Source organism: Molothrus aeneus, chromosome 3, assembly GCF_037042795.1.
Source record: "Molothrus aeneus isolate 106 chromosome 3, BPBGC_Maene_1.0, whole genome shotgun sequence".
In the NCBI taxonomy this organism is placed as follows: Eukaryota; Metazoa; Chordata; class Aves; order Passeriformes; family Icteridae; genus Molothrus; species Molothrus aeneus.
The window spans coordinates 77,351,564-77,495,742 of record NC_089648.1 but is presented as its reverse complement, the minus strand read 5'-3'; the positions used below and the strand labels follow the sequence as shown (position 1 = coordinate 77,495,742).

The 144,179-nt window shown below is 38.5% G+C and overlaps 2 protein-coding genes across 4 annotated transcripts; one reads left to right on the top strand and one right to left on the bottom strand.

Moving 5' to 3' along the window:
• Positions 1-30,752: 30,752 nt before the first annotated feature.
• Positions 30,753-40,360, top strand: SLC66A3 (solute carrier family 66 member 3). 2 transcript variants are annotated; one of them, XM_066547212.1, is made up of 7 exons: positions 30,753-30,943; positions 32,978-33,060; positions 33,506-33,575; positions 34,204-34,261; positions 35,439-35,559; positions 36,730-36,771; positions 38,616-40,360. In XM_066547212.1, exons 1-7 carry the CDS (start codon positions 30,801-30,803, stop codon positions 38,702-38,704), a joined length of 606 nt encoding a protein of 201 aa, XP_066403309.1. In that variant the 5' UTR covers positions 30,753-30,800; the 3' UTR covers positions 38,705-40,360. The 2 variants fall into 2 exon arrangements, with proteins under 2 accessions (XP_066403309.1, XP_066403310.1); XM_066547213.1 differs by lacking the exon at positions 36,730-36,771.
• A 6,735-nt stretch (positions 40,361-47,095) lies between these two features.
• Positions 47,096-143,213, bottom strand: ROCK2 (Rho associated coiled-coil containing protein kinase 2). Of its 2 annotated transcripts, none has more exons than XM_066547210.1 (32): positions 143,080-143,212; positions 102,868-102,949; positions 92,115-92,215; positions 85,853-85,990; positions 83,009-83,269; positions 77,226-77,370; positions 74,724-74,862; positions 72,997-73,088; positions 72,032-72,191; positions 71,375-71,438; positions 69,540-69,619; positions 69,094-69,142; positions 68,223-68,358; positions 68,003-68,094; positions 67,509-67,755; positions 67,083-67,189; positions 66,267-66,426; positions 65,435-65,595; positions 64,854-65,038; positions 63,632-63,701; positions 62,206-62,309; positions 61,903-62,089; positions 61,460-61,553; positions 61,255-61,349; positions 60,413-60,592; positions 60,027-60,195; positions 57,005-57,075; positions 55,956-56,044; positions 55,144-55,222; positions 54,680-54,941; positions 53,846-54,059; positions 47,096-49,230 (listed from the first exon to the last, which is right to left on the bottom strand). In XM_066547210.1, exons 1-32 carry the CDS (start codon positions 143,203-143,205, stop codon positions 49,227-49,229), a joined length of 4,143 nt encoding a protein of 1,380 aa, XP_066403307.1. In that variant the 5' UTR covers positions 143,206-143,212; the 3' UTR covers positions 47,096-49,226. The 2 variants fall into 2 exon arrangements, with proteins under 2 accessions (XP_066403307.1, XP_066403308.1); XM_066547211.1 differs by lacking the exon at positions 47,096-49,230 and adding an exon at positions 50,259-50,556 and having other exon boundaries at positions 143,080-143,213.
• Between the last annotated feature and the right edge of the window lie 966 nt (positions 143,214-144,179).

The following is a 144,179-nucleotide window of genomic DNA, read 5'->3' as shown; positions in this document are numbered from 1 at the left end:
GAGTCATTGCATAAGCAAGGGACAGAAACACTGTTAAATGATGTTTTCCAGTCCATTTATTTCTGTCCCTTTATAGTTTGTGAAGAAAAGAGACAGTTGGAATATTCCAGTAAAATAAAATTACCAGGGATGTGATTATCAAATATGCAGTTCTGTCTCAAGATCTTGTCTATAATGTTGGTTCATTAACCTGCTGATGTATTGCAGACTCATTTAGAGGCTCAGACACAGTTTCATGTCATCTAGTACAAAATCTTCTGGGAAAAAAAAGTACTGTTCACCATTTTGGCAATTGATGTATATTTATGTCATCAACACATCACTTTTAAATATCCTAACTCACTAGAAACCCCGCTTCCAGCACCTCTACAACACAGAAGAAAACGAAAAAATCAGAGCAGCTGGAAATGCAAAGTAAGACACTCATTCATTCATTCGTTCGTGCATCCATTCAGTCAGTGTCGTTCACGCACGGCCGGCAGCCCCAGCTCTCCGCGGCAGGCGCAGGGGATGCGCGGCTGGCCGCTCCCCTCTGCTGGCGGCTGCCCGGGGGCACCGAGCCGGGCGGCGCCTCCCGGGGCCCTCCGCACCCGCCTGCCGAAAAGCGCCCAAACTGCCCGAGTAATCACAAAAGGATGCTTTTCCCGGCAGGTGATCAGCCCTTGAATGACTTTGTGCAAGGGGAAGCTGACAGCAATGGTGACAGCAATTTTCACAAATTCTTTATGCTAAGAATGGTAACTTATGGTGGGGATGCTGGAGATGCTGCCTGGGGTGAGGATGTCTTGACTCTCCCATTGTGAAAAACAGGTTCTCTGTGATTATAAATTTCTGTGACTATAAGTTCTGTGATTATAAACCTTAACCATCATGTCTGAACATTTCCCTGTCTGACCTCAGCCTCAGACTGATACTTTTCAAGTTTCTACCAAAACAGCTCAGGAACTGCTGTAAATTAATATAGAGAACATACTTTTATCTCCTTCCATATCATTTGATAATTACTTTTTTTTGCCTGCAATATTTCTAACAATATCTTTTGTTACAATTTCAATGTAACTTCAAATTTGGCAGTGCATTTTCAGGAACTGCTTCATACCAGCAGCTAGAATGTATGCACCCAAGCCATAGAACTCAGAATCAAAAAATGCCTCTCTGCCCATGAGCAGCAAGAGTTCTGGGAGTCTGGCAACAAACCTCTTAATACTCCTGTGAGATGGTATATCCAGCATCTTGTCAAAACACTGTCCCAAAGGAGCTAATAACACCTTTCCTACAGACAGCAGCAGCTCAACAGACCTGCTGCTGGGAGAACACGTGGCAGCAGCCCTCCCACCCAGCCCAGCTCCCAGGGCTTTTGGCAGGGAACCACCTGCCAAAAATGGATGAGGAGCCAGAATTGCTGTCCATTTGCATCCTGAAAACAGGACAGCATCTTCAAAACTTGACTGCACCATTAAGCAACACATAAAACTGAAGCATGCTCTTCTTTTACAGTACCTAGTTAGGGATTTGGGGTTTTTTCCTGACCATAGGGATTTCACTACTGACTTCATGAGAGCAGGGCCTCATGCCCTTTTAGTAAGGCAAGTGCTTAAAGCCCACTATATATATGAGGGAATTTTTTCTAAGTACAGGAGGTCTGGTTTGAATCATCCCCAATATCACAAAAAAAAAACCAAAAAAAAAACCTCACTTACCTGGCTCAATGCCTAGAAAGAAAGCTGCTTACCTTGACTCATATTATTGTTATTATTTGCATTAAATTATGTATGCCCTGAATTATAGACTCTTAAAAATTTTAAACAAGGGGGATAAAGGTGTCTTCTGGAGGCATGGAATGCAATCCTGAGCTACAAGTTTGTTCACCATAACACATCACCTTGGAGAAGAGGAACAGCCAAAGAGGTATCCTGTGTTCCAGGAACAAGTTCTCAAGCAACTTTCTATCTGTGGGACCAGATGCCACCCCTCTGATAGAACTCTGCAGCCCAGGCTGATTTTCTTCTGCATGGTTTTCTTTTTCCTGGACCTAAACCAGCTGCTGTCATCTGCAGGCAAGGTACCCCCTGTGTTCAATAAGCAGCTTCCCAATGGGAGCCCAGACCTGCAACAGAAACAGGCACAGGCACAAAACTTAGGGTTTCTCATACACCCAAAGGGAAATGGGAATAAAGGCTGCCTTGGTCCTGGGATCTCATTGGATTTCAGTCAAAACATGGCTTGTTTCAACACTGTGTGTAATATGGGAGCATTAGTGCACAACGCACATGTTGTGATGTACTCATAGCTTAGAACACGTATGTGTTCCATTATATATACTGAGAAAATGAAATTTTCTTAAAATCATAAGAGATATTTACTGTATTGAAATTGCAGAGAGCTTTCGTTTCACTGCTTACCTAAACACCAAATAGAACCACTATCTACTAGGAAAAAAGGAAAGAAAGGAAAAATAGTACAAAATGCTGTGTTGGTTGTTTGAATCAAATTTTCATGAAGATGATCAGGTTTATGCAAATTCACAGCTAAGCTACTAATCAAACACCAACATAAAAGCCCACAGAAATGCAATGATAAAAGGCTGGCCACACTGCTTGCTGTCACAAGCTGTCACAAGTCACACATTTACAATCCTTTCACTATTTACAGGCAAACTTCACAGCACAGCTGTAATGGATGGGGCTGTTGATTGGGAAGATGCCATGATTCAACAGAAAGACACTTTACACAGCAGATAGAGTAAAATGGGAAAACAGGATATGCAGAAGATAGTCAATATTCCATAATAACTGCCTCTAATGATAGATCCTGCCATAATTTCAGATCCAATTTCAGCAGCCACTGACCACAGTCTTGTGGCTGATGATTTGTTTGATGTGTTACACGACGCAGAGGTCCGTTTGCAGTAAATGTGTAATTCCATCCTGCCTTGCCCACTCAGTGCTGGGTATGGATGCCTGGGAAGAGACTTAAGCCAGCACGGGAGGAGGGCAGGCAGAAATAACTTGAAAACCACTTTCACTCCTTAAGTGGCTCTCAGGATTAGAGGCCACTGTGGTAATGCAAAAACCACTTGATTATCTTTAGTCTTTAGGGACTTTCCTTCAGTGTTGAAAAATTTCTCAAGATGTTTTTGAAGCTCTGATGGAAAGGATTTACAGAGAGAAGGTTGGCAAGTGGGGTCAACCTCGTTTCTTCTATTAACTATACAATACAGAAAGAAAAATGTTTTCTGTTCTTCCAAGCAACTAAATACAATGGTTTTTTCAGTTTCATCAAATCTCCATTCAGACAAAGGACCCTAAACATCTCTCAGACACAGTAGTTACTGGGATGACTATTTACTGGCTTTGAGAGGGCAGCTCTCTTTCACACTTTGCTGGGGCTGTCAGACATAATTTCCAAACACCAGAGCTACTCAACACCCCAACTGTTACTCTGCACAGGGAGATTAAAAATAGGGCTGTAATAATTTTACTGAAGTTATATCTTGCACTCACACTCCGTATGAAGGAGAATAATTGAAATGTTATTAAGAAAGGCTCATAAGTTAGCTGCAGGCTGCCAATTAGGCAGGAAGGTGTTGTCATATCTTCTTCACATACTATTAAACCTACTTGAGAAAATTCTTTCAAAAACGAGGGAAAACCTGTGCTTTCCATTAATTTTAAGAAAAGGTAGACAACCACATGGACACAAACTCAACTTTAACATTTCTGCTTGCATGTCCACCTCTCAGCTTTCACCAAGAGCTTCCAAGACCCTCTTCCAAGGCTTGCTTTGCACCCTGAATAAATCTGAACCATTTTTTTATCTTTCCAGCTAGAGTTGCAGACCAGCCATAGGTGCATTGCACTTGTCAATGCCATGCATTCTCCTGACCTGAGAGAACTGCCTTCCCAGTCCCAGCCTCTCACAGCATCCATATGTCACTGCTCATCATCTGAGGGCAACAGAGGACAGAGACTTTGCAAGTGAACACAAAAATCTGACTAAAGGAACACCCTTGCTTTTCATGCTCCAAATGACCAAAACCCTCTCTAGTCCCTCAGCTAAAACCCAAATTTTTTAGATCAGCTTTCCCTAAGGAATCTTTCTGTCCTGCTTGGGCTTTTATTTATACAGTAATAAGTCTCTTTTCTCTGCATCTACTACTCAGTAGAACTTTTCAACTACAGGAGCTACAGACAGCTGCTACAAGAGACTGCAGAAATAGCATGGGATGTGTTTGCAGACACTCCAGTTTATAGGTTTATTTTAGCCATCACTCTCTCTTTAGCTGTAAACTCAGTTTTTTGGATAAAAAATTATGATTGCATGGATCATGGATCCATGGATCAGGACCAGAGCACCCCTTTTCAAAGGACAGAGAAGGAAAAGGGAAAAAATAATATTAAAATTTTAACTCCAGGATGTGCCAGTAGGTCAGCTTTGCCTCAGTGTCCTGGTGTGGCCTCATTACCTCACTTCTCCACAGAGCCCCAAAGACCCCACTCCCTGTGGGACTCTGCCAGGGAGGAAGAGGAAAAGGATAAGGATGAGGAGAAAAATGAGGAGGAGAATGAGGACAAGGATGAGGAGGAAGCCTTCAACCCCCTGTTTAACTACTGGTTCCACAGGGACAAGGATGAAAAGCCTTTCTGGCTTCCTTCTTCCCTATTGCTACTGCTGGCCCAGAGCTGTTTGTCCTCCAGCAGGTCCCTGCCACTCTCCTCCCTGTCTTGTGTCTCCCAAAGTCCATCCAAGATACACCACTATCATTTCCCAAGGCTGCCAAGCAAACCTGCCTTGGCCTATGGTTGGAAAGAAATGTTTCCAAAGAGCTCCTGCCCTTCCTTGAACACACCACGGATGCTGCCAGCCATCAAGGAGACCTTCATTGCCATCTCACCCAACTTAAAATTGACAGGGACTAATTTTCTTGGACTTGGCAGCCTTTTTTTTCTCATTTCTGACAACATCAATAAAGCTTTTAAAGAAACAGCAAAAGAAAGCATTCATGTGCTCATTCAATTTCCTTCAGTTTAGCCTTTTTTACAGAGTTTTATGCTAGATTTCAGCACTGGCAAACCAGCTGATTTTGACAGTGGTATGTGTGACATCAGATATCAGCTTACAGAAGAGAAAATAATTATAACAGTCAATGCTGCTTGTGAGAATTTGTTAAGAAGATCAATAAGAACAAGAGCACTTTGACTTTTCTTATTATCGTTTCTTTGGCAACCCAGGAAAATAACATAGCCAAAATTATAGTCCCATCACGCTCCATGTGCTGACAGTACATAATTGCGTGCTTCCCACCAGAAAGATTACTTAGTATAATCCCAAACACTCTTTTCTCTCACACTGTTTTAGGTGTTTCATCATTTTCACAGCTAGCAAAGCCCTAAAAAAAATCAAAGAAGAAAACAAAACCCCTTGAATTGATTTTGCTATTGCCTGCCTTTGAGAGCTTATGACAGCACCAATTTAGTTTGTCTGGCAGCAATAATCCTAGATTATTCAAAACTAAGAAGTGGGTGTGTAAATCATGCAGTATTTCTGGAAAGACTTGGTTTTGCAGTTTGCCAGAATCCTTACCCCACTGTGGGATCAACTCCAGTACTTCCTGAGCATCTTTACTTCTGACAGAACCTGACTGGCTGCTGATTTCAAAGCAGAGGGGGTGAGCCATCCCCTTTCTTTCAGCATGCACTTTCCAATAGCTGGTGTATGCAGTTTGTCAACCCCCTGAGTCTGCTCTCTGTGTTCTGAGTTCTGCTTGTCTCAAAATTCACCAACACCCTGGATTTGCAGCAAGTACTCAATGGGACCTGGAGAAGCACCAACATTTTGCTGTGACATTTATTCCTCAAAGGGGAGGCTGCTGTGCATGCAGCATAGCCTGTGCTAGTGTTTGAAAGGAGAGGAGCTGGATAAAGCAGGACAAAAGCTTGCGAAATAAGCCTATAACTTGCAGAAGTAGAGGTCACCATTCAAAGCTCTCATCCTTCCCATCCACAGCAGTTCCACAGTCTCCATACACAGTCTCTGCCTCACCTCCACCCCACTCAATCCTTTGCCTGTGGGACACAAGTTCCTCTGAGAAGAATGTTTTGGAATCTAAAATAAATTCAGCTTCTGATTTTTTTTATTTTGTACTGAATCTTCCATGTTGGTTTTTTTGTACTCATCACTGTACTTTTTTTTCACATTTGTCTCTCAGGTAAGTGTTTTTGAGATTCTGCCTCAGCCATACCATCCAGAACTGGGGTTTTAAACAAGCAGTTCCCTTTTTCTTCCTCTAGATATCTTGTAACCCAGATAGAAGCAATCATATCTACTGCTCTAAAACATTTAATGAATATAATTTCCTTTTTACTTTTAGCAGAGTGTACTTCAGATGTCTTTAGGATGTTCTACATTTTTTTTCTCTCTTCTTGTTTGTTTTATTTTTCCTAAAGCCAGACTTACCAGAATAAGCAGCATTGTCCTGTTAAGGATCAATGCCAGATTACTTTTCTTCCCTCACAGCCAACAGCTCCATCCTCCTCTGACTTCAGAAATATTTGTCAGTCATTTCATAGACTTTTTTATCATAACACTGTCATGAAAAGCATAGCAGACACAATACTTTTCACATATCACCTCTTTTAATGCTGGCTCTTTCCATTTGGGCAGACACAGAGATGGCTGAAAGTGACATTCTGGGGAAAGTTACAGCCATAATTCCAATCACTAGAGGCTTGATGTCATCCACATGTTGCAACAGACTTGAAATGGCAGATAAACCTTTATAGCCAGGAGCTGTGGGTTTCTTCTACAGCGTGAACAACATCAGGCATTCAGCATCTTATTTCTCATGTTACAGAGAAATCATCTCATTTCCCATGTCAGAGACCTGCACCTTGCAGAGACAGACACACAACAGTCAAAGGCAGCTGGGTTTTGGTTGAGAACACTGAAAACTGAGAGTGCAGCTCCAGCATCCCCCAGTTGGGAGCTGCTGCTGCTGTGCCCACACAGCCGAGCTCGCTGTCACAGAGCTCGTGGTTTCTATAGCAGCCAGCACTACATAAAAAGCTTGGCTTTCCCCTCGCCCAGCTAACCTTCACATGCTGGAAGGGAGCCGGGAGAGAAGAGGCACAAACCCGCAGGTGTGTGTGTTGCAGGTGGGCTCTGAGCAAGCACCATGTAGGGGGCTCTGTGGGGATCACCTACCCCTGGATTTCAAGACGAATATTCCAATGATGTCCAAGTTATTGGGTTTTATTATAATTTCTATTGGGGGGAAATACCCTGATATTAAAACCATACCTAACCCTACTCTGCTTCCTAATTGACTTCTCCAGCCACTCTCTGTGCCAAAACCCACGAGGGCCTCACCAGAGAGAAGATCCTCCCAAATGGTGACTCCATCCCACAGTGACACTTCCCCTGACCATGCTTTCTGCACCGCTGGCCAATTATAAAGGCAACCCAGCTGAAGGACAAAGGACATATGGCTGAAATCTCTAAGGAGTAAGGAATGCTTACACTTAGGAATAAAATCTTGCCAATTTGCATATTAAGAAAAGAACAAACCCAAAGTACTGCCAGCAACAGTGTCTTAGCATCAGTTGCAGGAAGGAAAAAATGTACTTTCCTGGCATACCCTTTAAAGGTCGAAGATCTCCCTCCAGCCAGGATGTTCAGAGGGGAGCAAAACATCCAGTTCAGCCAATAGATGTTTTGCTTGAGTAAAGTCTACTTCTTTAACCAAAAGGTGAGGAAATTACAAACTGACATGTTGGGATTTTCAAAGCACAGATGGAGTTGCTGCCATTAAACATTGATTTTAATGGGAGAAGTCATATTCTGCTGGATGCTTACAGGAGCCTCTCCCTCAAAACAATCATATACTTTCTGGTATTGTAAATATGTGAAAAATACTCTCTTCCTACTGAATGCCTGTGGCCTGTATAATTTACAGATTCACAGAATCTTCTGAATTGGAAGGGACCCACAAGGAGCATAGAGTTAAAGTCTTAAGTAAATGGTCCATGTGGGGATTGACCTCACAAACTTGGTGGTATTAACACCATGTTCTGACCAGCTGAGATAATCTCGGGGTCAATGGCAGCTTTTAAAAAATAAAATTATTCACCATTTAAATATTGTATGTAGATTCATCTTCAACTTATCTGCATTAATCCTTTTGTTATTAAACCAATTAATGTTCTAGTTTAGAAAATTCTTCAGGACATAAGTTTCCATGGCAGAGACATTTATTTGAACTGTAACCAGAAGATGAAGGTTGCTATGGTGTGATCTCTTTCTCAAAGTCTATTTATTTCTCCCAGCTAACAACAATCCCAACAGCAGAGTCCATAAAACAGAATGTACAAAGTAAAGCAGCCACCACAGACCAAGGTGCTGATGAATCTGAACACTCACCACAAACAAAGACATATAGAAAAGTAAGATAAACTTTTTTTTGCTAAAAGTTGTATTTGGAGATAAAGGGTTTTTTTTAAAAAGGAGCAGCTTGAAAAATCTTCTTTGATTATTGCTGTTGTCTAGTCCTCCTACAAAATGGTAGGTTTGTGCAAGCTGAGGCATGCAGCCTATGAGAATATTCACATTATGGCAAGTTAGTGACACCATAGAGGAATGGAAACAGGCAAAGGGCAAAGAGCAAATGGATACAGCACAGAGATGCTTTATTCAAAATCTCTATCTCTATCTGGCCTTTTGCAAGAGTATGGTACCATTTCAAATACAGAGCCAGTGCAGGCTATTTCCAATATGGATAGTCCCATTCATCAGCAAAACTTTTAGCTTCTGTAAACTGTAAAATGGTTTGGGCTTTTTATTTTATGCTAATGGCATAAGTTGTTTTCATCATCAGACTTGCAAAAAAAGGCACTCCAAACACATCCTCAATCCTCCAATTGTCAGGTTCAAGCATATAAAAAAAATTTTATGAGGGAAAAATGGCTGGAAGTAGGAATATTAAACTTATCAAACAGAGAAAAAGACTGGAAAGTTAAGCTATTTTTTCTACAAAGTCCCTCACCCAACCTCTTCCTTTGCTCCTGGCTAAGTCCTTTTTAAACAGCAATTAAGTAACAGAACAGACCATGCAATATAATGTAATCACTTAGTACAAACTTCTTCACTAATGTGGGAAATGTTTATGATTCTCATCCAGAGAGTGTGTCCTGGCACTCTTTTCCTAGCCTAAGTGTGGTTATACCTTTCCCTCACAGTAAATCTCATGTTCAACAGCTGCTATTGACTCGTTTAAGGATATCTACGCCACCCTACAGGTAATGGAGGTGTAGGGAACACGTGTGCAGCAGCAGGAAGTGGATCTTTGGAGTGAAACTGGCTGTGGTTAAGTAACCACAGAGATGTTTAACTCACCCTGCAGGTCGAGGGCTGCCTGCCCTTCCTGGTGCTCAGTGCTGACAGCTGTGAGCAGCTGCAGAGCGGGTGCACCTCACCTTCCCCAGAGCAGTCCCAGAGTCCCCACAGGCTGCCTGTTCCAGGACCACTCCATGGCACAATCCACAGTGCAGCAGGTGGAGCTGACTGGAGATTTGGTTGAACAGCACTCTTAGCTGGATGTCAAGATGTGAAGTATTGACACACTCATGGTCATCCAGGGCAACACGACAGCCAGATGTTGCCTGTCCCTCCTGCTTTTTAAGAAAGATGCAGGTCTCTTGCAGCTTAGCTATGGATCTGGTGGCCCATCATGGACTTCTCAGCTATCCTAGGACTTTCTAAATAGCAGAAGATGCTTCTATGTGTGATTATCTCACTGACTCAACCCCAGGTTAGTCAGTCTTAAACAATTTAGAATACATTTAAAGGATCTTTAGCATGGTCAGCAGACAAGAACAAAGATTTGCAAAATGTTTTTTTCTCATGGTTTAATCTACCAAGGACGTGGAATGCTGAAGTAGACAAAGAATTAAAATGCCCATCTGAATATCCCTATTTTGGTTGCTATTTTTTCCATTCTTTTAAAAATATATGGAAGCCTTGAGTAGTCTGCCCAGAAACCAAGGACCCAGGTAGCACAACATCTCAGAACTTTGAGATGCCTGCTATTAAGTGCCAGGAATGCTGGAAGCTTTAGGAGACCTCAACTGACATGGGGCTCTTCATGCTGTCTGTCAGGCTTTGCTTTGTTTTCTGTCCTGGGCCTCCAGAACCTGGAAGCATTTTGGAAACCCTGTTTCTCATTAAAAATTCACTGATCTCACTATATTTCAAGATTAAATGCTTCATGTGAAAGAGGGCAACAGTTTTCCATAATCTCAGTTTGGCAGAAGTTTTTCATGAAGTCTACATGGAAAATGCTGGTAGGTGCACTTCTATCAGCACTGTTATTCAGAGCTCGATTTTTAAGAGAGATATATGATACTCATACTGTACATGTGTAGATTATGTAGGTAATTCACACAAAAAGTAGGATAAGGTCTTGCTCTTTTTCTCATTAAGTGACCAAATGCAAGAAGGCAGGATTTAGTCCTAATTCTGCAACTGCACTCATAGTGGTATTTCTGTATACTGTTTTGGGAGGATTCTAAATCTCAGTAGTGACCTTAGCAAAAGGTTTCCTTGAAACTGGGACCTGTCTTGAAAACTGGAATACAGCCCATTCTAAGAGGCAAACTCCCATTCTCTTCATCACACTATAACAATATCTTTATTGAAGCACCTGGTACATTGAAAATCCAGTCTGAAATATTTTCCAAGTCTGTTTAGCTACTCTGGCCTAAAGGTCTGGGGATGCAGCTGTTTTCCTTTCAGTTTTGCCTGTTTGAGTATCCAAATGTGAATGGCTGCACAACTGAGATAAAAAGCTCCAAACTCTGAAATCCAGGAAGATTTCACATTGTTCTGGATGTCCATTCTTCAGGGAGCAAAATTTTCCAACTCTACAGCAAAACAGTCAAGCTCACTACAACCACAGAAGGAATAAGGCTGAACTGGGCTACAGAACAGTGCAGGTGATCTAAGAAAAGAATGCCAAAATGACATTCCATGTGCACTCCAAATACACTCTGTTATTTTCCTTTCTAGATCTCATGGAGCATCTGCCCTGCTGGGCATGAACAATGTAAATGGTCAAATCAGGCAGGAAGAGAGAACAGAGTGGGTCAGGTAAAGATCTGACACATTGTCTAACACAAACAACACAACTGGAGATCAAACTCTGCCCAGCCTGGAGCAGAGAAGGCTGTGGGGAGACCAAAGAGCAGAGTCCCAGTAACTGCAATCAGATTATTGGAAAGACTCAGTCAGGCTGCTTAGACCATGGCTCAGTGGAGGAATGAAAAAAAATGGGCACAAGTTGAAACAGGAGAGGTTCTGACTGTATATAAGCCAAAACATCTTCACTACAGTGGCAACCCTGAGGTGAGATGCGTTACCCAAAATGGTTCTGCAGTCTCCATCCTTGGAGGCTTTCAGGATCACAGCATAAAGCCCTGACCAGCTGGTCTGATTTCATAGCTCATGCTCTGAGGAGCAGGTTGGGCTAGAGACCTCCTGAGGTCCCTTCAGACCTGAATTCTCATCATCTCTGGAAATCTGCCACCAGATTTTAGTGTATAAAAGAAAAGGTTATACACAACCCCCCATATTATGGGAACATCCTGCCTTCAGGGAGAACTTCTTTCCAATCCCCAACAGTCAGAGATGGACAAACATCAGCCTGAAGTGTGATCTGACACTAGCTTCTACAGTTAAAAAGGAACCTGACACTAATAGCTGCAATGAAGACACTAAAAGCTTTGCTGAAAAATAGACAAAGCTTGTGATTAGCATGATCAGACAAGACTCTGACAGTTACCTTGAAAAAAATTAAGAGGAAGTAGCTCAATTCTCAGCCAACAAAGCTAACAAAGGTGAAGAACATTTTAAAAGCCAGGTGACACCTTTCATTTAATAATGAGACACAAAATAAATTTTAGGAACTGTCCTTTGAAAACTTTGCATAACTTGCAGCAGAGAATTTTTGGTTTCTCACATAAAAACAGCAAGTTAATGTCTTTTATGAATATGGTGAACAGATGGCAAATGAAACATTCAGTGTACAAAAATGCAGACCAACAAATTATACCCTTAGCTGCCAGAAGAGACAGGTGAAAAACCAGAGAATACTGCAAAACACCCCAAAACCGGAAAATAATCTTGAGCATTGAAATATTTAATAATACACAGCTGGAATGTTGTAATTCACAGGACAAAATACTTCTGTAAGTGCCACAGTGCTGCAGGTAGCAGAGAGGGAAAACTGAGCCTCTGTAGTATTTTTGAGGCAGTTTCCCTCCCCTGTAAGCTGCCTCTGTGAGCAGCTGCAGACCCCAGGAGTGCAGGAATCAGAGCCATGCCAGAGTCAGAGGCCAAACCACTGCCATGGGTGCTCAGGCAGCACGAAGCACAGCCTCTGCAGAGCACTGAACCACTTCATACCCTGCAATTCTCCTAGCCCTGTTCACAAATTGTGCAAGGCAACAGTGAGGATGAACAGAATAAAGCCAAGCTCCACTGTGCAGTTACCAGAGCTCCCTGCTGTGGTGAGGATGTGATTTTAACTCAGCTCCGACTAACAAAGATAATTTTGGTTGTCCCTACAATATTGCACTTCTTCACAGGATCTGGCCTCTAAGACTTAAATTATGTGTAATAGCAACTGAAAAGATTCCCCAGCCAGCAAGGATCACTACATATATTTAAAGTTCTTTCTCCTAAACCCAGATACCTTCAAATCCCTACTCACACAACAGCCCAAATAAATAATTTTTGCTTCAAACAGGGAAAATGGCACATCAGTAGTTAACAAATTTTACAACCTTTATAAGGGGATAAAAAAAAATCACAACAGATTTCTTGCAGTCTGTACTACAGCTTTGGTTGTATTTGAAGTGTCAGACTCTGTGTCACTGGAAGCAGACATTCCCCCCGTGGTATTTGTACGCTGCCGACGCAACAGACACTCCACTTGCCAGGGTCTATCAGCACAACTCCATAAAGACATGAAATAACTGTATGCTTTAAGAAACCCACAGCAAAACTTAATGCATGATGCCTTTAATCAATCAGCTATACAAATTGCTTAAAAGGAGCTTGACTCCAAAGTGGCAGCTGGCTGGATTTGTTTTCATTTTGCCTGCATACAGAGACCCAAGGCATTCTGCTCCAGCCAGACCAAGATATGGCTCACCAGCAGGAGCTGCCCTCTCCAGGCTTTCCAGAGCCCTCGGTGCTTAATGCCCAGGGCTGATGAAAAAGCAGTGTGTTAATGCCCTGCCAAATGTCACTTTTCTGCTGGGTGCTCAGTGTCCTCTGGCCGACCACCTCACAGCTGCTCTGCCACCCTTCACCATGGCCCTCCTTCCAGCCTGCAACCCTGACTGACTTGACTGATCTTCATTCATTTGAGGGACATGATGATGACAGGATAAATGCCACTATTTGAGGCAGGCAGGAAACACTGCTTGTGCTGAAAGATTTCCTTTTGTCATGAAGTGACAGAGATCTTCTGAAATGTGACCTGCTCCGAGAAGCTGCTCTCCAGAGGGCTGCCCTCTCCTCCAGCTTTTGCTTCTGTCTCTTATTTGCATACAGCACATGCACTGCACCTGGGTTTTCAATATGTGTGCTACTTAAATCTCCACAATATCTCACAAACCTTCTTGTATGAAAATTGCTTTGTTATCCATTAGTCACTATCAGAACTCTCAGAAACTTGATCCTCACAGATAATGAGATATTGCTGCTCTTCTTTTACAAGGTGAGCTTGTTGAGAGACATGCAGTCATCCCATGCACCTTCTCCTAAATTCAGCAGTAGATCTAGGAGTGGGTGAATCCAAAAATCCTTCTAGGTCCCTCTCCCATGGCACAAACATTTGGCAACACAGCCCTTAAAGTTCAGAATACACAATTTTGTAGGGAGGTATTGCAACACAGTATTGAGTTATTAAAAAAGTGCAAATCAACATTGGATGTATACTGTAGAAGAATTGGGTGTAAATGAGAAAATTGGGAAACACAAATGAGCTAAAAAAGATCTCAGAACTTATTCCTTCAAGTAAAACCACATGGAAAAATCAGATCAGAGTCTCACTGACTGTGCCAGCTCCCATCCTGGACCAATGGGCACTTCCAGACAAAGCAGCAACACATTCATCTCCTGTTACTATTTCTCTGATGTGACTGATGTGTCCTTGCAAGCCATTTCCATGAAGTTTTTCACTGTTTCAGAGTAACTGTCTAAGTCTCTGTTATCCAGTGAAGGGAACTTCTAAGGCTTTAAGAAACTTTTACTATAAGTTTTAGGAAAAACCAACTCAGAAATTGCCCTAGGACAAGGACATCAAATACTGGCATTCAAAACCTGATTTTCTTAACTACCACCTAATTTAAATGATCAGTTTTGAGAAATATGTATCTTAAAAATAAGTCAGAGCACATAAAGGCAAACATTAGTTAAAGTCTTACATAACTGATACTGCAATACCCTCTTGTGGTCAAATAAAAAGGTTTTGTCTGAAATTTTTCCTCCATAAAAAGCCTCTCTAGGCATCTTTTTCTTTGACTCAAAGGAAATAACTGCCAAATTTCTGCCAGATGAATTTGCAGTGCATATTATCACTTGTCTTGTAAAACCAAAAGACTTACCTCAGTCAAGTTCTTCTTCAAAATGACAGGCCCTGACATTTGCTTGTCAGATTAATTAATCACAAAACAAACTTCTAAGCAAAGGCCATCTTTGACAGTGACACTCATAATGATTTTTCAAGTTTCATGTCCCCATCCAGAAAAAATCAAGATGTTCTAAGCAGTTTACATTGATGCATGTGGCATGAAGCCACAATAAACATCAACCTACAGGATGAAAAGGTGTTCACAGTAAATCACTTGTACCAATTCAAATGAGCAAATAAAATGATAAACTGGCAAATGGGAACAATGAGGGGAAACAGTTCAGTATCTGTGCCAGGTGTGCTGAGATCACTCAATGGCATAGATTTAAAACACGTGCTTGTAATCTTTCTGTCCAGTTTATTTGGTAGCTGATAGTCATTTGGAGGCTAACCTCAGTACAACAACCAGTTTTACCTTATTATTGTTTAATTTGCAGAAACTGACTTGAAAGAATGATCAGAATTAAAATTCAATCTGATACAGGAACTTTGTGCACAAGAATTAAGAGGAACAGACTTTCCATCAGCATCCTTTTCTGAACAGATCAGGAGATAAAATCCCATGCACTCTGATTAATGCATTGGTTCTTCCAAATGTGCCTCAGATTTCTTTTAAAGCAATCAGATGCTACTAAAACACTGTTCTCCAACCAGCTGCACACACTCCAACTTGGAGAGGACCCTGGACCAAATGTAACAGGATAAGCAGATTTCACAAGAGGAACAGGGACAACTACCAGTCCAGGCTGAAGAGCACTAAGTTTCTTCACTCCATGACAATGCTATGTGGCTACATTACTTCTTTTTCTTTTTGGCTGAAAGAGATGAAACTATTGAACTATTCATATTTCAATTATCTCAGAAAAATAGCAAATAAACAAAAAGCCTACTAACATTTAATTCAAAACCAAAGCAAACATAGTGGTTTGAGGTGGAATTTACCTTTTCTTAAGCTATCACAACCTTCAAATTCAGAATAATTTTTCAAAAATTATTATGGAATTGTAGAAATATTTTTTGCTCAACTTGTCTCCATGAAGTGTTTGGATTGTTGTATAATTGTAACTACTGTTAAAGAAATTATCTGCCAAATTCAGTATGTGTTTCCCAATACTGCAAGCAAATAAGTTTGCCAAAGTCCCCCTGAAGAAGTATATTCAAAGTTCATTAGCATTTACCAGAAAGATGAAACAAGAAGATAGAATTCATCTGGAACTAATCCACACTACTCAAAAACAAGTCAGTCAAGAATTTCAGAGGAAATTTATACTTTAAATATTCTGTTTTCCTGCAAGGTCACAAATACTTGAGGAAGCGAGTTCATCCCACAGAAGCCCAACAGGCTGACTGCAAAGACAAACACTGACATTTTGGACACTGTTTTGAAAATTCTCACTTTTTATACTAATGACCCTTTATAGTTACTTAAAACCTTCTCATAGTTGCTTAATACCTTCTGCAGAACTCGCCAAGTGCTTAGAAAAGAATTTTTTAAACTTGAAAATAAGAAGCTTTCAGAACAGATTCCTTGAAACACTTAATTTTAACCAAACATCTCTGCCCCAAACAGAGTTCAAGGCCCCAGCAGCTGTCACACTGGGTCTCTGCTCCTCTTCTGGTATATATTCACAAGTCAGACGTTTCCAATAGAGACAATAAACACACAGGGAAACCAGCAGCTTTCAGGAGCTTTTGCTTCTGCTACATAACCACAACAGAAGTCCTCCTGACTACTCAGCAGCAATCTCCACAGCACCCTTTGCTATTAAACCAGACTTTATTGTTCTGAGGATTTTGAATAGAGGCTGATCTCAGCTGCAGTCACTGTAATCACCTTGTAAGCTAAGAGTTTGCTGGCTACATCTGGAGATCCCATTGCTTCCAATTGCAGTCATTTATGAAGCTGCTGTTACCATGAAGACCCCAACAGCACTCAAGCAATGATGTAACATAAAGCAGTAGGAAAGGGGCATTAAATAAGAGGGAAGTAAACCAGTGCTGAGCACTGCCTGTCAGTGCTGCTGTGCATGTTCTTTTCTGAAAGCACTCCAAAGCAGCAGCTGAAAGAAAATGCTAGGAGAAAAGTAACTTTGAAAGTGCAAACATGAATAGGTTTCACTTTCTGAGAAGTCACAATATGGCTAAAAAGGCTGGGTATATGGTAAGTCACTAAATGGACAAGCTGGAAAGGGGTTCTGGAATCAGGAGAAATACCTTGGTTAGGTCTCAGCAAACAGGAACCATACCTCTGGGGCAACCAGCCCCAGCTCCTTCTGTGTCATAGCAGCACCCAGCTGAGCAGAACTAGCAACCACTGCACAAGTGGCTACTTGGGCCTGGGCAGACAGGCAGGTAGACCAGGTCCAACAGGATAAGATCTGGAGAGTCTGTGGAGGCTGAACAGAGGGGAGGAGAATCTGGTAAGTCACTTGTTCCAGTTCATACCTCTTTGGTTTGTCTTGACAATGGTCCTGATAGTCCCTGACAGCATTAGGGCTTGACCCAAAGCCGACACTATCAAATAAAATTTGCTGCTGCAGGGACTTTGGATCAAATCCTAATACCTTCCTTTCTAGGGTTACATTATCTCTGCTCTCCTTCACTGGACAAAATCTGTCCTAATATCTCCAGCATGCTGGGCTTAAGCTGAAAATCGATGCAAAGAACTGCATGCTAAGTATCTTTTAGCTTTTAGAGATTTCCACAATGAAGACATAAAAGTGCTAAGCTTTATAATTTATTGCAGGCACACTGATATTATCACCTCTTCTCATACCCTTGGAAATGGCTGAAATGGAAGCAGAACAGAGTGTTCTGCCAAAATACAATTTTGTATTCCCAGTCTGTAAATCTAGAGAACTTGTCCCATTGTTATGGTATTTCAGCAGACTGCTGCACACGTACAGCCTAAGCTTTGGCTGTGCACACACCAGTGACCCAAAGGAACTCGAAATTGAGATCCTGTCTCTGCCACGTACCTTGAGTAAGTGTTTATGTTTATACTTCAGTATACATCATCATGTCTATTAGAAGAATATTCTTGGTAAAATTAAAATCAGCTCCATTTCCAGCTGCACACTGACCAAGCCAAAGGAAAGGGAAGAAAAAGAGTATCACTCTCAGGACTTTCTAAAATGGGAAACGAAACCATCCAAAAACCTTCACCCCCTTCAGCCTTCCAGAGGAGCTAGAGATCCCAGCCCTGATTTCCCCAGAGAAATTTGCAGTTTGCTGTCCTGCCTGGCTCTGTTTACTTGAGGAACAGGCTGATGCCAGGACTGTGACGCATGCAAAGCCAGGGCAATGTTACTCTTTCCCAGTTCTGCTGGGACACTCAGACTCTTGCTCAACAGGCTCAGCCTGTTCCATACTCATTCCCTAGCTAAGGCAGCAGGAAAGACTCTGTGCCTGTCCCTGGGGTTGACAGTCATGAATATTGGTGCAAACTCACTTTCATGTGTAATGTAACACATCATCCAGCTGATGCATGTTCTGCTTTCCAGTTTTAGCTATGAAGACAGAAATTCTTGCAAAAGGGTAGGACAGGCTTGTGAAGAACAACATGCCTAAAGATGGATTCATCAAACTACATACCCTACAGCCTGCAGGGGACTGTCCTTCAGTTCCACATTCCTGTCCCAAAAACAGTGATGGAGAAAGGCTGGTATGCATTAAATGTCTGACTTGAAATAGATGTAGGGCAATGCCTGAGACCATGACATTTCTCACTAATTAGCACCATCCAATAGCACCCAAACCTGATAGCGCTCAAATAATGGCTGCATATCAAGATATAAAATTCTAGGATCTCAGTGCTGTGCTGGTATACCAAGACACATAGTGATAGACAGAACAGTCATAAATTAGATGTTATTTGCACCTGGGGCATATCTGCACTGGACAGGGGAGTGCAGCACAGAAATCCATTGCTCCTAGCTCCACATGGTACAAGGCTGTGCTGTACAGACAAGCTCAGCTCAGAAGGATGTACAGCTTCAACACTAGTTTGATGAGCTTAGATGCAGCACAGGTAAGCAGCTCAGAGTCAACCCAGGTGTCCCTTAAGCCCTGCTGCAGATACAACTGTACAGAACTGTTTCCTCTCTTGACTCACACTCCTCTTACAATAGTGGGTGAACTGATGTTTTCTCCATTTCAGGCCGAGGAAAGCAAAGGACAGAAAATCAAAGGACTTGCCCTGCAGTCTCACACCAGGTATAGAAGAGATTCGAAACACAAAACTCAGGTCTCCTCTGACTCCATGTGCTCCTAGCACAGCTGCCTATCTGCACAGAATACTCCCATGGATGTTTGCCTGCAGCAATATGGCTCTGGGAGCTCCTACCAGCGCCTTCTGCCAGAAAAGTATTGGTCATTTCAAAAATAAGGTGCTGTGTCTTGCTCAAGGCATTGGACAAATGTTTTCTAGAGTAACTCAGGACATGAATAATTTATTTACATTTGCACAAGGCATTGTGGACATGGTATTCTCACCTTCCCTTAGCAAAAATAACACCCACTCCTCATATATATGAATGAATAGAAATGAACGTATGAAAAGAAAACCCTGGGCTCCATCCCCAAAAAGACAGCTTTTAGTACAAGGAATCTACAGGTATAAGAGCTGGGCTGTACATGTCAAACTGAGCAGTTAAACAGGCATTCAACTATGATCAACATTAACCAATTTATTTAAAGACAAAAAAATTGACACTGTATTTTTTACTTCTATTCCAAGGTACCAGAACTGGAGTTTCCTAAAGGACCATGGCCAAATGTTGAGTTTTGAACAGACATTTAACTGTCCCCATGCTCTTTTTAGTTTTCATCAATTTGAGCTAGGCTAATATTTCAACTTGACGCATACCTAGGCATTATAGGTAAATTCTTTACGACTATAATCTTTAGGAAAAATAAAAGAGCTGAAATGTTTTTCTCTGCTACCTATGTGTGTTCAATCTGTTTTGATGTTAACAACTTGGCAAAAAGACAGGTGCTGGAAGAATCAACTTCCTAGGAGCAAATTTGTAAGATAATCATCTGCTGAAACCCAAGCCACTTACTAAAAATAAAAGAAAAGCCTCCCACATCACAACCGTTCTAGAGCAGGGTAACTTCCATCCCAGATAACATTTTATGCAACACATTTTAAAATTATTCATTTCCCTCTGTTATCCTATCATAAGACAATAGCGCAAAAAACCCTCCCAATTGTTTTGCTTTATTTCTACAATACTTTCATGTACATTCAGTATGATACATTTAAGTACATTTAAATTCTAATTTCCAAAGCAGAAGTGCTGATATTATAAGTGATATTACAAGTACTGACATTACAAATAATTTCAGTAAAGTACAACTTACTGAAATTATTTGTAATATCAGCACTTAGAAGAAAGAAGCAATACTTTCCGTTTTGAAAACTTATTATGGTCTTAGTTTTATCCAGGGTAAGAGAAAGGAGCAGAAGCCACTGCCAAACTGTTTGTCTGTGTTCTCAAGCAAAGTTCCCAACTCAACTAACCAAACTACTGGCAGCCAAATGAATACTGAGCTTGGCATGGCTCTAGTAAATATGAATTCTTCAGCAGTGCTGCACGAAAGAGGAAACTTGAGGGTGAGCTCCAGCTTTCTTAGTGCTTCAGTAACAATATAACAGCAACAAAGCAAGTTCTTTCAAGGGTAAAAACAGATCTGGTCCAACAATGCCATAATAGATGATCCTCTTCGTATTTTGGGTGACTGTGCCATATGCAGACAGCACTACAGATCTCATCCATCCTCCCATGCAAATCTACAGTAAGGATGCCACTAACATCTGAAAGAATGAGGTTACAGACAAGAGACCATTTCTTCCTGAATTTTATCTCCTGAAAACAAATAATAGAGGTCTGCTCAGATGAGTCACAACATAAAAACCATACTTTCAGTTCTGGAAGCCAGCATGTCAAAAATACATCAGCTTGTTGCATTTCATGTAGTTAGACAAGAATTCATCAGCTTCTGTCATCTGCATGTTTAAACTTGCTCTAAAGAATAATACTTAGGCACGTGAGACATGCTCTGTGCTTTTCACCACTCCCTGCTGAGGGAGGGAGACCAAATATTTTTCACACTAGTTTTCATTTTTGTTTCTGTGGATTTGCTGCTCTTCAATTCCTTTCCCTTATGCTTTTTTTCCTGGTTTAACTGATGGAAACTCATTGACAAGGAAGCAGGCTTTCACATTTTGCTCTGAAGGCGTGTTGGCTCAGCAACCTGTCTTACACCCTCAGGATTGTCAACCTTAAATTTAACAGGTTCAGTCCCTAAAATCTGTGGTTGCCCAGGGAAACTGTCCTCAAGCTAAATCAACACAATACCAAAAACCTGTTCAGCTAGTACATCTTCATTACATTGGTTGAAACTTTATGGCCTATTGTTCTGTAGGGAAAAATCTGCAAGGAGCAGAGCATGGAGAGGGACACTCAATATCTGTCCATTAAGCTGTATGTAACTTCTGCAGGATCATGCTCAGGCCTAAGTGGAGCTCAACACAGAAGCCATTAGCATTGCCTTGACACAACAGGCTGCAGTCTCTCACCAGTCTGAGATGGAGATGGGTGCACCCACACTTTGCAATTAAAGCTATTTGTTTTTATGGCAGCTGAGCAAACAAGGTGACCACTGTGACCAGTGTGATCACTGATCCAAGCAGTCTCAGGCAAAAAAGAAGGCACTGTAGCAAGGAGAGCCAGGTCCCATCCCACAAAGTCACGACTTCCAAGTGGTACTCCTCTTGGCTTCCTCAACACAGTGAGAACTGAAGGATCAGGGCTTTCAAGATGACAACTAAGTTACCTAAAGAAGGAAGACCACATCATGCAACCAGCCGAGGTGAGGAAGGCTGATTCTACTCTGTGCAGACATGAATGATGATGGAGAACTGAGTTCAGACATACCAAATGGGAACCATCCTTTTAAAACTTGTTCATCTGAAATGCTTTCTGCTGCCTCCTGTGAGCAGAAAACTGCACCAGGAACTCATTTGTCTCCTGAAACCAGGAGAGGAAAGAGCAGATCAAGACTTTTCTTGTCCTTGTGCTGTTCAGAGCTTTTTCTGAAAACTGCACAGGCCACTCAGAGGTTAGACATTTTCTGGTGATTGCATAACAGCAAGAGACATTGCCCTTGCATGCCTCACTCTGGGTCACAAACTTTTCACTGAGTGCTGGATGCCCAGTATCTGTCAGGCTCAAGCTCCTACTCATGTAAGAACATTTCATTTGTAAACCTAGGGGATTTTGTTTTTCAGCATGAAAGCATACAGAGCTCCATGTTTCCTAACCTCCAGATGGCACTCACTCTACACCATGTAATCCACCAGAAAGGATACTAAGGCAGTACTTGGTGCCTTTTTAATGACATTGAATAATTCCAGATTCTTGACTCTGTTTACTGTGTGTGAATCCAGAGAATCCTTCTCCCAGACAGTTCCTGCAAACTGGAGGGCAAGAGGATGGTCTAAGCAGTGCATGATTTAATCCTCCCACTTCACTCACAAGCAGCATTGTTTCAACTGAAGCACTTCTGGTTTTTGACAAGACCTTCCACATCTTACCTTAAAGATGTGGGCTACTAATCAGAGTCTAGAGGAGTAGCAATGGCAACTGGAGTATGGGAAGACATGTCATATAAGGAAAGGTTAAAAAGACTGTTAAAAGTTTAACCTGAAGGGAAAAAAGCTGTCTTGGAAGAGGATAGCAGTCCTTAGATACGTGTGCATCTCTGGAGTAAGAAAACAAGTAATTTGCACTTTGAGGGAGTGTCAGGCAGCAGCAAAAATAACAAGCTTAAGTTTTAGCATGGAGGAATCACATTAACTTTTTGGGAAGCTAGTAGTAAGGATAATACAGCATGAAATGGATTCCCTGAGGAATCTCCACCCTTGAAGGTTAAACACACACATCCATCAAGAGGGATGTATTTAATAGGGTTTGTCTTTTATTGTGTAAATTGAATTGCTCTCTGAAGAGCTTTTCACCAATTATATGACTAACCAGAGCTTCTGGGAACAGAACATATTTTGCAAAAATAATTTTTCAAAAACATTCACAAATAATTTTTTAAAATTCCTATTTTAATTATATTCAGGCTTAAATAGATTTCACCTCTAAAATACAGATTAGTCACTTTTTTTGATTGAAATATATTTTTAATTCTTCTAACTATTCATATAAGATACTTTTCACAAAGTCAAGATGTGTCTCTTTTAATCACACATCCGAGAGGCTTAAGTGCCCCCCTGACAGCCACATAAGGACACTTCTCAAAGAACATATTATGTCATGTCTGTGAAAGGCAACAACCAATTTTTTTTTTCTTAAATTGATGAAGTCTTTAGTAAAAACGTCCAGTCCTGTGTCCTTAATCAGATGAAGCCATGGAGGTGCCAGGCATTTCTTGAAGTGGGGATGTGCAGTGGTGATGTGTGTACAGCACAGGAAAAGCCCTGCACTCCCCTCTGCTGTGTACTCCCTTGCAAGGTCACCTCAGGCCAACAGATCTCAACTGGAAACTCTGTAGGAATACCTGAAAAGGAGCCAAAGTATGCAATAATTTCTGGCTTAATTGTTGAAGAGTCCAACCTTGGAAAATGTAACTCTGTTCCTTGTTGTGAGATCACAGCAACCCACCAATGTGCTGACTCTTTTTATGTGCAATTAAGCTAATATCTTGACTTTCTGAGTCAGAGTTCAAGCTAATTGAAATTACTCTAAAATACTAGTGGGCAACAACTGGGTAGGACCAGCTCTGTTCACCACAGAACTCCAATTCATTCCTATTTCCCTTTGAAATCAATCACAACTCTTTGGCATTTTGACATTTTAATGATTAAGGGGGAATGTCTTGAGAACCAAAGTTTCCTATGTGGAAAAGATCAGATAATCTGTGTGATATGGGAACATTGTGTAGAACCGGACATCAGATGTTGTTAAATTATTACACTTTCCTAATAATTACACATAAATTATGTCAATGCAATTAGCTCTCCAGCATTACAATTCCAAAGTTAGTTTGGGTCTCTCCATGTACAGCAACCTCCAGAAGAGACCTTTTGGTAATATCCAGGGTCCTAATCAGAACTGCCTTAGCACCTGCAAGTAGAAGGCAGCAAACACACAATCTCTAGACTCCAATTTCATCCCAAGTTTAGCAGTCATTTTTCTTTTACAGTAATTAACTTTGCCAACTAATCCTTATTTATGTAAGCGGAGTGTCTTAGAAAGATTGGCTGAGCTTATGATAGTAGTGAAATCTGTAAATAATCAGTGGAAATTCTATTCATCAAAGAGACTGTGTAGATATTAAACTGTGTGGTAAGTTACTTGTAAAGCATTCTTATGGTGTATCACTTGGGCTTCAGTTTTATAAGCTTTTTTCCCTTTTGTTGCCAGATCTCAAACGAGAGATTATCCATGTTTAGAGAATTCATTTTCTTTATTTCTTTCAGGCACAAGTGGGTAGCTATATTGATTTAGTTCTTCCCTTAGTTATATACTGCTTTCTCTTCTATCTTTTTGAGTATAGTTATAATATTTATATTGTGAACACGTTTCCAATACATCTGGATTTTGTGTGTTCTCATTTTGAGTTCATTTAAATTTAAAAAGTGTGAAATATATTTTTAAAAAACATAACATACGTAAGTTCATATAAATCTGTGTTTCTTGTGCTTTTAGAACAGTCTTTGTATATAGTTCCCAGATGGCACCTTAACTATAAAGTTTCATTCAATAAGGTTTTTTTTATAACTGTTAATCCAGTTGTTTCTTAGAAACTGTATTTAAAACTGTTTCTTGACCTTTAGATTACTTTAAAGTAAAAAAAAAAAACAAAAAAAAAAACCAGGTTTTCCTACAAAGAAGGTCTCATTATGCTGTGAGACATATGATGATGCTGACAGGGCATCATCTGTTTGTGTGCATTATGTGCGGACATATTCACATTGCTCAGCTTCTAAAAGAAATAAATTTATTTTCAGAAATTAAATCAGAAAACAGTTTTCTAAAGTGGGGCATTTTTTGTTTCGTTGGTTTTAGAAACCAAAAATAATCTGTCAGGGCCTCAAGTTGCATTTCCTAAATCCTGCACAGATGCAAAACACTAAAACCTTCCTAAATCTGAATGCTACCCTTGAAAACTCTACTTGCTAGTCTGAATCCATGTCAGATATGTTTTCCTTTTTCAGAAAACTTCATGTTTGAGTCAATGAAAGACAGATGGGTCTCCACGTAACTTGGGAATTCTGCTGAAAGGTGAAGAGGTGCTAGCACAAGCCTGCCCACAGCCCTCTTCTGTCACAGGGCATGGACTGACTGAATTCAGCTTGTGACCTTTCCAAAGCCTCTCTGAGAAGCTGTGTGAACCTACGTATCTGCACAACTGCCAGCACTTAAAAATGGAATTTCCAAGTGTCTGGGATTACAGCCTCATGTCAGCACAAGGCCTTTATGCCAGGTTGATGGAGCAAAACTACTGCAAATTTCTATTAACTGTCTCTTAACCCAGAGGAAAGTCTCAGCTGGCATATAATGATTGATAAATTGCATTAAGAAGTAATGTCCAAATAAACTGGCACAATAAATATAAAAATGATGACATTTGGGTTTACTCTATGACCTGATCACTATATGACTTAAAACTGTGGGTTCATTTTGCCCAGTTACTAATAACCAAATATCATCACTGGACATATTCTATATGACCTGTGAATTAACAAATTTTCCATGCAGTAACTCTCATGTCAGCTGCAGGTGTTGCTGAGAATGAAAAACAAACCAAAGATGTAGCCTAGAACCACCTGCAGCTATCACAATGCTTATTTAGTAGTTACTCGGTTATGTCTCTTTAAAGCCAGATAGACTGAAAACACAGTGTTTACATCAACTCTCTACCACAAAACTTAATGGAATGCTGACACATTGCTAGCACTGTGTTACCATACAGATACATAAAAAGCCCTACAAAGGCCAGAGTGAAACCCACATCTGGCAGTGTTTCAGCCCCGGTGAGGAGATGATCTATGCTGGAATAAGCATGATTGTAACTGTAGCTGCTCCTCAGTGCTGGCAGATCCATTTGCACCCTCTGGGAGAATCTTAAGACATTTAGCAAGAGTGCAGGAGGCATCACTCACCAGGACCTTAGCAAGGCCTGCTGCCCTTATATAGTCACACTCTCAACTCTTGCTGGAGCCTCCTCTTTGGGCAAATCAGATGTAAGTATGGATCTAGAACAATACCAGTTCCAAGCTGCAGCTCAAGCTCCTCTCTGGGCTACAAGCCCAATGCAGATTTTCTAATAGGGACACTAGTTAGGGTATTTTCCTTCTCTTCTGCTCCTCCCAGATCCTAGCTTTGTTAGGCTTTTGAGTTAGGTTTTAAAATCTGTGTTTGGCATTCTAGACTCTTTCAGTACTACTTTTTAGATAGCAATATTATTTTAGATAAATGTCATTACCCAGAATGGCCTTAAGGCCTTCTGTTAACTCAGAAAAGCATTCCACAGACCAAACACTGAGTCAAGAGGTTTTGGGGATTTTTTGCTTATAGTACTTTCATTCAATTTGTTATGCTTCTGTTCAGCCTAACCTCAAGTAAACCTTATATAAATAAGGTCATGTTTTCAGTTCCCACAAATATATACAACACACTGTAGACAGAACCAACAAACTACATGCAACCTCCACTGTTTCTTTAATACTCGTGTCATGCACATTTGTACAACATAACCACAAACACGAAGCACACAGGGATCCATTGGACTTCTTTAGTAAGAGAAGGATCTTCAGATCAGAGTTGAAGCAGTGTCATTGTGCCACCAAGGAGCCTCAGCACAGAGATAACCTCCTCCTCAAGGTGAGCTTTTATCACAGAGCATCAGTCTACTACTCACCAGTAAAGCTCACAGTCCTTGGGCACTAAAAGTATTCAGCAAAGACAATAAAAAGTGAAGAGTACCTAAAATCATAGCCATCCTTTTTCAATTTTGTTTTAAAGTCTTCATAATTTTTACCTTGTCTTAATCTTAATGTGTCTGGTGGCAGAATGGAGCCTCAAATATGCAGCTTGCATAAGGACTGAAGTATAGGAAATCAGAGTCATGTGGCCAGAAGGCACCTCTGGAGGCCTCAAGGCCAAGCCCCTGCTCAAAGCAAGGCCAATGCTGACGTCAAACCAGGTTGCTCAGGACCTTGTCCTGCTCAGTTGTAAAAATCTCTATAGATAGAGATGTCAGAGCCTCTCTGGGCCACTGTTCCAGTGTTCAACTCCATTCCTTTACACCTGGGTGGCTCATACCTATTTCCATCTTTCCAGCCCTCCCTTTTTGGTGTTTGAGTTCAGATAAGCACTGCTGGATCAGCCAAGCTGTTTCTCTGCCTGCCTGAGTTCCAGCTCACCAGACGAGCCAGTTTTTGTTCTGTGAGCATGTTCTCTTGAGTTTCAATGCACCCTCCTGATCTCCATTGCCCCCATCGCATGTTCCTGGGAGGTCCTGACAAACCAATTTCCCAAACAAGACAAATTCTGTTCTTCTGAAGGCCAGAATCTTTATTCTGCTATTTGTCTTCCTTATTTCTCTTGGAGTCTTAATTCTAAGGTCCTGGAGTCACTAACACCAAGGCTGCCCTTTACCTTCACATTCCTTCCTTCTTTGTTTTGGAGTAACAAATCCAGCATCGGGGTCAAAAAAGAATGCTCTTGATGACCCACAAAAATTGGTTAGACTGCTTTTACCCCACTGGGTGCTCCCCCAGATAGCAGAGCAATTTTGTATGCCAAAGCAGCCTGTACCTACAACTGTGAGCTCCTTGTAGTTATTTAAAGCTTCATCTGCTTCCTCTTCCTGATCAGACAATTTATAGAAGGTGCCTGCACAGTGTTCCCCATACCAGTGTCCCCACCAATTTTGAACCCTCTCAGCCAACTCAGTGCTTATTCCAACAAGCAGAGGAAAGCTCCAGGCAAATATAAACTGTTTTGTGTAGAACACAACTTCCACTCATTTCCCTGCTTTTCCAAAAAACCTTGAATCCTGTGACCTGTAATGCGCTGTGTCACACTGTCCCTGTGATGCCTAAGAGGTCACAGCCCTGCCACTGTGCTGGTATGTCTAATTCCTCTGGTTTATTTCCTGAGCTCTATGTGTTGACACACTGTGTTCATGCTCCCTTCCCTGGGCAAACAAATGAGCCTCCTGTAACCTGGTGTCCCTGGCAATTCTGTTCACCCCCAACCTTCCTTTATGTGTCTCTCAGGAACTGTCCCCATCTGCACAGGTCCCACATCCACCCTCCTACAGGTGGATGTAACCTAGAGCTCAAAACATCAATTATCTGTAAAATGAACCATTCCCTGTTAGCATGGCAGGCTGTGGAAATAAACAGCAAGACTGCACCCTCTGCATTCCTTGCAAACCCACAAAATTTGAGGCATTATTCTGTTCAAAAACCCAACTGTGATAAACCAACATCATTACATGGAAAAAAATGTTTTGGCTTTTTGTCATTAGTTACTATTGGAAGATTATTTTCCTTCTTTGTGTTTTTTTCAATAAGGAATCAACATGCACATTCCCATTTGAGGTGCAGCAATGTTAAACCACTGCCCATCTGCTGCAGAACTTACAATCTGCACTGGAGACTCAGATGCTGTGAATTCATTTCCTGAACTGTAATTTGAAGGGGTCCTGCATTCTGCTGCAACTGACCAAAACTGAAACTTGATGTACAACTAAATAATTTAGACTAGGAAGAATTTCTCATACTGCTCACAGATTAAATTTTTCTTCCTGACCTTGGACAGGGCTGCCCAGCACTGGGACATCTGTTCCTTCCCTAAGCTGCTGCTCACATAGGCAGTGAACAGATGCAGAGCTGGGCCATTACACAGACAGGGCAGGGGAGATGGTCAATCATCCTGGTTATCTGATTGCTTAAAATGCAAAGCAGGATGTGATTTTAAAAAGGTAAAATGCTGACTAAAGCAAAATACTTAATATCTTAAATATAAAAACGGTTGAATAAAATGGGCTCCTGGACCTGCTTAATGGTTTGTAGTTCAGCTTCTTGATTACTCTACAAAGGTACAAGGCAGTACACATTACTGACAATTTTATAGGTTTTTTGGATCAGCATCCACACAGCAGTGCAAATATGCAACTTCTATCTTAGACATTTCTCTGTTATTTTCAGATCATCTGAAATGACAGACACATCTACACCTCAGACCTAACCTTAAATAACTTCGTGTGTGACAATGTGTCAACTTTTTTCAAGTACATAATGCTCCCACAAAGTCAACAATTCAGTTTATCAAGAAAATCAAACTCAATTTTTTTTTTCTTTTAGCTTATTGTCTTTAAAAAGCTTGATTACTTTGAATTTTATTAACAGAAACACAGTTTCTACATAAGAATTTTGTATTGGGGGCTATTTATTTCTGGGTTTTGAGATTTTATGTACTTCTACATACCTGCTTCCTTTTATGACTGAATTACTGAAGGGCAACGTGATTTACAAATTCAGACCTAGAAATACAGTTTTAAAATACCACCAAGGGTATGTGGAATTAATGCAATATACCCATTTTAAGCCATTTTAAGAACTATTTGCCATAGTAAAATAAAACTTTCATTAAAATTAAAATGAAAAAGAAGAAATGCTATGCCTGCAAATAACCTCTCATGTTAAAGCAATTACATTCTAGTTAAAACTCCCAATTAATGGTGTAGATTTGACAGTCAGAGCAGTCCTGGCTATATGCAGGCACAAAACAGCCAAGATTCAGAGCATGCATAATCAGAACAAATGTGTGGTCCTAGGATAACCTTTATTTAGTTCTGACAAACTGAGAAGTGCAAAAACTTTACTGGTTTTGTATGTAACTGTGTGTGGTGGGTAGGTGTATGTTTTGGAGAAGCTACTCCATCTCCAATAACCTGCGATAAATAACTTAAAGAGTAACAATTTTCAGCTCCCCTGATGTTGCTGAAAGACTAACTGTCAAAAAAAAAAAAAGAATGTAAAGATATGCACACAGGATGATAAACACAGCTGTGGAGAAACAGATAAGGAGGCCTACAGTGGGTTTTTAGCAAATTTTATATAACAAGAAACAACAGTGCATACACAAAGAAAAACTTCAAGGGAAAGTCACCTTCAATATCAAAGCATTCAGTGAATACAATCACCAAAGACCCCTCTTAAGAAACCTCCAGAACCATAAACTTCCAGTAAGAGATGAATGCATGCATGTTAGTTCTAGTAAAGTGATATTTATATATTAAATGAGAAGCATGTTTTAATGAATATGTATAGTTATAATGAACAAAAACCCTGCTGTAAAGTCTCACTCCAGACACAGAATAAACCCACTGTGTCCTCCACAAGTAAAGAATGCCTGCTTTCTAATACTTCAAATTGTGTTAAAAAGTTTATTTCAGCCAATTTTGGTATCATCTGACAAGTTCAGCATTTAGGAATTTTTAATTTTGCTGCACATTTTTCTTGTAAAAATAAAGTGCTGCTGTCAGACCCCTGTGATCCCTGCTGCAGGAATTAGTTCCACAGCAGTCCAGAGAGAGTGACCTGAAAACGACAGGCGCTGGAGCAGTGGGGACTCTACTTTGGGGGAGAAAACTGAGCTGCAGCCTACAGCTCCAAAGCCGGGGCTGACCTGCACTGCTCCGGGCTGAACACGGCCCATGGCCGGCACAGCATCACATCATCGCTGTTCGGGGATGCTGTTTATGGTAACGAACTCATTCCAGGACCAGTGCTCCGAACCGGGAGCGGAGCGGTTCTCGGCCCGGTCCCCGAGGGAATCAGAGGTAGGGAGACCTCAACTAGCGGTCCCAGGGTCACCGCGGTGCTCAGCCCCACGGGCCGGGGGTGACCGCGGCGCTGCCCCTCCCGCCGGGGCCGCGGGTGCTCCGCCGGGCCTGGCTCTCCCCTCCTCGTGTCCCGGGCAGTGCGGGCGCCCCGGGCGCTCCGTGAGGGCAGCGCCGGTCCCACCGCACCCTGCCCGCCGCTCTGCGGATCCCCATCCCGGGCCGCAGCAGCGGGATGGCGCCGGGGCTGCTGGACCTGGTGCACCTGACAACCTGGGCCGTGTGCGCCGTGATCAAGCTGCCGCAGCTGGTGGCGGTGCTGAGGGCCGGCTCGGCGTGGGGACTCAGCGTGAGCAGCCTCCTCCTGGAGCTGGCCGGGTAAGGCGGCGGGGGCACACGGGGACTGCGGCGGGAGCAGCGGCTGGAGCCGCGGGTCCCCTCGGCCGGGGCTGCGAGGCCCCGGGGCTGCTGCGGCAGCCGGAGATTCATTCTTTCCTCCGCGGCTCAGCTCGGGCGTGAGGGCGCGCTGAGGGGCGGCCTGGGGGCAGCGAGCACTCCACGCTCCCGCGGTGCCACATCGCTCCGCTCGGAGCCCAGCTGAGCCCACAGAGCCTTTCGGGAAGGAACTTCCTGTTTTAGTGATTCCGCTTTTTCATTTAAAGGGAAACTCGTCTTTTTTGACTTGCTCCAAACCATCCCGGACCACTCATGTCGCTGCATACAGCAGCTGCAGAGGGTGTAAGCCTGTGTTTAGGTTATTCAGTGGTCCGTGTGCCCTGTGGTGCAGGTAGCTGTACTCGTCAGACAGGCTTCCCTCACCCGAATCAGTAAGACTTAAATAATTCCTTAAGAAAATTACAAGCCGTGTCAAACTCCAAAGACTTGTGAGCCTGTAATGAGCTTACATGGGCTAGGCTTATTAAATCTTGCTTAAAGAGGATTGTATGAAACGACAAACAAATAAGCTCGGTGTGTGCACGTTCAGGTGTGGGTACAAGCGAGAGAAAGCACCTGGAAGAGCCCTGCCTTGTCCCAACCGGGGGCTTGAGGCGGGCAGAACATCCAGCCGGGCCGGCTGCTAGGAAAGGGGGTTTCATCCAGAAAAATCCCCTCACAAAAACGGCGTGGTGTGTCTGAGGGTGCCCGTGCCATGTCTCCAGGCAGTACCACAGCTCCGTTTACAGACACGTCTGAGTGGAGCTGTGCGGAATCCCTCAGGTTCCGCCGTGGCCGCTCCCCGCCCGCCTCTCTCTGCAGCACTGAACCCGTGTTTCTGCTGTTTACCCTTAATACACCTCAGAGTAAATGAAGCAAACTGGAGCTCCAGCAGAGATGAGCCAAAAAGTGGTGACAACACTTCAATCATTTGTGTGCGTTGGAGCGCATTAAAAAGTGTTTGTAAGTAATGTTTGAGATGAGCATGGAGAAGCTGGAAATGTCTCTTCAGCACCTGTGTAAGAACCACGGTACCCACACAATTACAGGTTCTGGTCTTTGAAACATTTATTGTATTTAGTAGACTGTTTATCCTCCTACCTTTAAATATTTTGAATCCAGTTTCAGGGAGCTGTGTGACTACCACTACAAGCTGGGCTGGTTCTGTGAAATCAACACAGAGTGACCAGGTGTGAGGGGTGACAGAGAAATTTGACTCTACATCAAATAGCATTCCTAGGAAGTCCAGATATTTAAATTCTGAAAACTGTAAAAGCCAGTTTCTTACAAGGCAGGCTGTTCCTTCTGCCATTTTTCTACACCAGAAACCATAATATTTTTTCTTATGTAAAACTACTCTGAGTCCTTTCTGTTTTCTGTACAGCTTTGAATTTTCTATCTAACCCCATGGACTTGCAGGAGAACTGGAAGTACAAAAAACATAAAAGTTCAGTTCCTTTCAGGTACTGTATTGTGGAATGGCAGGAAGGAAAATTGCCATTGTTTGGTGCACTTAGAAACAGACAGTCTGATCAGTAGAGCTACACTGAGTAATCTCATAACAGTGTAGTCTAGACAGCTTGGAAGACATTTTCTACCATTATAACACTTTCTTAATGTACAAATTGAACTACAGATGTAAATAAAGAAATCAGAGTTCTCCTGGAGGTGCCAAGGCTCTTGCAGAGAGGAGGTATCTCCTAGATCTGGAAGCCTTCATTTCTTTCTCAGCAATTATAATAAATAAAATTATGCCCTACAGACTGCGACATAAAGACCTTGATGAGAAGTGTGGGCAGTGAGGGTAACAGAAATAGATTACAGAATGATCAGGCTTGCTCTGTGTGCCTGTTGTTTATCAGTTTGACAGCAAGGGCTACACCTATCTGGAGCCTTTTGGCACCACCAAAACAGTATAAAAGTTGTGACGGCATTTGTGTCCCTCTGTGCAGTCATGTTTTGTATCTCTCTGTTCAGCCTCCTTGTGTTTCTGAGGTACCAGATCTATTATGGTTACCCCCTGGAGACATACCTGGAGTTTCCTGTCGTCATTGCACAAGGTAATTTTTGTAAGCCATGTTTTGGAAACGAAATGGGGCTCATTCAGCACTCCAATTCTCTGCATGTAGGTACAGTGCTCCACTGCAGTGATGCTGGAGTTGGGGGAAAGAGGGAATTAACTTCTCATATAAAACTGAATCCTTTTAAATGCCATTGAAAGAGATGGTCAGGTAGAGGAGAAAAACCTAATTATTACACAGAGTCACAGTGTAAACTCATCCTTTTGTCTGGTTTCTCCACATGGGAGAGAAACATACTAAACACTTAGACTCTAAGAAAAACCTTAGTTTTGGAGATTGCAGTATTTTGATCATCAATCACATTTGAGAGACAAAAGCTGTAAGAAAGGAGTTTCCGCAGACCTCGTGCCCAGTGGAACTGTCTGGGATCGTGTTTGGGCCCCTTCAGTCCTTTCTGTGACGAGCCATCTTTTGTTTATTGCAGATGTCATTCTCCTTAGCTGTATTATGCATTTCAGTGGAAAAGTGAGACGAGCTTGTTTCTATGCACTCGTGTATCCTTTGAAATCTGGGAGGTTTGGTTTATGTGGCTTGTTTGGTAGTTCTTTGCATAGCAGCTGTGTCATCATTGTGTGCTACTATTGTAAATCATTCTCAGGCACCTCTCAACAGGTATTCCACATTCCCGTGCTGATTTCTGGGATCACAGTAAAACCTCTGCAGGAAGTAAGCTTTATATGTTTGCTCTGCTTTAGAAGGCTCCCAGCTGATAAAGAGTAAACTAAATTCTTAATTTACATCTTTTCTACAGGGATGCAGAGTAGAAATATCAGATTTTTTTTTAATTTTTTTTTTTTTAATTCCTACCCTTGCAGGTTGTACTTACAATAAAGACAGCACTGTTTGGGTTTTCTCTAAATAGGACTTGGGTTTAAATCTCAAATCTTGTGCTTTGGAGCAGGTTTTGAGAAACTCCAGACACTATTTGACCAAAGACAGTCTGAAAAATAGGAACACGTAGCGTTTCAACCAGTTCTGAATATGTTTTATCTCGATTGTATAGTCTGTTAAAAAGTTTCAATAAGATTATTTCCAGATGTTTAAAAGAATATTATTCCTCAGGCAGTTTTGAGAACTTTGTATCCTATAATTTAAGTGCTATGAAACTTAATGTAATGTAAGATATTGGGTGGGCTGGTATATGATAACACTGCAGAAGTGGATAATAGACCTGGCCATGGTAAGTGCTACATGATTATCTGAAATTAGATCTTCACATGAAATGACTTTTTTTTTCTGGAAGTATTTATTAGTGGACTCTCTCCTATATATATATCCTTGGAAGAATTTGTAATTTTGGTTAGCTTTAAGAATAACCCACCAGTTTTCAGATACAGGTTCTTTCTTTTGCAAGTAGCTGGAAAATAGCACCGAAAATAGAGACTCTATGGGGGAAAAAAAGGCATGTTCTGAGATAAGTTGTTACTTGGTGGTGCCTTAATTAAAACTAGCAAATACTTCAAATGTTGAAATTCTACTGCCACTTTAGTCCTAACGTCATAATCCCAACCAATAAACCTTTAACACAAGAGGAAGAGAATAAAGCATCAAAGCATTTGAAACGAGGATTGTGACATATTTCTTTTTTCCCCTTTAGTCATACAATTTTGCAAGAAAAATATAATCTGATAACGCCTACAAAGGTTAAAGATGGTCTTTTCTTAGCAGGAGAGAGAAAGAAAAAAAGTAATTGAGATGAATAGGATCTTGCTTATGCAAAAGATGATACAGATGGGGAGAAAAGCTTCCAAGCCCTATGCTGATCCTTACTTGCAGCAGAAATCCAGGCATGGCACAAAGGCCCATGTGGAGTCCTCTCTACCTGCTGCCTTTGCAAAATCCCCTTTAAAAGGGGGACTGAGTGAATAGTGCATTCCTGTTACTATTTTTTCCTTCCAATTGGACTAATTTTCCACACATTCTTGTCAGTTTTCTCATTCCTTTATGGTTTGGTGTGCCAGACGTAATGGTAACAGATGGTCTGAATCAACCTTGCTGTTTAGACTAGGTCAGTCTCATTTAGGTGACTTCTATAAACATTTTATGGAGCAGGTTGAGAAGCTCTTTTTGTTTCTTTCCTTCTTACTGCATTTGCCTCTGTCAAGCATTTGTCAGCAACAGTAGCAACTATACTCTTTGAGCTTCTTGCTGGGCAGGACCTCAGAAATGAGTCCTTGTTTCTGGCAACTTCTAGTTTTTGCTTCACTGTTCCTTACTAAGAAGCCAAAGCACTTGGGTTGCCAAATACTGGAAAAGTGTCTTTTTTTTTTTTTTTATTCTAAATGGAAAAGCTACTCCTATTCAGATAATACCATGGCAGAGGCAGAGGTTCTCTCTCTTTTTCACCTGCTTTTCAGAATCTGTGCACGCTCATCAGTGCAGCCAGTAAGCTGGTTCAGCTGCAGCATCTCTGGGAGACCAAAGATGCCGGACAAGCGAGCGCCCTGACCTGGGGCATGTCTGTATACGCCTCTGCAGGTAAGCTACAGACAACTTGGTGTGAAGTACTGAGTTCTCCTAGTTCCTTTTTTCATAGGTCTTTACTCAGTCATACTAGGTGAAGATCTTGCCTTGGTTTCCCTCACTGCTGACACCTGGGACTCAGAAAACACACAGTCTCTTGAAAACAAGTTTTATCTTTGACACCGGTGATAAAATGACTTAATGTGTGAATGACTTAACCAATGACTTAAAATGTGAATATGACCAAGAGAAATGGAATTGAAATAACTGAAACTGAACTGTCTTTATGAGGAAAATTTTTCCATGTTCTATGATTTAATAAAGTTACTAGTGGTCCAGCATGAAAAGGTGCTAAAATTTCAGGTATACAGTCAGACAATGCTAATTTTGAAAAGCTGTCTACAAATAAATACACACTTTAACTGAATACCTTTCACTCTATGGCTACTTGTAATTACATTTCTTGACAGAATTTATGAACAGTCATTTGTGGAGTTCCTGTGGCAATTCCCCAGTGGTCTGCATGAACAGTTCTACAGCTGTTTGTCAGAAGTGCCTTTTGCATCTTCACAAAACTCATTTAAAATATTCTCACTATAAAACTTATCATCCAGTGATGCTGGATCTATTTCTACATGAAAAAAGTCAGTAATTACAAGTTGTGGTGAACAGCAACAGTAAACTTTATAAATGCTTTCACTCTGCTGCAAGTGTGAAATAATTAACATTTAGGTTCCTTGTGGGAAGGGAAGCTGAATTCCTTGTATTTGCAAAACCTGAAGGCATGAACATTCCCAATGGTTAAGTCATGCTAACTCAACTGTGGCTGTAGCTCATTGTCAGCTCCTGAAAGAGGGGCTGAACAGGAAGAAAAGCAGTAAACTGACCACATCCAATCTAGAGTGATAGATGTAAAAATTCCAATTATATCTAGATGTAAAAATTCTAATTATATCTGTGATTTTCTCATTAAAAAAGACCCTTAATATATTGTCAGTCAGTTTTGAGAACTTGATCTCCGAAACCAAAATAGTGAACAGTGGACACACTAATAAAAGTGGGAATGTGTACAGTATATATTTTCATGCAAGATGATCTTCTGTTGAAAAACAGATATTTCATAATTTTTTAGAAGTATAAATGTGTCCTATGTGTTCCACTAATCAGAATTCATTCAATTTACAGCAAGAATTATTACAACTCTATTGACTACAAATGATTTTGCAGGTGAGTGAAGTATGGAATTCTCTGCCTTTCCAAGGGAACAGCTGTCACAGTAGTTTTTAGCTGTGTTGCAAAACACTTAGAAAGTCTCACGAGAACAGACCATGAATGTGATAGCTTACTCCTGCATGGTGAGGGCAGGAGTTACACAGGATTAAAAATCAGGCAAAGACATCAAAAAAAAAAAAAGCCAGAAAACTGCTTATGCTTGTCATGTGGTGCAACTGGTCCAAAAGGCCTTTTTTTCCAAATGGAAAAAGCACTACAAAATAGCAAAATAAAGTATTAAAATATTTACTATTTTAATAAATAAATAAATAAATATACTAAAAAACAAGTTTAAAAAAACTGTAGTAATTTTATGAGATTTTCAAGTGATAATTTCACTTATTGACAGCTTTTTGAATAAAAAATTTATTTTAGAAAACTAAAAACCAAAACTAGTATGTGAACAGTTTTAGGTCCAACATTCAGAAGGTTTATGACAGGCTGAAAATAAAATGGTAGGCTAGTAAGAAATTTTTTAAAACTGACTTAAAATATATAATTTCCAACAAATTATAAAACAGATTTATTTAACAGCTTCTTACTGTCCTGAGAAAACCACAAGAGCTAGGGAATGTCACAGATTTTTCAGTAAATTGTTCAAAATCAAGGCTTGGTGGATGCAAGAAACAGTAACAATCCGTTTGTACTTCATCTGGTGGTTCCTTGTTCTTGTTCAAAACTGTTTCATCATAAACATCACTTGAATGGATTTTGAAATTTTTAAGCAGCTTCGGAGCCCAATAAAGCTGTAGCTTTGCAAGCATTTCAAGTGGGTCTTTCACTGGAAAGGGAAGTCCCATTTCTGGCCCACATTTCCACCCCCATGCTTGCTGCTTTTTCTTTGCCAAGGTAAGGAGTTTGTGGGGCTCTGCAGTTAACTGGTCACCAAAATTTGGCAAAATGCTCATGCAGGGATTTGGTCAGGGTCAGGTACTGAGTCTACGTCACCCACAGCTATACATTTACACTGAGGGGGAGGGAGGGGTTCACTGTGGGGAGGGAGGAAACACCAGGAAAGCAAAACTGGTGCTGGGTAAAGCTGCTGTTTGAAACACAGCACCATCCACTTTGGCACATGGAAGGGCCAGCAGCAAACACTGATGCTGTGCTGCTCTAATGGAAAATGTTTCCCATTAAGTTGCAACACTGAACACATTGACACGTAGGAAAGAGTCAGATATCGCATAGTTCTGAAACAAAGTTTTGTGTACATTTCTGTGAGTATTCCACCTACCAAATAGACATCAGACATCCTATACTTTAAATACCTTCTCACAGGTAGAGGTACAGTGCTGTTATGGTTTAAAGCTGATTTAACCCAGGTACTGAAAAACTGCTTTTTTGTCAGATTTTCTGTCATTAAAGTCTGACAGATCCAAGTATCTTCTGTCTTCTCAAAGTCTAAACTTAAGAGATAGCATTAGAGAGTAGTTCCTTTATTATAAATAACACATGCAGCTATAAAGGACATGTGAGCTGTGACTCGGAATTTAACTTTTAGTGTACATATAAATTTATATGATGCTTCTCATGCTTGTACAATTCTCCAGGTTACAAAAGAATTAAAGGTACTGAAGTGTATAATTTTGAGCTATCTCTGAAAGTGATCAAGTGCTAAATGCTTGGATTCATGCTCAGAATGTGTGGATTCCTGAACATGGTAATTGAAACTAATTGGCTGAAAATAGTTTCCAAATGTGAACCACCCTGTGTGTACACCAGCAAAAGTTTACAAACCAGTTTTGTAACAGTGGTTGATTTTTTTGATTTATGCTTACAATATTTTTTTTCTCTTTTAGTTCTCATCCGTTTCATACTCATGCTCATTCTCAATATTTGGGTCACAGCCACAATCCTGCACTACAGGAAGATTAAAAAGACTGATTAGACGACACTCATCAGCACATATATCATTACCATAAAAAATATAATTAAGCCTAACGAATTTAAGAATTCTTCTAAGATTGAGGAAGCTCTCTTTCTCTAATATTTACCTTTTAGCGTACTTATAGTATTTACACTACTTACAGACTTACAGTATAGCACATTCATGCTTACTTTCTCTTGGAAATAATTCTGATAAGATACTTAATTTAAGCAGCATATTTTTATTGGTCATTTCAGACAAGTTTCACTGATATCACATTTTCTCTGGATTTTTTTACTACAAAGTATTTCATAGTTAGATGTATATATATTCTGGTATCACTTCAGTACTTTCTGGTTACATAAAAGCAATTTTCTTCAATTATACATGATCAATTTTGCACCAACATACTGCATCCACTTGTCCTGCTGCAAAACTGTAAAACCACAACAGAAGTTTGTCTTCTTGCAAGCAACTCAATTAGTTCAACATTAACTGTATTTTAGGATGAAGAAAATCTGAGTCAAGGCCCAATCCAGAATAAGGTTCTAATTGCTAAGTCACAAATCCAGTTGGGATTGTAGCACTTACATGCAACACTTAAATAGTACAATTTATACAGCTGATACAGGATACCCACAGTCACTTTCCTCAGTATACCCAGTTTTTATTGGATAAGAGAGCAAAAACTCAACTACAAATTATTTTTCAACCTGACCTCTCATTCACTGAACATAGTATTTTGGGAACAGCAGGGACAGGAATGTATGGGAATTAATGAAACTGTGGCCAACAGTTAAAAATGCCATTCCTGGAATGATATCCAGAATTCCCAAACACCATCCATACTGACAGTGACATGTGCACCTTGATGCATCTCAGCAGACTGATCTCCTGCGGTTGTCAGGTTTTGGGGATACTGCTCTGTGGTTCATGAATTTTTGGCCTGTCAGTGCTAAGTGTGTTGAAGAACACAGACTTCACTTAAACTTTTACTTCAGAAATTCTAATAAATTTGTAGTACTTAGAGTAAAAAAGGGGAAAGGATATTCTTGACAACTATTAACAGAGGATTTTGGTTTTGAAAGTACTGCCTTCACAACCAAAAGTTACATTAGTAATCATTCAGCTTGCCTTCATTTATCATTACATTCCCCAAATTAAAAGATACAACATTCCAAGAGGTCTTATGGTATTCTGTTGATTGGCATGTAAAAACCTAGGCACCCTTGATCCCAATACCCTTGAAAACTATGGGAAGACTGCATTGACTTCATTTGAGGCAGGTTTTCTTTGTAACATTCTAAATTGTATGACTGCTGTGGAGCAAAGGGATCTGCAAAAGCAGATGTTTCTGCCAGTGAGGACGCAGCAATTGGAGCATTCACCATCAGAAAACAGCTGCTTCGTACTCTAAATTTTAGTGGGAAGGGCTGGAAAGAGATGTGTCTGTGGGCATTGATTTCATGTATCCCATGTCATTGAGAGCAAGTCAAAGATGAGCTTTTCTTTACTGCTCCAATAAAAAGTCAAATCTTTCAATGTTGGTTGAAAGATTAATTGTAAACATTCTGATTTTACTAAATCTGTGTAAAGTATCTGAAGTGGTCTAAATGGTGGCAAGTGGCATGTGATACATTTTCCAGGTGATACTAATAAATGCTATTTTTCAAGATTGATAGTGTCATTCTTACAGTTAATTTTCATTGCTTTTGAGTTTTTATTGTTTATTGTTCTCTCCATATATGGAGAGAAAATGAAATATTCATTACAGGTCATAAATGGGCAGCTTTCATCTTAACACTTGAAGCATCAGGCTGAATACTGACCTGCCAAATGATAAAGAACTCCAGCATCTTAAAATGAAAAAAAACACACTTGCTTTTTAATTAAAGCCTTTTCTTGATAGAGAAAGATTTGTATGGAATTCAAACCCTCTCTGTTATTGACATCTTTCACACTCCTGAGTGATGCTGTAGCAAGATGAAGCTGCTCCATTTTTGGTTTGAGAATCAGCACCTCAAGATGGTTTTTTATCATAAAATACTGAAAATGCATTTAAGAACAGTTCTTAATAGGTTACTTAATGCATTTTGAATAAATCACCCAAGAAACCTGTGGGGAAAAAAGACTGAGGAAAACAAATAAAGCTGGGTAATTAATGAACTTAAGGTAAAGTAATTTTGTGGACTTGGAAAGCTGGACCATGAGTTCTCATTCAAGCTGCAAGAGATATGGAACAAATCAGAAACTAGCAGTAAATAGTTGTACACACTTTTTCCTCTCCCAGAGAGCAACTTTCATAAACAGAGGCACATTCAAATTCCAGGCAAGCCCCACGAAAGCGCAGACACTGTGTTTTCCAGTAGGTAAAGAATAATCTTCTCGGTGGCTGGATTAAAGGCAACAGCTTTAGACAAATACATAGGAAGGATAAATCTTGTTAAACTTGTCATTCACCAGTATCAGGGTGGAAACAGGGAGGTCATTGGCTGTGTAATGCAGCAGCAGGGCAAAAGCAAGCAGGGAAAGCATCTTGGATTTATGGCAGAAGGTGTAAGCAAGTAAGCAGCTCTCGTCCGCAGGGCTGGAAGTAATCCAGCTCCATTCACAGATGCTGTACAGGTGTGGAATTACACACTTGGTGTCTAATTGTACCAGTTCACAACATGCTCACAAGGTAACACAACCTGTCCTGCCCTGGCTGACAAAGGGTGTGTCTTGCCGGGGCTTTCAAAAACTTTGAGTCTTCTTGTCTGTGAGAAGACAAGCTCTGAGTTCCAGTACAGTCCACTAAATAACCCCAAGTACCTCCAGCAGTGGCTGTGACAAACTGTGACTGGATTTGGCAGCAGGTAAGCTAGAACCTCACTTCAGCTGTATGAGAGAGAAAACATTTACCATGAGATTTACTATCGAAAGAATAAGGATGTGAGCCCAGAGACAGCAGGCTGCAGGTCTGGACATGGATGTGGACAGGGGAAGAGGTGTATAGTTTATTTTTTCTGGACTGTCCTCAGTGAACAGAACACTGAACACAAATGCAACCGCATCCTCTCCCCTCCCTCTGGGCCTCCCTTAGCACTGGGCATCCTTGTGCGAAGCAGACACAGGTCTTTCCTTGTGCTGCTGCAATCCAGCAAGAGATGTGATTGCTTGGACTGCTCAGCAGCCCCTGTCCCTGCCCGAGCCCCGAGCCTCTGTCTGCCTTACACCGTGCACGTGGCTGCTCCCCAGCCTGGCTCTGCTCAGCTGATCTACTGAAACACAAGAGAAAGGAGTGGGCTGGGGAGGCAGTGACAGCCCCCAGCCGCTGCAGGTTGAGAGCTGGATTTTAGTGCAGTTTAACTCTGGAGAAAGTAATTCAGAATCAGCTGAATGGCCCCAATCTTATAGAACACCTTCACTCACTTCTTTGAATGTGTAAAATTACTCTTCCTCCACCAAACAATCATCCACTTAGTGATATATGTAATAGGGAGAAAATAAAAAAAGGAAAAAACAGCTGAGTCCACACAAGGAACTATTATAAATGAAAAACTGCACAGAAGTGGAGATAACTGATATGAGGTAGTTTCCCAGCCATGTATTTTCCCTGATGATAAATAATAATGACTTCCCTCCAAATTCTCTTCAGGCTGGTTTTTCCACTCTCTTCCAAATTCTTCCATACTTGAAATTCATATTTATGTATGAAGCAGAACATGAAATGTCACTGTCATCACTAATAATGGTCTAAGGATGTCTCACTTTTGAAGGTGAGGAAACTGAAAAAAAAATCTTAAAATAGGATGTTCTAAAGTTCTTGGTTTGTACTAAATTTAATTTGCTGGATTTTGAGCCAGGGTTCTCCAGGACACTTCAGAGTTCTCGGTGATGACAACTGTTGAGGTCAAACAGGTGCCTGGGAGCCACAGTGAACATCACTGTAAGAATCAGACAGATCATCACTTGTGATGGATCCAATTACAAGACCTTGCAAGCCTCACAGACCTGAGTCCTGATGGACCTCAGGTGTTTCCTGCCTAGTGGCAAGACAGACATACAGTCATTTTCAAGTTAAAAGTGCCAGCTATTCCATTCTACATTGGCAGTTGTTTGGGGCAACCATCTCTGTCTTGGAAAAAAAATCAATCTTTGGGCCAGGGGTAAAGTAAGAGATTTTTACATCACAGTTTTGATGAAATTTAATTTGGGATACCTGAAGAACAGTTTAAATAATTGTCAAAATTTTGTTCATACCCTGTTTTGTTTCATTATTTCATCTTAAAACTTTCTTAAATTGTCAGAAGCCTAAACAGCTACCTCTGTGCATTATGTGGTATCACTGACTCACAGGGAGGGAGCTTTAAGAGGGCAGATACCTTGTTTTATCTGTTAGGTATTCTGGAAAATGATGTAAAGGACAGAACCTGCACCAGTCTAAAACGTGACAAGTTAAGCTGGCTCATGATCGTTCTGATTCAAACTGTGTAGTAACAAGGCTCCATGCTGAAAATCAATTCTACTTACTACCTTATTATAATTGCAAGTCATCTGTGCTGCTCTGCAATGTACAAGATATCTGCTTTGGTATGCAAAGGCTTTGGCCAGCAATACCAAGACTCATACTATATGAAAATCATAAATGGAATAACACACATCCTATGCCTCACTGTTGCCTCTGTCAGGTAAATCTTAATGAAGCATGAATTGAGCTTTGATAAAGCATATTTTAAATAATAAATAACTGGAGAGAAGTTCTTTCACCTTTGAACAGCTGACTATATACAGATCCTGTACAGTGGTCTTTCAAGAGTCTGACTTATTTTGTGAGGGTTTTTTTTTTTCCCCATGAAATGCACTGTCAGCACAACTTACAGTCTTCATGGACTCTCTGAGCTCATGGGTATTTTCCTCTCTCAGCCGTGTTGTTTTTTTTTAGTTTGCACAAATGCCCACCTTCCAGTAATACAACTCCCATTGCTGTAGCTCAGAACAGAGCTTGCAGGGGAGCCTCTCCCCATGGCTCCAGATTGGACTAAAGGCTATGCAGATCCTACTGAGTCTCAGCGGCCCCCAGGACACAGGGATTGTAATATGCTGGAAAACATCACACAGACACATGAGACCATGGGGCCAGCAGGCAGATTCAAGTCCTGAAGCTGCAGCCAGACCTGCACCCAACTGCAAGACCTGCTCCAAGAGCCTACCAGAAAATGGAAGAGTTGTGGTCAGAGACAGTGCAAGGCGAGCCAGTATGAAACAGGGCTCAGACCTCAGGTGGAGTATGCAGCTCCTTCAGTGTTAAAAAGATAAAGGGATTTAATATCTCAGATCCAAAACAAGTTTCTATCAGTTCACTTGTTAATAAAAAGTAGCACTTATTGAAGACAATTCAGTGCCCAAAGTCTAAGCAGTTGGTGATGCAAAGGACAGGAGGACTGGCTGTGATCTCACAAGCCTGGTGTGCTTATTGCTGGATAGCCATGCTTACCAAGTGGTGCAAGAGCATCCTGGGCTATTGCAAAAAGCACCCCAAACAGTAATGACAAATGACAAGAACTACATGACATGAGGCCCACAGGGACAGTATGCATAGAAGCATAGAAGCAGGCACACATCTCTGAACAAACACTGGAGCCCTCAACCTTAAAATGAGGTGGTAAGACTGAAGGATCCCATGCAGTTGTCTTGGCTGTGGAAACATTTCTGTGCAGCTCCTCCAACAAGTAAGGGCTGCAGGGACATGACATTATTGGACTCTCTGCCCTTTCTTTTCAGGGTGATGATGTGTTTTTCCAGAGATCTTTAAGGTATCAAGACTACATACACTTATAATGTAAATTTCGTGACCTTTCACCATGACTTTCATTTTGAAAGGTCACTTTAATCTTGCAGCTTCTACAAGATTATTGGAGCAAAAGCAGCTGCAGTCAAATTCAAGCTTCACCCTTGCACTATCAAGTAGTAATGTGGCTTTCTTACCTTTAGAAAACACTGCTTCCTGCCTACAAAGTGGCAAAGATCCACATCCCAATTTTCATTAATAAGACCTGGTAATTAGCATCCCTGTGCCAATACATTATTTTCTCTACATCCCCACTTCTTAAGAGCTATGTTTCTACAGCTACAGCTTTTCCATTCACTGCAATAGTTTCTGGGGAGAACTAGGCTGGATGCGTTTTGAGTGTTCTTCTCTGCCACACACATTGCAGTAGACTTGTCCAATTTCTCAGATGAGAATGTCTGAGTATGTACACCTGTCCAATTTTTAGGCAACTTCAACATTGAACACAAATTGTATTTTCAGAACCCCTCCATCAATATCTTTTATGGAGATTAGAAAGAAGAATCCTTCCCACCCTCATGAGGGGTACTTCAAAGCATCAGGCAAACTCTATGATTCTTGGGATTCTGATAGAACCCTAAATGATTCAGAAGATTATCTTAAAAAATAAGAAATAATGTTTTCAATTTAAAGTGTACTATGTGCAGAGATGATCATTTGTAAAAAACTGTAATGCACTGAAAAAGGCACCAAGCCTGTCAGAGGTCAAGGAGTGTCTAGATCATGCTTTTAGTCATATGGTTTAGTTTTAGGTAGTTGTGGGAGGAGCAGAGAGTTGGACTTGATGATCCTTATAGGTCCCTTCCAACTTGATGTATTCTATGATTACATGAAAAAAATAAATTAATCATTATTTTAACATGAATGTCAAGGCAAACTATCCAGGAATGTGGAGGAGACTGAAATACTCCAGTTCACTGAACTGGACCTTGTTCTTCTGCCTCAAAAACAGAATAAGGAGATGATTAAGGGTTTGTACGAGCAATGCAGGTAAGAAGTTTGCTTTCATATAAGCTCCCCCTTTTCACAGCAGCATCCCATATACAACCTCACAAGCACAGGATGGGTAAAGGCACTTGGGATCAAAAGAAATAATTCTCTTTTAAGGATGATTCTCTCAAAGCTTGATGGGAAATGAATACATTGTAAGATTCCAAACAGAAAGGCTCAAATTTGTAATGATCACTTGACATTAGAAACAAAAAAGAAACTAAAGAGAAAAAGCCCATAATTTCAGTGGCAGCTTTCCTGGCCTTGGTGCCTTCAGAGAGCCACTGAATGCCTGTCAAAATGTAGGAGGTTCAGTGTTTTCAAGAGGCAGTAAGAGAAAGTAAGCGAAATTTCAGTGATGTTTTAAATTTGGCCCCTGTCACTGCTAAGATCCTTGAGCCTCTTGCATGTTTCCAAGTCCTACATCCTACTGTGATTCTGTGTCATGTTTTTGGTTACAGCATCGGCCATACTCAGAAGCACAAGAACCACCACAGTTTTCTTCTAGTTAAAAGCAGACTTGGTGCTGGGTTGCTGGCAGTGCTGGAGGAGCTGCACTTTGGCAGGGACCACAAGAGGTAGGGAATTGGAGCACACAACTAGGACAGAAGTGAAAATCTCATTGCAGAAAGGTCTTTCTGACACCTGACAAGGTAACTTCAGTGGGGTCTGCCTGTCCTTCTGTTCTGGTGAGCTCTTGGGACTGGGAACTAAGGAGCAATTTCGGTACAAGTGCCTTGAGCTTCTGGCTCCAAGTCTGACTCCTGGTTTTCCAGAAGATTAATCTGCAGCTTGGCTATACCACTTGTTTATGCTTGTGAGACAAAAGGACTTGCAACGAGAGAATTTTCTATAGGTGAGTCATTCAGGCCATAAAAATGTCCTGTTTGCTTAGGACAAGCCTGTAACAAAAAGAAAATGTTAAAACATCAGTGACTTTCACGACAAATACTCCTTAGTTCATGAATATGCCCTTCTCTTAAAAATATTAAAAGGTCACCACTAGACAATAAGGAAACAACACAAACTCCAGGAACTAGCATTAAAGAGGTGTTTGCATTTCACAGCAGGATAAGGGAGAAGAACAGAAGAGCAGCTCTGCCTTCTTTTTGTGTGCTGGGTACGAAGTGAGGTGTGTGCACCTCAGCCCAGAGGCCTTGAGGAAGCTGTGCTAAGTTAGCTCTGCTCTGGGCAGAGGGCAGAGCACAGGAGCCCAGTGCTCCCTGAGGCCCGAACTGCTCCCTGACTCCGTCTCAGCACAGCCTGCTGTCCGTACAGCTAAGGACTGTTTGTACAAGCATGGAATTCAGACACTGGGACTAGCAATACTATCATATAGTACATCTCCTAAAATGTCAGGCTCAGCAGGGCCCCGTGGATTCACAGTAAATGAGAGCAAGCCAGGGAAAGAAAGTGCAAAGGATCCAGCCCCAGCAGTGGAGGAGCTGCCAAACAGCTCCCCTGGAGTCTGCTCTTTCTCCAAACACACAGCCTTTGCTGGGCTGCCTCTGGAACAGCCCTTGCCCTTCCCATATCTGCTGCAGTAGTTATCTTTATATTTAAATATTTCAATTAATTACCAGCTTCTCAAGTTCAGGAACTATTTTACCTTACTCAAATAGTTTATTTAAAAATATATATATATATAATATTCTCCAATTCAGAAAAGGATAGAACTTCCCACAATGTAACATTTTTTATATATATATATATAAAATATTTATGCATTCAGTGAATGGAAACAGTTTTACTGTATACATTTTTAATGTTGTACTCTATGCAAATCTTCATTATCTAAAAATATACCGTACTTCTGTAAATCAAAATAAGCAGGGAAAAACCACCATAGCTGTACTCTGGGTTATAATACCTAACAGAAATGATATGAAAGTTTTAGTTTTGAATTTAAGAACTCACAAACAACATTTTACTTTGTGAGCACATAAATAGAAGACTGAATACATTCTTGCTTTGTTAAGCTGAACTGTAGTAGAGGTTACAAAATGTAAATATATTTATTAATTTTCAGTATTTCAGTGTTTCCAAGTCCACCTTTCATGATAGTGTTAAATAAAACATGGTCCTATCCTTCCAAACATTTCAACACTCTTTAAAAAACAAAAACAAACAAACAAAATTTTAAAGTGAAATGTCCTCCTTCATTGAAGTGTTAGATCATATTTTAAATTACTGCACTCCCACACAATATTATATATATATATATATTCTAAATATATATATATATTTATATATATATATAAAGAGACCAAATAGGAGACTACATTTTTTACTGTCAATATGTTTAACATCACATACTGTAGTTGTATAAAACATGCATTTTCTGGGATAATTATGAACACATCATGAATGAGCCCATATATATTATATTTTTTGTACAACTCCAAGTTAAAAAAAAGTCAGAATAAGTGCCTCTGAGGCCCTTTCTTCCCAGCTGTCAGTTCTCAAAACACACTACTGAATTTTTTATCTATGCCTACAGCTATGTGCTAGAGAACCAGATTAAAACTTTAAAATACATCTACAGTATGTTTCACTTTTCTTAAAGTTTGTGACAGTCCTCAGATATTGTGTTGTGAAATGTAAAAATAGTCACAGATTCTTTTATTTTCCAGAAATAAAAAAAAAAAACACATCTAGGAGAGTATGCAAAAACAAGGCAAAATGAAGTTTCATAGCACTTAATGAGGGTTAATATAAGTCAATAAGGAGTACTGAGGTTTGTAAAAAGGGCTGGATGAGCAGTTACATGTACAAGCAAATGGTCTGGTAAATCCCATGCTCTCAGACATTGTTTCTGTAACCAACACTTCTCCACCCTTAAAACCAGTTGATATACATTCAAAATAGGTTGACACTGATATACTTAATAGGTGTAAAAATAGTGCACTATTTTTTCTGCCACAAAGCAAAACTGCATCCTAAGAGCTGGTAAACTTTCTTTTTCCTTAAATAGAAAGAATGGGCAAAAAAAACTTGAAAAAAATTTAAATTAAGGCAATTAGACAGGTACAAGGGGACTGCCCATGATGATGTAGCTGAAACTAGTATATACTTCAAACCTATACTAGCTGCTGAACACTGACATGCAGCTTCTGATAGATGTGTATGAATGATATAAACTTCAACATTATGGCTTTATACAAGTGCATAGTTGCAACTGCAATAAGTAACGGTATCTGATTAATAAGCATAAAAAAATAAAGTGGAAAGATTTTTAAACCCCTCTTGCAGTATTACAGTACAATATATTTACACAGTTTAATGGTCACTTCTCACAGATGCAGTCTATATCACTGTGGTGGATCCTCCTCCGGTTCTACGTGCAGACATGCTGGTGGCATCTTTACCAAAGCTGAAAAGTCAGTTTCTTCCATTGCAATACTCATTCCTCTCAATCCTTTTATGAAATGTAGTGTATGTGTCTTGCCAAGAAAGCTTTTGTGGAACAGAGCTTAAAAGGTTACCTAACATATCCTTTGACTATTTACCAACCATTCCTCAACTGATCAGTCACTTGGGAGAATACAGGAAAACCCTCAGAGATTAGTAATTTATATTGCAGCAAAAATGTAAACCTCTGATATATATAGCACAATCTCTCAGGAAAATATATATTTTTAATATATTTTGGGATATGTTTCAGTCTTGCTGTAACGGGAAGAAAATTATCACCTTGACTGTGTCTGCATTCACGGAAAGCAGTTAGCTGAAAAAGAAGCAGGAAGTTTGGTCAGTAAATGCAACAAATGTAAATCTGACAAAAATATACTTCTTCAAAGTCTTCCTTTAAGATGGGTTCATCATTGTACTTGTGAGAAGCGCCTTTCCTCTGCATCCAACAGCAGCATTACTCCAGTATAGCACATCCTTACACACTGTAATCCCAAATCAATTAAACCCCCTTGCAATACATGAGGGTAAAGTACAATATGCACAGTGTAATAGTTACTTCTAAAGGATTAGTGATCAGTAAGCTTTTAATACACAAAGATGCAGAATATTTAATTAACATAATGCTCATTACTGTGAACACTAAGCCAGTTAAGTTCTGCAGGAGCTGGTTCCTCAGTTCCCTGAGCACACAGCAGAGGAGCAGCCCCGGTGCCACTGTTATACAGCTGAGACATATCTCACATACTGTTTAAAACAATTCTTTGGCATTTAACATATAGGTTTTTTCTGTGTAAATATAAGATTGCATCAATGTGTGAAATGATCAGATCCTGAGGTCTATAAAAAAGGTAAAGCTATTTGCAATACATCCAGAATTAAGCCATGGGACAAATCGGATCACTGCAACAGCGGGATCTTTCTAAAGCAGTCAAGGAAACCACACCACAGAAGCTGCAAACCCATCTGTTTACATAGTTGTCAAATGCCTGGTTAGGTACCCAGAAAGCACAGCACTGCAAAGGAAAGCCAAGTCAAATCCACTTCAGAACAGAGGTAGAAAAGCAAAATGCAGAACTCCAGTGATTTCATGTCTGCTAGCCATAGACCAGTTTATATTCAAAGCTTAGAAATGAAAAGTAAATAAAAACCAAGTCTACTTCAGCTAAACATCCAATTGCTACCATCTCCCTTTTATCCTTCAAATATTCAATGCTGAGGTTCCCAGTATTAGCATTAGAGATGAGCAAGCACCCTGAAAACAGCAGTTTTGGGTTTTTTTTCAGGCAGGCAGACATGAATTTTGGAAAAAAAATCTAAAATTAGAAAAATAAAACACTGGCAAAGGCAACAACTTTGTTTTAATGAAAACGACGACTCCAGAAGTTCAATATGATGAACAGAATCTCATTTTTCTGTTTAAAATTTCAAAATGAGATCTTGTATTTTCTCTGCTTTGAGAAACAAAATCCAACATAGCATGCTGTATTCAAAGGCAAACAAATCCATTCCTCTCTATTTAGATTTACCCCTTATACTTCTTCAGAAATCAAAAACATCGTCATCATCATCATCATCACCATCAATATCATCAACATCATCAAAGGACCAATCCCAGTCCTTAAATGCCAGATCAAGTAATCTGCAACAGGAGGGTTTGATGTTTAATGAGTGTCACACTTCTATAAAAGACTTGAAAATTCCTTTTGCTATCACTAAACCTTTTTAACTGAAAGACTGTTTAATGTAGGTGGGCTTGTTCCTTTGCCTATCACGAGTATGAAGATTCAGTTAGTGTTCATAAAAAAGTTAAGAATATTGCATTCATTGCAAATCCATCTCAAAAATAATTCTATTCAATACAGAACTCTTACCATATTGATTTTTTCCCCTAGAATTTCAGTAGGAAAGACCAACATGTACCTTTTATAAAATTATCTGCTTTCTGTTTTGTTGCTGTTTTTGCTGACTGAGGTGGTTTTATGCTCTTCTGCTATCCCCTTCCAGACAATAATGCAAACCTAACAATTTTTCCAATAAAATCAAGTAATTTTGAGTGCTGCAAAGAACATTGAATAAGATAGCACTTCATCTGAACGTACAAACAAATATAGCAGGATTTTACTGGATCCCAAAAACAGGGTGATTACACTATGAAGCTATTCTGTAGCTTGTTATTTAAAGTTAAGCAATGCCAAAAAAGAGGATTTATCAACTTGTTGTCTAGGCCTCCCTGTCTATGCTCCTTGTATGGTCACTATAGAACAAAGAAGGCAAGCAAGGCAAACTCTGTCAGCAAATGAGTTATTTTACTTATCTGAGGCATTTATTTTGGGATGAGGTGAATCATTGTCTAGAAGCACTCAACTCTTTCTGTTCTAATATCTTAAGTACTAACTTTTCAACTACTATAGCTACAACAAATGAAACACAGCCTAGTCATCTCTCCAGTGAGCTGGAAGGATCCTAATTAGGGGTTGTATGCCAAGCACAGGATGCAGGCATGGAAACCTTACCCTAAGAGAGCATCAATATAAACATGTTACATTGTTTAATACAGTTAATCACATGTTTTAAACAAAATGGGTTTCAGGGGAATTTGTATTTTCTGGCTCTAAACTATTTAAACCTTTAAATGTGATATAGCCCTGAAAAGGCTCAATATTCATTTGTTACATGAACTATGGCTATTACACTTAAATTTATAGGAATTAAAATACATGAAAGTTGGGGTTTTTTTTCAATTTGGAATTATCCATTTGGCATGACCCAACCAAATGGCTGAGCAGAAATTATATGGTCTGTATGAAAAACTGGTTTGCCCTTTCTTAAATCCTCATGAAGAAAAACAGTCATGAAAACCATCATTGTGGTTGTGTGAAATTCCTAGCACGGACAGCATTTTTAGGACAAGGCAGCTTGGAAGGAACCTGCTCAAAGCAGAGTCAGATACAAAACCAGCCCAGGATGCTCAAGGCCTTGTCCTGTCAGGTGTTGAGAGCCTCCAGAGATGGAGCCTGTCCAGCCTCATTGGCCTCCCTCTCTGCATTGGCTTTTCCTTCTCTCCAGCTGGAATGTCTCCTGGTTCAGGGGAGCCCCTTGTTTCTCACCATGCAGCACTGATGAGCCTGGCTCTGTCTCCTGGATGCCCTCCCCAGAGGCTGCTATGGGAGCCCCTGGACACATCCATCATCCAGACTGAACAAGCCCAGCTCCCTCAGGCATCTGCTCCGACCATCCTGGTGGTCTCTGCTTGCTCCTTCCCCAGTGTGCTGAGGTCTGGCTGGAATGTGGGGGCTCAGAGGTGGAGGCAGTGTTGTGCTGCAGACTATGGAGTGGACAGAGGGGTATAATCTTCCCTCAGCCATCCAGCTGTGCTCCTCTTGGTGCAGTCCCAGAGCCTACCTGGCTGTCAGGGCCCACTGCTCAGTCCCTAGATTGAACTGGCAACTACATCTTCATTCTTCATAAAGTTCATAAAGGAAAATTAATTATTTCATATGGTAAGCCCTTGCACAAAAGCCTCATAGAAACAACACTGAGATATAAATTTGCCATAGCAATTACAGTTATTTATGAGTATGTGGTTTCTAATTAAAGGTGTTTAAATCCATACAAATTTCCACTGGTTTGACAGACCTGCATTATTCTGGTAATAGGTGACATGACCTCACAGAACTACACTTTTCTTCTGTTAGGTACATTTGTGAGGCTAACTTGGAAACTTAAACTGAAGAATTACATGCTTTACACACAAAAACACTCACCCCCCTCCTTTTCCCCCAGTATAGAATGGTAAATACTATGCTATGAAAGCATTTTGTACCAAAGTTCAAGACTGAAAAAAGGGTATTGGAAGAAAAAATAATTATTTGCAGAACACCTAAATATAGCTATTGAAAAAAATCAGAATTTATCATATACCTTTATATGTTAACAGCAAGAAACAGAGTAACACCACTAAGTTAGACAGTAAACAGTATGCAGAAGTGATCTACTTGTCCTCCAAATTGTCATGAATGTTTTCCTGATTCATGCTTTCAGTCCTATCACTGATATTTTATTTTTGCACAAAGAAACTCTTCAATAATTGGTCCCTAAAAAGTGACTTAAAAGCTTTTTTCCTTCATGATTATAATAAATCTATTAATTTAAAATCCAAATTATGAGGTCTGATTCTCTTTAAAATATGTAAATTAAATCACCAAAAATTAGACTGTATGAAGGTTGGGAGGGAAGTGAAATTAAATTACTCTAAGTCCTTCCACTATGCATTTCCACTCATTAAAATACCAGTATCTGTTTAAGATCCTTATGCTTCATAGCATAAGGATGTTTTGTGGTAATAGCAGCATCACAGCAAGAGTGTGCTTCCCTGCATTCACAACTGTAACTCTGGCCACTCACCCAGCCCAGGTCTCACCCAGCCACCTGAGATACTGGTGCCAGTCTAGTCAGAGAAAAAAGGACAGCAATCTGTCTAGGCACTGCCCAATTACCTCTCTGGGGAAAAATGTTCAGCCTTTGCTAAACTGGAACACTGCAATGAACAAAATAAGTGAGACCAACCTTTTCACAGGCTGCCAGCACTGGGAACTGACAGAAACAAATATAAACTAGTACTGCAGGTGATGAAAAAAGCAAACTGGAAAAAAGCCAGAAACTGCCCTGCACAATCATATAAATGCTACCTGCAGAATGCTATCAACTTCCACAGCACAGCACATAGGATTCTGCTCCTTTGAAGTGATCCAGCAGTAAACTAGCAATTTGTATATGGACAATTTTTACCCAATCGGAAGAATCTGATTAGGCTATTCTTTTAGGGATCATGAGACATTAGCACGAGCCCTTCTACCCTGAATAAGAAATTGAAACCAATTGTAGTAAAACATTTAGAACAATAAATTAAATAGCAACTCTTGTGTCACCTTGGTTTGTTTGGAGGAAGCTGTCGACTTGGTCGTCTGATGGATTGGTTTGGCTGTACCTTCATGGAAGTTCTGGGAGAAGATCGAGCAAAGGGGTCTGGTGCTGGAGGCTTCTTGGGTATTTTTTTCACCAGTCGGCTCACCCATTTCTGCTGTTCTTCCGTAGAATTAGCTAACAGTAGTAGATTCTTCGCCGTAGAAATATCATAGTACACTGTAGTAAGATTTTAAAAATAAAAATGAATATTGTTATTATTCTCAACATGACTCCACATCAAAAATTAGCTGTCAGATTAGGATACTCTCATACTTGAAGCAGAGAAACCAGCAGAGAGGTCAAAAGTAAAATGAACCAGTAGGTTTCATGGCTGCTGACAGTGCCTCCTCCTTATATTTTGAGAGTAACAACTTAGGACTGCAGAAGACGCACATTCAAGTGGAAGAAAACAGGTAATGCAAAGAGGTGTGATTGAGACTAAAAAATTATATAATGTTGAGTCACAAGGAGCAACCTTTACCACATGTAACCCCTTCCATAGCGCTGTTGTTTCCCACAGCAGAGCACAACACAGTGTGAGCACCTTACAACCACCACGCTCTGCTGCATGAGGATGGCAACACAACAGGTACATGCACACCACAGCCACATGCCATGAACCCAGAGCAGAATGACCCTCATGGACACCCTTGGAAAGGGGCTGATGGCCACGTACTAACAAAAGACAAACCAACCTTGATGTTCAGTTGGTGTCAGACCATTACTACAATCTTCTGATCTATTATAATGCCTTGTGGCTCCAGCACTATCTGTATATTTAAATACTTGCTATTTACCTTTGCAAGGCGCTATAATCTCTTCCTTTTTATCCATGTGATCTTTGTGACATTTGATATGGCAGCGGCGACATTCCAGAGCAGGAGGAGGTTTAAACATGTGCCACAGGGGCTTCATGCAAGCTTCACAATTGGTTGGGAAGTGGTAAAGAGTAGGTATAAACTCATGTCCTTTGTGACAAATGTAATTTGACTTCTCTCCCATGGGCTCCACAGGAAATTCCTGCTCCTTTTTGCTCTCTCCTTCATTAGCATATAGGATCTAGAATGAAAGCAAAATAATCTCAATACTCTGAGATGGCAAATATAACTTGAGAGTCATTATCTAAGTACAAAGACTGAAGAAGTAATCTAGGAATGATTTTTCAATGATTTCTTAGTAAATATTTCATTAGACAGTATTTTTGAAAATGTCTGAAATGCCATGTCTATTACACTAGAAACATTAATTTATTAATGAATACCTGGAATATCCTAGGAATTTCCTTGGCATCTGCTCTGTACACATCAGTCTGAGTGACTGGTCGGACATGGAAGAGTTTGCTATAGGAAATTGTTTCAATAAGGACAAAAATTAATGTTACCACAATGATAAGTATGACAGATTAAGTTAGAATACAACACACCTCATTAAGGCTTAGAACCATTAAAGATTTGTCAGGTTTGTACAGATTTCTAATCACTTGGTAAAGCCCTGTCTTTCAACTCTGCACATGAACTCCCAAAAACTCTAAATAAAAAGAAGTCACAAGCATCCAGCTACATTTGTGGAAGCACTGAGAAACCATCATCATATGACTTTAATGGCTGCTGGCACCTTTCTAACACAATCCTTTCCCCATGCTCTGAATAGCCACATTCTGCATTTATTAAGAAAATAAATTAACTATATAACCCCCCTGTAAGACCATGTTGTAGGAGAAAATACATGAACACTGGAATGATATCTTCTCTGCTACAGTTTTCATTACATGCTCTGCTCCCAAGCGTGTGTGAGGAAGGTCTAGCTGAGCTAGTGGGGGCACTTCAGTTACACCAGGGCTCAGTGCAGCTCTCTGGATCAGTCTGAGCCCCACACTGCTCCTCCTGCACCAGTGCCTACACAGCAACCCCCACTGTGCACCACAGTGGGTCCAGCTCTACAGTTCAGATTAAAAAAGCCATGTCCCATGTGATGTGCTCCCAGACTGGACCTCAAAAAGCCCTTTGGTCACAGATCTTTCCAACAGAGTTCACCTACAGATCAGAAGAAGGAAACACACATGGCAATACTTACTCTATATCCAATACCATATGGGGATTAGATTGCTCTTTATCTTGTTCACTGTCATAGAACAGGATCTTCTTGCTGCTTACAATTACATACTGTTAGGAGACAAAAGGATAAAACATGTTTTAATTCAGCTCATCACAGATGTCAAATATGTCACAACAATTATCTAGCACATATGTTGTAGCGATATTTTTCTACAATTTGATTAAATGGTAACTAAGTGGACAGTGGTAGTACTAAGTCCATGCCAAGGAATTCATTGCATAACAAACAAAATTCTGATTACCTGATAAATCAAGTTATATTATCAGATTAACTGATTTTTAAATATATTTAAATATCTATGAAGAAACAAAAATGAAGGTCAGGAAGAAAGTAGGATATAAGCTTTTCCTTTCTATTTTATTGATTTAATTTTCACTTGGACTGGTAGAGAGAGTAACTGTCCTCCTGCCTATTTCATGTGTGCAGGTCACAGCTAATAGGGATCATATTTAAAAAGAGCACTATTATACTTACCAGAATAGCTAGCAATGTTTACTAAAAAGCTAATTACCTAAAAGATGTCCTACTTCCAGTATTTTGCCTAGAATTAACTGTATGGCAGCAGTAAGGAAATTTCTATGAAAATATGTATGTTACATTTTGGACAAAGACTCATCAAAGAGGTTACTGAGAAGCAGTAAACAAATGAAGGCTGCACAAAGAGGAGGAGTAGGTTTTAGTCTTTATCTCCTAAATAAAAAAATTGTCAAGAGCACCTGTTTCCAGACTCTGCCTAGATCCAGCTGTGTAATACTGATGGGAATGCTCATGGCATGTAAAAACATCTGAAGATCATGAATGACTCTCACCCCTGGCTATACAAAGAGGTGTCTTAAATTATTGCAATTGTCTTAAGCTGCTCCTCTCACATGTAACTATACCAGTTAACACATTTTATACATTTAAGTAAGGAGAGAACACATAGAAAAACTGAAGAGTTGAAAACTTACAGTAAGTTTAAAGTTGAACCTATGCATGAAACAAAATAATAAATCTGGTTTTCTTACCTTTTTAACCCATCCAAATTTTTTAGTGTTATTTCTAACAGGCATTGATAGCCAGCCTTCCAATCTTGATTCTGAAAAAGAGATATGTATTAAAGAACAGACAAAAAAAAAATTGAGAATACTGTGCATTTTAGAAGTTATTGAACATCAATAATAAAGCAAGAGAGCAAACATGAGAAGATGAACTATTTATCAGTATGAGATCTTGCCAAGTTTATCATGGTAAATGTTCAGGAATACATTAAATAATGAACCACCGAATACAGCCAATAACCAGCAATGCAATCACAAAGAAGTAGTAGGAGGAAGGGAAAGAACAAACTTGCAATTATAGCACACACATTCCCTTTAGTAATTTTTTCATGTCTTAAAAGCCTTATGTCTATTGACCATTACCTTTTACAACAGCACCTAAAGATATTAGTACAGACCACACAACATCCAATCCAAGAACAAAAAAAAAGGCAAATTACCACCACAAATAACCTATATACCCCATATGGGGGAAATGTCAGTTTAGTATTCTAATTCAAACTTTTTGGTCTCTAAATTTTTCTTTTCTCTAATTCTGCCTGTATCTCCTAGGCTTTCTGATCCAAAATAAGTAATTTTTGGCTAACTTTTAGACCTTGCCTGAATTCAACTGCCCTTTCACACACTTGCAGTATTTTATATTACACTGGCACATTTGTCAGATTTGATTTATCAAGAGTATTGAGAGCTCAGCTGTTGTTTGACACACACATTTCAGCAGTCACCAAAAGCTCAACAGGATCACACTTTCCCAGTGCTTGGTAATACACAGGATCACATACTCTTCCACCCTATTTTTGTAGCTGCACGTAACACAAGTGTTTCTTCTCCCTATGTTTTATTAAGGGGAACTACTTAATTGCAATAATATTTTTCTAATGAGTTTCCTACCCCAGCAGATAGCCTTTACTACTGCTGAGGAATCTCCAAGTCAAAAACAGGGAAGTGTTAAGCATTAACAAAGACAAAACCATGGAACTAGCAGAAACATACTCCAAAATTACAAAAACTATTTTTCTTCTTATCAAGAGGGCATTTGCATGTTCCTGCCCATGTTTAACACAGTGTAACAAATAATTACTAGATATTCATAGAATTCTTTTTGTGTTAGAGAGACTTAAAGCAAGATACACAGATACACACTGTCTTCAGTGTCCATTGCCCTACAAGCAATGCTGTTGAGGACCTATTTTAATAAACATATAAAGTACATGAAACAGTTCTGTAACATTTGTTTTGCCTCATACCTGCCACCTTATATTGTTCCTTTCAACTACACCTTATAGAAAGTGTAGTAAGCATCAAAAAAATAGTCTACCCCATATCCAGGAAGCAGAAGTAGAGCAAAAAAAATCTATATTTCTCCTATTTCCTCAAATATGATTTTCCTATTTTTCTCTGTAACTTGTAATACAGATTAAATTAGACAAAATGGAGAGCTTCTCATTATAGTTCTTCAATTCTGGTGTCCATTCAATACTAACAGATCAGAAAAAGGGCAGAATATTCCAAACTTCTCAAAATACATGCTTATAAACACTAGGACACTATCCTACCTCAAATATTTTGTAATTATGTCAGCAAAAAATCTCATCTTAGCTAAGATTTTTACTTTAGAACAAAGCAAATCCATGTGCATACCACAACAGCAGCTAACAAGGAAAAAAATACATATGTACGTTTTCTTTCATTAGAAGCTTCAAAGCAAAAACCAGAGAATGAGGAAAATAGAGGAAATAGAAGAAATTTTTTACTCTAGTTTGATGAAGTAATGTCAAAATACCAAAAGAGGTCCTACCACCTTCAGTGGAAAGGTATTCACACTTTAAAGGAATCTCATGTGAAACAGAGAAATTTGAATGCAATAAAAAACCCACCTCTAACATTAACACTAAACAAAAGCTTTGTTAAAAGGGTGTATGTATAGTCACATAAAATGAATACAGAATTAATAAAACAGGGCCTTATCACTCATAATATACTTTGAAGGCAAAACAATGTAATATTCAGGACAATTAATTTCTACAAGAAAATCATATATGTTTAGATGCGAGCCGTTAGATATTTCCACACTTCACTTAAACACAAAGATTTGACCTTTTGGTGTTCAGTACCTTAGGGTCATACAGAGAGCTGCAGATACTGTGTAGAACTATCTTGGAAACAAGCCATAAGGCTAATTTATTCAATGACTCAATAAAAATGGTGGGTTTGTAACTGTCAGCAAGTATTTGCAAACATTTAGAGAAAACAAGCCAGTTATTTGTTCATGCAAACTTTCTCATGTCTTTGATGGCAATGTTTACTGCTGCTGCAGCGTGTTATCTGCCAGATTTGGTTTATGGGTCTTTCATTATGTATTAATAGTGTTAGTTCTGAAACAAAAAATAACACAATAAGAACAAAATCAAATGGTTCTCAGGGGTGTCACCTGTGCTATCAGCTTCTGTAGGGCTGTGGGAACAAGACAAAGGTTCTTCCTCTGAGTCAGAATCGGAATCAAGAAGCATGCGAGAACTGGAAGGCTTAGTGGCAATACTGACAGAGGTAGAAGAGTGCTGATAGGTAAAGGACATGGATTCCATAGTGTGGGATTGAGTGATATGGACTAAACATAAAGCATAAAGGAGGAAAAGTAGAAAAGAAGTCAAAATAGAATCTCTAAGAGAGTATTAGTTTTACATTTTATCACATACACACAATAATTGCAAAGTAACCACCAAGATAAAGTGAAAAAAACTTAGTTCTAATGGAGCACAACAGAATTTTAAAAAAATTTCTTTAAATAAATATAAGGTGAAGTATTACTACAGACAGATTTAGTTAGCAGGTGAGCAAGTGATCACTGTCAAAGGATTGGTAAGATAGTAGAAATAGATGAAGATGAGAATCACAGAATCATCAGACCATCAATTTAATACACCAGTATCTATGGAAAAACACTGGTATGAACCTAGTTAATGCAGAAATATTAACAAAATTAACATACCAGGGAATCCATCATCTGCCTCAGCCTCTCCAGGTCCACTGCCTATGCTACTGTTGTCCAGCCCAATGTGCAGTGACTGCAGCTGGGAGCGAAGCTGTTCAATGTCACTGTCTTTGCTGTCCAGAGTCATCTGCAGTTCGATCCGTATCTGACTCTCTTCTGCTATTTGCTACAGGGATAAATTGCAAGATTTCCTATTATCACAATATTTGGTTACTCAGAGAAAATTATGCAGAATTTGTAGCCAATCTCAATATACATTCCATGTATTTCTTCTGGTTGGGGAAACTCAAAAATAGAGACTGGATATGATACCTTAAAGTCTGTATCAATAGTAAGATTTTACAGAAAATACTCCAATGTTTATATTTATAAAAGGATCTTACTGCCTGCATTTCATTTATTTCCTTCTGATATTTGATCATCATCTGAGTTAACTTTTCTCGTTCAGACTTCAGTTCCATATGCAGCTTCCTATTTTCTTTTTCCTTCCGCCGTACATCAGTGTCAGCTCCACGTTTGACTGGACCCTTCCGATTCATGATTTCAGCCAATTTATTCACAGCCTTCCCATGGGAAAGAAAAAAGTGACAAAAACCACACTAATAAATACATAGAGTTAAGTTGTGAAGAAATAAAGTCTTCTCTCCATCTATAACCAAGCACTACTAACTATAAATTAAGATCTCTGCAATCCAGTATTACAAGCTTGCTTTAATTCAATGTATTACACAAAATATAAAAGAAGGTAATGATGCCCTTTTTACTTGAAGCAAGCATTAGCTGTGTGAGCACTTTCACTCATTTAAATAATCCCTTCCATTTTCACTACATAGACTCAAAATATGTCTCTGTATTAAAATGCCACTTGTTCTAAAAAACAATTTAGATTAAAATCAGAAATGTCCTCCTTTACAGAATTTGTAGAGATATATAAATCAAGATTGAAACCAGTAACATATCAAATAATTTGAAGGAAATGAAGGCTTCTGCTGGTGGAATACATCTGGATTAGAAGTTCCTCTATTATGAATCATAAGGATTCAGTTTCACTACATTGAAAGTCTACTCAGAAGAAGGGGAAAAAACCCCAATATATTTTCTTTCAGAGCAAAAACAAATTAAGCAATACTGGTATATATCAACAGTTTATAAAGGAAAGTAATCTACTAAAAATTATTTGATTCATGAACATTGTGTCTACATGCATTTGAATATATTTGCTTACCTGGGTTTTTAATGTTCTTTCATTCAACAACTGTTTCTCAAATTGTGCTTTAATATTTCCTACATTTGCTTCTTCTTCTTTTAGCTTTGTAATTTCTGTAGCAAGATAATTAAAATCTATGAAAACTCATGACAAATGCATATAGTACTATTAAAGAACAAACCTAGTTTCAATTTAAATCCCATTTGGTTCAGAGATTACGTACGTTCTTGTGCTTCCTTCAGTTTATTGTTTAGTTCTTCTTTCTCATTAGCAAGGTTAGCCACATCACTAGTTAGTGTCCTATTTGCTTCCTCCAACTAAAAAAAAAAAAAAAAAGGACATGTGAACATGTAACAAATCTCATTTGGCAAACAAAGCAGCATTACAAGACAGAAAAAAATGCTGCAGAGTGAGACCAGGATAAGGATAAGAGGACTTGCTGTAAGAGGGGTAGGGGCACAAAAGAAAGAATGGTCAGAGAAATGCATGGAAGAAACACAGTAAGAGTTCTTAAATTCTTATGAATTTCAATCATAAGAAATAAATATTTTCCAAAGATTAGATATACTTGTATATCTCTAAATCTGCTAAAGAGTAATGGATAACTCAAACTGCAAATAAAGCTCACATACAATGTCTACCAAAATTACAGATCATGTAACTCACTGAGGCTATGGTGGCATCTTTCTCAGTAAGTTCCTGTTTATGCCTCGCCATCATCTCTTTAATCTCCAGCTCTTTCATAATCTTCTCTTTTTCCAAATCAGAGTACTGCTCTTCAGCAATGGAACGGGCAAGTTGTTCTGAATCTGCTTTTGTCAAAGTAATCTCTAGCTGAGCAGCCAAGGAATCTCTGCAAATTATTGATATATACTTTTAACTTTAAAATGGGTAGGTTAGGAAGGAAAGAAAACAACAAAAAGCCATCCTGATCCTTTATGTATTAGCAGTCCAACTAGCAAAACCTACCTCTCATCCTGTAACTCTTGTATCTTCTGCTGCATTTCTTTACAAATTTTGGTCTTTTCCTCACATTCTTCTTTAAGTTCTCGCACTTGTGTCTTATAAAGAGTCTAGAATTTAAAGTTGGAAAGAAAATGATGTGATTTCTATACTCTTGAAGGTCCACAAAATTTATACAAGTTGACATGGTATGCAGTTCCTTAATCACACTAATTAGAGTATAATTGTGCAATGCCTTCTTGAAACTTATCTAAATATCATCATCATTCACAAATGTGCTTTGGTTATTTTACTTTGTTGTTTTTCCTTTTTTAATTTATATATTTATGAATGGGTAGGTGTATGATTTACATTTTCTTTGTTTGTATACATACTTCTAAAGATACTCTAAATGTGAAAATCACTATTTTGTACAAAATCAGAAGTATCAGAAGCAGAGAAAATAATTAATTTATTTTTCTCTACTATTTTAAATCTTTATCTCATGTAATTAGGCATGTGCAGTTTAGATGCTAATCATCCGAATCCATAAAACCAATATGACAGTTAAAGACCAAAAAGAAATAGAGGAATAAGGGAAAACCAATTAGAAAATAATTTGAAATTCAAAAATTTCACAGACTCAATATAAATTTAGAACTCTGAAGAAAATGAAAGAAACATTATATTGCTCTGTCCATTCAAATGACTGACTACAGGTCAAGTAACAGACACTAAGTGTACTTACTGTGGGGATTTCAAGACAGATTGTCTCTCTGGCCCATCTACAGCAGTCAACTGACCTCCATTCTCCCTTTCTTTCCTTTAACATGTGTAACATTTTAATCTATAAAACTTTAGGTAGGCCTCCTCCTCACTGACCTAAATCCACAAGGAAATCTTAATTTTCCATTAATATTGAAACAAGCCTTTTGGCATCTCATGCAGTGACTGGCTGTGCACTGTTAATAAAAATTGACCTCCACATGCCAGTGATGATGTTTTAAGTATGCTACCTATTTATTCTGGTGCACCTTGCCACAATAAATGAAAAACTCCCAACAGATCACTACCAAGTTTGGTCGTAATGCAAAATTTCCTTCTGAGTGGTAGATGCACATGTATTGTCACATCACATGAGAATACAACTCTTCTCTACCACACAGCGTGGAAAAGGCTTAAAACATGCACAAGATTATTCACATTGTGGAAAAATGAGTTGCTTCACTCCTCCCTCTGAACTCCCCTAGAAAGCTGCGACATTTCTCAACATAAGCTGTTTTGTGCTGCTCAGTGATCAAGATCAAGGCAGCAGACAACACTGGAGACAGGCACAAGAAAAACAAGTAGCTTTGGGTTAGAGATGTGAAATGTCTGATAGCTGTGGGGAAGAAGAAAAGCTAACATACTCAGCAAACAGATTAATATTAAAAAAAAGCAGCATAAAACATACTGAGAAATATTGCTCAGCTTCGAGCTGGTCTTGAAGCTCTTTCATTTGTCCATCTGCATCTTGACGTTCCCTAGAAAGGAAGAACATGCTTTAGAGATATGAAGATATTCCAAAGCAGTAAACAGAAAAGATAGCAATCACACTCTTGAGATCTCCAGCAATTTTTTGATCTAAGTATCATCAGCTATTAAACCTGAAGCTTCCTCTGGGTACCAGCTCTCTTTTTCACTTGTACAGCTGAGAATACTGCACTAATAACAAGTCAGTTTAATGCTAACACACTAACTACAGCAATGTCACAAAGTTTAACTGGTAAGAGACACTGATGAAGTAAACAGCCACCAACAGAAGCTTATTTCCATGTATAATGTCACTGATCTGACTGGTTGTTTTAGGTCTCTTGTTTGCTAGAGCATGGTGTGTGAACGTCTGTACTCCTTGACATGCATATTTTCTTGAATTCATCTGTTATTTAAACAAGTCAGTTCCATAACAACAGAAATGTAGCAGAAAGGACTTCTGCCAGTGTTCCACATTATGGCCACCTTCTACATGACTAACTGCATCTTGCTGACAGAAAGGCAAAGCACAGGGAGACAAAACATGCAAAGTCATAAAGGAGCTAGGATTGAGATTCATCTGATACATGTGGTAATCTGGTCTTTTCATTCACAAGGAAGTTTTTTATGTAAAAAAAAAAATTCTTTCCTTACTTCCTATCAGGTGCAAATACTACTTGTAAAACCTTGAAGAACTCCTGATTGAAGGTCCAACAGATGTGTTATCTGTAGTACTAGATATTTCGAATGGTTATGCTTCATAGCTCTGTAGCAGTATTCATTTCCAACTCTGACAAGCTCTCCTAGACTAATAATTCCAGTAACTTTCCTCTTCACCGAAGTCCTACATCATTAAAAAAAAGTACCTAGACCTTCAGTTAAATAAGTGCTTCTCTGAAGTTTTCAGACTCATATTTAAGCTGTGTTTTCTAAGATTTTCGGGATAACAAACATCTTTTAATACAAACCTATACATCACTGAATCACTAGGGCAAGTCACATTTAGAGTCACTGTAAATCATTTTAAAGAACAATGAGGTTTTGCACTGTAGCATAGCATATTCTTTGCAGCAATTTTTTAAAATAAATTTTGCTCCCAGCTTTTGTTCCAAAAATATTTCAAATCAGTAACATGACTAAAACATATAGAGCAACTTGCATACTTGCGGAGTTCATTGTTTTGTTTTTCCAGACTTAATTTGATTTCCTGAAGGTGGTTATTCTCCTGTTTTAACTGCTTCTCTGACATTCTCAAGGTGTTGACCTGCTGTGTTTGCATCTTGAGGTCATTTTGAGTGAGACAGCGCTTCTGTGTTTCTTGCTCTATTTTTAATGTCAAGTTTTTTACCTGAAAAAGGAGCAGAAACCTGTGAATTTTACAGATCTACACAGGAAAACAACATTTAAACGGTCTCTAATTGACTTCCTTTACATCTCTTGGTAAATCAAAGCTGCTTCCTGAATAAAAGCATTAGCATACATTAAATTACCTAGTTTTTCCATGTCAATCTCACAGCATTTACCACTATAGAGGACAAACCTTTTAACATGAATAATGCTGAAATATATCAGAAAATGACACCACATTCCATGAAGTAGACTTTTCAAAGTTTCAAAGGCAGAGAAGGAAAACTTTGTTGCCATTTTCATTCACAAATATTCCTAAATACAGCTATAACAGGGAAAATAATAGGACATTGAAACCAAGGTTTGGCTCAAGACTCCTTCTGCCAGTGTTCCTTACATCTTCACTCAGTATATCCTTTTGCCGAAGGAGCTCATTTATCTTCTGCTGTGACTGTTTGAGATCACAGTCCAACATGGAGCGCTGCTTCTCAGCTTCCAACAGCCGATTTTCTACTTTCTGCTTTAAAGCTCTCTCTTCCAAAAGTTTCTTTTCCATTTCTGTCAAGTAAAAGTGACATCAGTGAAGGGTAAACAGCAGATTTTGGAGGCCAAAGGGAAGAGGATGTCTACCCTGTACTAACAATAAGCTACATGTTTTTCCTTTTAAAACTGAAGAGAAAGACTACTTAGAAGTGATTAATTAAAATTTTCACAGTAAATACATGCCCAGAGGATGCTTTTTCAAGCATTTCTGACAGAGCTATTTCCTACTTTTGAGCTTGTAGATAACTTCCAGTTTATTTGCAACACCTCTGAGATGAACAAAACGGGTGGAATTTTAAAAATAAAATATTTAAATCTACTGTGCTCTGACTGTGATAATCTAAAATCTAAGAGCTGAAGCTCTTTGGGAACCTGATAGGCCAAGTGACTCAGCCATTATTACTGAATCATTCTTGCTTCTTTTGGAAGATCTGCATGATCAAATTTTTTGTGAATGCTCTGCGATTGGAAGGACAGGATCTGTAGGTAGCTTTTTAATTAGCTGCAATAAACACAAGCCATTTAATTCAAAAGTAAGAGCTATCTTCTGGATTTTTTTGGCAATTATCCCTTCCTTCAGGATATTTCAGTTGTCATGAGATGCACCAGAATATGCACAGTGAAAGATTCTATTATCTACTTTGTACAATTCACACCTAAGTCCAACTGTGATGTCAAATACATACCTTTCATGGCTTCAGATTTTGCTTCCTCTATAGACTCATAGATCTTATTTTTGTCTGCTAATCGTGCTTTTGTGGCTTTATGTTCAGCTTCTTCTTGTTCAAGGTTCTGCTGCATAACTTTAAATTTATATGTCATATCTATTTCCATGTTGCTCTTTTCCTGTTAAAGAAAAAATAACATTGAAATAAAACATTAAATACACCAGGTTAGTGGCAGAGTTTTGAGCAACAGTAACATGCTGCTTGGAAGGATGCTTGGAATAGAAGAGAGGAGCTCATGCTAAGGAGCTGAGAACTCATTTCCATAAATGTTTTTTTCTGAATGCCAAAGTGCTCTAAAAATGTACAATGACATCCCCAGTTGCAAACAATTACAGAATTCTGCCTTAACAACCAACATTCTGTAGTAACAGCAGCTCAAAGATTAAGTTTATTGAAGAAATTTTTCAAGCCTTTTGCTTCAGTAACAAATTTGTTTAAAAATCCTGTTAGCAGAGGCTCTTTTATTTTTGGCAATAACGAGAGTTTAAAAAAACCCCACACATGAAATGAAATGTAGCTACTGTACTGTTAAGGTACACACCACAGTACATAATAAGTTCTTAAGTACTTTAGAAGTAAAATGTATCATGATTATATGGGAAATTGTCTTTTTTTCCCCACTTCTCAAATTGAAAAAAAAAAAAAAAGCTGAAAACAAGAAAACAAGGCTTATTGTTTTGTATAGGTTTAGTTGCAATGACTCAAATAATAAAAGTACAATTTCAAAAATTCTGTAAGAATGTAACCCCAATGTTAATTTAGCAGTGCTGTTACCTTTTCTAAATCTGTGAGCTTTTCCTGCAATTGTCTTTTCTCCATTTCCAGTTTGGCTAATGCACTCTTTCCATTTTTCACTTCTTCTTCAAGGCTAGATATTCGACCTTAAAATTACCAAAATATTAATGAGGCTGTGGTCAGTGTGTGAAAACAAGACTGTATTTTATCTATTTAGAGATAACATTTAAAAAAATGTAACAGCTTCTGATTCTGACTATTAAGAATGTCTCCTTTTGGGGTGATTCTAAAAGTTTTCAATAATGTTTTATAGATGTCACTTACATATTTTTTCTTAAATGCTATTCACATTATGTAACATTTTATAAAACAGCACACTTACCTAGTTACAGTCTGAAACTCAAATAACATCACCCACACCAGAAACAAGAAGCAATCTTAACTTCAGAAGATTTGTAGAAATACCTTGTAAATCACTGATAATCTCTGATCCATGACTTCGATCTCTCCTTTCTGATTCTAGAGCTGACTGAAGATTGAGATACTCCTTCTCCAGTTTGAGTTTTGCATTCTCTAGCAGGCAGTTCTTATCTTGTAGTTCTCTATTATTAATTTCCAGCTGCTGGATTTGCTTTGTGCTTTCTGTCTGGTTCTTCCTTAACCTGGCTGCAGTATCAGACTCTGAGCGCAGCAAAGAATTGGCTTCATCCAACTAAGATTGATAAAAACATACTTCAGAAACAATTAAAATATAAAGCCCACTATTTCTACTACAGAATACTAGGTTTTATGGATTAAAGAAGTAAGGAGTATATTTTAAGATTACTTTTGAACACCAAAACCTAACAAGAAAGAACAGCTTTTAAAACCCAATCACACTTTTCAAATTCCTCCACTGTTACCAAAATCTGTACTTCAAGCAGTGGTTATTTTAAAATATATGTATAAAGCTGACATACCTGTCTTTGTAGTTGATTGATTTTTTCATTGGATATTTGAGAGTTCTGATTCCTCTTTTTTAAATCTTCAAGTTGGTCTTTCAAACTGTTAACTGCAACAAAAACAATTCAACATTGTTAATCACTGTCATGAAAACACTTCAATTGTAACTATAATTTATTTATTTTAAGTATTAAAAACCCACATCAAAATGGAACCTTCAAGCATGGTTCAACATACCCTCATTTTCCAAATTGCGTTTCTTATCTGCTTCATGTTCTGCTTTCCTCTGGTATTCTGTGTTCTTATGCTGAAGAAGAGCCTTCTCTCTCTCTAACTGCCTGACTGCAGACTCTACATTCTTCCTTGAAGTTATCTGGATATATTTAAAAAAACACACCACTAATTACACACACAGGAGTGGTATTCTTTTACGATAAAAACCCAGCTCATGCACTCAGTTTAGTCTGTAATGGAGGAAGCCAGTCCATCTGCCTGCTGCAAATCCTACGTATCAGAACACGTGGTCAAATCCAGCCTGGGATGTCTATGGCCAGGAGCTCTGCAATTTAAATACTGTTTGATCATCTGAATTTGACAAACCTGGTAGACCTGCCTAAGCAGTCACTCTGGGAGCAGAGAAACATACATGTAAAGGTAAGGTCTTGACATGCACTTGCATGAGCCATACTTTTAGTTGTACAAAGCCAAATCTAAATTTGTAGAAGCAGTAAAGTGCAAAGCTGGGTAAGAAATAGGGTCCTTTTACTAGCACCAAATAATCCAAAGCATGGTTTTCTTCCTCTGGAAACATTACTCTCACACCTTCAGTTTTTAAAATCTGTATGGGATATTTGTGTCATGCTGTCTGCCAACTTAAAAATATGGTAAAAATCTAGTTCTAGAAAGAAATATGCAGTTACAGTACAGAAATCATAATGAAAATATTTTAGCAGTGACAACAATTTCATGCTTGTGAACACCAAGAAATCAGCTGGTGTTATTTGCTATAAAATACACAGCTACTCAAAAGCAATTTGCTGTTATTGAAGGGAAAAATCCACACACAAATGATTAAGTTCTAATTCCAGTAAGAAATCTATGGCCTTACCTCTTCATCAAGCTCTTTCGCTATCTTCTCTAAACGAACACTTGTAGACCTGAAGAAATTTGAAAAATAATTTTAAACCCTGCTGATAATACAGAAATTAGAATGTTTGGATGTGTTACACTAATTTTATGTAAGGTGCTTTTGTCTCATTATTTTTATGCAAGATATTCTATTTTAAGCAAAAAACATGAAACCTCAAGGACTGGTGAAATCACTAAACAGTGAGATTCTTATAGGGAACTAAAGCCAAAAAAAACTCAACAAACCCCCAAAAAACCACTCCAGTAGTCAGAGGAGTAGCAAGAATTAAGCCAGCAATTTACAGTGAGGTCTGCTTGAAGGGTTGGGAATCCCCAAAGTGGATTAAAATGCTTTTAAGCATTCAAAAACAAAAGGTCTAATGAAATATCTTTATAAACATACCAAACATGTTGAAACATTCTCACCTGTACTTCTGTTCTAGTTCATCTTTGGCTTGTAATTCATTACTGAGCTGTTCTTCTAGCTTGCTTAGTTTATTCTGAAACTGTGTAAAATGTCAAAAAAGCATGACCCATGTATAAAACCACTTTCACAGAAAACAAATGCAATTCAATCAAATAAAAAATAAGGGAAAGTGAGGAAAATTAATTCAATCTTCCAGTATATTATTTTAAAACCATCACTAGAAGGTTACATCTTTACAAGGCATTAATTCTGATAATTTTGAATATATGGATTTATAGCAACAAAATTTGCTGCATACTGAATTGAATTGAACCATCACAGAATTATGTGCCACAGATTGTGCGTCATTAAATTTATATGGGCAAAAAACATTGTTACCCGCCCTTTGTTGTGCTCTGTAGCCAGAGACTTTCCACTGGAGCAGTTGTTTTTGGATAGCATTTTCTAAACGAAATGAAAAAATAAAAAAGGGGTGTACATGACCAAATTAGACAATATTAAATAATATGGCTAAACATGTTCAATGACCTCACATAAAGAAGAATTTCTTAGTCTCATACCTTGAAAGCTAATGAACACTTTGGAAATGCTTTGGTTTGCTTACTAAAATATTTTTGAGAAATAATTGATAGTCCATTACCCAAATATTAATGAAATAAATTATAAATAATAAATTTTGGATTAATCTCATGACTTCAGGCTTTCAAACGCATTTCTTTTCCTCCCTTCCTCCTCTTCCTCTACCCCCCAAACAAAAAATGTAAAAACATGGTTTTCCAAAACACTTTATAATTGTTACAATTAGAAGATTTCCACAACAGGAACATTGAAAAGGACATCAAAACCGGAGATTTGTTGCTTGAGAAAATACAAATAACATAAGTTGTCAGAAGTGAAATGCAAAGTTTTACCATCTGCATTTACAAACACAACATAAAGAAAACATCATGAATGTGACCATATGTATTTTAAACAGCAGTACCATTTCTATTTAAAAGGTGAAGTCTAAAACTATTCATCTATTCATCAATGACAGGAAGGAAGTGGAGTCTCATAAACTTGTGCATTTAAATTTATCTGATCAATACATAATGCATTTCCTTTATGTATTTTTTAAACTTTGAAAAGGAATTGTAAGTTTTAAGAAATGTTAACGACATACTATCTACATTTGAATAATACAAATGTTTAAGTAACATAATGAAGTAAGTATATGAAAATACCATTGCTTTTCCTGTCATGCAAATTTAAATTCATTTGTCAGTCTTCAAAAGCTGGATAAACAACTCCATATGCTCCAACTGGAGTATGATTTAAACATTCCTTTATCCCTGCAGGTGACAATTTACTTTTTCAAACTCTGAATAAATCAGTCATGAATCGTTAATGCAAGTGTGGGACCTTCACAAGAGTAATGCTATCTGTAGGAAACAGAGCCTCATACATCGGCTTTCCAAACAAATTCTGGATGCCAAAAGAATTTGAGAAAAATCTGTATTCATTTATCTTGATACTACAGTACCTTAACACTTGATTACAACTGTTTCAAAATACAACTGGTTTACTGCTAACAATTTGGTGAATAAACATTAAAGATACTTCACATCCACATAAAATTATGAAGGAATTTTTTTATTCCTTTCATAATTCAGATACTGTACTTACCTCTTTGCTGTCCTGTAAATAGAAAATATCATTTTTATTGAGGATCATTAAAAGACAAAGAGCTCTCCACTAAACTGTTTCAACACTTATTTTAGACTTTGTTTTTTCTTAACAGACTTAACAAAATTAGTTAATCATCCTATTAATACTAAGGAAAAAAGGCACTAACCTCATTTTTACTAGATTGCACAGATTCGTTTTCTCTGCAAGACTGAGAGGAGTCACTTAGCAACCTGTCAAAAACAAAAACAAATCCCTCCAGCTCTTACTCAAGTTTTCAACAACTCTGGCAACCTTGCCATTTTAATAAATTCTCTCAAATCTTAATTTGTCCTACACCGCTCTCAGAATAAAGCTTGTTTCATTTTGATGTTGGTGCATCTTTCTGATTTGAATTTTCCTTAACAGAATGTTTCCAAAACTACAGCAGCTTGAAATTTTGAAATTTTTCAATTAATACAATTATTTCTTGATTATTCAAGATGAATTCTAGAAAGTTATTATGCTGTGTAAGCTTTCTTCTAAAATAACTAATAAAAAGCAATTTTAGAAAAAAAGTACCAATCTATCTGAATTTTAACCCTAATTGATTTTTTAAGATATTGTATAATTTTGTGCATATAAAAATACACTGTTTAATCAGAGTTATTTAAATAATTGAAAGAGTAACAAATTATTTTACTCAAACTTTGCATTTTGTATCTTCATAACTGGACATAAATTAATATAATGCAAGAAATAAATTATGTATTTAGAGTGAAAAAAAGAAAGAATATAAGAAGAAATGTGCAGGTATTTTAAAAATGCATATTAAAGTATCACATACAAATTGTCTCTGTAATAGGTAAATCCTATGAAAGGCAGCTGGTTTCCCACGAAGGCTTTGGGGATTGGAAAGGTCTCCACATCTCCCTTGTCATCCTCAATGTCATCAAAATTACTGCTATCTATATCACTGCTAAGCTCAGGAACAACAGGAGCAGCAGCTATAAAAAGGGGAAAAAAGATGCATTTCACTTCAAGACTCAGTCACTTGCTATATACAGCTATCTCTCTAGTGTTAAAAGACTGTATTATAAGTTGTCCTTAAATAACTTGGAGTTAAATATGTATTAACCAGACAACAGATCTGGAAATATTACTAGGAACAATTTTTTCTAGAGCAATCTATTTTTGCATTTGTTGCCTAATGCATAGACCATCTAGTATGCAAGACATATTTGCTCAGGTAATCACACTTGAGAATATAACTCTAAATACAATAATAATTTTTAAACTTCTTAGTAAATATATAACTTTAGAAGTTATGACAAGCTTTTGAGAACTGACATTCTTTGCTTTTTTACCTAAAGCTATCAGGTTCTCAATACTTTACATGAAAAGCAGTAAAACTGACAAGACCACTGTCAAACTACTGTCTTAACTACCAGAAGATTAAAAGAAAAATGAAAGAAAACAAAAAAAACCCTCAAAAGAACAAAAAACCTGAGAAACAGAACCTAACATGCATTCCTTTTAGTTAAAAATTCTGAACCCTTCAATTCCATTGTTTAAAATTGAAACTTCTACATTAAAAACATGACAAAGGTGAGATAATTCCAGTAGGAAAAATGTATATTTATTAACTCTTCCTCATATAAGGTTTTATAATACAAGTGATAAATATAAATGTTTGAGCAAGATTCTTGATAGATAGAAATTACTTTGTTAATGCAACCGGAAGGTTTTTTTTTTTCATTTCTACTATTGTAAATACTGAATAAAATAGAGCTTTTAACCTGATTTACTTACTCTCTCGAATGTTGTCCCAGTTCCACTGATCACTTCTGAAGAAAGGGTGATGCTTTATTTCTTCAACCCCATTTCTCCCAAGTCGCACATCCCTAAACAGCAATTAATCCAGAGTCACATTAGGAAAAATAGCTGCTTTTGTTGGTTTTTTTTTTTTTTTTAATTCTCACTTGTTCATAAGCAGCAATGAAACTTTCAGTAAAGATTGTCTGTGTTAACCACACTAATGGTCAAACAAAACCAAAATTTAAAAACCACCAACCACTAATCTGTAGTTTCTTATATAAAATTTACTGATTCTTAGCATGCGCTCTCCCTGTGACTGCTAAAATGTCCAGAATCTGGAGTCTGCCACGTGGGGAGTAAAGCAAGAAAGCGAGCACTGAGGCAAAAACTAAGAAAAAACTAAAGACACAAACAAAATCTCAACACCCTTGGGGGAAATAAAACTGCAGAACTTTCGTGTCTGCCAAACCACATGACAGACCGTAAGACGCAAGTGAAGGAAGGTCTGACTTGCTGCACAGAACAGTTATTCAAAGCTGGACTCAAATAAATATTCTAAGAATTCCATCCTCTGCCCCACAACTAACCCTGACACGTCTCTTGCTGATATTTGCCGTGAAGTAAATCTTACTTGCAACAAGAAACTTTTAGTTTGAACAGAGGAGTCTCTCTTGAAACTACGTACAAGAACAGGACATAAAAACAATGCATGGAAAAGAAGCCATAAATCACAGGGTCAATGTTTAGTCCTCCTTTAAGTGCTTCAGCAGTGATCACGCAGCATCTGTTTCAAATAAATTGCTCGAGCCCTGTGTTAAATATAAACAGGAAGAGGGACACACGTAGTAGAAGTCCACCTCACTACATTTACACTATTAAATTCTAATCATATTTTCTCTCTACCCTTCAGTTACTAAAGGTGAAAAATGCTGTTAAATAAAGCACACCCTTCCTGACCAACCACAGGCTTGCTCAGTAGAGCAAACAATCTCTCTGAATGCAAAACCCATTATAAGGCACTTTGTTTTCCTAATTCCTCCTTCTGTAGTGGCCGGATGCCCAGCTCCAGCCAAGTTCAGGTGATCACAGGAAAGCATAAGAAGGCATCATCGATCCAGACTGTGGACCTAAATTGCTGTTCTTTTAAATCAGTTAAATTGAAGATTATCTCTGCTTTCTGAAAGTAAACAAAATGTAAGTGTTCACGTCAAGAACAAGCTTACACAGCTTAATTTCAATAAGTGGCTTAGTTCCATCAAGGGAAACTTCTAGGATTTTTTTTTTTTGTAGCCAAAACAATAACCTTGCAGGTTTGTCAGCTATATTTACCAATTAATGCAACAAAGCAAATGAAAAAAAAAATCAGTAAATACATGCTTACTTTCAGAAAAGTACTTTTTTTAAGTAACACCCACATAGACATTGAGCAAAACAATTTTGTCCCTGCCTTGGAGGTTACGAATTACTTTCAGCCTTACAAGTTTGTTACTGCAATTGGAAGGATTTGTCTGGCACCAACTGTGTTGTTAACAAGAGCTGTCAGAATTGCTCAAAGAAATAAAATACAATACCTGGAAAAAATACCTCAAGAAAAGAAAAACTAGTGAACAGGAGGTTTGGCAGAAGAGATTTGTACAGAGATCAGAAGTATGAGAAGGAATTCATTTTTACAGAGTACCATCCAAAATAAAAAACAGTGCCAGAACAGTATGTGCACTTACCTATCAGTTAAAAAGGCACAGATAAGGTTCTTTGCATGCTTAGAGATTTCCACATCATCAGGGAAATGCAATGAGTTCTTGTGATCCATAATTTTACTATATGTTCCTACTAGTGAGTCTGCATAAAAAGGAGTATCACCTGAAAATAAAATAGTAAACTGGCTGTGATTTTATATCATGTTTAAGTTATGTGAGTTGAATAAGACAGAAGAAATAATGAAAAGTCTACACCAGTTTACCTAGTAGTCTTCTATTAAGAAAAAGAAAAAAATTGGACATGCAGTGTACAAATAATGTATACTACTAAAAATATTCCTAAAATGTCTGTGTTAGAAACTACACCATTTTCCATCCTGCCTATCCCTACCTAAATTTTGCCCAGTGAATTACATCTTTTGTTCTGCCTTGAAGCTCTCAATATATTTTTTAATTTACATAATGGCCGACACCCATATGAATCAATCTTTAAACATTCCAAGGGTAAAATGGACCAAAACTCATTAAAGACTTGCTCATGCACATTTGTTGGAAGGAATCCACCAAAGCTCTCTGAAGACCATTTCAGAGGCACACAGGTCTATCCTCCCTAAGGCATGTCAGCTCTGAGCAGGAGCCTTCCCAGTGTGTTACCACACTGTTAAACCCATAATAATAAATCTTGCTGACTGACAAATTACATCAGCTTGAGTGCCCATATTAAGATGGCAGGTGGCTTTTAAAATAATTAATAGACTTGTCTCACCCAGAGGTTTCCAGCCTAGGCTGTAGTTAAAGATATTTGCAAAGGAACTAGACTTAAGAAAGGTAAAACAGGAGCAAGTGAAAAGAATAGGCTGTGATAGAGACAACTGACAGTCAGATTAACTGGCAACATTCTTAACATACAAATGGTTTGGGTCTGTAATCAAGAAGCTGCAACTTTCACAGGAATCCTTTCTCCCAGCTAATCCATAGGTTTAATAGAGAAGGTGAACAAGCAGTCCTGTGAGCTAGGCTCTTTCCTCAGTTCTGGTGTGCTGCAGGCAGGCAGGAATCAGTCGGCGCCTCAGGTTGCAGCCTTCCAACTGAGCATCTCAAAAGCCACGAACATGAAAAAATGTACAAACAAACCACTGGACAAAAACCAGTCTGCTTTTGAAAGAACAATCTTAACTTCTGCCTCTTTCTGTCATTTTATAGAAAAATAAGGAAGTAGTACACACCAGCTTGAACGTAACTTCTGGACTTTTAGTAAATTTATTAGGTTGCCATACCAGTGCAATGCAGGTGGGAATCACTGCTATTTGCTGCTGCCTCCCTCTTTCCCAACCTTCCTCTTCTGTCTTGGAAACACCTTTGATTTTGGAAACACCTCAAAACTATCTTAAGTCACTAAACTAACATTAGGATTCATCCTGTGACCAACATTTTATGGTTTAGTTAAGCACACAATAAAATTTTCATTTTGATAATAAAATTACCATTTTCATTAGTTCTGAGGCGTTATCAAAACCAGAATAACAAAACAGTTTCTGTGCTTTCTTTAAAGTGCAAAGTTTTAGAAGACCATAGCCAGAATCTGGTACATATGCACAAATAAAAATAGATACTTTCTACCAGTAAGTGGGGAATATGGAGAAATTAAATAATATTTTCCTCCTAGATACAAGGCAGGAAAAAAAGAGGCTCTGAAATGCTGAGAAAACATTCTGGACAGCTATGCCCAATATTTTAAGAACTGAATAATTTTATTTACTGCTAAAATTGTTCATGACAGAGTATAAACCACACATTCTTAAAGTCAACATGCTGTAATTCTGAAAGAGTTGGAAATAGTAATAGCATCATATGTTAAAGCGTATTTCCTGTCTTAGTATACCAGAAACATCAAATCTGCAATATTCCTAGAAAATGCTGACTTTTAATAATTGTATGCTCAATTCCATCCTTCCAAAATCAGCATTTTGCTACCAGACTATCATAGTGATCCTCACTATAATTTAAGATGCAGATGACTCATCTCCTGAACAGATTATATTCTATGTTCGTTGCCATAGCAGTCCAGTGTATTTTATTAGAAAAACCTGACTCAAGCACAAAAGAAAGAATTAAGCCATACTTCCACACTTTGACCTAACATAAGACACTGATGTGCTATGGAAAAGGAGGAGAAAAGAAAAGAACAGGCCTGCCCTTGCCATTCCTCTCGTCTCCTGTGCCCCTGCAAACTCATCCTGCCTGAGGTGGGCACAAATGTGGTGAGGTAGCTGACGCCAGTTAAAACCATTCTAAGAATTAGTTATAAGCTGAACCGAGTCAGGGAACTAATCACTGAACAAGCACGCAAACAGCTGTCACAGCACCAGAGTGACAGAGAGCAAAGAGAACAGCAATGAGCCACAGCATCAGCAAGAAGTCAGAAGCTGTCAGTGAGGTACGAGCAGCCTCCATGCACCAAAATGCAGCTAAAGGCACAGGGAAGACTCAGTGATAGTCTCATTAGCTGAAGTAATCATTACTTACCAACTAACATCTCAAAAAGGAAAACCCCTACAGACCACCAGTCACATTCCCGTCCATAGTAGCCATCACCCCCCTGTGACTTCAGGACTTCGGGCGAGATGTAGTCGGGAGTCCCCACGGCTGTGTCGCAGCGCACCATTCCTGTCTGGGCAACAGCAACAACACACACAGCTCAGCTCAAGGGCCTTCTGAGCACCTCTCTAACCAATTCCTCTGTTAGCAGCACAGAAAACCATCCAAAATATGGCCTAAAATACTTGGTTTGAGGAGTGTGTTTTAAAGACTAACTATAATTCAAGAAGCAAAATGGATTGAAACGACATTTCTTGGTAACGTGCTTACCCCTGCCTACTCTGTAGTGATTTCTCTTGACTTCATCTTCTCAAAATTCACCAATTTTATTCTTTTTACCATTGGTTTTAATATGAAGGTACACAGTGTATCAGACTGCTCCTTTTCTCTTTGAATTCAGGGACAAATTTTAGAATAATTTTGACAAGTTATGAATTCTAGGCCCTACAAAGCAGATACATAACAATTTTGTCTAATTCAGCCAATAAATCAAATTATAGGTAAATTTTTGTATGTGCTTTGTTTTTGTTTATATATAGTAAGAAGAATAAAAGGAGAAGCTATTTTTAAAGAATAGCAAAGCTTTATTTTTTTATTAACATATTACCACAACTGTATCAATGAAATGATTCCTCATACTCTGCTTCACACTGAGAAACCAAAAATGTAGGGACTGAGTGATGCAGAAGCATCAATCAGCTCTGCCATCATTCTGAATCAGTTATAAGTCTTGTTTCCTTTAATGAAATTCACTGAATTAATTCCTGAGACCAGATGGATGAATGAAATTAAATCCTGGATGAAGTTAGAGAAGCACCAAAAATACACTCATCTTTTATACTGTTTCCTAATCTGAAGTTTTATCTAAACCATTTTACAAAGGTTTTTTGTTCATTTTGCCATCAGCATGAATGGCAATATATATTAATTTTGAATATTAATACCAAATATTAGTAGCAACAGCTAAGTTCAAAATACATATTTAAATAAAATAAGAGAACCATTTGATTTTGGAATTGTACTGATACACAAAATTTAGACACCACATTACAATATTCTTCCTCATATACAATATGAACTGTGAAAAGCTTTTATTTCTGTACTAAAGCAATATCCAGAAAGTCATGAACCAGTAGGCAAAAACTAAAGGGTCCATTGAAGTATTCCATAGGTATATATGGAATACTTTACTATATACTGTAAAGACCTATGGAATACTTCAAATGTCCTCCTGGCAAATGCCTATTTTCTATGACTCCATGCTAAAACTGAAACCTAAAGAAATTTTAACTTCTCAGTTCCAGAATGAAGAGCACGTAAACTTTTGCACTCTATATTGGATGAGATAGCACATAGCTTATTCATACTGGGATAAGAAAATGAAGTTAGCTCTTTCCAGAAGACCTACTGCATTCATTAGACAAAGAAAAATTCAGGCAAACACATTTTAACACTGCAAAATAAACTAAAGCTCAAAGACTACAGGAATCTAAAGCTGAGAGGATTTGAAAATGGATCTAACACATGGCAAGGAACCACTATTTGAACATCCTGCTTGTCACAGCACTCTGTGCACTAACCTGCATGACTTCTCTGAAGCTTAAGCCTCTCTTTGCTTTGAGCACAGGAGGAATTGCTGTAGGGTTATGTGGTTCTACTCATCCAGTAGGACTGTGGCAACGTAATGGGGCTCCAACACTGGTGTGTGTCTATCTCTTTCTTATCAAAACACAAAATTACAACAGGGGAAAGTCTGAATTTTTGCTCAGTCAAGTCTGGTTGAAACCACCTGAATCCCTCCCTGGGTAAGGAGATTCTTTAAAAACAAAGTCACAAGTCAAAACAGTTCTGAAAGAGTTCTCTGAAGTCAGCAGCTTCAGTCACAGCCTTTCCACTGTGACACCAAAGCACTTAATAACATCCTATTTCTCATCCCTCTATAACTAATACACCAAAGCAAGAATACTTTTTAATATGTTACACATGCTGCTATTTTCTGAGGTCTTAAACAAACCAAGTCAAGGCTGTGCCAAAACCTAGCCAGACCTACACAAGTCTGATGGCTGCTATGCAGCAAAAAACGAAGTATTTTCAAAAATGTTACAGATGCTGAAGAACTCCATGTAGTAACGCTTTAAGTTTTCAGGCAAGATGCCAAAGAATTGAACAGTAGAACAAAAAAATACTTCTACAGTAAGAGAAGCCTCTGCATGTTAACACCAGGCTCAATGGGCCATAGCTCTCTGAAGCACATGAAGCTGGTTCTTATTCCCCATAAAACTCTCTACCTTCTGCCTCAGGAACTAACTTAGAAATGCATTTACAGATCACAGAACAGCCTGGCTTAGAAGGGTCAGAAAGATCAACTGACTCAACCAGTCATGGGAAAAGATTATCTTGCACCCTGTGTGACTACATTACAAAAATGGGGATTCTACCAAGTCCCTCAGGAGGTTGGCCCATTATCACCTGAATATGAAATTCTCAGATTTCTGTTCTGCTCATTTACACACTTCTTCTTTCAAAGAACTTGGGTGTTGTTCTGTAAGTATTTTTAAGTAGTGGATACCTTTAATACCACAATCAGACAGTGATCTCTGGCATCAAAGTTGAGTAAACAGGGACATGCTCTCTGTCCAATAGAGAGCAGCTTGGCAGTCCCTGCATTCTGAAGAGACTTAAATGGTGCTGTTTTCTTTGGGTAATGTGTTACTCCTGGGTTTCAAACACTAAGCCTCTAGGCCTGAGTATCATACTTACTATAACAGTTGTCATGCAAAGCTTCCTGTCAGGATTCTCAGGCCAGTGTTTCACCTGAAACTTTTCTCATCACCTCAAAATATCATGGTGGACCTTGGAACTCATCTCCTGCAGATATGTGAGAGATGTACAGTCCACAATCTTAAAAAATAGGCTGTCCAGGAGACACAGCAATGTTCTTGCAGCTCCTGACAACTTGGAGGTGAGGCTGTTGTTTTTCCCAGCATCATTCCACATTATTATATTGCTAAGACAAAGCAATTCAGGTTTCATCTTCAGGAGGATCTCCATCAAACCTGAAGGACTTGCTGTCTTTGAACCAAGGCTGAAAATCAGGCTTTCACTCCCTCAGGAAGTTTCTTCCAGTAAACAAGAGCTGGAGGGTGTTTGTGTGGAAACATGAGGACCACACACATCAGGTGTAAACAGCAGACAATGCATGGAGGCAGGAAGGATCCAGCAGAGTCCTCTTCACTAGACAAGCTTCAGTGAGAAAGAAGCCGAGTTCCAAAAAGAGGAGAACACTGCTTCTTTCAGCTGAACTGCCTGGGCTGAGGCAATAGTCCCAAGTGGCAAACATCCCTTCTTTTGGTCACATCTTTTTCAACAGATATCCTCTGAATCTGTGCTCTGCTGAAAGCTCAGTTAGCACAGGACAGTGCTGTGCATGGCAACACAGGGAGCTCCTGGCCCTGCAATATCTACCAAAGCCAGCTGCTATTTAGTTTCTTACACAGCACTTGAGGATTTGACACACTGGTGAACCCTGCCCTGGTCTACTTAATATACCTAAATACCAAAAAAGGGAACCATGATTCCTACTAAATTTTTGAGTCTAACACCATTCTTTATTCAACAACAGAAATACCCACTTTGATGCAGATTTTAAATTAGAGAACTAATTTTAAAAAACCAAGACAAACAATGAAAAACAACGCCACAAACCCCCAATTATCACAACTGAGTTACAAAAACAGATCTTTCCCTTTTATGCTGGGAAAGATCACTAAAACACTTAGCAACTCTTTTCACAAAATGATAAGGAGAAACTCTGCTGCAAGTGTCTGTTCTGGCCTGGCCTGGCTGACTTAAGCAAACACTGAACACAATTCCATAGCAAAGGTCAGAAAAATCCCTCAACAAATTGCAGCAAAATTATCCTGGGTTTTCAACAGCATAAGGAAGATGCTAATGCCCACAACTGCTAAAAGAAATAAAAAAAATAAATAAGTATTGGGTAAGCATATATTTTTTACAAATAACTCTGCCAAGACCAATATTATATTTACACAGCTGGGATGTGTTCATGTTTTGCAAGAAGTAGCATGAGATTTGGAGACAATCCAGAACCTCTCAACTTCTAAAAGCTTCCGTAGAAAGCTTCTCAAACTTCTAAAGCTTCCTGTACAAAAAATTTTTGCCATTCCACTGATTGTGAGAAACACAAAGAACTTAAAATGCAATCCTTTAAAAAATTAACTTCCCTAGGAGATCAGTGGTCCATTGATGATGCCTGGTCTAAACTGGAGCTCACTGTAACTTTATGAGAAACACAGATGAATTTGTCACATTTACAGTACCATCATAAAAGGTATAGGTCCACCATTTCTGGGGCCCCTAAAATAGCACAGAGGATCACCTTTTTTGGTAGATTTATATTGTGAGGTTTTTTGATGCTTTTTTGTTGTCATGTCCAATGAACAACAGATTCTTTTAAGACATTACAATCTGAATTAAGAGACCAAGTACTACTTTTGATTTTTCCAATTAAAGTAAATGCTGTTCTCTAAAATACAGGAAAGTACATCAAAAAAATGGAGGTACATATTATCTCTGCCTTTAGACTAACAACTACAACATCACCAAAACTGAATAGGCTGAACTTCAATAAACAGCTGCAGTTAGATAATGATGAAAATAATATATTGTCATGTGAAAAAAACCCACCCTGAACAGACACAGTACTTCTGGATACTGCTGAAGAGACATTAACTTAATGATGCAAATGCAAATTAAGTAGATAGCAGAAATTATATCAAGCACTGCCTAAAAAATACAGAAAAAAACCCCAAAACATAAAAGCAAGTAAGCTTAAAAGGATTACCCTTGCCAACACCACGACAGAAAACTTTCAAAGATCAGGCAAATCATAACACACATTCATATACAGTTTTTTTGTATATGTTATAATCTTACAGTTTTTCATAGGAAGAGTATATTCTATAAATTACAGCACAACACTGTCTGTCAGGCAAGATTCTAAGAGTATAAACTACAAAAGGTCATTTTACTTTCAAGTTTTTTAATAATATAAAGTACCCTGTTAAAAATATTTTTATACAAACTCATTAGAAAAATGTATTTGGCTGTATATGGCTAAATCTGGACAATTAAATCATTTTAATTGACATCTTGGCATCCTGACAAATAACTAACAGATTTTGATCAATATATCACATATCAACTGCTGCTGTACCGTGACCTCATTTGAATGACCACTAGAGGATGCTATGAGAACAATTAGATACAGGAAAAACATACATGGAATGTATCTTGCCTATAAAATAATTTCATTTACAAAAAAATGTCAGCTTATGAACTGTTCCAAGATTATTAATGTTGAAACTATGAGTTATCTTAGAGTTTTTCAAACATTTGGCAAAAAAAAAGAAGTACCTTAGAAATTCACAAAGGCACATGCTTTCAAAAATAGCAAAGAGTAAGTTTACATCCTTCTTCCGTGTGAGAGAAGAGTTTATAAAAGAAAAGGTTACACTATTTAAAGTACTCTTATATTTAAAAATAGGAAACAAGAATCAGTTTTCTAACCAAGCAGATCATTAGATGAATATTATTTTGGGTATTACACTTCATAAGAAAATAACCTCAGATGTAGATGTAAGTTAGAATTACAGTTTAATAGATGGTAAATTATTCAGTTGCATACTTACTTCATCCATTTTCATGCAAGTGCCAAAATCTGCCAGCTTCAGATGCCCATACTTATCTAAAAGCATATTGTCAGGCTTCACATCTCTGTGTATCAAGCCCATGGAGTGAATTGCATCAAGAGCAAGAACAACTTCAGCTGTGTAGAACTTGGCCCATTTCTCAGGCACATCGTAATTGCTCATAAGGTTTACGAGATCTCCGCCTGGCATGTATTCCATTACCATGTACAAATATTTGTCATCTTGAAAGGCACAAAATAGCTGCAACGGTAAAAAAAAGGAAAGGAAAAAAATTGCAATTACTTTTCAGACAGCTAGGGAGAGGAGTAAAGCCCTTTCTTGAAGTTTCATTGAACCTGAGAATACTTTTTAAGATTACTTTTAATATGCATAAAATATACATTTTTCTATTAGAGTACCCTGAAATTTACTGAATTTCAGAAACCCCTCATCATAATTTTTGAGAAAGTAAAAAAATATTTCCTGATTATTTTAATAGTATAGGCATCCATCTATCTATCTATCTATCTATCTATCTATCTATCTATCTATCTATCTATCTATCTATCTATCTATCTCCATGTTTCCTGGCATTAAGAAGTATAACTGAGTCAAAATGCAAAGTACCAAATCTGCAACAGGGAGCATCATGTTCTGATTTGAAAATAGCTCAACAGTGAGAAGCATTTTAGACTGTTTCCAAATTTTTTATATTATAAATTCCTTATCTCTGTACATGTTTGCAAAGCCACTGCTGACTTTGTCCTAAATCAATGCACATTGAAATAAGAAAGAAAAACAAAATGCTCCTGAAGAAAACTAACACAATACAAAGAAACTGTCCTTAACAATAAAATGCTAGTCTGGTGTAAGTGGCAGTCAGTAGGTTTTCTACTGGCACGATAGTGAAAGTAAATTCAGTCTCTTTAAAATGTACTTCAGACCTAGAGTGCTGAAGTTTTAGAGATTCCACTTGGTTATCACTAGGTCTGAAAATAGCCCAGTCCAGCAAAAAGCATTACTATCAAATGTTCAGTGACTGTTGTGAAAAAGTCTCTGAAAGTCTCACCTTATTTCTCAGGGAATACTGCCTTACCTTAAAAACTAAAATCATTCACATCTTTAAATTACACACAAAATTAAAAGGCAATTAAAAAATATGATGTGTGGAAAGGATGAAGTCAGAATCAGGGAAACTGTGGAGGATGAGGAACCACGAAAGGCAGGTATGTTATTACATAGATTTGACCTTCAGATTAAAATTACTTGTATAAGTAGTGACAGAAGACCTAGGTTAGAAATATGTATTCTAATACATATATGCTGCACTGTATTTATTTGCCCAAATGGATAATATATCTGATATATAGTACAATAATGGATTGGGGCATTAAAATCCAAATGAAGATTCAAAATAATCTCTATGTTGTCACATGTAGAGATACTAATATAATAATAAAAAACAGCACTATGTCTTTATACAGCACTTTTGTTATTGCCCTCAAGGGATTTAATAAAAAAAAATTAAAACTACCTAGGGCTCTTGTTTCATTTTTTTTTCACATTAAAAACTAGACATAGAGAAGCAGTGTTATCTGTCCCAGTTTCTAGATCAGAATAGGACCTACATTTTCTTCAAATCAGCTCAATGTCCTACCCCATTGGACCATATCACCTAAATATATCACACTAATACACTTAATCATAGAAGCCACAATTGCAACTAAACTTTAGTTCATTTGCTATTTACAAATGCAGACACATATTTATGTCCTGCTTGTGACTGTTTCCTTTGAAAATCCACGTCATGCATTTCTCATTACTTTCAACTGCATGTGAGAAATAGTTCCTGACAATTACTGTTACTAGAACAAAGAACTAAATAAAAAATAATCTATTTCTTTAAGTATTTCTACTGAATATAGGCAAGAGCACAAAACATGCTCAAAGAGCAAAACATCTTTGTACACCTGAGGTAAACTGTAATTAAAAATATATGAAAAGCTTAAAGTCAATCTTATCAAATATACAGAAGCATAGAAATTTATATGAGAGCATTTAAATTATTTATAAGGACTAACAATTTCTCCAAGCACATGCTTTCCCTACTCCTTTTGTTAACTGGTGCAATTTACCAGTTACAACAAATGGCAATACTCAGTACTGATTGTTCCCAAAGGCATAATTCACATTACAGCATCTTGATGGCACATGTCCCTAGACAGCTGAGAGTGATGGTGTCCAAGACCAGAGGAAGAAGTCAGCTCTCTGTTACTGGACATGCCCAGGGCTGATGTGAGCTCAGAACTGACCACTCCGAGAGGATGGTTTCAAGGAAACCACTGCTACAGCCTCTGTCTTGCAGGAGACCAGGACTGCACACTCATCCATATACCAAACTGCAGCTGAAAAGACAGGGACTATTTAAAGCACCCTTAATACCAATTGCCTGTGATCAGTTGACTGTTGCATGAGGAAAGACTGGAAATGCCAATCACATTTGTTTCTACAATCCTATACAGAATTTTTCACAGTTGGAAAGATAACTTCCCTATTATTCCAAATAATCATGTAGACATTTCATAAATCTATTCAATTCTGTTTTAGGATGCATTTGTAGTAACTAAAATGCAAATTACTCTGCTTTTTAACACAGCCAAATATACAATACTTAGGGAAATTGCTGTAAAAATGTATTTTTTAAAAGTAAAAGTCTGAACCTAAATCTTGATTTGAGTTTCAATGTAAATTCAAAACCAGCTCAAGACTGGGAAGTATTTATGGCCTCAGCATCATTACTATTGCTGCTGTTGTTATTATTTTACTTTTACACATCTTCCTTACCTGAACCACCCACGGGCTGTTGGCAAAGGCCATGATATCTCTTTCTTCCCAGAAAAAGGCTGAATCTGATCTTTTGATCATTTCAAATTTACTAAGGAGCTTCATTGCATAAACCTTCTGTGTCATTTTATGGCGAACCTGTTGGTTGAGAAAGAAGAGAATCAACCTTTTTAAAATGCCTTGTTAAAATCTGAGTACCAGCATAGTATGTTTCTGCTATGTGCAAACTGCTTTCTGGGTTGTGATGCCTCCAGGTCTTCATACACCCAATTTTCTACACAGTAAGGATTTGAGAACTTCCAAACCTCAAAAGAAAAGTTTAACAGCTGCTCAAAAAAACCCACCATAGCAGGAAATAAAGTATAACTCTGCTTTTATTTTCTTATTCTGAACACTGTCGAGCCAATGGATTCACCCATGTGAGAAACTCGGCAAGCAGTCTGCTTCTACCTCGGCCAATTTTTATTTTACACCAAAACAAGATTGTTCCTCTTTATTTTCCTAAACAGCTTTTAAATGCACTTTAAATGGTGCAAAATTAATACAATAAATCCTGTTGGAAAACTGTAATTAAACCTTTTATTACAAAATATGAAAACATTTTTGAAAACTTCATCTGAATTCAGACATGAAACCAAATCCTTAAATTGCACATTGCAGTCATTACTCAGTAATTAATCATGTGACATGCTATATTATGAAAAAACTATTAAAGGAACAGGTTTTTCACATTCTTGAGTTTTTCTTAAAGAAATCAAGGTGAGAAATATTCAGCTGTAAGAAGACTGAGTCATCAGGACATCAAGTTTCTGCCTATTTTTTTCCTGTTAAAATAAAAAATCCAGAAACTGAAGTTATGATTTTCTGGTGCATTTAAAACCTTTCACATCTAGTAAATAAAGCAGATCCCCTAACTTCTTAGTTTTGCACAATATCTGAGTTTAATTATGTTACATGAAAGAAAGTTTAATAGACTTTTCTGAGCAGCTGTAGATGCAGGTCCATGACACCTGCAGAGCAAAGCTTCAGAGAGGTACCTATTTGGTCTACAGATCTGGGAGCATCAGTCTCCTGCTCCTGAGGAGCTGCAAAATTTAATACTCCTGAAGGAATAGAAGAATTATTAGGTGGAGGGGTAATCTTTGAAAAAGCAAGAACATGATCAGAAAGAGGATTATTTAAGGAGTTGCTGTTCTTGAAATTGGGGCTTTTTACCTTCTAGATACAGCTGCAAAGGTTTTATTATTAGTATCTTGCATAGTTTAACACTAAGAAATTAGATCAAAAAACCTCCAACCTAACACCAGAACAGAAACATGGTATCTATGTGCATTAACAACTCTATAACCATATTTTAGGACATTAATTAGTCAGCTAGTGAAGATGTTCTAAAACAGTATTTTGAAAACTAACTTCTTCCCACTTACTAATCCCAAATGGGATAATTTACTAAGATTTGGTGGCACACCACAAACTATACTCCCCTAAGTAGAACTTTTGTAATCCTAGCCAAAACCAGAAGAAACACAAAGACCAGAAACCCCAAAAAGATATTGTTCAATTGAAGATGCATTTCCTGTTTCCTGAAACTTCACATGGAAGCTCTGCAATGTATTTAGTAGTTTACAATTCCTAAAGTCACTGTTTACTCTTGCCTAGGTGCAGTTAGAGCAGCTGCCTGCATTTAGAAAAACAACTGTCTCCTATGACTTGGGGAAAAAAATTCTTGAAAGTCATCACAGCCTGAAGGAAGCTCATATACAGTAGAAACAAAGAGGGGTGGGGGGCCCAAAATCAGTCTGTACACCTGTCTAAACAGGGCAAATAGGTTATTGGCTAATGATTTCTTGCGAAAATTTCAAGATGGGCTCTTTCTCTGTACAAAACTAAAGCAATAACAAATATACTGGCACAGCCAGAGACTAAGTATGTCTTGGCACTCCTTGCAGGTGAGCAGACCTACCACTGACATTCCTCCTGCTATCAGCACCATGGGCCCTGGAGCCAGCCTTTTGAGCTGCTAGTCACTGTGCTCTTTACTCAGAGCTATATTTGTACATACAGATATTAGCTCATACAGCAGATTATTCATGTATTAAACTGTCATGATGTTTCAACTTCTTCCAACTGTTAAAATGAACTGCCAAATTTAAACTGCAGCTCACCAGAGTAACTCTTAAAATAGGTAGGAAAATCCCTTCATGCCATTAGCACTGAGTAACATGGCCTTGTTTAACTCATGAAAATGCATTAAGAAAAAAGAATTTGACTCTACTCTGCTTCAACAGTCCAATACTTTCAATAAACAAAATGCCTCCATAATTTCCCCAGCATTCACATGGGAAGACAATCAGTAGGCAAAGAAAATAACACATCAATTTGAAGTTATCAGATTTAGTACATAGTATTGGTAATGATACTGTCTCTTTTATGATTTTGAAAAACATGATGATCCTAGAGTGGTGTTTTGAAATGAACTCTATGGCTTGAATTTTTATGGCTTGAATAATTACAGGTATCCTAAAATAACTAATAAAGCTGTAAGAAATGACTACAGATAGGGTATCAAAGTTCATGTCCTGACAAATTCACAGGTAATAAAACACGACTGCTTTATCTGCTTTAGTACAGAACTGTACATCAGCAGTGCATGGGGAATTAAACCTAATAAACAAACAATAAACCTAATAAACAAACAAACTTAAAGAAGAAAAATAAACCAGCAGGCTAAGATGACCAGTGCTTTGCAACACTAAGAAATCACACAGTAGAGACTGTCACTCAGACCATCCAGTAGCACCCAAACACAAGGAAGTGTTAACTTTGTTTTAGTTTTCTCTTCCAGTGCATGAGCAGGTCAGTCTGCTGTGTCACTGCAACATTACAGTCCTTCATGGTTAGACCTGGGAGAAGGAACTAAGGATAAGTTTCAATTTCAAATCAAGATGATTTTCCACAAGTGAAAATAAGAGGAACTCAGGATGTGCTTTCATAAATAACAGTTTCTGCATAAACCAGAAGTAACATATTAAGTACCATAATTCAATTTTTCTGTCTGCCCTAGACACCAGTCACTTTTATTCACGGCACTGTGAAACAGAAGAAGTGATCTGGCAGCTGGCAATCATTTTCTTAGCTTTCCCCATCAGTACAGACCCAGCAAAACCAGAAACCAGAGCACAATGTAGAGTTTAATACTTCTGGATTTATAAGGACATTGTTTCTCCACCACAGTCAGATGCTCAGACCATAGCCATCTGATCTCTACTGGACTATTTTTAAAATTTTTTGGAGGGGAGAGGAAGAGGAAAAATCAAGCCTTTAAAAAAATCTAGCTGTAAGACACAACAGTAGAGAATGTATTTCACTTTCTTAACATAATCTGGAAAGCTGATTGCTTCACATCAGTTCTTTAGCAAGAAAATGTTATACTAGAGCAGAAAACTTATGGAAAACAAAATTAAATGAAAGAGGTCATAGCTGAGTATTTTACGTTGCAAACATTACAAGCCAACAAATGAGCATACTAATATAATCATTAGAAACATATAATAAATATTTGTGCTGAAATTCCTCTGCACAATAACACATACTGATAACACAACATTCATTAATTTAACTCATGTACCTAATCATGCTTTATTTATGGTTCTTTCTGCATTTAATCCCCACTGAAGCAAATTTCTATTTTGATCACAGAAAGCATTGCAAAATATTTTCATTACCCAAATCCATCATCTGCAACAGTGGTGTCAACATTTTGAATGGAGTAGAAATAGATAGAGCTTAGCTCAATAGTTTAAACTTGTACCATACCTCGTGAGGCAAAAAATTGAGGTATGTGCGTCCACATCACCAGCTAATATTAGTTCAGATCTGCAGTTGTATTTATTAGCCCATTGCTTTTCAGCTGTAAGACTGCATAACATTATGATTTCTACTTGTATTTTTAGTCTCCAGAAAAAGTGTTCTTTTAAATTGACATGAAGTACAGAAGAGATCTAGATGGAGACAAAGAAGTTTCTTTCCAATACCAAGGATTCTTGCTTTTTTTGAAAGGCTTTTTAAAAACCCCATGACAACAATGCAGTCCAAACCCCATCATTGTATGACCAGGTTACTAGGCATTTTGTCATTACATTTTAATGGTCGGGCAAATGAAAAATAAATGTTTGTCTTCAGATCCCTCAAAGTGCCCAACTGCAGTATGTACACTACAAAAAGTTATCTCTTTTTAAGAATTTAAATTGTATATGACATGGTGAATTACAAAAAAGAGTTTCCAGAACAAATCAGGACCTTTTATTTGAAATTAATTGTTAAAAAGAAAATAAAAATAAGTTAGAAAAAACCTTCTGTTCTTAAGAAATACACATATGAAAACAATGTATTTTCATTTTTGAAGGACATCAAAAATATAGTTATCTTGGACGCTTCCAGGAAATATGAGTGTGACATCTAAAAATGGCACATGGCTTCTGTTATTGGGATTTGCTCTTTTTCATCTCCTGTCCCCTCAAAAAATGGACAAGGAACTCTGCTCCTTACAACCTGATTTTTCACTGACTTCACATGCCAGTGCATAAGGAGCATCTCTATTCATTGCTCCATGTGGATTAATGTAAAGAAACAAATGTCTAATAAAAGACTTTAAAATAAACCATTTGATGTGACTGTCATTGAAAAGACATGGACTAGACTGCTTTCTTAAAAACATCCTGCAGCAGCCCCTTCACAAGAAAGTAAGGTTCTGCTGAAGGTTTTGGTTTGATTTTAATTTCTTGCCTACAAAGATATAAAATCATACAAAGTTAAAAATATACATAATAATTCTTTAAAGTCTTGCTAGAAAATGAGGATTTTTAGAAATACTCCATTCCATAGTTCATTCACTCTTCTGGACAAAAACAAAGTGTAAATGACCCTGACAGAAAGAAAGAGAAGAGGGTGCTACATTCTCATGCTACTAGACTTGGATGAAGTTGTCTTAAAAATTGACATAGATGAATAAAAATTGCTGATTAGATGTTGCTATCTGCCATACTAATCACATCAAAATTTGCAAATTACCCATGAGTCATGCAAACAACATTAGGCTAATCAGAGGGGTTTTTTTCAAGTTCCAACAAATTTCAACAACACTAATATGGAAAATACAAAGAATTTTATAATTGGATCATAAATTTCTTGCCATTATACACTGTGTCTCCTATAAGCCCTTCACAGCTTAGATCTTACCACATTCCTCAGCAAAACTCCAACACATCTTTGTATTTTCCAAAATGGTTATACATTACAAGACAATATGATTTTCCCAGCTTCCTAGGGCAAAATTACCACAGAGCAGTAATATACCAGCTCCAGGTCAAAAGTACGAGCAAAAGAGTAATTTTTGTTACCTTGTGGTAACAAGATAACAAGCTTCAATTGCAGCACATTAGTTGCTCCCCTTTCCATTGAGGTGCTCTCTTCCTCTAAAAGTACTCACCCAGAAAATCACCATGGATCAGCTGGTGCACAGTTATCTGTTAGCTCATGATAACTTGTCCCTAATGTTTGCATTCTAGATTCTATCTGGCACTTACATCCAATACTTATTTCAAAACTGACATATCAATCCATCTCATACATAGGTTCACATTTTTGTGCCAACTTATCAGACAGTAGGACTTGGAAGTCCTGGAAAAATCAAAATTAAATGAAAATCAGACTACATGTGATACACCAAGTTACTTTTTGTAGCTTGATTACCTTTTTTTTATAAAAGAATTTCTCTGCAATAGAAATTTTAAAAGTAATCTCATTCATACTTTAGGTATTATATTGCATACAATGTCAAGGGGACAATGTTACGGAAGGAATCTTTTAAAAATCCTGTGAGTCATGTCACTTAAAATACAATGCAAGCAACACAATTATAAGAACAAAACAAAAATCTTTTGTTGCAGTGTTTGCCTGCTCTTTTGTACAAGGTTTCATATATTATACAGTGATACTTGTGGCCAAAAAAGATTTAGAATTGCCATGGACTGCCTTTTTGATTTTGACCAAAGATAGAAAACATTCCTGAGTTCTTCACTTCCTGTCCATCATATTTTGAACTCAGATTTACTGTTTACTATGCACAGAAACAATCTCTCAATACAATGAAAATGACACTTGTTCTTTTTAAGAAGAATTTTTAAATATAAAACATGAAGATTGAGGAAGTTTTTGGTTAAAGCTGTTAATCTCTCTAAACATTAAATCATTACATTCTTACCAGCTGCACTTCTCCAAAAGCCCCTCTTCCAATCACCTTAACAACATCATAGTCTTCAGCTTTCATTTGTAAAGCTCGGATTTTTTCCACAATCTTCTCATCTAAAACAAATCAAAAAGAAGTCGTGATAATGCATGCATTAATAGAATACAATTTTAGTTATTCATTTAGAGTAAAAATAAGCTATTTTTATTCAAATGTTTAGAGCCTTCTTGGTAATTCTTAAAATCTGTAGTCACTGTTAATATCCCCTTTCATTATTCTTTGGAAACCATTAGCCGTCTACCTTTAGCTGTAACAAATGAAATATCTTTCATGTTTTGCTGACTCTCATTTCACACCTCTAATAATCACTCACAAGCTTATGGGAAGATTCTGGTAATGAAGAGAGCCAGAGATGCCTATCTGGAATTTTCAATCATTCCTTGCTACCCACTGCACTCCCAGGATCCACTGACACTCCACTGATAATGCAAGGTGGAGTATGTGGTAGGCAAAAAGCACTGCAGGTGTAACCTGCTCCTGCACACCTGGAGGGTTCAACACCACTCACACGGCAAGGAATGTGACTTGGTAACCTTCATGTACAACTGCAGATCACACAAAGATCTGGCACATCCACTCACCCATTCCATATGAAACATTGATTCAAGTTTACAAATGTGTAACTGCTGGCCATCTCACACTGCTTTTTTGGTGTTCACTGCATGTGTAGTTCTACACATCTTAAAATGATGTCTACAATGCTCTGTTCAGTATTCTTCAGATAAGCACTGCCTGTCAGAATGTGTCTTATGAGCAGTTGTGAGAATCTGTAAAAGGGAAAACAATGAAATTCTGATCTCTGACAAGTTCTAAAAACACACAAGGTCCTAGACTCTTTAATCTTGTAAATGAAGCATGCTATGAATGCATTCCCAGCTAAATGCATTTTTAAAATCTATTCTTATTACGAGGACAAAAGATCATCTGAGGCATGACAAGCTCCTACACACACTTAGAGGAAGAACAAAACAAAGCAAAACAGGTGGCTGGAGCAAGAACTCTACCAGGGAAGAGCATGAAATTGCATGAAAAGCTGTGGATGCTTAGATTCAGAGAGGGGTAGAGGTTTATATACTGCAAGATCCCCGTTTAGGGTCAAATACCATGGAATTTTATCTCTAGAAAGGCATTAACGAGGATCTCAGATCTGAATACTGGGGAGAAAAGGATGAGAAATACAGTTAATGCAGTATGACATTAAAGATGACATGGTCTAAGGGAGTTAATGATAAGAACATCTAGTAAATAGCTTAACCATTCCTACATATTCATGAAGAGCAACTTGGCAGGCTACAAGCAATCCAAGAGATGCCTGACCATCAGGAACACTTCTTTTCTTCCAAACAAGCACTAAGCCAATAAGGCATTTTACTGAGTTACAACCCTCAAAACAACCACCTAACTCACACCAGACAAAGCTCTCCTTCTGCATACAGTCCTCTGAAATCAAAAGGTGCTAAAGTACAAGACTCAGCCATAAGAAGTGATACCTGTCTTTCAGTTATGGATCGTATCAGTATCTGTGTGTGTTGTACAACACAACACAGGGATTTCAGTAGCAGGGACCCTTATGTCTAAGTAGGGGTGCAACAGAAGTGGACAAGGAGGCACTCTAATTTATTATTCACAGACAAGAATGAACTGGTTCAGAAAGACAAAGTCTGTGGCAGACTTGGCAGAAGCAACTGCAAGATGGTGGAATTTAAGACTCGAACAGACCTGAAGAAGGAAAATAGCAGACCTTGGACTTCAATCCAGAAGAACCGAGCCAGACTATGGCTCGTTTGGAAAACTCTTCAGCAGGATCCTGTGAAAAGCTGCTGTGAAGGGCAGAGGAGTGGGCTGATCTTCAAAGATGACATGTTCATAGCACAAGAACAGTCTGTTCTAGTTAGCTATAGAGCTGTTCTAGTTAGAAATCAAGCAGGAATGGCAAGGAGGCAGTCTGCCTAAATGGGCAACCTCTGCCTCAACTCACCACAAAAGGTAAAGCTTTGGAACATGGAAGCTGAGTTGGGTTACCCAGCAGGAACCTCCCAAACTGGAAAAGATGGAATTGGGAAAACCAAGCTCAGCTGGAACTGAAACTAGGCAGGATTATGAAGGGATACAAGAGATTCAATAAATACATTGGCCATAAAAGAAAGACTGAGGCAAATATAGTCCCACTGCTCCCAGTGTGGGAGGTGATCTAGTACCAGGGACATGGAGAAGATCGAGGCAGTCTATGCCTTTTTTGCTTCACTTCACTCTCAAGCCCTGTTCAGAAGCCTCTCAGGTCCAGTGAAGCAAACTTGGCATGTACCAGATCTTGAGACAATACAGGATGCATCCAAGTGTGCTAAAAATACCAGTCAAGACCATTACCAGGCTGTTCTCTATCACCTTTGAAAGGTCATGGCAACTTGGGAAGGTGATGACTGGTAAAGCACAAATGCCACATCCATATTCTAAAGGGACAACAAGGAGGATACAGGGTGGAATAGCAGCCTGACCACACTGCCCAAGATGATAATGGAGAAAAATCCTTCAGGAATACACTTTCAAGAACATGATGCACATGGAAGGATAAGAACACCCGGAATGGATCTAGAAAAGACAAACTGTGTTTGACTACCTTGATTTCCTTCAATGATGCGATGTCTGTCTTGGTGGACAAAGGGAAAGCAGTACCTTTCCTTGACAATAGCATGACTTCCAACACAACATCTCAAAGTATCTTTATAGCCAAACATGGACTGCACAGAGGAATTACCAGGTGAGTGGTAAAGCTGTTGGAGTCACAGACAGTGGTTTTAAGTTCAAAGCTGATGCACTGGAGGGCAGGGTGTGAGTGACCCAGACAGGATGAGTAATGAGTTGACAGGAAGCTCACAGTTCAACAAAAGCAAGTGCAGAGCCCTGTAGTTGGGATGGAACAGCACCACACAATGGAATAGGATGCACTCACCAGCTAGCAGGCACCATGAGAAACAGGACCTGACAGCCCTGGTGGACAAAAGCCAAGCAGAGAGGAATGAGGAGCCAGCCTTTGCAGTGACTGTGTGAGTATGTGCTGGTAAATGCACAGACAGCAAGTTGAGGGAAGTAGATTTCCTCCCCTATCTGTCATTTGTGAAACCATATGTGGAATATTATGACTAACTTTGGGGTCCTCAGTGCACAAAATTACTAAACATTCCACGGCTTCATGAAGACCACCAAGATGATCACATGATGCTCAAGAGAAGCTGAGAGAACTGGAATTGTTCAGGTTAGGGATGGGTAAATGGTTGGCCTCAAGAGAAGTTGAAATGAGGTTTTATTTCAAAGGGGTACAAAGTGAAAGGACAAAAGTCACCAGACAAGATGAAATACCAGAAATCCTCTTTTGTAGGAAAAGAATAGTAAGAACTGGGGAAAGGTGCAGACTATCAAGTGGAGCTAAAAAACTCCATCTATGGAAGTTCTCAAAAGTCAACTGCACAAGAACCTGAACAATCTGATATAACATCAAAACGGGCTTGACTTTGAGCAGAGTTGGACCAGCTGGCCTCAGAGATCCTACCTAACCTGTGGAACACAAAAATGCTGCTGTAAGTTTCTTCTGAAGAAAAGACTGGATGTGACAGGGAAGGGGAGAGATTAATGTTACAGTGAGGGAATGATCTGCTAATAAATTTGTAAGGACAGAGGCAATTAAAATCTCCAAAAGTAAACAAATCTGCTACATTCAGTGTACTTGTAAGACCAAAGTAATTCAGTCTGTCGACAGGAAGAGGAATTGAGAGAATTGTGATGTTGTTTCCATACAGAATCATGAAAGCCTGGACCAAAAACACAGGAAAGCAACAGTGCTTCACCCACACAAAGTTTATTATTTTTGTTAATAGTATGAATTAATTTTGCAGATTGCAAAGGGAATTGCTGTGTTTGGAGATGCAGATCGCAAGCCCTGGTACTAGACAAGGAAGATAAATACAAATTCACAGGAAGCAGCAGTAGAGAAAGAATATTAGCAAACTTCAAGTGACAGAGAATGTGCAGTTACACGTTTGAATATAATGTTACACCTCATTAGACACAGGAATGACATGAGTTTATTTTAAATGTTTCTGACATGTTTCAATGTTTTCAAATACGTGAAATGAGCAGAGATCTAAACACGTTGAAAAAGCAGTGTGTAGTTTTATGCAGCTTAATATCTGAGAAGGAACTCACAGGAATACTTCTGTATAAGGTAGAAACTATAAACAAAGTCAATACAGCTCCAGTGAAACTCCTCAAGCAATAAATAATGCAAACAAACAATAAAAACCCAAAAATATATTAAACAACCAGGTGAGGAGTTACTAGTTTTATCATCCTGGTGAAATGCTGAGAATAGAGAAATCCTACTTGCTTTGCTAAAAGAAGAATGGAATGGAATGGAATGGAATGGAATGGAATGGAATGGAATGGAATGGAATGGAATAGAATAGAATAGAATAGAATAGAATAGAATAGAATAGAATAGAATAGAATAGAATAGAACAGTTCAAAGGGACCCACAGTGACCATCACTGCAATTGTCTGACTATTTCAGGGCTGACCAACAGTTACAGGTTGTTAAATGCCTCTTAAACATTGACAAGCCTGGGACATTGGCTGTCTCTCAAGGAAGCCTGTTCCAGTGTCTGACCACCCTCAGAGTACAGAAATGCTTCATCATGTCTTGTCTGAACCTCCCCTGGTGCATCTTTGGACCATTCCCATATGTCCTGTCACTGCATCCCAGGAAGCTGAGCTCCACAGCTTCCTCTCCACTTTTCCCCTCTTTAGAGAGCAATAAGGTTATTCCTCCTAATTCCTTTAAAATTTAATAATCTCAGTTAATAATACCACATAGGGATGCAAATGTTGCAAAGGTACCAGTAACACAGATGGGTTGTCTATTCTGGCATAAAATCTTATGGATATGGAGCAGATAATCAATGCATGGAACCAACCTGAAACAAAAAACTGGGGTGGAAGAAGGCAAGCTTAGATTAACCCTGAAGCCACATCGTAATTGCAACACTGTGGATCATAAGATTTAGTTCACTATCACATAACGTGATCTAATTCAGGGTGCAGGAAACCTTTTCAATAGCAGCCTTCTTATAGTGGTCTGAATTTTCAGATTTCACACAGATGAGTTTGAAAGTTTTGGTATCTGTATGCATGTCTCATGAATTTGCAACAGCACAAAGACCAGCAGAAGAAAAATATTATGTTTAAAGGAAGGCATTAGGTGGACTCCCCAGCCCCAGGATGCAATGGAATCTTATAGAAATATTGTGATATTTAAATAAAAGTTCTAAAACATGAGAATACCATCACCTATCACTCAGTTTTCTTTGTTAACACAGGAAAGACCAGGAATGTTAGATACAAAGAGTCTTTAAAGACAACTTTTGATTTACTATATGAAAATTATAACTTTCATTATAACTTTCGAACAAATGAAGTTTCACTTTCTGAAAGGGCAGGGTGTCTGGATCAGTTGCTGACAGCTGGCAGCAGGAATGTGGCTGAAGGTTGCAAATCCTTGTGAAAATGGAAAAAATACCTGCCTAGGACAATAAAGGGGGATAGGGAGGAAGGAAACACCCAAACTTTTCTGCCTTTTAAGATTAAAAAAAAAAAGTTCATATGCAAGTTATTTTCTCTTAAAAAAATAATGTGTATCAAGCAGTTCTGCTGAGTGTATATATGATGAAAAAAAATTGCAAGGGAGTGCAATTTTACCCCACAGATCAGACACAGTTAGTCAATGAATGCTGCTATGGAGTATGTTAAGTCAAAAGTTGCTGCCCTAGGCAGAAGTCCAGCCAGAAGTTAAACTGAAGTACAGCCAGGAAGTGCTGCCATCCCACAGCTGAACAAAACCAAAGAGAAAGCACAACAGAAAGACTGAAGTAATGAGGGGTGCATCTATGGTGTCTGGTCAAAGGTGTATGAAGAAGAAGAAGAAGCTGCTGGAGACCTTGCAGAATCAGGAGGAACTAGAAGGCACAGCTCCAGACAGGGTAATGCTTCCTCCCTCAGAGAAATAAAAGGGGAACATGAGAAATATGTTCTCTTGCATAGATGGAAAACAGCAGAACACAGGGAAACAGAAAGCAGCAGCCCTCTCTGGCTTACAGAGAACACATCCCTAATGTAATGAAAATAAGCCTGATGGCAGGGCTGAATTGCTTTGTATCTACCAAGTACCCAAAAGGGAATGTGGTTAATGACACTGACATATAACTTGTTTATACATCTAAGACATTCTGTCTTACACACACACTGTGGCTTCCATGCTCTGCTTGGGAAAGTTGGTTATTTGATACCTCTCCTATCCCTACTCCTACCAGAACAATATCATTAAGAACGGAACTGGAGCCCAACCTGCTGAGATGACAGTGAAGACCTGGCAGGGAGCTGCCTTAGAGAAGCCAAGAGAAAACCAGGGGAGCAATTAGCTCCTTAACTCAGTGGAAGTTCTACAGTGCACTAAATTCCCAAGATAGCAAATGGCATCTGACATTTCATGAGTGCTGCTGACAGGAAGCCCAGAGCACGCAGAGCTGCAGCCCTATGAGGCACTCACACCACACGGGGTGAACACAGGTTCCTGTTGGTAACCACATGGCTGGGCAGGGTTCAGCAACTTCAAATGACATAACAAAATGCAAGGGAAGGAACCAGAACTGTTGATTTTGCAAGAAATTAATCTTAACAGATGCATCTTCCAAGTAAGTAGTGTCTGCTTGGAGAGGAAAATGGCCAAAGGAACTTTTCAGGGAGTTTATTCAGAGAGTCTAGAAAAACTGGTGCACAGGTGCCACATCTCTACTAGAAATCCCTTCTACTGTAAATACATCCACTGTCACTACACTCTACAAGTCTGCCAACCTACATAATATCAGCAAATCATTTTAACAACACAAGTTTCCAACTCTTGAGTGATGCTAAATAATGCATAGAAAATCACTGATCCATTTAGGGAGCCAAGACTTCTGGGTTGTACAAGGCCTGTTTATGGCACCCCTCTCTATGCTGCTATTTGGACTTACTCAAAATCCATTTTTTGTGTCCTTCTATTCATGATGATAAGATTATAGATGATTAAATGTTTCCAACTATTGCTTAAACCTGTCACTTAACTATTTCAGACTAAATTGCATCTGAATGGGACATCACCAAAAAAGGCACAAGCCACTAAGACATGATTCAACAATTGGCAAATCTTAGACGGCAGAAAAATTGACTTGGAAGAATTTACTCAGCCTATCGCCTTTGCCTGGATGACAGAAGAGGAAAAGACCAAGAAAGATTTGTTACACCAAGCCCATGCTGAAAAACTCAGCTTCCTTTTCTAAAATAAGCGAATTAGTTTTTGCTCTCAGAAGACTATGAGATTCCTCTCATTGTTTTCGGAATTAAATATTGCATTACGTTTTTCTGTTCCATGAATACACTAAAAAACAGAGCAATTTAAAATCAGAATCCCAACAGTTAATTAAAGCAACAAAAAAGGAACAAAAACCTGAAAATAAATGGTTGTATTATGTAAGATATTTAATGTGCCTCTTCTAATAAACACAGGCTACGCTTTTGTTCAGTACCTTAGATAAAGTGGTAAGAAATCAGAATAGTAAGGCAAAGCAGGCAATTAAAGAATTTCTTTCATATCAAACAAGTGAAGAGACTGCTTTGGTGAAGTGATCACAGAAACAGAATACATCAAACTTCTATGGTGTGGACAATTAATAAACTGCCTTTGTGAAATAGTTGAAACATTTGAGTTTCAGCTTGCAATTATGAGTTGAGCTAAACATAAATTAATGTCTCAGCTGAAGTGCAAGCTATTTCATTTTTAAATTTAAAAAAACTATTAATAAAACATTAACCTGAATAGTAATAACTTGACATAGGTTGGAAGTAGGGTGTATACAAACCCCTGGGATTGTGGTGGGAAAAAAAAATTATCTCTCAAAATGTTATTGTGGAAGAATTAAGTGATTAAACTGACTGAAAGTATGATAATTATTTAGTGCTCTCCACAATTTCTGCAGACTTGTGTAATGTGGATGAGAAGGATGGCAGTGACTCTGCTTTAGCTGCCTCGCTGTGCAGCACAGTGCAACTCCCAGGAGGCCCTGCCACCTCTCCAGGCTGGCCTCAGGAAACCCTGGGGAGGGATGCAGGCTCCAGGCCCCTGGCACAGACTGCTCAGCAGAGTTTGTCAGAACCTTTTGACAGCAGTTCTCAGCTGGGCATTTGCGGCAGCTCTTCAGATGTTGAGAAAAACCACAAGAGACAAGAACTCACTGTTCCTTACCCTAAGAAGGCAACAACTTACAGTTCCATAAATTCTCCATACAGTTCCCAACTTTTCTTCCAAGCCCAAGGTTGCAAGAGGCTTCAGCAAGCACGCGTCACACTCTTTCCCGTGATACCTGCTACCCTCAGAACAGTTTCCAAGAAGACCTGAGCTATGGGTTTAACAATTTTAAACTGCATAAAATGGGGATGTCAATAAGAACCCAGTTGTTCTGTTTTTTCCTGTATCTGAGTGGCTCATTTTGTGCTAGCACAAGTATCAGTGAAGTGTAATGAAAATCAGAAACTGGTCTTTGCTTTTATTTTGCCTGACTAGTTTTAGTAAAAAGAAAAAATGAAACCTGACTGTCTGCATTAATTCTGCTCAGGTTCCCTGTGTGGTATATAACAAACCATACAACCACCTGTGTCAGAAAAGACTGAAATGAATCAGTGTGGCAGGATTGATTCTTTCTTTTGCAATATCAAAATACTACCAGCCTTGAATGTTTACAAAATTCTCATTTCACAATTTATTTTTTCCCAAAGTGTAAATCACAGAAGATATGCAGCACTATTTTTATTCTCTCCCAGTCAGTACAGAAACAGAAGAGTTACATGCGTGATTCTTAAGCAAGATGCACTGTCACATGATATGTTGGCCAAAATAGTCAGGTGTTGCATGCTTTTTTAGAGTTCAACAGGTAAAGATGAAGTGTACCCTTAAAAACTCTTTATTAGCGATTGTGAATTTTTTTGTAACACATCTCAAAATTCTTTTAACTAGTATCTGGCTATTTCAACAGTATACTGTCAGGTGATTTAACAATAAAAAGGCAGTAACAAAATTGTGAACAAAAGTATTATTTTCATGTTTCTGACATTGCTGGGTAGCCTCCACATCACATAAGATACTTTAAAATATTTACTACAACAATGACAGAGAGCCTAGAGGAGGAGAAGGAGCAACGGCCTTTGAAAAAAGGGAGACAGTCAGCCAGAATGTTCAGGGGCTGCAGAAAACAAGCCAGCAAACAAACAAAAAACAACCAATCAAATAACAGCCAAAATCCCAACCTGCTCCTGAGGTTAAATTGTTTTCCCACAGTTACTATTTCTAATAGTCAAAAGACACTGGTATTCTGATCAGAGAGAGGCTTCTAATTTTGTTCTACTGAAAAAATAGTAACGTAAAAGCAAATATGACCAGCTCATAGAATTTGCTGATAAATGTTATTTATGTTTTTTTCATAGGGGTTACCCCTCTACACATACAATGCTCAGTTGCAAATAACAAAGATGCTTAAAATGCTCTTACAGACCCTTTCTTTCATAAATATCTGCTTGAATTCCTTTGAACTCAAACTGAAAATAATCCTAAGGTATGCCTGTATGTCCTAATCTACTCTTTCTTATTTACTGTATTATAAATGATTTCTCCAAATGAGACTTTACTGGCAACTGTAAAAGCTGTATGTCCATCTACAGGGCTCTGCTAAACCTCATGGAGAAGCACTGAATTCCAAACAAAGAACTCACCACAAATTACTACACCAGCCACTATTTAAGTGAAGAGTTTGAGTGGATATTCCAAGGAGTCCCAGGGCAACAGAGGGCAAACACATACAAGGTCTTACCAGTAAAGAATTGAAAAGGAGTTGCTAATAGGACTGCATCTGCAGAAACCTAACCTCAACATATGCAACAGAAAAGGTTTTTTTTTAAAAAAATATACATCTCAAAAGAAGTTCACTAGAAAGCACAGTTATTCCAAGAAGGCTTACTCAGTGCAAATTACAAAATAATCTGCTATTTTTACCAGAAAAAATGTTCTGCTTTATACAATAATAGAAAACACTTCAAAACCACAAAATACAGCTACTTTGGTGTAGAATCATATGCTTAATAAACTCCAAGATCCTGTCTACAATTAACTTGGGGAGAATCACAAACATTTATGCAAAGGTTCAAAAATGAACCAACAAACTTTAAGGTACAACAATTTAGTTTTAAAAACCCACAGAAGACTTTTCTGTTAGATTAAATATGACTATATAAACAATGTTGACTTCAGTGTAATGAATTCCTGAAGAATAATAACTAGGATATACTTAGCAAGTTACGTAGTTACACATACGTAAGATAAGAAAATAACATAAAAAGGTTTTTCCAACTGTATTTAGGAAAATAAAAATCTGGTATTTTCCAACATATTTTTACAATACAACAACCCCCTTAAATGAAATTTCTCTCTGTAATAAATGGTTCTCCAAAGCCTTCTGAAGCTCAGATTTATAAAAATTAATAGAATAACTATGAGAAATGCATTTCTGACCACTCAACTTCTTATGATTGAGATCACAACAATGTCATTGTTTAAGAGCTACTTGCAACTTACATCTATTTAAAAAATTATCAATGTTCTTGTTCTTCCTCAGCGCTGGATAATCCAGATCAAGGACCAAAGAATTCAAGCCATCCTGAAAAAAAATAAAAATAAGTTAATTGAATTCTAAAATCTTAATTAACAACTTAAAATTACTGCACCGAGACTGATTATACATTATTCAAGCACGCATTACATTCCTAGTAGGCAAATCAAACAAGCTCTCAAGTATGTTTATAAACCAGCAGAGGAGCCAACACACACTGACTGGCTCCAAGTTCTATAAACAGGACAGCTATATTACCACTGATTGGTGGCACTGGGACTTAAACTGGAGTAGTAGATTTAATCTTAATCAGTAAGTAATCTTACTCACTAAACACTGATTTGAGATACTGAGTTCAGTCAATCCATTTTTCTTACTTCTCTTACACTTTTCCTGCAAAGACTTTATGTTTGCATATCCATATTAGTGCTTTGATCAAAGTCTCTCTACCTTCTCATTCTGGACATTCAAAAACCAACCACACATTTTTCTTGGAAGCAAGACATGACCTAAACCTAAGAAGACAATTTACCATGTAATTCAGGCTCACAACACTAAAATACCTTTTCTAAGTGACTCAACAGTAGATGAGCCAGAACTCTACATGCTGTTCTGCTACCCATTATCAATGCCTCAGCAGAAAACAATTGGGACTCCTAAAATGGAAGCAATGAGATCACCAAAACTAAACTAAAAATAGTATTTTAAATGCCTGTTAGAAGACTTTACTCAGTTCCACCTTTCTGCAACCTGGAAAAACTCAGAAAATTACTCTTCAAACATAGAGACCTTTCCAGTTACACAGGGACAAATAAAACTAAAAATTAGCTTCAGACACTAAGAGCAGTGTACACCATTCATTGTCAGCAGCTCCAGTGTTCAGCCTGAAATGGCAGCTTTATTCATTGCCCTAAGAACAAAATCCTGAGACTGCTTTTTCAGGTTTTTGAGCCTTGACAGGACATCACAGAGATTTAAGTCAGAGACCACATCATGTTTATTAATAGGCAGCCAACAGAACTAGACAGCTTTTCGGTCTTCTTAATAACTGAGGCTATAGCTAAGAACCTGCTGATTTTAAATTTTTATTAATATATCTGGAAATGTGTAGTTTATTGCAAATATTACTAAAATTATTATATTCATTTTAATAATGTATCTGTAGATTCAAAGGCAACACCTAAGATTATTAAATACATTTTGAATGCTGCTTTGTCCTAAATAAGCTCATACAAAAATAAGACCACCTCATCCATGGCAGTATCAGTTTACATCACAAAACACATTAGTGGTTAAAACAATGTCCAAAGTGAAGATATTTTATTTATTTATTTATTTTTGCCTCCTAACAAATGAAAGTGTCTTGGAAAGTGTCACAGACATGTTGATGGAGTATGGGTTATACAAATGATTAAAAGCTGGTTGAAAGACCGGGCCCGGAAGACTGATCAGTGGCACAAAGTCCAGTCGGAGCCGGTTACCAGCAGTGCACCCCTGCACTGGCACTTCTCATGGACACAGAAGGTTTTCACAAAGGTCAGCGAGGGGAAAAGTCAAGTCCTGGTGCTGGAGAGGAAAAACCCCAGGTACCAGGTATAGGGCGTGGCCTGACAAGCAGGGGAGCAACTTTGCAATGAAGCACCAGAGGGTCCTGGTGAACAACAAGTTCCTCTCTACTCTGCACCGATGAGGTCCCACCTGGAGTGTTCACTCCTGGTCTCCCAAAGCATTAAAGGCAGGGATCTACTGGAGTGAGTCCAGCAAAGGGCCAGTAAGATTAAGGCACTAACACATTTCTCCAAGGAGAAAAGGTTCAAAGAGCTGTGACTCTGCAGCTTGAGAGGAGAAGACTCAGGGCAGGGGAGCTCATCAGTGTCTGTAAGTACCTGATGGGAAGGAAAGAAGAAAAGGCACTGCTCATTGACAGGACAACAGACAATGGACATAAGGTGAAACATAGAAAACTCTATTTTAACACCACGCTTTTTTCCTGTGAGAGTGGTCAAGTACTGGAACAAACTGCCCACAGAGGCCGTGGAGTCTCCACCAGTGGAGATATTCAAAATCTGACATGGCATGGTCCTGGGCAACCTACTTTGGTAGACCCTGCAGTGAGCAGGGTGTTGGACTAGACAATACCAAGAGGTCCTTGCCAAGCTCAAACATTCTGTAACACCTCTAATATTTCCACTGCTGCACAGAAAAAAGGTGGAATTTTACTCTTGACTGTAACCTTAACTGTTATGGCAGTCTTACACATCAAGTTCTAGAACTCCCTACTAGAAAGAAGCATAAGACAGTGTAAATAAGCAAACAGAAAGTCAGTCAAGAAGGCACAGTAGGTGCTTTAATAACAGTAAGTATAGGGGTTATTTCAGCCTTGACCATAACACCTCATGCACGACACATTAAGGAGACAGGAGAGATGCACCAAGACATCATTCTCATCTTTCTGAGGGACAGAACACTTATTATTTATTCCTAATTTATATGACACTTTTACAGAAGAGACAATAAAACCAAATCAAAGTAACAAGGTTGTTATATACTTATGGATTAGTCACTACATGAATTACACAGGTAATGCCCAATATGGACAAATCCAACAGAAAGCACTAATTTGAGAGGACTTCCTGCAAAATAGCATAATAGAATCCATACTACTCTTGATTTGGCAAACACCACCTTCAAAAAAGGGTATCTCATTCTGCAGCACAATGTGTCTGCAGAAATATGGATCCTCACCCTGGAACATGTAGAGAAGGACCATGCTGAATGCCCTGATGGGAACAGCTGGGCCAGCTGTTTAGGATTTTACCCAGCTCAATGAAGTATCAATTCCAATTAGATGGCAGTTTACACTGAACTCCAACATTATTCCTTCATTGCTACTGAGAAAATACTCTCATAGTCACTAACTGGGTAGACACTTTAAGGGAGATGTAAAACCACTCTGTGCTAACAAAAATCAGGAAGGCATATTTTTGTTCTTCTTAGTTTGGAGGGGAAGAGAGGTGAGGTCTTAATGCTTTTTATGTGAAGATATTTTAGTGGTTGACCAAGAAACCCATATATAGTGTTCTTGACTTCTATTTTATGCAAAAACATCAGGGGAAAGAATAGTTATCACTCCCAAAAAATTATAGTGAAGTTGGATTACAAGGTCCAAACCAATCGTACATATTCCAATTTAAGCTGAACTGTATATTATAATTTCAGATGTCACTTTTTTCCCATGTGTCATTCTGATTCCATGGCTTTTTTGTGGGCTATACAAACTGAGAACCATATTTGCAGCTAATTTTTAATTAGCTCTTTTTGCCTCTTTTTCATGGACTCTAGGTAATAATTTTCACAAGTAGTTATTAATGAAAGGAAATTTGAGAACAGCACAACTGACTATTTTAGCTCTTTGGAAGTGTCCTAACTCTAGACTACAGCCAGATACAGCTAGTCAAAGAGAGGTGATAAGTATAATCATCATAAGGAACAGAAAGTGTGTCAAATTTTTTTTAGCCCTGTGAAGAAATCTTATACTTTTTCAAAGACAAGATTTTAAGCTTTTAAACAAAATTTTAATGTAGAGATTTCAAGTTCATATCAACTTGTAATCTATGAAAAACTTGTCTTGAACACTAGCATTTTGTCAAAAGTTGTTTCCTTAAAGCTTTACATTTTCATTGAAAGACCTAATTTATATCACTTAACAGAAAAAATCCCTACAATTAAGAAGCTAGGTCATAAGATTCTGCAGTAAAAGAGACAGTTGGGACTGAAGAGAAGTAATCCAGGAAATGACGTGTCCTCTGTCTAGGCCTCCCAGATAAGTCACTTCAACCAGGAAATATGCTATTAAAGGGATTTCACTGCTCGTTTCCGCTTTCTGCTATTACAAAAGACTCTGAGCTAACAGGCCAAAAATAGCAGCTCCCAAGCAAAAGCATCACTGGCAAAGATAGATCTGCCCCCATCAAAAGCCTTTTGCTGATGGCAAACATGCTGAAATGTTTTCCAAGAGAAAAGATCAAACTTGATAAATTTTGCAACACCCTCCTACTACATGAGGAGCAGAGGTCTTGGCCACTGACAGCAGTCACCCTCTGTGGACAACAGGGAGCTTGCCTTCCCCAGCAAGCAGTTTGCACTGTTTACCCACCTGAATGAACAGGCATGAATGAAAAAAACAGGCAAGAAAAGTTCATGAAATACAGGAACTAAATGTTTATGTTGTTTTCTGACAGAAGGGTCAGTGATAGGGAAAAATACTAGCAGCTTCTCAATAATGAGCTTAATATTAATTCCAGGCAACCCCACAGAAGCCTTCATCAAATGAAACCATTCTGTGTTGATGAGAGTTTCTGATATTAAAGTAACTGTCTGAACCTGTCTAACATTGATATGTGCATGTAAACTCCACTGGCTGTCAAAAGCAGCTTTGGCTATTTTGATTTATTGCTCACTTTCATGATGTGAAAAAAAAAAAACAAACAAGGCCAAATAGTGGATGACTGAACAGAAAAGGTATAAGTTACTTCAGGAAACAATTCATCATCCTGCAATAAAATAAATAAACTGGAAAATATAAAAAGTCTGATCTAGTGAAAGATGTCTCTGGCCCAGACAAGGAGCTGGAATAGATGATCTTTCACGGTTCCCTTCTAACCTACACTCATGAGATCCTATGGAAATTTCACTATGCCATTATTTTTTAAAAAACCTAAAACAATATTCCTTTCTTTTTCCAAATCACCAAATAAAAATTAATAAAATATGCTGCAGCAAAAAGTAAGGATAGAAAAGTCCTGTAACATCACATTGCATTTTTTTAGCTGGGCCTAAATGGTTTTACAGGCAGAACTACCCAATTCTATGAACACAGGACTTGAGCACCTAATGACTCTTCCCCAGGACTAAACCTCCACTATGTTCTTCCATATGCCAATGGGACCCTTAAATAATTCTGGTCTTTCCTGAGCAATTACTTCTTTCCATAACACAGAAGGTATGTTTGGATGCAAGGTGAGCAGCTCAGTATCAACATACAATAGGAAAAACAACTGAAAGATCATATGCAAGGCAAATACAGCCTTTTCCCTGCTCAGTGATCTCTAGGATATGTTGCAATTCACTTTTCTCTTATTTAAGCATTAGTAATCAGTATGTGAAGGAATAATCTGGGCCATGATAATGCAGCCGACATTTACTGCTGGGAGGTCTTGCTATTCTAGTTCTTTAACAGTTTTACATTAATTAACAGATTTTTTAACAGTATTGACTATGTACAGTTTAGAAACCTAAAAGCAGCTACTGTCCACAAATGAGTATGTAAATATTTAACAACAGGCTTCACTTACAATCTGATTTTTGTACATGAAGGTAAACAAATACTGAAATGGTTTTAATGTTGTCTACTAGTGAATACAGGCAAAGTTTTCTTCATCATACAAGCAATACTCCTCAAGACATGTCCTCTTATGTGCTGCATTTGACATGCATATGTTAATGGTTTTATACATTTCCCCTGCTATTTGAAAGACACAGTGTGAAAATGTAATGATAATGATAGGATGGTAACAGCCCTAAACCAGCTTCCTTCTAAATACTTACAAAGGTATAATCACAAAATTGTTCAAGATGCAACAAGACAGATGTTAAGGAACACCACTATGGAATAGTAAAAGCTTATGTAAATAATGATCAGAAAGGCTAAGGGGTATAATGAGTTGTAGTTTACAAGAGACAAAAGAAAACAAAGGAAGATACTTTATATTAAGAATGGTAAAAAAAAATCCATTAAGAGTAACAAAAAACAAAGAATGCACAGAAGGTTTACATTTTCCATGCTTTCTGGGATAAGAATGAAAACAAATCCTAAAGAAATTCATTATATACATAAAGAAATGTGCTGAGGACAGCAAGATACACTGAGATTCACTCACAGTATTTAAGGAGACTGTCCCAACCAATTTACATTGAAAACTCAGGAGAACAGGAGAGGTCAGCAGGACTGAAAAGGGTAAATCAAAGCACTCCCATTAAAATGCATAGGGTTTTCCAAACTACAGATCAGAATATTTGGCAATGAGGAGTTAGAGTAAGACATTCATCATTTTGCAAACACCTAGAAGATTAACATGCGAGATCCAGAGTTTAAGGTTTTTTGTGTTCTTCTCAAAGATAAAACAGTGCCATAAAAAAAGATTTCTGGCAGATTATAGGGAGCAATCAATAAAGTAAATCATCTTAACACAGGAATAAACACAGGACTCAACATTAACATAGGCAAAGTAAAGAAAAATATGGTATAGGAAATCATGGAGAAAAGGTCCAAAAGATAAGTATTAGGAATTTGGTAATCATCAGGACTTGGAAAAGTGTGTCAAAAAGAAAGTCCCTTGGGTTTGTCCTGTTTCAGTTCTACAGAATATTTTCATTGCCACAATAAAGCAATAAAATGAGAAACAGATCTATTAAGAACTAAAAATAAAATAAGTAAATTCAGCAAATGATACCGAGCTTGAAGTTTTGAGCACAGGCTCTTAAATGCATTTGAAATTACCTCAAAAAGAAGGAAAAAATAAACCCTGAAAAAAATACAGTCAGATGCAACTCAAAGTACAAAAAGGGGGAGAAAATCTCCACTAACATATGCTTTTGAAAGCATTTAAATGCACTGAATATAAATATTGAAATTATGACCAAGCAGGAAGATAATGGAAAATGATGTGGGGTTACAGCAGACTAGAAGTCCAGTTTCAGATGCATAAACAGGAGGTGCATTGGATAAGACCTCACAGAAAACTAAGATTCTTTTGTAAATAAAGATCAGAAATAATTTGCTGATATTGATATCATCTATGCCAGAATATTGTGTCCAGTTCTGTGAATCCCTACACAGAGGACTGCAAAAGACAAGCTGGAAAAGAACTTAAGGGGAAGTTAAAAAGAGCAGGGAAATGATAAGCAATTTGTGCTAAAATAGGCTGTCAGGAGCAGAGACTTTAGTCTTTAAAAAGGTTAGCCTAAGGAAACAAGTTCTCTCAGAACATAAAAAGCTGTTATGAGCAATGCTGATGATAGACAATTCCTCACATTCCCTAAAACAACATAAAAAATTAGCTGAATTAGGCACAAATGTTAGGTCACAGATTAGGGAAAAAAGTTCTAAATAGCAGTAGTGATAAACTGACATAATGCAGCTCCTTAAGGCAGTTGAGAGACCACCTTCACAAGAGATTCACAAGCTAGAGAAATATTTATTACAGTAGGTTCAGCTGTGGATCCTTTAGCAGTGATCTCTAAAATTCCTTCCAAACCTACCTAAAATCTCTTCACAAATTACTGTAAGAAATACACAAAGGCAGTAAATCATGCCAAAGAAAAAGGACTGAAAGCCAGAGTAAACCAGAAGCTCTGAAGATATAGCTTAACATTATTCACTTAAAAAAATCCCTAAAAACTTAACCATTACAAAAATGCACTTTTTCTTCCTCCAAATTGGTTGTTACTGTTTTCTCTTTAAGCTTTAAGAAAATAAAACTGGTCTTGCATGTGTTGCTGATTATCACTGTAGCCATGAAAAATTCAGTAGTTCAGCATAATCTGCTTTCATCTGAAGTCACTGTACATTTCCAGGTTCTTTAGCTACTTTTGATTTTAGAATTCACACTGCTTTCAAAACATTAATATGCACCAAAGCCCAGAACTACAAACCTGTTAAAATGACATCAGAGATAATTTCCTATTCATTGGAAATCTCCAAGGCCCTTATTAGCAATCTTTGCTCCTTAACAGGAGAGCAAGAGCGGGTTGGTGATTTTGACAGTCACTTTCCTGTAGTCATTTATGCACCAGCTCAGATGGGGTTTGCCCAGACAATCAAGTAAAACAGTAGTAGAACTGTAAAAAGACTATCTAAAAGTGCACAAAAAATAAACCCATGCCTAGAATTGTTTCTCTGACACCCTGAAAAAATGGAATTACCTACTGTTTCAAGAAAATCCAAATGCAACACACAGCCTTTTATTCATTCCTCTTTTCTCAAAAAGGGCTTCCAAAGGTTACAGCTGTTGGACGAAGAGGTAACATCAGGAACACAGATAAAAGGTCAGGAGGCTCATCTGTGCTTGAGGATGGAGACAGATACACAGCCTATTCTTAAAATCATTTTTTGACCACATTTTTTCACCATCCTTGTTCTGTATTAACTAAGACTCCCACTTGTCCATCATGAAACTTATTCTATTTATCTTTTTGTAACTTCAGACAGTTCAGTCTGTGAAGCTTGTGTCAGCAACTATCTGACATATGGTGACATGTTACACCATCAGAATCACTCATTCGTCAATTCCACTGTGAACTTGCTTTCAGATAAATTAATTTCCTATATGTATTCCTTCACATAATGCTGATGGTTGTATTATATTATGTATTTTTACTAATCTATTTAGCAGTCATGGATAAATAAGATGCAAGTACACAATCTACTAACTAAAAAGGACACTTATTAGGGTAAACAACAAAAATTGTAACTACCTCTATTACAGTAACTGGAGCTGCAAACAACATGGCTTGGAAAAAAAATATCAAGAAAAAGCCTAGCACCCTCCTCCCTTAAAAGCATGATTAATTAGAAGTTATTAAAAGGCTTGATTTTTTTTGTAGTCACTCACTCAGAACAAATTATTATAAAATTTCCCTGTACTAAAAATACCAGCAACTGTTTAAAGTCACTCTTTAAAACACTTCTAACCAAATAAATAATGGCCTGCCCATCGTGTTACCTCCTGCCTAACTTCAAATTTGATGTCAGCAGCATATTCTTATCAGCTGCACCACATATTTCTTGAAATGTAAGTGCTGCACTCCACCATATTTCCATGAGCCCAGAATTCCAGTTAAAGTGATGAATAAAACTGAGGTAATCAAAATCACATCTAACTCTGGAGTACAGAATTTGGATGCAGTATGGAAAAACCTACATGCTAATATGTTAAAATACATAAATATTTAAAATGTTTAAATATATAAAATAACATAAATAACACTTCAATTCCGATTCCCGTGTCAGGACTTCTAATGGAACATTCTAGATTTTAAAGCAGAACAGGAATTTTTCTGGATGTTTTCTGATGGAACTCTGTATACCTTCTTCTAGGGACTGACTAAAGTAGTAGTTCAATCATTTGTAAAATCCATGATGATGAGGTATTATCAAAAAGTGAAGTTTTCTCATCAACTTCAATAACAGAAAAAATATTTAAGAGGTCAATTGCCTCAGCCTCGAGGACTGTATAGCAGAGTTTGTCTCTCCTGACAAGCCCAACTAAAAGTGGCTGAAAACTCCCCCCCAAAACATGGAGAAAAGCAAACCTGTTGTGCCACATAACTGGCTGTCCTGTATAGAAGAGACTGGATTCACACTCGGGACAGACATTAAGCAGCCACTTTGAGCAAGGGTTGAACCCAAATGACCTCTGGAGGTCTTCAAAGCTGAGTTACTCCATGATGCTAGAATTACTTTTGATCTGAACACATGGCAGATGAGGAACATTAAAATCAGTTTTTGTATCATTGAGTCCAAAAACTTCTGTTCTTGCAAAGATAAAGACAGTCCTTGAATAAGGAATTTTTCTACTGTAAAAAAGTATGAAGTAAAGCAGTAGAAAAGAAGTGTTGACAGGAACTTGCTATCTGCAGATTTTGAAAGACTACTTCAGCAAGCCTGGTGAAGTGAATGCCTATTGCAATCTGCTGCTATAACTACTCATTTCCAAGTTTCTGAGTGAGAAGTTAGTTGTGTGCACAAATCTATATTAATTAGCTATTTCTTCCACAAGATTAGTTAAGACCTTCACATAGAAACAACTGGTCCCCAAAGCTGTGGGTAGCCTTTATCAAGGTCTTGGGGCTTCTTTCATTGAAGATGAAGTGATGCAAAGACCACAGAAGAAAGCAAAAAATTTCTTCTGAAGGATTTTTTCAACTACTTTAATAATAAATTAGTTCAGTCATGGAAGAACTTTTATTTCTTTAGTCACTAAAATCTAGTTAATGTAAAGTTTAAAAGACATCAAGGCAACTGCAGAACCTTGTTTTAGAAGTTGCTAGCATGTGAATTCATTACAAAATTTAAAATTTCTATCACGGTTGATCACAAACTCAGGAGAATAACAGCTCTTGATTTCTGATCTGTTTATCTAGCCATAAATTCCACTCAGTGGGTGTTGTTATATCCTCTGCCTTATGAATCAGTTTGCAGAAACTTTTAATGCTAATTGCAAGTTATATCAGAAGGAACTGTATTTAAAAATAAACATTACATAATACTAAGATACCCAAGAAAAAACTCCAAACTATTGCAGCTTGAAGAGACAAATACAAACAATAAACACTTGTGCTTGTACACAGCACCTCAGTTTTATCTCAGTCAGGAAAAACATCAGTGTCCGCAAGATATTCAAATGTCATGTATGACCATGATAAAATAAACACATTATCTCACTTTGGACAGTGTAAAAAATCCTGTGCCGTGCATAAAAGAGCATGACTTGGAGCATGACACAGAATGACTGTGATTAAACCTGTTTCTCTTAAACTGAAAAGCATTTAGTATGTCTGTCCCTAGAAAACCAGAATATACACACATACATGCACACACACATCTATGTGTGTATATTGTGACTCAGGTCTTAGGTAAAGGGTATGAAAGGGTATGAAAGACAAGAACAAAAGCTTCTATTAATAAATCAGCAACTAAAGAAAGTAAATGGGGGCAAACTGTCTTAGTAAAGCAGGAGACCTGGGGACAGAAGATGGACACTTCGTGCCTTTTTTGCTGTTGTCCCCTGGGACATAGAGAGCTCCACCTCAGGCATCCTCATGGGATCCATGTGAGGGGCGTGAAGGAGTCAGTCAAAACCATTACCAGGCTGCTCTCTACCTCCTCTGAGAGGTCATAACAACTGGGGGAGTCTCCTGTTAAATGGAAAATAACAAATTTTCTGCCTATGTTCAAGAAGGAGGACCTGCAGAAAAACAGGCCAGAATTCAAATTAAGTTCAGGCCCCTGGACACCATTATCAATTAAATGCAGAATAAGATAACTGACTAAATTGATCAGAAGGAAATTGTACATAATCAACTTGTCTTCTCTAAGGAGATGACTTTTTCAGTGCCGAAGAACTGAGCAGTGTTTATTTTGTTTATCTGGACTTCAACAAGGTATTCAACACAGATTCCTGCGGAATTGTATGGGCCACTTGGGTACACAAACAATCAGTTGGGTGGAAACCTGGCTGGACCATCCGGCTCAAAGTATCACTGTGATCAGCAGAATCAAGTCCAACTTGGCACCTGGTGATCACTGGCATTCCCCAGGGACTAATACTGGGAGCGATACTGGGACCAATACTGTTTGTTTTTACTAATGACCCAAAAGCTAGGACACAGTGTACCTTCAGCAACCTCAAGGATAACACAACCAGGACAGTGGCTGATACACTGGAGGACAGAGCTGCTATTCAGAGGGACCCAGAAATGCTGGGGAAAATGGGCTGAGAGGAGCCTCATGCAGTTCGGTAACACACACAGACTCCCCCATCTGCGATGGAATACCACCACACACCAGGAAAGGCTGGCACTTGCTGGCTAGACAGTGGTTTTAAGGAAAAGGATCTGAGGGTCCTGTTGAACAAAAACCTCGTCACAGGTCAGCAGTGGGCCCTGTGGCAGAGGAGTATGACAAGAGGCAACAGACACAGGTTGCCATATGGGAACTGAAATTGGCTACATGGAAACATTTTCTTCACCACGGTCAAATGTTAGAACAGGTCGCCCAGAGAGGGTATGGCATCTCCATGTTTGGATATTTTCCAAGCAAAATGCTTAAACATCATCTAATTGAAGCTGATAATGAGTACATCAGCAGTTTGGACCAGAAGACCTCCACAGGTCCCTTGCATCCTAAATTATCCTATGATGGGTATTTGTATTCAATTCTGGAAATAACTTCAAGCAGAGCTCAATTACTGACAGGGTGCCATGTGCATCTCCAGAAATACCACAAATTATTTGGCTAGACATTGCTGTTCGAAGAGCTGACAGGATATTTTGTGAAACAATATTTCATCATGAATTGTATTATCACAGTGTCATCAATCACGAACTGAGGCCTGTCTGTGGAAGATCATGGCTCTGTTTTGTTTTGTATTGCAGTCAAATCTAAGATAAGAGATGGATAAGCACAAATTGAAATAAGCAGAGACACTATCAGACAGTATCACAGACATTCAGCTGGAACCTGGTCTCCTACGTATGTGGTGACTCAGACTTCCTGGCTAGCTGGATCTCCATTAACAGGAAGATGGAAGGCACACGAAGCCAGCATGCAAGACACTGAAAACAGAAGGGAAGGGTTTATTCACATCATAAAACTCATTGCCACGGGATGTTTCTGCTGCCAAGGAGTTTACACTGGGCTGAAGGCTATTCGATTCAAGGGAGATAAAGCTGACAAGGGCTGTGAGACAGAAAACCACCACATCCACCTTGGAGATTCCCTGAGTTGCCCTGTCTCCCCAAGTTGGGAGAGTGGAATTGAACAGGCAGAGTCCTTCTTCTGCACTCTGTCCCAGGCACTTCTGAGTTACTGACTACTGCTGGGAACAGCATCATTAGGCTAGAAAAACTCCCAATACAATCTAGTTATTGAAACTGTCTTTTCATGCTCACATAATCCCTACAAATAATTATATGGAAGTAAGACAAGTTTCTTTCAGCCTACATATTACATGCTCTGGACAAAAGAGAACATCATGCCAAACTCAAAAGTACGCATGTAAAAAGAGAAAAGCTTCAATAACAGAGACTAAGAGAAACCATTCTGAAACCAGCAGTACATTGTATCTCGCCTGTCATTCTCCCAGCCTGCAAGAGGAGCCTTGAAATTTGGGGCTGGAGGAGTAATCTGTTGATGAGGTGGTGATTGTTCAAAGGCTGGACTCTGACGATCTTGGAGGTCTTTTCCAATCTAAATAATTCTGTGAAATGTGAGAAAACAGAGGCTGGATTCAGATGCCAACTCCAGCAACAACCAAATCAAGGGCTACTACTACAAAGCAGGCTATGAGCTTGCAGAAGACATTTGAAAGGATTTAGTATCAGCTCTGTGCAATAAAATAATTTTTCTCATCTTTGAAATTTACAACAAAAAGACTATTAACTATTTAGTAATGTTTTAAAGTCATACTGCATCTATTTTAAGCCAACTTTTACATCTTGGGAGTGGCAGTACAACTGCATACACATACAGACCTATTAGAAGGAAAAAAAAAATCAAAACTTAGAGGATAAAATAGAACAAAGGTTGACTGCCCAACCTTATCTCACTTCCCTTTCAACATGATAATCCAGCATGGAATGGGTGGCTGTGCAATACTTTGTGCACTCTTTCCTGGACGCAAGTTCATCTCACTCAGTGAAAACAAAAGCAACAGCATTCAGTGTTTAAAATTTCTCTTAGGTAGCTTAAAAACTACTTTCAGGTACATTCAATGTTCTAGGAACTTGACTTCCATTACTGCACAGACAATGTAAAAACCACTCACACTGCAGTTTCTGAAATACCATGACTGATTATCAATTTTACAGCTGGTTAAACCTCATTCTAGTTAAAAAAGGCCATTTGTTTTGGTAATACTCTAGATGGTAACTCTGAAATAAAGTGGGACACTTGGTCTGGAATTTGCATAACGAGTTCCCAGAACATTCCTCTTCCCAATGTTCCAGCTGTAGGTGCAAATCAAACAATTCGGTGTGCCTATGTATACAAGATCCTTTTGTTTGCATTTGTGAAAAGGAATCACATCAAATTGGCAAAGGAAACTGTAGTCCTTTTAGAAGAGACTTCAAATCATAATGAAGTTCCTTAGACTTTTACTGCTAAGAGAGAAAATTATTTTACGTTTTGTCCCTACTTTAAATATAAGATTTATCTTTAAGAGAACTCTAGTGTCTTTTTTTCCCAGACATCTCAATTCTCAGTATCTGAATTTTGAATTTAGTGTTATTTTCACAATTTCACCAACCTAGGAAATTATTATTTTCAAATCCAATTCAAAGAAAGACTTATCTCTACTAAGAGAAACATTATTGCAAAATTCTGAAATTAGAGCAATATAGTTTTTTTCACAGTAAAGATGTTATTCCTGAACTATTGTAAATTCACTCTTCTGTTCATTATGGACGAAATAAAATCAAAGGTTTTGCTCTACATACACACACTTGTCCTTTTACCCATAGTAATGTGATTTTCAGATGGACATACAAGTCTCCAAGCTCTCAAGAAAAAATCTCATCCAAATCCACATTTTGAAGTAGATATGCACCTTTAGTCTTTAAGAGAGTCCTGCTTCCTAACTTCCTGTATTCAAGCCAAGAAGATGGAGGTACACAGGTGAAAGATAAGAAGACCCCATTTTAATTTTCATCACTTAGAGGTGCAATGACCCACCATGCAGCTTACCTTCTAATACTTATTTCTAAATTTTGCTATCACCCTACACTACACAGTATGCAATTCTATATTTAACCCATCTCTTCACTCAGAATGCCATCACTCTCAGTGGAAATACTTCAGTTACATGCCAAAATAGAACTCCTAGAAGCAGTAATCCTTTATGCTGACTAATTGATCTGAAAATATAATTTCAGTTCTTCGAAAGCATATACCTAACTTCATAATGTGCTCAAATCCCCCTTGTTTACATGTACTTTTGAGAAACACTGAATTACAGTAACCGCAACAACAACTATTTGTGAAAAAACATTAACGTGCAGCTAATCCCTACTATTCTGTTTGATCCCACTTCAATACATCTGAATAACAAACCTGTCAAAGAAACCTGTTTGAAAAGTACATATGATTGTATTTGCCTAACAGCAGCAACATAAAACTTCTACAAAGGACAGGCAAAGAAGTGCTAGGCTAAGAAATACTGCAGTCATCGAATTAGAAGATATTTAAGACCTATTATTAATCATCAAATATTGATGAAAGTTTGGCATGAAAACAAACTCACATTTGCTCACACAAAGGATCTGGAGGAATGAAAATCCACAAACATGTTTCTACAGTAAATCATAATACTGAAAATCCAAGTTAGCATTAAAATGACCAGAAAAAAAAGGTCAGAGTTTTAGCACACATAATGCAGACAAGAAAGGTGGTCAATACTTAAAAAGATGAAAGGATAGAAAAGGTTTACAGAGGGAAATGTCAAAGATCATTCCAAGCACATCTTGAAAGGAATTCTAAATATTATCACTTAGACTTCGGCAAAAGGAAGAAAGGAGCAGTTAAAATTATTATGGCTTTTTCAGTCTGAATGGCTTGATTCCAATTATAAACCAATGTTTCTGCACTGACTTTAATTCACATTACTACTAAAATATATGGTAAATTAGGTACTAAATTATTTTTAAAAGAAATCAAATAATTAAATGGAAATTTAACTCCCTAGCTAAACCACTGATTGATAATGTTGGAGAAACTGAAGTCAATTATTTCAAAAATTATCTTTCCTGTAAAGTTCTAAAATCCTACTAACACAAACTAGTGCTAGAATTCTAGAACTAGTGTCAAAATTCTGGAACTAGTTCTAGACTTTTACAGTCTTTGTACATAAATTTCTTTAGTAAAAGAACTACATCAGCTCTTTTTGCAGGTTCCCCTACATGCATATGTAAAAAAACAGTCCACAAAGCACCATAAATTGAACAAGATTTAACAATCTCTTATCTGAGCTCTTCCCAGTATCAATAAGTGAAAGAACCATGTGCCTTGAAGTTGTTTGTTGAGCCAGCAAAATAGATGACTTTCAGGTCATTCACAGTACATGTACATCGACAAAGAATATGATTCATGATTTGTAATTTGTTTCCAGAATTCCCCACATTGCATCTATGAGAATAATGTGGGGGAAAATAATCTGAAAATGGAAGTTTATTTTTTTTTAATGTTAGGTTAGTGGTTGGACTTGATGATCTTAAGGCTCTTTTCCAGCCTTAAGGGTTCTATGAAAAGCAATCCAGTAGGCTTACAAAGCAAGAGCAGGGGATGCCAGCATCACTGTCATACTCCGATGTGACAGCACAGACAAATGGGAAGCCTTTCAGGTAGACAGCACAGGCTGAGTAGGGTACAGGTCAAACAACAACATCATCAACAAAAAAAAATGGGTACAGGTGAAAGAAAAAAAATGTCAACTCTAAAGAGTACAGTCTTCTGCCAAGAGGACAGCACTGATTTCAGAATCGCAAGTGCCCTGAGTTCCTGGAGAAAGATTTCTATAACAAGCTAATGAAGTCTTCCCTGTGCAGATTCCCAAAGCAGTGGCTGAGCCTCATGCAGACTGTAGAGCTGAATTTCATGGCTATGGCTATTTCTGAGCAATACCAGCAGTGAAGGCCATGCCCAGACTCCAGCTCAGCCATAACCCTGCACTGCAAAGCAGAAGGTGGATGATCTCAACAACTGTTATCTCCACGTCCTATTGCAACTTGAAATGCAGACACTTCTAGGCGGAGACTTCTGGTGCACCACCACAACACCGGATTAGTGATGCAATTCCTTCCTCTTCCTGCTTATGAATTTTCACTCTATACCAATGTCATAGCTCATATCTTGTCCATTCTGCAAACACAACACTCAGTCAAGCAACTAGCATGCTTTCTTGGGAAATAGGATCAGTTTAATAAAAAATGTTGCTTATATACATCCCTTTGCTAGGGACCCTGTCCCCTGCAGCCCAGGGTGCATTGCTGAGAGCAGAGCAGCAATGGTGGCCAGGGCAGGACACAGCCACTCTGGTCCTGTCCTCCATACTTACAGCCATGGTCGGGAGCAGGGACTTTATATCCCTTTACACACTCAGGAACAAGAACCAGAATTCTCCCCCTGTGCCAAGAAGACTTCAGAACTGCTTCCCCACCTGCCTCTTCCCTGCTACATCATGGCAACTTCTTCTTGCCTCAAAATTAAAAGGGGAATAGAAAAACCCACATTCCCAAGGCAGCAGCACGGACATTTTGAAAACCAGGAGACTGTTCTTCAGCTCCATATGAAAGCCAATGCTGCCATCAGAGCAACAGCCTTATCCTAACCTCGGACATGGAATTCCATTATAACTGTGCAAACATTACCCTTCTTTACCAAAATGCAGTTTACCAGAATTCAGGGTTATTTGCTAGGATGTACTGTTTTGCAGATCAATTTTACATTCACAGTTGTGATATTCAATTAACAAGAATGCTGATGAAAATATTAACTCACTCTCTTTGTCAAGCAGAAATACTAAATATGAAACCTCTTACTAGCATAATTTTAGATTTTCTGTATTTAAAAAAAGTGCTAGGAAAAAATCCACTATGGGAAAATTAGCAGTAAGTATATAGAAATCATTCTGAGCTGATATTTCCAAAAGTCTTCCAAGTTCTGAAGCAACCTATAAATTTGCAACCATGCTTTGCTATATATTGATTTCAACCCCCTCAGTTACCTCAATTAAGATTGTATGTGTAAAGTTTACAGTATGACATTTTCATCTTCTGAAATGTTTAAGAAATTATCATCATACTTTACTTCATTTTAAAAATCTTCCACTCATCACAGGAAGTAGCTGAACGAAAGCAGAATAGGGCACCTGCCCACTCCTAGGAACAGCTGCTCAAATACTATCCTCTAGTAAGTACATGATTAAATGGGAAGTTATTTAATTTCCTGATCAGCCTCAAATTTAAGGTGGTACATAACACAGAACCATCTGCATGAGCTACCATGTGAATGCTTCCGTGAAAAGCACAAATTTTTAACAACATTAAGACTTGCAATTTATCTAAACAATGCATATGTCAAACTTTAAACTCCATATTTTGCTAAACTGACATTTACAACAGAAAACACTAAAGCAACACTCAGTGTAGCTGTGACAAAGTAAATCATGATGCTCTATGAAAACTCACTTTCTGACTGACTGCATAAGTATGGCACGCTTCAGTTATGCACATTCTTCCAACCAGTCATAATCTTAGTAAACCAACTCCCTCCTTTTAAATTTTCTCACCAAGTCATAAAGGAGGACGCATTCAGAGACCTTCATCAACCCCTCCAAAAGCCCTATGACACAGCTGCCTTCCAGCTGCAGAACCTTCCTGCTGACATGTCATGTTCCACTAAAAGATCTAGGTCCTTTCCTGGATAGAAATGGACTGAATGCACATTTTAAAGCATGACAGAAGATTCAAGATAAATGGAAATTTATGCTGGGATTTTTTGGGCAGCTCACAGGAACAAGAAGTACTGTCCCTGTAAATGCAGAGGTTAGCCATTCTGCACAGCAGGCAGGAAAACGAGGTAAGTGCTTTCACAACTTCCACTTGCAAACCAAGCTGCAGCAACACTTTATGCTGCAGAAATAAGGAGGAAAGCTAAAAGCTTCTTATTTCTTTGTGCTGCAATACGGCACTTCAGTCAAGAGCAATTTTGTTTCTACTGAAGTCAGCAGAACTGTCTCATTTTAATTTTAAGGCTTTTTAAAAAGTGGTGATTTAGCTGACCCAGTAATACAATGTCAGAAGTAGATTTTTAACAAAGCCATGCTCCTCTGTTCCTCTTATCTCCGGATCTTTTCTTCTTTGGGTTTCTTTCTTTGCTATAGCTCCACACCAGCTGGATTCCCAGACAACATTTCATTTTCTCAAAACTGATCTTGCATTATTTTCATGATTTGTCATGAACTGCTCTCAATTTGAGATGCTTGACCACAGTTGTAGCTCTTCTTCAGAGTTGCAATGTCTTACTCAGCCAGCACATTTGCAGCTCTTTAAACTCATCTTTATCTACACAGGCCAGGTTGCCATATCATTTTTTCATAGAATTAATATATTTCTCTTCAGATGACACAGTAAAAAACCTTCCTGTTCTTCTCACCAGATGACACAGTAAAAAACCTTTTCAAACCTTCAGATTGAAAACACCACAAACTTTTCAATATTATGAACTTTTTTCCCAGCAAAGTCAAGCTTTTAAATAATACTTTTCAGAATCCTTCTCTTTAGACTAGAACAGTTCAGCTGTTCATTTTTCCTCTAGATGCACCTACAGGCCTTGGGAGGACACCAGGAGTTTTTCTCTGACCTTAGTGCCTTCTTTACATTGCTCTCTGAAAGTTTGTTTGTTTTCAGTCTACCCAATGGCAAGAAACAATACTCCAGTTCTACTTCACAGCTAAACAATGGCCACCCACCAACTCCACAAAAGCAGAGAATTCCAAATAACTACTATCAATAACCATTTAGAAAGAAGTTCTGCATATCTGTTGTATGAAACAATACTATCTCAGCATTTTATGCAAAAGTATTACATTTACCACGCAATTTCAGTTGTAACTCTATTATAAACATTTAACTTCCATATGATGCAAAGAGAGTTTTTAGTAAGGATGACTGCATAGTGGAATTTGACAGAAGTAGCCAAGATAACTGAAAAATGCTGTCAGTAAATTATCAAATGTTTGATAGAATTAGTATTTTACAGCACTTCAAAAACTTGACTGGGGAGCAGAAGAGGATCTAGCCTGGCATGATCTCTGAAGGAGGCACACACCGCTGTGTGTGTGCCTCCTTCACACTGGGGTTTCATCAACAGAGTGCCTGGGTGGCCGTACGAAGCTGGAGCTTTACATTCATTGTATTTATTTTATGTAATTTCTTGGAATGCAGTTTATAGCTTAACACAGAAATCTGTCCAATCTTTTAGTTTTAGCTCTGTAATGTCATTTAATTTCTTTAACAAGATAACGACTTTCAGACAATTAAGCCCTTCATGAAAAGGTTATGTAAATGAGAGCATTAATATATTCCTTCCATGACATTACAATAATGCACCTACTAGATTTATAAATAAACTCCGTGCACTTTATGCCTCCTACATCATCTACCTCCACGTCTCAACATCTCAAAATATCTGGCTTATACAAAACAAATTTTCACAGGTATTGCAAACACTAACTATACAGAATGGTATTTTATAATGACACTTTGAAAAAAAATTAAAGTTAATAAGTCTGAAACTCATGCCCAAACATATTAGAGTCAATTAAAATAATTTAAACAGGATTGTCTTACAGGTAAAATGAGAAAAAGCCTAACTGTAGTGAATGACCCTTGGAATACATGATGAAGTAGTTATTTGCTACATCTTTTGCTACATTTGCTAACAAAGCCTGAAGGACTTCCACAAATAACAAGTGTTGAAGTGCTAAAACTGTAAAACATGTTGGTAATTGCTCTATTTCAATTCACTGAAGAAAAGCAATCAAAAATAGCTCTATGGGAGGAGTTTTGAGATGGAAATACTGAACAGCTCATACTTTTCATTAAGAGTGACCAATACTTATAATTTTAATATAAAATAATTACAAATACATGGCATTCAATATACACGCTGTATCAAGGACAAGTGTGAAATAACCTTTTGAAGCTTCCTTCTTTTCATTTGCCCCAGACTGCAAAAGAGCCATTACGTTGTTGACCTGATTAAGAAGCAGCTGAATAAAAACCACAGAGAAATGGGAAGCTCGAGCCTGTGCTATTGGTGATATCCACAGCAGTCAGGATGGATGTCTCAAGAACTTACTCCACCCAACTCTTCCCAAAACAAACTTCGGAAGCAGGTTAACACTAACATTTGCTTCCAAAGCTGTGTGTTGCAGGCACCTAACAATGAGTAAATAAATTACAGCAACCCACAGTAATTTTCAGAGCTGCAGAGTAACCAGTCAAGCAGCATATGTTTGCATACAGAAGTGATCTATTCAAGGTCTGAGGATGAAGTTCCAGGACAGTCTAAACCAGTCTCCTTATCCCCTAAACAAAAATCCCCACCCCTCCTTTGCCTCAGCAGTTATGTCTTTCTCACCCTGAGCAAGCCAGTTTAGGGAGCCAAACTGGACAGGTCTTTGCTGTTTTCATTTTTGGCCATTTATCCCCTTAAACCTGTTCACTGCAAGGCCAAAGAAGTAAAATAATCAGTGAAAAGGCAGCAGAAAGAATATAGCAACCAAGGCAGATCAGTCCCATGCACGGGGAATTACTCCTGAGAAAATGTTATTTCATTCAAACCTGAAACACATGGAGGGTGGAAAAGCAATAACAAAACAACAAAAAGCTGTAAAGAACTTCTTTCTTTTATTCTACCAATACAGCTTCACTTGAAAAGAAGCTGTATATCTTTAGAACTGACTATTTCTTGGCATACTAATCAGTCTAATCAAAATAGAAAATACTTCCATAGTTCTGTAAGAAAACTATACTAAGCATACTATCAATAGCAATTAGTTTATCCACAGAAAATGTTTTGTTTCACTAAGTTATGGTTCATATCCAAATGGACAGATAGACCTCTCAAGAACAAAACACTCCCTACATATTTTAGAGTAATCCACTAAGTTCATTTTTCACTTCCTGCCAAACATAAAAAGAAAGTCAAAATGTCAAAACAATGAATTTTTACATAACTATATAAAAAACTCTTCACACATGCAAATAGTACCTTCTTTTGCTTAGGAAATAGATCTGTAAATTTAGAGAGAGTGAAGAAGTGGAAGATAATTTTTAAGAAAATCATACTGACATACTGCACAAGGGTGCCCTTCATCTGTAAACACAAGGAGCTATATTAGAAAGGACATATTTTGGGAAAAGATTAATCGTAAACTATTATCCTCTACAGAGAAACAGTAACATCACTTCACCTCTTCAAGTAATTTTCCTTCTTCATTCTATTTAAGACAATGGTCACGACCTTGCTCATAAAAGTGTTGTTTGGATTTGTATCAAGTAGTTTGAAAGAATGTTTATCCTGAGTTTCATGTATCCGCACTGTCAACTTGAAAATCTCTTTCCTCCCTAACCTTAAAAAAAATCCCACCCCGCAAAAATCTGAACCTTTTTCCTCCTCAACTTCCTATCCCATACTGCAGATAAGCCTTACTTACTCAACTTATCTTAAATCTTGCTGGAGTGCTGCCATACAATTTTATTGACATGAAGATTTCTGGAGCCTAGTCCTGTTGTACCAAACACTGCAGTGTTCCTCCAGAGCCAGACCAGCTGTCTCAAAGCATTTGCCTTTGGCTCCTGTAGTAGATTTAGACTTTGCAAATCGATCTCATCATTCCTTGAGGAACACAGAGTTCAACTGGCCCTTACAGTGTCACCACACCAGTGAAATCTCTCATCTGAAGACTGTGGTATATAATTACATTCCTCTTGAGCAAAGAAGATTTGCAAAACAGAGATGAGTTTTATCATCTCTATTTGGAAGCTTGAGATTTTGAGAGACTGGTCCAAAATTAGGCAATGAAATTACACAGAATTAAGGACCACAGAAAAGCTCGCCACCTTTTCCACCACAAGCTGCCTCTTTCCTGGTCATCTGCTACATTTTTGCTGTAGTGTTTTGTCTCCAAATACCACAGCTGAGGAAGCTGGCATAACAACTTAGGGAAAAGCAAATATAATTCCCCAAACTCTAAACCCAAAGAGAGCCTGCAGCTCTGGGGGCAGCCAGTGCTCCAGGTCTGAGATAGACTGCATTTTTCTTCTCTCTATCAAACTCATTTTTTAAATACATTTTATGACACTGAAGTGTGTTCTTTCAACAGCATTTGAAGTTTGGTGCAGAAAGTTTCTCCTACAAACAGTCAAGAGGTTAGCAGTTACCACAATCACTTACAAAATTAGTGCTTAAGAAATACTACAATTTATCCCAAAATTTTTATATATATTTATTTTTTTAAGATGACCTGTGTGCGTTTGGAGAAAAAGGGGAGAAAAAATTGATAGCTGGTTATTTTTTGATAGTTTGGGTTGAAACTGCTTTTCAAAGACAAGCCTAGCAAAGATAGTGCAGTTCCTACCAAAATGAGCAAAGTGTGTATAAAAGCAAAGTAAATGTCACTAAATGCTTAGCAAAATGAGATAAACATGAGAAAACATCTGCCAACCAATACCACCTGATTAAACTTACTGAAACACGCAGGGGAAAGAAAAGACAGGTAGTATATATATTTCCTCACTAAAAATATTGAAAAATACTTATTATTATTTCCAGTGTTACATATTCATGTTTGCCAAAAAGGTTGAAAATTCAGAAAATAAACACTTAGATAATCATGGCAGAAATGAAGAGTAACACATTTTTGTAACTACTCAAGTAAGGCACATGAAACAAATCCCAGGCCAAAACTCACTTTCAGTAAAGAAATACTGTCTTCCCATTACAGACACACACACACACATACATATATATATACACACAACAAGAAACATTGTAGACTCTGACCAATGATCTCAAAGAAAAGTTGACAGCACAATGGAAAAAAGTCAATGTTTTTCAGGCATTGTCTTTTAGAAAAATAATAAAAAGGTTCTATCAACCTGTTCATATTTAAAGATGTGACAAGTCAGTAATTTTAATTCTGTGTTTTTCATCACAGTGGCACAGTTGCAAATATTCCAGTTATGCTCCAAGTTTCACCTGGATATTCCAGTAACAGAAAATAAACCATCTGGAGTCTGAAAAAAATTAAATAAAATCATCACTGGAGCCAGGACATCTGCCCTTTCCTCTTCCTCCAATTATTCCTCCATAAAGCATAAAAAGCTTGCTCCAAAAACACAATGAAATACCTGAGAAAGAAAGGGCAGAATTCCACGGAAATGAGTTGAATGTATTACTGAATGCATGACTAAATTTCACATACAGTAAACTCTTTGGCTTCAAAGCAGTAATGACTAAGCTCACAGAACTACATGCTAACAGAACACACATTCAAACATTAGCTCTTAGATGTCAGGAATCTACTTAAACAGAGCATATTTTTATTAGGAAATAGACTTCGTCTGTTAGCCTCTACTGAAATGGCTCCATGTTGCTCTAAGATGAGAAGAGAGATTAGAATGAAGTGGGTACAACAAGTATCTTAGATATCAAAGAGATGACAAGGAAAAATTACACAGTCCTGGCAACAACCACCCAATCCACAGCTCTGTGGACTGAAACAACCTTATGTCTAATTCTGAGCCTATAAGTAGTCCTACCTACTTAATTGTATTTACTAAAATGCTTTAAGCTAAACATGCGTGTAAGGGCTTGCAAAACTGCACTCTAATAATATTTCTGAAAAACACTCCTCCTGCCCCAAAGTGTCTTTCAAAAGACTTCCAGGAATCCATCTCTCTAGGATCCATTTCACTTTCATGATTTGTTAAGTAATAGTTTTAAAAATCCATGTCTGACTATCTATTCTGTTTACCTAGGGGAAAGAATTCAAACAGCCAAAGAAGCTTCCCACTATGACAGAGAAATTTGTATTTTTTTTTTGTGAAGGGATAATACATTCACATTTTGACAACATCTGAACAAGTATAACAATACAGACTTTTGATTAGCTGTATTTGATTTTTGACATTAGTGTTGTCAAAAAAAGGAAATTGTATGAAAGTAACTATACCCTGGGACCCCAACTTCTCTGAAAGAAAACTGTCTTTAGCTTATCTAACCAAGAGATCCGGTATCTACAGAAATTCATCCTGCCATGGTTCCTGCACTCTAATGATGAAAAAAAAATTTACACTCTCAGTCTGTTACCAAAACAGAGCTCTGAATTGCTTAACATCAGGCTACAAATCGGAAACAAACTGAATGTAAAACTGACTGCAGTGACACTGCAAGTGGCAATTCTCTCCATAAATTGTATTTGACATAGTTTTCTAACATTTTCAGGCAAAAAAACAAGAATACCAATTCCATTTACTGCAGTGAACTATTGCCTGCTTCTTCATGTGAACCTTATGAAGTTCAACAAGGCCAAATGCCAAGTCAAGGACATGAGCTGGGGCAATCAGACAGGCTGGGGGGATGAAGGAATTGAACACAGAAGAACTTTGGGGTGCTGGTGGGTGAGAGGCTGGACATGACCCAGCCATGGGCCCCTGCAGCCCAGAAAGCCAAACATGTCCTGGGCTGCATCCAAAGCAGCGTGGGCAGCAGGGGAGGGAGGGGATTCTGCCCCTCTGCTCTGCTCTGGTGAGACCCCACCTGCAGAGCTGCATCCAGCTCTTGAGGTCCCCAGCACGGGAATGACATGGACCTGTTGGAGTGAGCCCACAGGAAGGGCACAAGATGATCAGAGGGCTGGAGCACTTCTCCCATGAGAAAAGACTCAGAGAATCGATTTTGTTCAGCCTGGAGAAGAGGCTTCAGGGAGACCTTACTGCAACATTTTAATATTTAAAGAGGGCTAATTGGAAAGTTAAAGAGACCTTTTAGCAGCGCCTATAATGACAGGAGACAATTTTTAAATTCCAAGATGGTAGATTTATAACGGACATAAGGAGAAAATCTTTACAGTGAGGATGTTGAGACGCTGGTTGTCCAAAGAGGTTGCAGATGCCCTGACTCTGGAAAAATTCCAGGTCAGTTTGGATGGGGCTTTGATCAATCTGGTTTAATGAACAATGTCCCTCCTCATGGCATCGAGGTTGGAACTACATTATTTTAAAAGTCCCTTTCAAGTCAAACTGTTCTGTAATTCTGAAAGAATTTTGTAATCAGTGCTGAAAATGATACATCAATAATCAGCTATTTCCTTAATTTGTAAATGGCACCCATCATTAAAAATACTTCTTTCTTTTACCAACTGTAAAATTAAACATCTCTTTTCTGTGGAACCTTCAGAAAAATTTTGTCTATTATAAATATATCTACCTCTCCATCAAAAACCTAGAAGTAAAACCTTTGTTCTTTAAACAACCTTGTTTCAATGCTAACACTACTGATGTAGTTGATGTTGCCCTGACGTAAGAATATAAAATCAGAAAACTGTGTAAGGTCAAATTAGTATTGATATAGTTTAATTCAGTCAGGTATCAAAGCAGGCTGCAGTGGTGTCAGTCTGCTTTGTGCCCGTGTAACAGAACCTCCCTACTGGAGATGGAGCAATAATAACATGGCACTAAGAACAACTTTTAGCTAATCACTGGCAGCTAACAACTGAAATTAGTCACTTGGCATTTCTTATGTTGATGAATTCCACTATTTCCAGAAGAATATATAAGCCAGTATTTATCTTTAAAACAAGCATGTTTACTCACAGATTCCTGCTTTTTCCTAAAAGAACAGATTAAAGCAACAGACTAAAGCACAAAAAATCTGTTTAAATTATCAAAATTCAAACACAGGCAAGTACTAATCAGAATTGACTTTTTATTATTTTTTTAAAAGAAACCCTTTCCAGTTTCTACCATTTTCTCTGTACACAGACTAGTAAGACAGTGTGATATTACCCCTGAATGTGATAGCAGAATTTATTTAATTCTTTTATTCTCATTCTCTTTTCTCATAAATTTATATTAGCATGTTCTAGCTGAAGTGTTCTCTGTAATCTGAAAGAAGCTACAGTATTTGCAGAGCAGTGCATAAATTTTTTTTCTTGGACCACGCTCTCCTCAAAGTTTCATTACTAACACTGTGGAAGGACATGCAGATGATGGCCTACATTCAGAAAAAGTAGGCTGCATCAATAAACACACCATTCACTTGGAACACACCCCTCTGGAGAAAGGAGATAGGCTGTGGATTTTTTAGTTTGCTTTGGAGAGGTTCAGGATTGTGGGTTGTTTGGTTTTCTATGTTATTGTGATAGTTCACAGAGTCATAGAATATGCTGAATTGTAAGAGACCCACAAGGATCATTGAGTCCAACTTCAGGCCCTGAACAGGACACCCCAAGAAACCCACCATGTGCCTGAGAGGATTGTTCAAATGCTTCTTGAGCTCTGTCAGGCCAGTGCTGTAACCACTTCCCTGGGGAGCCTGTTCCAGTGCCCAACCACCATCTGGATGAAAAACTTCTTCCTGATATCCAACCTAAACTTCCCCTGACTCAGCTTCATGCTGTTTCCTCAAGTCCTTTCACTTGCCTTGAGAGTGAAAAGATCAGTGTCTGTCCTTCTTCTCCTCCTCACAAGAAGCTGTAACTGCAGTGAGCTCTGCCCTCAGTCTCCTCCAGGCTGAACAGACCAAGTGACCTCAGCCACTCCTCACACGGCTTCCCCTCAGGGCCCTTCACCATCTTTGTTCCTTCCTTTGGACACTCTGCAGTTGTTTCATGCCCTTCTTACATTGTGGCACCCAGAGCTGCCCCCAGCACTGGAGGTGAGGCTGCCCCAGTGCAGAGCAGAGCAGGACAATCCCCTCCCTTGCCCAGCTGGCCATGCTGTCCCTGATGCCCCAGGACAGGGATGGCCCTCCTGGCTGCCAGGGCACTGCTGGCTCATGTTCAACTTTCTGCTGACCAGGACCCCAAATCCCTTTCCATGGCACTGCTCTCCAGCCTCTCATTCCCCAGTCTGTGCACACAACTGGGATACAACTGCCCCAACCCAGATACAGAATCCAGCATTTGTCCTTGGTAAACTTAATATGGTTGGTGATCATTCTGCAAATCTGCCAGGATTAGCTGAGAAAGTGATTCAGGCTAGTTTTAATCTAGGTTAGGTACTCAAAGCAATTCACAACACACCAGCACAAATATTGTGTCACCACCGAGGTGGTGCCTCAGGGAAGCAGGTGGAGCTACTGCTTTAACTGATAGGGAAACGATTTGTGTTAGCCATTTGTTTTTCAATAGATTCATATAACTAGTAAAGGAGAAAGACAGGGGTTAAAAAGTTTCTGAGATCACTGAGGATTAGTTTCTCATACTGAAAAACTTCCCTATTCTTCAGATTTCTGAACATTTCTTGTTCTTATTTTAAAAGCTGCTTGGTATCTTCATGTAACACTGTACAATTTTATTGGTTCATTTACAAATTCTTCCAAAACAGATGTCTTCTTGTTAAATACATAAAAATTTGATTGGTACTACCATTAATGACAGAAGCACTTAAATACAAAAATATACATTTTTAAAAATCAAAATCTAGACTATTAAAGAATAACCCAGAAAACCTTATTCCAGTTATAAAGACCACCAGTAGACCATGTCTGTTCCTCCTCTAAATGTGCTAGTCCTAAGGCAAAAAAGTTAGCTTGCTGCCGTTAATAATAATTATGGCACATGTATCTGAGAACACATCTGTCCTCTGCTGTGCCCACCTTTTCCCAAATTTTTATTTACAACATCCCCACTGTTTTATCTTCCTTCAGAGCACTGCAGACTACCTGAGAATATTTAAGCTTGTCTTAATTACTGCTGCATTTACATCCACATTACAGACCACAGTTATCTGACCCAAGCACGGTACGCCTATTTACTAAGTTCATGTCTGCAAAATCTCATCTCTTTCTGCTTCTAGAAGTAATTCAGAAACAGAGACAGCATCCTACAGCATTTTTAGGCTTCCCTCATCCTCCATGGACATTCTAACATCTTTGTCTATGGCTGATAGAGATCTTCACAAAGGAACCCACATCCTCAGGAAGTTCGGTCTTAATCTGACAATCAAGTACCTTGTATCTTCAGAACGCCAGGACAATTTCATAGCCTTTTCAAGGTAAAGCAAAGGCTCCTGGGCACTGTAAAACTTGAATCAGACATAAAATATTCTTTCCAATTAATAACAGCTCTGCAAGGTATTATCTTTATATATGCAGGCAATGAAATCCTGTCTTTTTACTTTGTCAGAAGATATACAGGACTGCTTTCATTGAGACAGTTAAATTAAAACTCTATCAGAATTTGTCTACAAACTGATATTAAAAATATCAGCTGAGATTATGGTAGTAAAAAAGAAATTTTTAAATAGAATAATATTTTTCAGTTTATTTAGTTTGTGCTTATTCCACCATAATCACTTTCCTTTTTAAAGCAAATATATATTTGGAATATAAAGAATTAAGAAAGCCCACAACTGTTAAATAAAAATATGGCAAGAAATTCAGGGCTAAGTGAATAGCCTAAATTACTTGGGAAAGCAAAGCAAAATAGAAAGTAGATTTCAAATTCCTCACGGTTTTATAAGTGGAAAAGTTTTCCCACAGACAATAACTCGATGTTTCCTAAATTTTCCTTCAGCTTTGGCAACAAATGATTCTTATATGGAAAGTCAAGAAAATATTTGCCTAAGACCTGAGCAGATTAATCCCCACAAGAGCCATTCCTCAAGGAATCACAATTTTTGCATTTGAAGAAAAAACTCATGCATAAAGACCATTAAGGTCAGAAGAAGTGTATGCACTTGGCTAAAGATTATGAGGAAGAAAAAAAGTTTTATATTCTATGAATATACACGGGTGGAGAGCACACAACCTTGACCTAACGAGAAACAGGACAGCCACCACAGCATGGCACCACCCAACAGCAAGCAGAAATCACTAGTCTCTACTAAAGCAGAATTTAAATTTGGGGATACAAAGTCCTTGTATCAACAAAAAACAGTTTAACAGCTCCACTGCACATTGAGTAGGTAAGAGCATGATCCTGGTGTTTCAGGCCATTCTAGACATAATTGGGTCCCTAAATGATTTGAGTTTCTTGTCATTTCTTATTACCCTACATGGAAAATGTGCATATGACTAGCTAGATACACCTCACTGTCAAAGGGAGTTCAGACATACAAAAAAATTGATTATTGAATATGCTCACTTACTCAAAAATCTATATTTTCAGAAATAACTCAGGAATAACATGAGATAATTGGTGCTGCTCTTGTTTCACTTGCTGCTACAGACGTGGCCTTGGAAACCATCATTCACTCTGAGCACTGGCAAGGTTCATTTTAAGCCTAAATTGCTGATCATTCTGCTGGTTTTGACTTAAATCACAGATTCACAGAAGGATATACAGAATACTCTGAGTTGAAAGGGTATTCTGGTGAATCCTTTTGTGAAACAAGAGCAGCACCTGAACCTCTGTGTGAGGCCTCCAGTCCCCTCACTGTAACCACAGCGATGTTTCTGGACAATCTTGGGTCAGGAACTTCCCACTAGGGACTAGTCAACACCACACCAGGTACAGGGGAGAACCCTGACACAGTCTGAGTTACTGTTATTAGATACAAACTTACAGAAGACAGTGACATTTTACCACAATAACGACTTTTTCAATAATTTTTTACATGCAAACACAAAGAAGTTAAAAAAAATGTTATGCTTCTCTCACAATCCATATGTGCTTTCAGCATCAGTGACCCTATGATATTACAGCTTCAAGCACATTTGTTTGTCCCCCACTTCCATTTTAGAGGAAAACTGACCCAATAGTGCTAAGAGTTCACACATGAGAAAAAAAATCAAGGCATGATGGCAGTAAAACCAAAACAAATTCCACAATTCAGAAATTTAGTCTGTGTATAAACCCAAGAACAATTAACATGTGCTAAGAAAGGAGTCCAATTACATGGCAGTCTCCTTCTGATAAACTCTAGAAAGTAAGCTTGAAATCAAAATAGAGCTAAAAAGTTCCACCTTGGAATAAAATGTGTCTAAGACTTTTCTTCAGTCCTGCTTCCTGCATACTCCAGAAAGGCAAAACAGCCATTCCTCTCCCCTGTGACATTCATCATCCATTTGATGTAAAACACTGACAAACAGAAATAACTTCAGTATACATTCACTTGGTTTTGATTTAACAAAAAAGAATTTGTATTGCAAGTATACTGCAATTTTATTAATTCCCATCTGTCTGTAAGACATACTGCACATCTTCCCTCATAAATTTAGACAGTGTGATTTCAAAACACGAATACCACATAACCATATGTACTTTTACCCAACCTATGGCAAACATTCTTTCAGCAATATGGCAGAATAAGCAGAACAGTCTATTCTAGGTAGAAAATGTAAAATAAGCTCTGCAGTTGGGCTCAGTGCTATCTCTGATTTTCTGATTCAGTGCAGTCCTGCAGTAGAGTCATATAAAATAAAGCCATGAGCTTTTAAAATAATGAACAACCTCATACCTTAGAAAATTTTTAGTTAGAGTTTCCACTTTATATATGTCAAAATTTGCCAAAGATGTTTTCACAGGTAGAGAGGGGACATTTGGGACTTCTGCCACTTGAGAAACACTGCAAGGCACATGTGGGAACAAATACTGGTATTTCTTCTAAAAAATGAGAGCACTGAAATAGTTTATTTTGACACCTAAATTGCCTTTCTTCAGAGGCAGCCAACCATTAAAATAGATGAAATGATTCACACCTCATGGTGCTACTGTTCCAGGCTTCTACGCATATAAACTATTCCTCATCACAGTGTCCACATTTAGTGGTTTTCTTCATAATCTGAGCAGAAATCATTTCTAAACCAGAGATCTAGCTAGATGTCTATAATTAAAAGGAATTGCCAACATAATATTTTTTTCAGAAGATGTAGCTTATATTAGTGTATTTATTATTATCTTTTAATACAAGCTTAAAATATTTCTGACACAGAACACTACGTGCATACGAAACAATGTTCAGGCTGCCTCATTTGCTGTTACATTCAGGTTTTACCAGCAGAACTCTGACAACAGAGTTCTGCTGCTTCCTACCCTCGCTGTCAATAACATCACATTTGCAGTCAAGACAAATCCTTCAGTTCTGGGACGATGACAAGTGGGGAATAAGGAAAATAACTTAAAAATGCAATAAAAAATAAGCATATTCCATATAATTAAACTGATACTGAAAAATGAATTTGAAAGCAATTTAGAAAACAGCTTTATAAAACTTAACAATTTAGTAAGAGGATTTTTTTTTTGCAAGTGCAGCTATTTTCAGCTTTCCCTATCAGATATATAGTACAGGTGCTTGTAATACCAGCATGGATGCAAGTCTTAAGTTTAACAGAATTATTATTTTGTACTCACAGAGAAAAAAAATTAACATAGAATAATGTTTAAATTAATAGCAGCAGCAGCGATACAATCATAAACTGCCAGTACCTCCTTGCCAGATGAGTAATTCAAGCAGTTGTTCTCAGTCACTTTTCATATAAAAGAACATAAAATAAAAGGGGGGGTATTTTATAATCTAGGTTTATACACCCTAAAAAGGTCATTCAATTGAACAGGCCAAGAAATAAAAACTATGGCTTAGTGCCTAAGTGGCCTAACTTTTACTGTTGGAGGAGGAGGTCCCGAGATGTTCCCTAAAGGAAACAGATCATGCATGCATACCCCTGGCATTGGAAAGGTTTTCATTTCTCACTCACTAAACCACCAGCTTCTAACGTGCTATTATTTCTTGCTCTTCTTCATTCTCCTAAACTATTAGAAGGAATAATTCTATTCCTAATTGAGAGACTTCATGGTTATTTTATCACAAAAGTTTAAAATTCCACAAAAACCCCCATAATTCAGAAGTCAAGCATAGTTATAAAACTGTGCAAGAAGGGGTGCAACCAATATTAAGTAAGCTCAGAAGATCTTTTATCTATTTACTGCAGCTTGTTTCCAATGACTCTAGCTGCACATTGTAGAAGCCTATCATAATATAGCCTTCCCTATATAGCAGATGGTGCTAAAAGTCATTTACAAATAAAAATCTGTGTCCTAAACATGCAACAAATGAAAAGGCTTGTCTCCCTAATCTTGTACTTAAAATGATCAGCACTAAACTGAAAACTGAGACTAGAACAAACTAGTTTCAGTAACCATAAGGAAAACCAGTTTAAACTATTTTCTGTACAAAATAGAACATTTTTATAGCTTAGGCACGCCAAACGTTTGTATATCCCTCAACCAAAACCTCTGCTATTACTGTTTCTAGAGCATAATCTCTTTGAAAGTATGCAGATACACAGTACTGTGAATTTATCAATGCAGCACTCCTAATTTCAAACAAAAGAAAAATAAAGAGGGTCAATCAAGTTGTACAGTAGCAACAAACAAAAGCAGATTTCCAAGTTCAGAGTTCATTCAGTAAAAAGGAATTCCCAAAGAACCTGAAGATCCTTCTCCCTGTTCCATACTAGGGTAAATCTATGCTGTTGACAGAGCTATGTTTGATATTTAATCAACAATGAAGCTATAGACTTTGGACGGCTACCTGTAACAGCAGTGACATGGACAAAGAACAATGATGCGTTACAGCCTTTAAATAGTAATCAAATTTTAGTTAAACTTTAAATAGCATTTGAAAGAAAGTGTGGAACTCAGGCATTTTTCTTCTAGTTATTTATTTATTTGGTGACAGTAACAGTCAACATTATGTGTTTTGAGATTAACAAAAAAAAGGAGTATTTGCTAAAGCTTAACTTTTCTTCTTTCATAGCTGTTTAAGCCTACTTTCAAGCCTGTATGTGACCTCCTCTTCATTTCCTCCTGAAGAAAAGTACAAGAAAATTCTTGTGTTTGGATGAGTCACCCAAACTTTATCTAGCTTTATGTAGGATCCTGTAATTCTGTACTTTAAATACGGACTAATAAAATCAGTACCCATAATTTAGAACAGTCAAAAGGCAATAAAGCAATTACTGATTACCTGAATCCTCAAGGTTCAGAATTAAACACTTGGGCATGGCTTACTTGTGATCAACTTTTTAAATCACCTAAAAATAACGCTTCATCATCTTAAAAATAAAGCTTCATCATCTCCATTTCATATAGTTGGAAATGAAGAAAGATTTGTCTGAAACCATGAAGTGATAGCAGTAGATTAGGATTCAGACTCTCCTGCACACCATTTTTTTATTCTCTGTACCATCCGAACAACAGTATCCTAAAAAAATGAATGATGAAATGACTGTGGAATTAAAGTATCAATGCTGAACACTATCAGAACTCATTAGTCTCCATCTGGGCACACAAAACACAAAGCATGTGATGGGTTATTTTTTGCAAAAGATTTGACTTAGGTAAGTCATTCTACATGAACTAAATTAAAGGAAGACAAGCATAATCAAAACCCCTCTGTATGTCACACCCAGATTGTTTTTCTTCTCGTGTCTATCACCTTCCACACCCTACAACAAATGAAGCAGAGACTGAACAGAAGGCACATTTCACATGACAATGAAGAAATCTGCGTCCATCCAACAACAAAACTCCATGACACTTCACAGACAAAAAAGGGCCCCTCTTTCAATAGCTGTAACAGTAGCAGACAAACACAGAGTAAAAGCTAAGTCCACACCACACAAAGCACCTGTTACAGACTGAGACTATCCACCATAGTGAAATCTTGACAAAATTCACAAAATCACAATGTTCCAAATATTGCAAGCTGTCAGCATGTTAGGGGCCCAATCACTGATTGTAGCATACGGTCTTAATACTCTGTTAGCAGGTAATGAATACAATGCTGCCAATGAAGGATGCAGGTGATGCCTCACCTGTGCTCGGGCGGCCAACACTGCACTGCTGCAGCAGCTTCACACACGGCAGGTATGGCTGGGCAACCGAGCACTACATTCAGCCTTGTGTTTACATTGCCAACAGCTCATTAAAATAAGTTTATTACTAGCCAAGTCTGCCAACATAAACACTGTATTCTTATTCTTAACCAATGGGATGTACCAAGAAAAAAAGTATTTAAAATAAATTTGTTACCAGAATCATTCGCTGCTTTACAGTGTAACAGTTTAGAAGAAACCTTGGACACAATATAGCATTCTTCCCCCCAAAACCCCCCATGCTTATGAGTTATAAAATACACAGATTTAATTTCTTTTTATCTTTCATTATGTAAAATTCTACTACCCAATTTTAATCACTTTCATCTTTAAAATCCAAAGCCAGCTCCTCTGTGACACTGATACAATTCCAGTCATATTTTGTAGATCAAACACTGGCAAGAAATCATCAACTGATTGCTGTGGAGATTGGCTACTGAGGTAGCACTTTCCTTTCTTTTGAAATTAGGCAGCTTTTGTTATGGATTGCATTACTAGACAAAGAGCCAAATGCTTTGGCACTGCTCTGCATTAGTTAGAACTGAAAATGTACTTCAAAAAACAGGTTCTAATAAGCATTTGCACACATTTCAACTGAAACTGAGACTACTAATATTTGGAAAAGTGAAGAGTTCCTGAACTTTTATTCCTGCACACATAAAACAGAAGAAAACTCTGCTAATTTGCTAGTGTAGGTGTATTTATGTTTCTCTTAAGTTGTTACAAAGATTGAACAATTAAAGGATCCTAATGACATACTCTGCAATCTGATCAACAGAGATGAAATACTGGGAGTGAACATGCCTATTGTGAATACACACACACAAAATCTGCATGCATCTCGTGTGGCAGTAAAAAGACCTGAAGCTGAGCAAAATGTTCTTTCTGTTTTCTCAAACCAGAAGTGAAACACTTTAATCCTAGTGTAGAATAAGTCAGAATATAAAAACACATAAAGCTGTCAGAAAAGTAGAACTATCTTTTTCCAGCTAACTATACTGCTATATATAAATCCATCAGAGGGGAACAATGAACAAAAGACAATTCAGTTTCCTTAAGGATCATAATTTTTAACTCTGCAGTAGATGCTCTAAAATTACAGATCAAAAATAGAACATTTATAGAAAGAGTCAGAAACTAAGAGAGAAATAACAGTACAAGAAATATAACCAACAAGAAAAGGTTATTTCTTCAAGAACAGAGAATCATCTGGCCTTCAAATTACTTAGTGGGCAATGAATTTTAGATCAGATCCTGCTAACTGCTACATATGCATCTCTTCCCTGTACTCTCTGGCTCAAATTAACACAACAGATTGTTCTTGCTGATTCAAAATTATGTGTGGCAATAAATTCAGGAAAGTGAAACAACTTTCATATTAATTATTAAATACTTAGAAAGTTCCTAAGGCTAAAATCCTGCAAAGGAATACCTTGTATCAGCCATGATGACCTGGAGATCCTGAATTAACAGAGCTCAGCCTAGTGATCTGCTCAATTAACACTCTTGGAACAAGGCTGGCATCTACTCAATTGATGAGATCTTTATGGACAGATGCACCTACTGAAAGAATGGGAGTCACAGCTGTATCTCCACTTCACTTTTCATTAAGAATAAAATTCCAGGGTCTTGATGTCAATGATCCATGTAGATGAACATCTATTCATGTTCAAACTAGTGTAAATACACAGTTTACCTGTCAGCTTTATTTAAAAAAGAAATAAATGGCTAATTAGTTCAGTTTTGGTTTGTGGGTTTGGGTTCGAAGGCATGTGTATTCTGAGACACTTGAGCACTCTCCTGCTAATCATCTCTCCATTTCTCAGTCCATCATACTTGCATGCCAGCACAGCCCAGCACTGTGCTCACAATTTCACTGATGCACTGCCTAATTAACAGTTTTAAGAGCTCCTTCTTTCAAAAGCTGACACAACCATAGCAGAGCAGCCAGAATATACTCAACATTTTACACCCCCAGTGTAATGCCAAACTTCAAGCTTAAGACTAAAATCCTGAGGCTTGCACTGAACCAGTGAGTCCAAGGGCAAACACCACCACCTTTCTCTGGACAACTGCACTCGAGCAGCACCAGCCCAGGCAAAGCACTGCAGAAAGAGCATGGTAAGATTTACCAGAGTTGTTCATCACCACCACACAACTCAAAAGTTGAGTTCAGCATGTGCTGAAGTGATACAATTACACATGGCAAGGAAGTGGAGGTCTGGATTAGTTTTACACAGCCTACAGTGACCTCTCTGCTCTTGTTTTAGAGAAGGTAACACTTGCCAACGCACCCCTACTAGATAATGTGTACGAAATACTATCAAAAATAACTCAGTTCATACTGTAGATAGAGCTTATGTGCAAAATCATAAATGCCCAAATGTATTTGAGCACTGTTAAGCTTGCCTTAAATGTAGCTGTCAACTCAGAACTATTCGGTAGGAATGTATTTATAGAAGGGTTTCTTATGGATCAGCCAAGGTCAAATGCCATTAAGTGCTATCATCCATGTCTACATGCAGTACACATAAAAATGTCACTTCATTAAATTAGTGGGTGACACAACTGGCAGAAAAGCAAATAATAAAAATATGGTAGCTTTATAAAGTAATCTGCACGATCTAAATGTAATAGAGAAAACAGGTTTTCATAACCACTAATGCACTGTTCCATGCCCAAAAAGAGTAAGACTGTACCATAGAAAGCTGTGACAATATCAAAATTATTTATCTTAGCATAGGCAACCTAACAACAAGCTTTCAACGAGACACAATGAGAGAATGAGCACTCAGCCAACGCCTCAATGAGGTTGCAATAACCACTTCCCTTTGTGGATGTCTTTGCTGACACCTACCACAGCACTGAGCACACAGTTCTAGCATTCCTCTTTCCATCTCTTTATCAGAACAAAACCAGAAGAACCCCACCAAGTGCTGGCTGTGCATCTCATCTATGCTAATGAGTAGAAAGTCCTCCATGATTTTTCTTTATTTAGCAGAAGAAGGGTGGTAATAACATTTTGCCACACATTTTGGTTGGTTGGTTGTTTCCTGGGACTTTTTATTTTGCCTTCATAACTGCCTGTGAGAACAAACTAAATGCAGAGTTCTCCATCTCATAATGCCTCTGAACTGAGATTGCATAGGTCTTTTTTGAAGATATGCTTTAATCAAACACAAATAATTATGCTCAACACAGGCATTAATAACTGTTAAGGCACACAAGATAGCAAAAATCCCATTAGAACATCTAACAGTCTCTCTTGAGCCCCGAAGGGGAATGGGAGGAACATAATCAATCAATGTATTTGGCTTCATAGATTCTCCTGCTGAAGAAACAGATGGATGTGGTCAGCCATCCTGTGGTCAGAAAGGTACGCAAAGAGAGTCTCTTCATTTAGAGCCACTGAATAAAACATCCCTTGATGACAGTGGAATTGCTATCTAGAGAAAGACAGCTTATTACCTCAGCTTCTCACGTCTTTCAAATTTACACCATGTGTTATAGATCAACAGCTACTTTTTCACTTTTTACAGCTTCCCAAAAATAAAGCATGCACACAAAATACAGAATAGCAGCTGTTTATGACTTTTTACACTGTAAGGAAATGAATTCCATTTTGAATTCCATTCCACATTTTTAGTTTTGGTTATGTTATTTTTGGAGGATGGAATAGTGGCATTCCAGCTAGTCTTTTTAAGATGCTTTCCCTTAACTCTCAGTTCATATTGCTGTATTTCTACTTTTAACTGAAAACACATTTCCACTTTTGATAATTTACACTGCAAGGCAGCTCGTTAGTAAACAAGTAAATTTTTCAATATTAATATGCTTTCATACTCAGACTATTCAGCAGCACACCAATGCAAAATTGATGCCAAATTTCATAAAGCAGCAATGCCAGAGAGCAAAAGAAAACGCTTTTACAGGAAATCTGTTGCAAATTTCCTAAATAAGAATAATAAATAGTTCATTATTTCATACACAGATATGTACACTGCACAAGCTAGGAAATCTGATTGATTAGCATAATATTTCACTTGCTGCTAGTTTTTTAAACAATACTTATAGACAGAGTGTAGAGTACAGTGATGACCTTTACTGTAAAAAAATGCATTTACAATCCAGTTAACACTCTCCCATAGTTTTCTTTCTCAATGTATTACATGAAGCAGTCTACATTGCTAGCATATAAAACAAACAAAAAAATCAAGTTCTAAGCAGCCCAGTCTCAATTTTGCAGCTAGGATTTATCTTCAGAAACACAAACATATTTTAGTGTATTCAATCTACATCCAAGGCATGGGAGGTGAGAGAATAAAAGAATCATGCATATAAAAGTATAAAAGCAGAGTGTGAAAAAGTCTACTGGGGTTAAGTATTAACCTGATGCATTTTTCAGAACGACTGTACTATTTTTAACTGCTCTTTTTTGGCCACAGGTCAAAGTTTTCCAAGCAAAATACCAAAGTGAAAATGCTGGGAGCGAAGCCCAGAGGCAGCTCCCTCTGCTTTGACCTAGGCAAAAACTTATCTGAATCCAGTCAGATATGTAGCACTGTTTCCCACCCCCCTCCATTGACTATGGCTGTCATTATGCCTCTGAACATGTATGAGAGGAATAACAGCACCACAGCCTCGGGAAGAACATTTTTCAGATGTTATAGGAAATTCCTATATTCTCCACACAGCACAGGCATACATTCTGTTCAGTCAGTTCCTGTATTTTTGGCCAAACAGAACTGAGTCATTTGAAAGCACAAAAAAACCCACAGTGTATGTGCCTTGAGCAACTGCTGGAAGGACTGGGATTTATTCTCCCTTTTTCTGCTCCTCATAACTGGGACATATTGGAAATCTTGGGGCAGACTGGAAATATAAGATTTGAAGACCCTAAAGTATTTATCAATTAAAATACTAATAATTATAGTACTAATAATGAAAATAATGATAACAGTGATAATAATAATGATAATCATCTGTCTCTTGGCTGTCTTTCTAGAGTTCAGATGGTTAAATGAGAAAATCTAACCCCTTTTACACTTCTTCACAAGGGCATAGATTTCTCACTAAAGTGAATTGTATTTCATACACTCACACGGAAAAATGCTATTTGAAACAGGACACAGACGAATCAATTTGCCCCAATGAAAAATAAACGTGAAGGGTCACTGGACCCCCCAGTTACATTTCTCCCTTAGGCGTGTCGCCTTTTCCTGAAATATTTCCACATCTCACAGCAACCTCAGCTTCACCAGGGGACGTTTCATAGGGGGTGAGCGATGGGTGCCCGGCAGCGCACACAAAGGCAGGTACTTTGGGGACGGACACGCTGGGATTCCCAGGCGCGAAAGCGAACGGTGTGAACGAACGATGCTGGGAGGGAAAACAAGGCGCTTTCCTCTCCCTGCATCAGACCTCGTCAGGGACGTTTCTCGCTTTCCCCCAAATAAGATGTTGCTAATCGGGGAGCGCTCGCTTTCCTCTCACGGTGCCATGCTCGTCCCCTCGCCCAACACCGTCCTGGGGGCGAGGGCCGCTCCCGCCACCTCCCCGCTGCCCGTGGCCCGGCGGGGGCGTGGAGACGATCCTTCGTCCTCCCCCAGGAAAGCACTTTCAGGACGCGGGAGCCCTTTCCTTCCTTCCCGTTCCCTCCCGCCCGCCTGAGGCGAGGGCAGCGCTCCCTTTGTTCCCCCGCCGAGCGCTCCCCCCAGGCGCGGCCGCCCCTCACCAGCAGGCTCTCCACGTTGACCGGGGAGCGCGGGTCGCGGATCATGGACTCCAGCTTCCTCTGGCGGCCCTCGAGCATCCCCGCCGTTGGCTCCAGCGCCTCGGCCGCCAGGGGAGCCGCCGACATCTTCCCCGCCGGCTGCTGGCTCATCCTCCGGCCCGCCTGGTGCCGGGCCCGCGGAGGGCACTGCGCGGGGCCGCCCGGCGGGCCTAGCGCGGCGGCGAGCCCGGGAAGGGCGGGGGCGGCGAGGCGGGAGCGGAGGGCAGCGCCGCCGGTGGCCGCCGCCCGGGCATGAAGGGCGAGGGAAAACGGCCGCTGCTCCGCCCGGGCGCGGGGAGAGGGAGGGGAGAGCGCTGGAAGGGAGGGACGGAGCGCTTCCCGCCGTGCCTCCGCCTCTCGCCGCTCAGGGCGTCCCTTGGCGGCCGCCGCCTCACTGCCCGCTCCGCCGGGACATCGCTCTGAGGGCGGGGGGAGGCGGGGAGCGAAGGGGGAGCGGCTGCCGTGGGGTCGGGCTCAGAGTACGGCTCTCTCTGCAGCGCTCGCCGGCTGTTGGGGCGGGAGCCGCGATCCCCGCCAGCCTCGCTTTCCCTCTCCGCTTTCCGCGTTCCGCCCACCCCCGGCCCGGCGCGGCCTCCCGCTCCCGGCCGCGCGCAGGCCGCCTCCCCTACCCACAAGGCCCCGCTGCGAGCGGCGCATTGTTCGGCGCTCGCTCGGCGGCCGGCTGCAGCCCTGAGCTCGGCGGGGCCGTGCCCGGCCTGGGCAAGGCAGCCGCTCGGAGACAGGGCTGGGTGCGTTTTGGCACATGAGACCTCAGCCTGCCCGCATGGCGTCAAGCACACAGGAAAAAAGCCAGAAATATTTGAGAAGGTTGGGAGAGCAGTGTTTCCGATAGAGCAGCAGTGCTCACGGCATGAATCAGAGATTCGTAGAACGGTTTCGGTTGGAAGGGACCTTAAATATTTTCTAATTCCAAGCCCCCTGCCATGGGCAGTGGCACCTTTCACTGGCCACATTGCTCAGGTCTCCATCCAGCCTGGCCCTACCACGTCAGGAGTCGTGCATCCACAATTTCCCTGGGAAATTCCAGTGCCTCACCGCCC

Bases quoted from the DNA above. Each gene is read 5' to 3' on its own strand.
- SLC66A3 (XM_066547212.1), top strand. From the start codon at position 30,801: ATGGCGCCGGGGCTGCTGGACCTGGTGCACCTGACAACCTGGGCCGTG. The intron at 33,061-33,505 runs GTAATTTTTGTA...TGTTTATTGCAG, and splicing joins TCCTGTCGTCATTGCACAAG to ATGTCATTCTCCTTAGCTGT. The intron at 34,262-35,438 runs GTAAGTGCTACA...CCTGCTTTTCAG, and splicing joins GGATAATAGACCTGGCCATG to AATCTGTGCACGCTCATCAG.
- ROCK2 (XM_066547211.1), bottom strand. From the start codon at position 143,205: ATGTCGGCGGCTCCCCTGGCGGCCGAGGCGCTGGAGCCAACGGCGGGG. The intron at 65,039-65,434 runs GTAAGGAACACT...CTCCTTTTTCAG, and splicing joins AGGATATACTGAGTGAAGAT to GTAAAAAACTTGACATTAAA. The intron at 60,593-61,254 runs GTAAGCAAATAT...TCCCATGGGAAG, and splicing joins AAAGAACATTAAAAACCCAG to GCTGTGAATAAATTGGCTGA.